Raw genomic sequence first — 143,494 nt, 5'->3', positions numbered from 1 at the left:
ATTGGTGCTTAACCCACTATTGGTTCTTCTCTTTTTGGTTGTGACAAGTAGGATTCATTGCTTGGCCTAGAAATAAAATATATCACAGCTTATGTCTATTATGATTTCTTTCTGTTCTAATTAGCTGTGCTGCAGGTAGGCACAAAAACAGAGGAGAACAAAACAACAAGTACTATGTAAGGTCTAGTTGTGGTGTAGTACGTAACTAACTTAGTGACTGAAATTTATTTCAGCTCCTTCTTAAATGTTGTGTGTTAAACATCAATGATATTATTTATTTGTCTGCTATACTTGCTTTTCCAGCAGCTGAAAATGTTGGCACTATGAGGTGCTTTAAAGATGAAAAATGCAGTTATTGCCAGTCCTATTTTTTTTTCTTTTGCTTTTTAAGGTTTAAAAATCTGTAATTGTTGATGCAAAGATTTTCTTTTCCCTGTAAGTTCTTACACACAAATCTTTTTTCTTATCTTAGACCAAAGGTGCAGCATAAACAAAAAGTTAAGTCCTACCAGTATTGGTAACACCAGGGCAGGTATGTAAGTGCTTGGCTTAGAAGGGTGTCAGCTCAATTTTTGCAATTCAGCCATAGCAGTGCTTATGGGGTAGAAAGTCCCTTAGCAAGGGTCTGGGAAACATCACACTGAATTCCTCAGCCAGGCAATTAAGCCAGCCTAGAAAGCTCCAGACAAGAACAGAACAGTGTGCTTAACAGAATGCAAATTGCATTTCAGATCTGGTTATTTTAATTCAGAGCAAGGCCATCAGTGTGAGTGTTTCCTTCAGCACACTGATAACTAGATGTTATTGCCTGTTGAACCGTGACAGGCTTTTTTTTTTTTTTTTTTTTTTTTTTTTAATATCTGTCCTCCTTTTTTGTCAAACATTACAGCAGAAATACTTCAGTGATAATATCTGCTCACTTAGAAAAAGCAAGGCCCTGGAAACTTTGAAAGGAAAAATATGGCCTCATTTTCATATCTACTTTCCAACTTTCAGCAAGCTTAGTAAAACATATGGATTATTAGGTATGTAATTGTACTAAAGCATCCTCTGGTATCCATGTGGCACCTCATTTCATGGCAATAATTTAAAATAACTAGTAATAGAAATCAGATGAAATTAAGGTAGTTTTTAAAGACATCCAATCTTAAGGCAAGGAACTCTCTGAATCTTGATTGTTATGCTGGTCTTTAAGTGAAAATATGAGTGAAGCTGAATGACAATAATTCTGTTACTTGGAAGTATTATAATGCACTTGGAAATGTATGATTCCTGGAATGGTTTCTTACAGCCTTCTTTGAGTATGTTCTTTAGTAATTTCTGAGTGAGGACTTGGCACTCCTTGTGAGTACAGTCAAAGGAACCAGTAAAGTACATTCAAGGCTCTTTGAGATGATTTCCAGAGCCTACTATGCTGAAGCAATTTCTTTTCAAAAGGTAAAAGAGACTTCAACTTTTTCAAACAGGAAGAACTGGGACCTGAAAGTCATGTCTGGAACATTCTGCAAGAAAAAATGGATACCACTGATTGAGTGTCATGCATAAATAATTGTTTTGGAGAAAGGTTTTGGAGATTAATGTTCTTGAGATGGTAACCTGAAATGACTGTTTCCTGTTAGAAACAGTGGAAGTTGTTCCGTCTAAGCAGAGAAATTACTATACCCTACTCTGTCAGAGTGTAAATTATCATGACAAGTGTAAGAAATGTAATATCCTGTTACATTTTCAATTTTTTTGCTTGTGAGACAGAGACAGATTTTTCCCATTAAGTTCATTTGAAAATATTGTATATACACCTCATATATGTGGTCTTTGTTTTGGTTTTTCCCCCTAATGATCTAATCTACAATCTTCTGTTCTGTGTAAATGACCTATGATTCACTATGTGTGATTCAAAGATTTTAAGTCTGGAGCAATATCTGTATCATGTACAGATTCTCAATAATTCTGTGTATTCAGGGAATAATGCTACAAGTCTTCATTATAACTGAAGCTATTGTGTTGCTTATTTGAAAAGTATTTTGGATATGTTTATTCCACCAATGTTATAGAATTTGAACACAGCAGCTGAGACAGGAATATCACCTGTGTCAATTGTGGAGAGAGTTCTTCCATGTAGCACCAAAAGAATAAACCTGAGGGATGTAAAACATTCTTGGTATTACACATTTAAAAACGTGTAATTTCAAACTATTGGATAGTTCATGCATACAACATGAATCATGGAATGTCATGAACAGCTGGAACTGTTGACATCTGTACCTTGGCTGCTCCTTCCCTAAGGAGGCTTGGTGGCAGCTGACCTGTGCCCTTCTCTGAAACCCATGATGACCAAAAGGCTGAGTTATCAGCCAGCATCCTCTTTTGATACTGGCAGTGAAGATGTCCTGCTCTCACCCAGCAACAATTGCATGTTCTTATTACTGTGTGCCAGTTCCCAGCTGAAACACAGACCCTGTGTTTCTCCAAAGAGGGAGCATGGGGATCTGGCACTGTTGTGTCACTGAGCCTGAGCTCTCCTTTGCTGCTCATCTATCAGTTCATTTCCTTGGGTGTTACCTGGACAGCACTTAAACTGCAGAGGTGCATACTGATGGAGTGCAGGGCTGCTGGTGGCTTGCACTTACATTCCTGATTTTCAGTACATTCATACTAATTGTGGTCAATGAAAGTGTGCAGTTTAGCTGCTCCCTGGCAGTCCCAGGCATATATGCCAAGCTCAGTTGTGAAAGATTTTTCCCAGCAACAGCATGTGGCTCTCTTTGGCAAGCTCCCACCAACCCTTTTGTTGGCAGCTGCTAAGTGGTCTCTGGATCTCTCATGCAGGAAGGCTGCTGATGGGTTTCTGATCTACATATTTCTCTGTAAGCAATTTCTTTTGACATACCTTTCAGTTCTGCAAATGCTCACTTGCTTTACATTTATCTATTTGGTTCCAAACCCCACACAAGCCTCTCAAAGAATATAGACTCACTTACAGTTGAAAGAAAAATTTTACATGCCAGAAATCCATGTGGTCCTTTGCTCTTCCATTTTTCACTTGTACACTTTATTTTCATTGTATGTCTGTAAAAGATCTGTGCTCTCCAGAACCCACGTCCTTGCCCCTTACTTGTTTGGTTAGGATATAGGAAGTTTATGGGATGGATGCTGGCTGCCTTTGGGTACCACCTTGAGACCTCAGTATGGTCCTTCAACTTTTCTTGCACTTCTACAGTGGCAAGCCAGATGTTCCCCATGACTCCTAGCACAGCTAACCATGACTCCAGGAGGTGCCAAGAGAGATTCTTTCTGTATGGCCAGTGCTGACAGGACTGAGCCCAATGACACAACACCTGCCTAACAAGAGGAAAGAAGCTGCATTTCATACCCTTTCTCAGGAAACACTTTGCTTCCCCCTTCTTGGCACAGGGAATGAAAATGCAAAGCTAACTGCCCATCTCTTTTAAGTGCTGCCATTTGTACAAGCCTGTCAACTTGCATTTCCTGCTGGCAACCACTGCTCTGCTCTGTGCTGTTACTTGTCATTACAGAAAACAGTCACTCCATGACGGTCTGCACCTTAGAAACACATGTGAAGTAGACCTCAAAACATGTGACTTAATGGAAATAACTTATATGTAAGGGAAGGTAGAAATATTGTGGAGGCACAAAATCTATATTAGACAGGAGTTCCAGAATAAATTTTTCTCTGGACAGAGCAGAGCTCCTTGTGTTTTCTGGCACTGGACTTTAAAGAAAATGAGGATGAGAAGTTCCAAACCTTGCATAGATTCTGTTAACCATAGCATAATGACAAAAAAACCTTCATAAAAATCCTGCTGTGCCTTCCCCCATTGCAGATAATTTCTGCGTCATTTGTATAAGTACTGTACCATGAGACCATAAGAAGGTCCTGAAAGCTGAGAAAAGGATTCCTCTTGATAGAATTTCACTCTTAACTTGTGCCCAAAGTTCGAGTTACACTGCCATAACTTCTCCAAAGATAAAAATAACTTGGGGGAGACTGTGAGTGGAATTTTGCCCCAAACTCCTATCAAGTATTGTATGTTTATCATATCAATAACAATAGATGCAAGTATTTCTACCTTCTTTTCATTTTTTACATGTGCTGGAGAAAGGAACTATGCCTGGTCTCAAAATGCATGTACATATGGAAGAAAATGGGAAATAAATAGAGAAAAACCCTCAACTTTCTTTAAAATCAGGGGTTGGGATGGAAAATACGTTCTTTCAAACACAGATTTCAAGGTGAGTGAAGTCAAATAATGCCATGCCAGCATTTTTACGGTTTATATATTCCTGTTGCTGAGTTTTCTCATGCAGAAACAAAGACAGTTGCCCACTGACTTTTCATGAGCTTTAATAAGTTGAGGGCAGAAAGATCTGTCATATTTTCCACTCATCAGTGTATAAGTTCAATAAAGTAATTGTGTAATGTAATGTTGTTTAAAGTGATGCTGTCAATAAAATTCCTCTGTTTGGAGCAGTTAGCCTCCATGGTAAACCTTGAATTCTCATTAACAGAATTCTCTTCCTCATCACTGGCCCGAGTGAATGTGCCAGTACTATCACTGAAGTATTTTGGTTCAAATTGAGTATGCTTTTGTGAGGTGCAAGTTTTCATTCCTTGAGATGGAACAAAAATGTGAAGCATCAAGATTTGTCCTGTGGCAAACAGACTGAAGAGAACCCAGCCATCAAGCTGTATCTGGTTTGCAGGCTGTCTAGATGGGAGTGCTTTGAACTGGTGGTGGCAAACACTGTGGTTCCAGTGGCTGCAGGGGAGCTGCAGCTCAGCACACGCCTCTGAATAGCGCACTGCAGTGCCGCTGCTTTCTGCTTTGCTGCTGGCTGAACATCATGTAAATCTGCAATCACAGCATAAAAGAACTTTCTCCAGATAATTAGAGATCCTAACACACTCCCCTTCTCTGCCCCCACTGCCAAAGAATTGCTGCTATTCATGTACTTGGCTGGAAATCAGCAGTGCCTGCCAAGGCAAATTACTGGAAATTAATTATCTGGAGCCTGATCTGGAAGTTTTGACTCAGCTTTTCAGTAGGTCCATTCAATCCAATGCATTTTTTTTAATAAACTCAGATTTGGAAGCTGGGCTTTTGCTTTGTCAAGCTCTGCCGTTCTGTGCAGTGAACAGCTGCATCACACCCTCGCGCACCAACTTGGATTTCTGTCCATGGCTTAAATCATGGGTTGAGAACATGTAAGGCTAATGAATTTCATTAACTTTCATGTCCATATTAAAGGGAGAGAAGGTGCCACCAAGCAAACGTCTCACTGACAGGAATCCACTGACTGCCACTCAGTCACATTACTGTTGCTTTGTGTAGACATAAACCAGCTGCTTCCTATAGTTCAAAGTACAGACAGTCCCTGTTAGATGGAATATGTTCAAGGAAATTTTTAAGTGGTATCTGTGGAGATATTATTTAGAGTATTTTCCTCTCTACATGCAGAAATGTTCTGATGGGTTCTAAATTAAATTAGTGCTAGAAGAGAGACTTACCCATGGAGCTGTATCCAGAACACCCTGGTCCCATCAGGAGTATTGACATTATGTTGTGAATATTCCATAATGTTTGTATGTACATTAGCATCTACATTGTGCTCAGAGCTGGGACACCAAAATGTGGGTGTTTTTTTCTGAAACTAGACTGTGAATGCACTGAAAAACTATGATGGCAAAAAGGCAGAATGTGTATCATGTGGAAAGGTACTTGTTTTGCATTAGGAACTTTGTGTCTCCTGGAAAGAGGTGAGTGTTCTCTGTAGGCATATCCACTGTATTTATACAGCATAAGAGTTTGACTTGTTTTTGTCATTGCAGCATTCTCTTTATAGTCTATCTTCTCATTTTGAGTTTTGCCAGAATCTATATTTTTTTCTTTTAAGATATAGAGCTGCAAAAGCAAGCATCCAGAATTGCTGTTGATAAGATTTAAGCCATATTCTTCCCTCTCATAGGAAAAGGTTAGAAGCAAAAGATCAGATAAGACAGTGAGTGGTGAAGTGTTCAACTGGAATAATCCAATTGCTTTTGATCTTATACCTGGGCTCCAAGATTACAGGGTCTTAATATCTGAAGTGCAAAGCAACATTATTGAATTAGTGGTAAAACCTAATTTAGTAGTGGAATAAACAAATACAAAGTTAACATTTGAGACCTCAGAAAAATAAAATGCAATGAGTTTCCTTCAGAGCCAATAAAGAAAAAGAAAATCCAAACATATTTGCCAGTTTTTGCAATTGCACAGAAGTAAAAAAAGCAAGTAAGCCATGAAGTGGGAAGCTACTGTTACTGTGGTCATAGCAGGGAAGTGAAGCTAATGGTTTAAATCTGTATTAAGTAGCAATTACCCTGGCTTAAGTTAAAATTATTACATTCAAAATAAAGGGCAATCACAGCTGCATGTTTCTTTTATTGATTTTTCAAATCATAAGATCTCCACATGTGGCATCTTTGCCACAACCCATTTTATGAGTGGCAGGAGCAGTCTTCTAGGTTACTGTTATGCTAAAGAACAAGAAAAGCACACTATCAGCAACATCTAAACTGTGGAGGAAACATCAAATGAAGCTGAGAATGGCATCATCAAGTTTTGGGTGCTAATGTCACAAAATCCAATATGAAAAATGCAATTAAATGGAAACAGTATTTTCCAGAATCTCATTTCTGAAGGTATTTTCAATTAATCATGCTACAGCATGTTTAGTAGAGAAATAAAAAAAAAAATCCTGAAAAAAAGAGGAGAATAGGTGATCATTCAAGTGAGAAAAGGTTCAGGGTATGCTGATGGGAATCAGACACCTTATTCTTGAAATGATGAAATCTTATGCTTAAAATAAAGGAAGTGCTATAACTCCTGCTGCCATCAGGAAGACAAGAATATTAATGATGCGGCTTACTAGTCTCAGTCTTGAAATAGTTTTATATATGTTCACATTTATATTTGAACATGCAGCAGTGTGGTCTCATTTCCCCACTTGTTTGTTTTTTGTTTATTTTTAAGGATGAAAAGTAGAAGCATGGTAGAGTGAAGATTTTATTAATTCCTACATAAAGGTGTTTAGGGTTTTTTTAAAGATTCTAGTGACCCTTAACAGAAGCTGATCTATGATATCGTCTAAACACCAACCAAGCAGCAGTTTAGAGTCATGTAAATCTAAAATATCAGTGAGCAATCCAAACTTACAGTAATATACTCTGATTTTTCTGGATTGGCCATCTGAAGCAACAGAACACCAGTAGAAATATTTACCCGTCATTTAGAAAATGAAAAGCCCAATGTAAAAGGTTTAGAACTTGCTTCAGGACATACTGTATATAATTGATGGCTCTATGGCAATAGTAAACTGTACATCTTCAGTGATGGAGGGAAACAGAGTTATAGAACCTTTTTGAAAACCCACTTGGGAGCACTTCTATAGCCTGCTTGTTGCCTGCATTATATTTCCCAGCAGTTTTTCTTTTGTTGAGTCTGAAGGGATGGAAGTAGAAACCAAGCAGGGAAAAATGTTGCGAGTTTGAAGATTTTTGCAGAGAAAGACATCTGCATTGCTCCCCAGAGGTTAAGACCAGGCTGGCATTAATGTCTTCATTCCTTTTATTGCCCTGGGACAGCTGTGGTAAGGTGTTGACTTTTGGGCAAAAAGATAATGCTACAGTTTCAAGTTCTGCTTGTACTAATTTTCCCATTAAGCTCAGTGTGACTTTCTTGATGCCACTCACTTTACTCAGGTAAGCAGTAGATTCACATACCCAGAGGACCTCATCTACAGCCAGTTTTCTTCTATCCCAAATTATTCCACTCTGCATGGAAGGTACAGCTGGACATATCAGAGGGATATTTTTGTGAGTTGCCTGATAGATTGCTCTTTCTGTATGCTCTGGCTGTTGAACACAGTCCAGCCAGGCTAAGTGTTTCCCAACAGCAAATCCTTCTAAAAAGGGTAAGATCAGCTAAATATAATTTGAAGGTGTATTAGGCTGGCTTTCTTGTGTTTCCACTTTTTCTGATTTAAATATGATTCACTTGGACACGTGAATGAAGCAGTTCAAGTACGCCGACATCTTCCTACTTCAGGAAATGAAAATGAAATAATTCTCAGAGGATCCTCATAAAATTTTTTTGCTGTGTGCTTAGTCACAGAGAGCAGGAGGTGTAGAATTCCATCAGGTACCAGGGGAGCTGCACATGTTGTGTTTCCTCTGCTTTTTGTGCATGGGCTCGCAGGCACTCACACTTCCACATCTCTTCCTGAGCACAGAACTGCTGTGTTGTTATTCTCAAATTGTCTCTGTAGCAGCTGGGGAGGGTGAAATGGAAACCACAGGAGAAAGGCAGAGTGCTGTTCTTAACAGTATCAGCTGATAGATTTAATTATATGTTTATTTTAGAACTGAATTTTCAAAAGAGACATAATTTTGTGAGTTCAGTTTGAGAGATTTCAGGTATTTTTCTTTCATTCAGACATCATCCAGTATTCGCTGTTTCTGTGCATCACAAGGGGAAGTTTGGGTGCTCAGCCAATTCCCTTCCTTTTTAAACAGAACATAATTTATGTTTGAAGCAGCTATTCAATGTGTGCAGATACTGGGCAATCTCTCTGACCCATTAGAGTCCTCAGTGTCTCATCTCTATGGAAGCATACTCAAAAGTAACATGAGGTCACTTAGAAATAATCATCTTTTACCAAGTTAGTTACATTGCAAATCATACTTACAGTGACTTTCCTAACTCATTTTTTTCTGTCATGGTGATTTCTGCTAAACATGACAGATAATTACATCTTAGTTGATCCCTTATCTATTGTACAATAAAAAGGCTGGTTTTACTTAATTCACTTTTGATTCACCAGTTGCCTGCAGCCTACTATAAAAATGAATACAAACTATGTTTAAAAGCTTCAGAAGGCAGATCTGACAAATGCACCATAAGATTTAGAGACAAAAGGCCATTGGCCACTCCTACCAAATCATATCCCAACTAATGAGAGGGTTTGGGATAACAGAACTATTCCATAATTTGGAGCCTTCTGACAGGCAAGTAAATCTTCTTCAGTCAGAAGCTGGACACCATGTTGAAGTCAAAGCAGAGAACATTCTGGGAAATGTGGGAACAGACGGCTAACAGGGTTTGTCTGGGTCATCAAGTCCAGTTTTCTACTGTTGTAGACATCCATGTTTCATAATCCCTTTCATTAAGTTACCAAGATCTATCTTAAAACTAGTTAGATTGTGTGCCCCCACGGCTCCCCTTGGCTGGCTGTCACAGAACCTCTTTCTTCTGATGGTTAGGAGCCTTCTAATTTCCAACCTAAATATATTCATGGCCAGCTGACGCCCATCTCTCCTTTTGCCACCACTGTCCTGAAGCTGAAAAAACCTCTTGTCTCTCTTTCACTTCCATCCCTTGATGCAAAGACAGCATGTCTCATGTACTCATTCTGCTGCACTATTCAAGTTAGGTCATTTTAATTTTTCTCCTAGAAGGGCATCTTCTTTCTCCAGGGATGCACTTCTCTGAGGAAGGTGGTCACAGCTTGAGTTCTGCCTTTTTTACAATGAATAGTGAGTTTTAACCACACTGTGCCAGTGTGAGCTCTTGCCAGTGCCTTGTACAAGAGGCATAGGCCAGCCTTGACTCTGCTGTGAACACCTCACCTGAGAACAGCAGCTCTCACTCAGCTGTGACTCAGATGTGTAAGAGCATATTGCCAGAACATGAATGCTGCAATTCATAAGCAGAAAGATAGATCAAGCTAAGAAATAGGCCTTACCCAGTATTCAGGCTTATTGGGAGAAAATTTTTGTTTTCAGTGGTATCATAATCATGTCGCTCTAATTAATGCTGCGCACGAATTAATTTGTCCAGCATGGTTTTATGAATCACCTTCCCATAATGTGAGCAATCTTCTTAATCAAGTAGGGCATATGTGAGATTGTTTGCTAAGAAGTAACACATTTGTATGTAGTTAATAACAACTGACACATTTAAAATAAATTTGGAAGTGAATCTGATATATTTAGTAGTTGGAAATCCTTTCTTTACCAGTAGATGGCACAAATCAGCTTGGTTTGGTTTCAGATCATGTATAAAAGGTGCATTAAATAAAGGATGAATTAAAATAATAATAAAATTCTTCTATTTACAGTATCAAGAGGATTGCAGAAATTATGAACAGAGAGTAGCATTTATATGTTGTGTTAGATTTTCCTGGTGGAATTTTCAGTTAAAAAAATTTATCTGCCTATATGACTTAAAGGACTTTGACCAGATTTTGGCCTATTCAGACCTAAGCAGAAATGCCAAGGCAATCAGTGGGTTTGGATCTGGTTCTGGTTTCATGAGTGCAAATCTTCTTGTTGTCTCTAGATACTTTGCCTTGCACAGAGAGCAGATTTGTGTTTGTTTATTTCGTTGGTAGGGTGGTTTGTTTTGTCTTGTGAGACAGAACACACTCTCACACTAAATCTTTCATTTCAGCTGTTTAAATACCAGTTGGTAAAGAGTTTCATCCGTTAAATTGATGGTTCCTTTTAATTGGGCCGATTTTAGCTCAGGGCATTTGGTACTTTGGAGAATGGCTCTGTATCTTGGAAGGCTCATCCCACACGGAGATGTGGAGGAGTGATTCTGACAGAACTCTTGCCTCATCCTCCACCCCTCCCTTGCCAACCATGTGGCCAAGTTTTTCCTTCGGAATCCCAGCCCTGGTGACTGCACAGATTGGCTCCTTACTTTGCAAAACAGGGCCACATTACAGAGCAAGGGGACGGTCCCAGGCCAGCCAGACATCTCCCTGTCCTCCCAGGTGTTGCCTCCCCTCTACTGACAGCCCACCGTGGCCCAAATTCTCTCTGTCCCTCTCTTTGCTTCTTCCAGGTCTTGTCACTTTGAGTTTCTTCCAGACAACATCACAGCACATTTGCTTTAGAATAAAGGACCAAAGCCTTTGTATGACCTAATTGAAGATATGCTCTGAAACAGGAGCAGATTCTAAGAAGGTAAAAATTGGATATGATAATTGGCCTTGTTTGATATTTGATTTTTTCAGCGTGACAAAATTAATTTGATTCTGTTATTCAACACAAGGGAATTACAGTTCAACCCTTTTGCAGTTCTGTAAAAGGGAATCAGTAAAAAATTGTTTTGGTAAGAGGGCTTGGAACAATAACAAAAGATCTTGAAACAATTTTACTTTATTCACTGAAGGGCTGATCAATAGCTGCTTGTTTTGGGGGTAAAAAAAACCAACCCTCTCAGCCAATTTCTTCTCTCATAAACAAAATTTTAGAAAGTCTCCTTTGAACTATAGTGAGTCAATATTACTTGGACAGACATTTATCCAGTTATGAGCTGCTCATGAAAATGAGGACATTTGCTTACCAGGGAAAAGAGAACATCATGTCATATAATAAAAAAGAAAAGGCAAAATAATGACCATTCTTCCATTCCTTTAATTTCTTTGCATGTAATGAATATATTCCACTTTGGCCAAGGAACTCAGTGGAGAAAGCAGGATTTAGCCAACAGAATGTGAAAGGTGGGTTTGAGTCATATTCTAGCTTGAATGCTCTTTTATTCTCCAGGGCTGGAGGGGGCTGTGTTGGGACCTCTGCCAGGGTGTGTCACTGGGAACACTGTCCTGGAGGAGCTTAGGTGTTAATGGGGAGGCGCTCAGGAATGATGTTCACTCCAGAGAAACTCAAAAATCCCCCAAAAAACCAACACAGTGGTGAGGATGCGACTAATGCCGACATCCTTCCAATGCTGCTGTTTCCCAATTAATGGAAGGTGACTCTGACTTGGTTCAGGTGTGGAAGGTCAGAACTTGAATTAAAAAATAGATTTGTTTCAGGGGCTGCAAAAGCAAGAAGGCAAAAGTCACTCCTCTTTGGTGGTGTGGGTGTCTTGGGTGGCTGGTAGATGGCAGTAGCACACATTTATGTTGCAGAGGTGATGTGTGTCTGGGCAGGCAGGTTTCCTCTGGGATTCCTGCCCGAGTTCTGGCAGCACAATGTGATGGACAGTGTCTGCACATCTCCCGAGACTGACCTCTGACCTCATCCCTACTAGGGTGATGGAGGCTTAGAGATGGGAAAACAGTTTCCATTCCTGTAAACAGGAATTTCAGTGTTTTTAAAGTCTAAGGGTGTTTTGTGATTCTTTGAGGATGAAGAATTTTGTGCAAATTTAATTACTACTGTGACACTGCGGAGAGTCTGCACAGCACAAAATACTGCATACGATACTGATCTTAAACATGAGAAAATCCTCTCAGTGCAAGGCTTCGGATATTTCTGTGGATGAGACTATTTTTTAAATGTTCACAGCAAGCAGGGAAAATTAAATTCAGTCTCATCAGACTCACTGTGCAAAGGGAGAGAGAAAACACATAAACCTGTCCTGGATGATCATCAAAGCTTGATAATTATTTTTGTTAGTTGTGCAGCACCATTTCTGATTGGATTGGCAAGCTCAGTAAAAGGCAGTGTGTTTTATGAGGGATTAAGATGAAAAAGAGGGTGTCTGCCTTTCCCTATCCTTGAGGTGGAAGGAGCTTTGTATACAAGGAGCTGGAGGTAGAGGGAGTTCCCGAGGAAGCAGTGGTGCCAGAGGCACCGGCATTATAAAAGAAATGAAGAATAAGAATAATTAAAAATGGGGGTGTAGGGCAAGGATGGATTTGTGCAGGGTCTGAAAGATTCCCTCCCTCTTGCTTCTTCTGATTTCCAGGCAAAGGCATACTCATTCAATCTTTGCTAAAGTGTGTAAATATTGCTCTTAAAATTTCTGACTGTATCTAAAAGTACCACCTACCTTCTTTTTCCACATGAAAATGTAAATTGGCAATGAAAATGTAGACTGGGCTATCCAGACTAGACCCTAACTTCATTTTAAATCTGCTGCAGAGAACTTGCATTGTTTTTGTACATTAGTCATGTATATGCACAGCTTACACATGAAAGCAGAACTGCTGGTACTCGAGTGTCATGCTCACAGTACATTTGTGCAGTATATCCATGGGGTTTATCCAGACACAGGCAGCTGAATTGTTACTAGGGTACATATTTAAAGGAGTGTATGGAGTTACAGTGACATGAACTGAGCTCTGGTCTTTCCCAGAAACTGATAGGGCAACAAGTTTCGGAGGTTGGTGTGACACTGATATAAAGATACCCTTTGGGAAGGTTTCACCTTTGACACTTTGCTCAAAAGAAAGGATTAAAAAAGGAACCTCATGTGAGTCCAAATATCATTTAGAAAACTCTTAGGAGTAACCAAGGAGTTTGCCTCTTCACGTAATGCTGTCTCAGCTGTTCTTTAATGCCTCTGTGTACTTGCTGTCCAGGCTTCTGCCAAAGGGCAAATCTGAGGAAAGAGGATATCTCATAGCACTGCTAGACTTGTGGCTTGAGGCTGTCAGCATGGTTTTGGGTCAGGTTTATGGCAGTTGTAAATGACAATCTTAGTAAAGACATTTCAGGCATCAAGGAGCCAGTTATCTGATCATGATAGGGTGGATTTCTGCGCTGAATTTCTGTGTGCTTTTAACAAATAACAGGTCTGGGATCTTTCAGTGAAACTATATTGTTGCTGCTATTTTCTGAATATATATTGAAGAGTAAATATCCAAGATGGAATATCAGATCTGAAATCCTCTATATCTGGGTAGCCAGCCCACCAATACCAACCAAACTCTCTTCCTAGGATCAGGGGGATGAAGCCTGCCAAATGACTTTCCAGAATCTCCTGGAAGCAGTCACTCTACACCTGTTTGTTTATGGTCATCATGTCTCAAGTGAAAGCACAAGAGAAAATGGCTTTAAGTTGTACCAATGGAGATTCAGGTTGGGTATTTGAAAAATACATTCCCCTGAAAGGGTGGTTAGGCAGTGGGATAAGTTACACAGGGAGGTGGTTAGGCACTGTCTCTGGAAGTGTTTGGCAGGTCTGGATGTGGCTTTGGTGATTTGGTTTGGGGTGGTCATGGTGGTGCTAGGCTGCAGATGCACTGGATCACCTTGGGGTCTCTTCCAACCTTGGTGATTCTGTGATTTGTTTCAAACTCAAGCTCTACCAAGGCTGTTAAATGCAAGCCCTGTTTTCAAAGCTTTCTCTCCTTCATCTGCCAACAAAATGAGAAGTTTTTATGGAACTGGCAGTTAGCAAGCATCATCTCCATTTATCTGGTAAGGAAAGAGAGGGAATACCGGAAATAAAGTTTTGAGATGCTGACAGAAGTTATTTTTTTATATATATGATCAAAATGCTGAAGGGGAACAGCAAATATATATTTGGAAGAGGTTTCTCATTTAAAATGGTAGATAATAGAGAGTTTTCTGATTTGTTTCAAAAGATGTATTTTCAAATATTTTGAATTTTCTGTATTTTGGTATGTTGCTTTCTTCTTATTCTCCTTTTTGTCACTTAGTGTAATAGGGTCAGTATTTTCAAAATATGTGAGCTTATTCTCCATTTTCCCATCCCATCCAATGCCTTCCCTTCTTTTCTTTTTTCTTTCTTCCTCTCTTTATTTTAGTTTTCTTCTTCTGGAACTTTCTTGGAACTTTCTAAAATATTTAGTAATTGTTTTATAGCTTTTCTGTTTTAGGAAAGGGTATAGGGTAGTAAGGGAGAGTAGTAATTTTATAACACTCAGTTCTTATACCTTTTAAAATTAGTTTCTAATTTCTTTCTTTTCCCTACTATCTTATATTTAATGGGTACTTTAATGCTTCCAAACTGAGAAAATATTCAAAATCTTTAATTGGCCTAAGAAGAGAAAAAGGAAGGATAAATCCCCCAAAATCATTTGTTGCATTCAGTTAGCAAAAATAAGTAAGGGGGACAGAGAAAAAATTAAAAGTCAGCACCTTAGAGTAAGAAATTTGATGACTTCAGTGAAAGTGAAATGGGTTCATATATGCAGCATTTTCTTAAATTTTATGTTTTAAACATTTAGGTTTTTTATTTATATATCTACTGCTCCAAGATTAGATCTATATATAGTAAATTTCTGGCTGTGCTAGTTACAGGTATAGTTTAAAATTAATATGAAATGTTAAAATTTGTAATGGAAGATTCCAAGTCAGAAGTTGCTTACAGCAGCACAAAAATGCACTTCATTTGACAGCCTCTTACACAACTGTGCCTGATCTAAGGCTCTACTGGTATGTTTAAAACTACACAAGTTTATGTTGTGAAACAAATCTTGTGTTAGACATGCTCTGAATGTTCCCATGGTGTGAGCACACAAAATGCCTCTGCATAGCTTAGCTCTTAGGTACACACCTGGTGTGTTACAGGTAATCTCCATAAACAATGTTGTCTAATTATAAACTAATCTTAACCTATCTAATCTTAAATTGCACGTGATTTCCTTTAAACTTCTTTTTCTATATATTATTTTAAATTTAAATTTAAAATATATATTTATAATTTCTATATATTATATTTATAATTTATTTTTATTTTTTAATTATTATCTGTTTCTCATGTCACAGGCTTTCTTATGAATTAATTAGGGTAGAAAACTCCATGAATATTGTAGTGACTGTGGCTATAAATACTATGTGCTTATGCTTAAATGTCACTACACTTAACCAACTGAGATTAATAATATAACTTTCAATGCGCAATATATTTGAATTAATATAGGCACTTACTGATATTTTACACAGAAAAAAGTAGTGCATGATGCTTTCTAAGGTAGTCTGCTAGTCCAGAAATATGTGCTAAGACTAATTGATATACCCTGCCTGCACTAACAGCTGCATAGCTAACATGCTATCTTACTACTTGTTTATTTGTCTTCCTGCCCTCTTAGCTCCCATAGTCTTGTTTCTAAGCTTTTTCACATAATCACAGAGTAGTTAGGATTGGAAAGGACCTCTGGAAGTCACCTAGCCCAACACCTATGCCAAGGTACTCCCATAGCAATTTTTGGTACATGTTATGCCTTTTCGTTGCCTGTATTTGGCACAAGGACCCTCCTAGGTACAACTGCAGTGCTAGTACAGTAATAACTGGATTATAAAAGTATTCTGAACTAATATCTGTACTATCTCCCAACACTGATTAGAAATCCGCCAGATGCTGTTAATTCTAGTTTTCTTTTGTGGAAGTAGATGCCTGTAATGAATCCATGTAAGTCAATGCTCTGGAGAGGGCATTAGTAGAGACATACCTGTTCTGATGCTGAACTCTGTATCTTTGAGAAAAAAATTCAGTTGTGTTTGCTAAAGGGGGTAGACTGCATCATTATTGTTAGCTATATTTTTGGTTGGTAAAGCCAAAGAATTTCTAACACAGAAAAGGAGAAAAAGTTGTTAATGAGAAAAAAAAAATGTTGGGAGTACGATTTTTTCTGGTTAGTTTTATTAAGGACTGTGATGGAGGTTCATAGTAAACATTTTGTTGTCTTTTTACTGCCTAGCATCAAGAAAGGTTGGTTATTTGAGATCTGATCACTGTTTGCCTGTGGAATTCATTCTCACAGTTTGGGAAGAATTCAGTTTTTTAAAAAGCAAGGTGATAACTTGACAGCATACTAGCTCTAAAAAGGTCTTTTAAAAGGATTTAGATAGACACAAAGATAATGAGAAAAAGCTGGATCATATGAGAGGGAACAAGGCCAGACAGAGAGAGAGAAGGAGCAGGTCAAGGGAGGTCATCCTTCCCTTCTACTCATCACTGGTGAGATCACACCAGGAGAACAGTTGTGGGTTCCCTCATACATGGGAGACCCAGAGCTACTGAACAGTGTCCAGCCAGGAAGATGCCTGAGGGAGTAAACCACCTCTCCTATAAGGGAAGGCTAAGAGAGATGGGATTGTCCAGCCTGCAGAACAAATGGCTCAGAGACAGATCTCATCAAGTGTATAAATAGCTGAAGGGCGCTTGCAAGGAAGATATTGGAGGCAATTTGGGGATACACAAAAGCCATTTGGCCATAGTCCCAGCTAAGCTTCTCTAGGTGACCCTGCTTGAGCAGGAGGTTGGACATGGTGACTTCCAGAAGTGCCTTCCAACCTCAACCATTCTGTGATTCAGAGTAGAGGAAAAGTGCATGAGGGTGGAAGAGGGGCTTGTTGAGCAGGTCTGGGACATGGAGAGCATTATACATGGAGCAACAGGCAGTCCTGGAGGGGAAGAATATGCTGAGCTGGAAGTGCAGAAAGTTGTCATGAGATTGTTTGATCATCTCAGCCCCTCAGTACCATCAACCTCCATGCCTGTGGTAGTGCCTATCGGGTGGACAGTTTCTCTATCTCAGGAGCTGGCCCCTCCCCTGCAACGCCCTTCCCCCAGTGAATATATCCAGGGAGCAAGGGAGCAGTGCATTGGTTCCAAGTGCTCCTGAAGTGGTGAAGTAAGGTCAAACAGTGCCTGACTTTCTGGTTAGAACAGCTGTGCAGCGGGACACCAAGGAGCCAGCAGTTGCAGGTATGTAAGTCACCTGCAGATGAGCAATGCCAGAGTTTAAGAATCACAGTGATAAAGTCTTGTAGATAATCAGAGATGGGACTACGCCTAAAGGAGGAGAGAAAACAGGACGTACTGCTGGCGACAGTGGTGCTCCACCCGAAGGTTCCTGTTCAACAGGAAATCCCCGAGTCCCATCTGTGCTGTATGCAACCAAAGAGCTTGCAAAAGGGAGTAAGAAGGGGAATGTCACAAAAAATTATTAGCAGAACTCATAGGAAGTGCAGTAGGAAGTATATACATATGTGTGTGTGTGTGTATACAGGTATGTACTCATACCTGCATCCTGCACAGCAAATACCAAGAGATCTTAAGTGAAACTGAGCAACAGTGGGCAATATTGGTGTGCCTGTGTGTAAGCATTTGTTGCAAGATGCTGGAAAATAGAGTATCAAAGACATAATTTTAACTGTGAGCACCATAAGGCAAGATATTACACTGATAAGAGCTGCATGGGTGGTCTGTGTATACCCTCTCTCCTGGACTTCAAAAACAGCAGAAGTGCAGCAATCTGAAAATGGTACCACATATTACTGATTACCAGTGGGTTGTTAGGAGCAAACTGAGGGATGTGTTTGTGACCATAGGATTCCTCTTGTGCAGTCCAGCTTCTCTTAGTTCATTCATACTGAGACTGTGTGGTTATCCAAATGGCAGTCAGACAACAGGTGTGTGATCAGCATCTTCACTATTGTCTCTGCATTTGTATTGTGGTCCAATCTGTCTTGCCAGATCAGATACTGGTTTCACATGAGGCTGTCTATCACACATAGAATGAGTGGTGAGAGACAAGTGAACTTCTTATCCTCTAGCATAACTTTAAAAGCCTACTTTCTCCTGGGAATGCCTGCTGATTTTCTGTTTGTTCAGGACAGCTCATTCACTAAGCCACTGCTGTACTTCTTTACCACCTGTAGTTTCATGTTCTTGCATCAAATGGTTGTAGAAAATCTCTTTTTCACTAATGAAGACTGTGGTAGCTCTGTGCTGGAGCCAAGTGTCATCCTTTCACCTGATAGTGGCAGAATGTAGTTGCATCTCCTTTCATCCTCTGGGAAGTAAAACGACCTTCAGAACATGTTAAGATGTTGGAAAAGCAGCCAAGCACCTTCTCCTACTGAAGGAAAGAACTGAGTACAGGGAAAAAGGGAAATGCTTCCACTGAAATTGCCTTACAGATCATCTTTCTTCCCAATGTTTCCCAGTGCAGCTCCCAGTGCAGCTCTCCACACAAGCAGAAATATAAGTTTCTTCTATCCTTACAGCTAGAGAATATGTGAAACTTCATGATAAATAGGATAAAGTAGCATACAAAGATTACCTTGCAAACTGCAAATTAATCTTTAATTGTTCTCATGGAAAAATGAACCTCTGGTGAATAGAGTTTATATTCAGACAGTTCATCTTCTTTGGTAGACAGGGGGTATTCAGTAGATTATTTATTTTTTAGTAGGTATATGCAAAATATATAGCTTAATTTTGTGCATGGTGGTTAGCTCAGAAAGTCTGTTTGCTTAAATAATTTTGGTGTGTCCAAGATAAACATCAATTGGTGATTACAGTGATTTGTGCTTTGGTAACTGCATGGTGCTTCACTAGTGACAGGCATACCTGTTATCATCAGACTTGATTTTTTTCAAGTTTGTGGCTTTTAATGAAAATATCAGCAATGGAGATGCTGAAAATTGCAAATTTTTCAAGTGGTGTGGCTGGATGCATTTCATCTAAGATTTCAACCTATGTGAAAATAAGACTATTTAACAACATTTATTGTCTCTTTTTACCCCATATCACAACATGTTCTGCAGTCAATTGTTACAGCATTAAAGCAGAAAAGGTTAAAGTTTTGGAAGCTAGTGACAGAAAGAATTTGGGTTTTTTCTTAAATCTCAGAAAGCTTTCATTATTTGAAAGATCAGAAAGAAAGATCAAATTACAGATCTGCAGGTAATATGTAAGGATTGTGAAAAAGGGTACCCCTGGGGATAATTCTTATTATGAGGAGCAGGCTGGACAAGGCACACATTGCTTGCTTGCAGCTTCCAGTTTGTTGCTCTCTGGTAGAGCAGAGGCAGGTGAGATGTGGTTGACTGCCTTTCTGAGGTTGTGACAGATGAGAAAACTTCCTAATCATCCTAGATGATCACTCTGGCTGCAAGAGGCAATCAGAAGTTGTTTTGATGGCTTTAGGTGATTTTTTTCCTTAAACTTCAACAAGCTCCTGTGCGTGTCACACCAAGGCTTTTGAGCAAAGACATTCAAAATGGGAGATTTGCACATAGCTGACAGTGAATGGGCAGTCCCAAGTCAGTATTTTTGTGACACTGAGAAAAGGTCCCTGCAGATGAAACCTTTTTTTTTTTTTGCAGTAGCACAGTAGCATGACCTTCCTTGTCACCTGTGTAATCACACATAACCCAAACATGAGTGTAGTGTGTATGAAGTGATGACAGCACAACTGGCAGTTTTACTCCCTAATGCAGACCATATCATTTGTATTAGTGAGAAATTCAGACCTGAATCACTCCTGTCCTTTACCAACTTTTGCAGTAGTCCTTATTTTTAGTTGTTACATCCTACAGAAGATTGGCATAGACCCACTTCAGGAAGCAGCACAGAGACAATATAACTGTTGCTGTGGAGTATAGTGCTTACAGAGCCTGTGATGCTCCAAGTAGATGATTAATTTGATTTGTATTTGCTATACAGCAATTAGCTATATATAGCTGATTTGATGCAATCAGCTTCATAAGTAAAGAGCCTGCTTTCTTAAAAGTGATAAGACTCATTAGCTTGTTGGTTGTTTGGTGTCTTAACTGTCTAAGAGAAAATGGAGATAAAAAAAATAAAGGACTTCCCTGGCATAGATGGTCAGTGGTAGGTGGTGGTTAACAAAACAGGAATGATGAATCTGTTCTCTACAAGTTTCCAAGCACATGTCAGGATTAGTGTGTATCCTGAATGATGTATGGTTACTTAACAACTGTAACTCAGCACCTATATAATGTGCACAACACACAACAGTCAGTCTGTAGACCCCTGTGTATTGTCCCTCCATTTGTGAAAGGCTAAAAAACTGAACCTTACCCTGTTGTTCAGACACTGTTTCTATACCTCACATGTGGTGGTTGCCAGCTGCTGAGTGAAATGCAAGCTCTTTCTGTTAATTTCCAGTGTTCCTTCCAACTCTGGATGGAGTTGGTGCTGCCATAAGACCAATAATTTTGTGCATAAAGAGTATTTTCATCCTGTCCAGTGAAACAGAAAGGGGTGCTTTCTTGGAATCATAAATGCCTTCATTTTCTTGGTAGCCCCATCACCATTAAGAGCAGCCTGGGCTTGGCTAATTATGGCATTATCATTCACCCTCAAGTAATTAACAAATGTATTTGCAGTCAAGGGGTGTGGGGGAAGCACTACACAAATTTTAACTGTTGTTATTCTGAGGGAAGAGTTCCTGAAGCACCATTTAATTTGCATTTTTAGTATTATAGTGGTAATTGTGCTTATCATTTGCCTAGAATTTACACAAAGCACTTGTCAAAAGAAGTGTAAAATATCTGACCCAGTGAATTTGTAACCTAATTTTATTCAGGTTCTCAAATGAATTAGAAAACAAGAAGTGAAAGGAATGAAAACATGAAGCTCATTATAATAAGACCATGTATTAAACAAGCTTTGTCTTAGGTAGATGGAAAGTGTAGGAATGCTCTGAGAAAATAGTGTGGGACAAAGATGTTATGACATGCCATCTACATGCACATGGAAAACAGTAGAAGTGCAATATATGAAAGAAAGAAGTACTTAGCAAACCACAGAGGAGGAGAAAGTGCACAGAAGTCAGGGTCCTTTCCGAGGTCCATTGCAGCAATGTAAGAACTTCTCACATGCATGTTTTCTTTGACTGTCCTTCACTCTCTGTCAAGCCTTAGTGAGGATGGAATTCTTACGGATGTTTGGCAGAGAGGGTGATAATCACAACAGTGGCCTGTAATGTTCTTTATCAACAAGCAGGTAGGAATGAATCACAAAGACACTTGCTCATCTGGATGTTGTTACTGCTTTCGAGTGCTTAAGGATGCCATCTTGCAATATTGGTATCAGCAATTTCCCTTTCTATCTTCAGTGAAGTCAGGCATGGTTCTTGAGCCATAAGTATTTAACATAATAGCTCAAAACAGTTGTTCCTTGGGCCTTGCATCTTCTACTGTGTATCTCACCACTGTTTGGTTTTGATGTCACTAATCACTAATTCACAAAAACTCCTGTGCCTACAGACTCTTAGTTTATTAGAGGAAGGAAGGAAGAAAGGTGAATGTAGGCAGGTTGATGAGCAGCAGTGGCAGCAATGAGATTCTGCTGGCTGGTGTGAGTGGCCCTGTTCTCATGGAGTGAACATTGCAACCATCTGAACAGCATGATCTCTCTTCTCCACCATGGGAGCACCATAACAAAGAAAAATATAATGAAGATTTTTAAAATAATAATTAAATAATATAATTATTTTGGTTGAAAAAGATCCTTAGGATCAGGTCCAGCCACTAAACTAACATTGTCAAGTCTACCACTAAACCAGGTCCCCAAGTGCCACATCCACGTCACTGAAATACCTGCAGGAATGGTGACTCATTCACTTTCATGGGCAGCTTTTTACATTGCTTGACAACCCTTCCAGTGAAGAATTTTTTCTAATATCCAGTATAAACCTCCTCTGGTGCAGCTTGAGGCCAACTGCTTTTGGCTATCTCTTGTTATTTGGGAGAGCAGGATGATCCCACCTGGCTGCAACCTCCTTTTAGGTGATTGTAGATTTATAAAATCCTCTCTGAGCCTCTTTTTCCCCAGGATAGACATCCCCAGCTCCCTCAGTACTTATAGGACTTGTGCTCCAGACCCTTCCTGTGCTTCACTGCCCTTCTCTGGAGTTGCTCCAGCATCTCAATGTCTGTCCAGTCATGAGGGGCCCAAAACTGAGCACAGGATTTGACATGTGGCCACACCAGTGCCAAGTATTCCTACCACTGCTCTTGGATTTGTTTAGCAAAAGACCAAGCATTTGTGACCTCAGCTATCAGTTTGGTGAGTAGTCCAAAAGGAGTTGTTCAACTAGATTTAGTTACAGGATGCTGTCTTTGAGGAATGTATTGAAAAAAAAAAAATAAAGAGGTCAGAAAAGAAACAAATCAAGTCCTAGAAATCAAAGGAGAACAAAATTGTCTTTTCCTCTCAAGCCTTGAGGTGCCCTGACCCTTATGTTTTGTTTGGTTTGAAATTATTTAAGGCTAAGTTCCTGCAGCTAGGCAGAACACATCACTCCTATGCTTCCTGTTCATCAGTAATGTCACTCTATCCAGCCTCTGAATATGATTTCCTTCCTTGAAGGCCTGGTGGTCTTTGTTCTGCTCTGCATTTCTTGCAGAGAAGTTATTCAGCTGGTTTCTTTACACTTCATCCAAGTAGTTGTGCCAGAGGTCTTTGAAAAGGTTAAAGATCATTAAAACTATAACAGCTCATTACTGTGCTTTGTCTGAGAGAGATTTGATGCAGCCTTTGTAAACAAATGGTGAATTCCTCATATAATAAGGTCTTCCATGATTCAAGAGTTTTTAACAACTGTATAACATCCACCTGAATGTATATCTTGTACACAGACTTCTTCCCTCCTTTCCCATATCTGCTAGGATGTACCTCTTGGTTGCAGAAGAATTATTAGATATTCTGTTAAAAATGTCTTCATCTGCAAAGAGAAGGAACTATACAAGCAGAGAAGGCCCAGGCAGGAACTATAAAGGCTGTGTTCAAAGAGCTGCAGGATGGAGAGAAGATAGAGTGATACTGATGGAACAAGTTGGCTTGAGTGGGATGTTTCTTTAATGGGAGTGGTCAAAGCAAGCTCAAGTGAGGGGATAATCCAAGGGAGAGTGAGAAGTTATGCATGGTAAAAAGCAAGTGATGAGGAAGTGTATGATGGAGATCAGGACAGGCTGGGCCATAAAAGCAGGGGGAGATTGGGCACACAAGAAGAGGAAGCATTGCTTTCCAGGCTGTCCAGGTATACATTGGTCTCCACCCGAGTCCAACAGGTCTGCAGTTACCCCTGGAGTTGTCAGGGACAATCCAGCAGCCCTGTGTTCCCCTGTGTCAGTAGGCACATGACATACTTCTGCTGTTACCTTAATGCCAACAGGCAAGTTAGGGGCATTTGCTACATCAGATGGTATCTTCGGGCCTCGTGCTGTTTGTGCCTTACATTGCTTTAACTCCTTTGAAGTCGGCATTGGCACATATTTTAGCCATTTGTTTCTGTTGTGGACTTTATCTTGCGGCTTGACCTCTTTTCATTCTCTTTGGGCTGTGCCTTCCCCCATGACAAGGGTGTGGGCAGGCGTGTTAACTTGTGCCATAAACACATTCCTTCGGGGTGGTACTGAGGATGAAGCAAGAGGTTAATAGGAACTTCTTCAAATAGTTACAGAGTTTTGTATGGCGGGATGAACACTGTGCTCCTGCACCCTACCCTGCCGTACTGGCCCTGCATGCCTCACTTAAGTAAATCTCTCTCCAGTCATTGATGTGGGTGTGTCTGGCACTCTGGCATTGGGAGGGAGTTAGGGCCAAGCCTTGTACGCAGGGATTGTCTAACTGTAGACCTTGAACTGGCTCTGTGCTTCTTGCTTTGTGCCCTTGTATTGACACAGAGCAAATGATTGTAGCTTTGTTGCGGTCACGGAAGGTGTTGTTCTCTTTGGCCTTCCATACTACAGATCTCTGTGTAGTTCAAAGTGGTTATTTTGCACTGCATTGTTGCATCATGATGTTTCCTGAATTACCAGGCATTTGTTTGCTTTTTAACCCACAAAATTCCAACACAAAATGAGAGAGCTCTTGGAGCAGAACAAACTAATCTGCATGGAAAAAAATTCAAGTTAACAAGTGAAGGTAGTGAAGTTAGTCAGCCAGTTTAAGAGTGTGTGGGCTGGAAGATTCAGGCATTCAAATAAATACTCTTTTACTTTTCTGATAATCCCTCTCTCCTCCCTCTTACTTTTTTTCCTCTGACTTCCTCCTCCTGTGAGCTACTAATCGGTGTAATACTCTACAGGGTATGTTTTTGATCTGAGATATATATCTTAAGTAAGAAGAGTAGCTAAAACATGGTAACACATCACTCCAAAACCATTTGGAGTACTTTCTTTCTGTGATTCTACTCTATTTTCTATGTAAAAATATCCTTTAAAATTTGAGATGATTCCTGCAACACTTACTGAGATGAGGTAATTGCTGTTAAAAGGGTAAAAGCTATTTAAAGAATCGTACTCCCAAAAGGTTGGCCACTGGCTTTTGATCTTTAAATCTGATCTGTTTTTATAACTAAATATCAACTAAATGTAATTTGAGCTGTGTGTGTAAAAAAACCATGGCTGTTGGTAAGTACAACTGCAAAGTGACTTAATCCACAGATGTATGAACATCTATGCTGATAAACATACTAATTTTGTGCATGACAATGTTAATTTGGTAATCTTTCACCTACAAATACAACTGTGTTTGGAAAACAGACCCTTTTTCAGAGCCATGAGATTTAGTATGAAAACATAACTCCTCAAATCCCAAGCAGATAAAAAGTACTCTCTCATTTATATGTACTGACTCATTTATATGATAAATATATGTATAAATGATAAGAAAAATAATATATAGTTTGCCTAGTTAACAGAGTTCCAGTATCATACATTTGGTTTACTACAGAGGGTAGTGCTTGGTCATTCGGGGTATAACTTTGTGTGATTTTAAGGGAGGGAGCATCATTGGCCCCATATATGTCAGTTCTCTTTCACGCTGGACTTCTGAGTCCACAACTGTTTCAAAATCTAATGTTTACTTTTAAAAATCAGAATGTAGAAGATATTAAAATTGGTTTTCAAATTTCACAAGAATGGAAGAGAATATATTGTTATAAGTTAGTTACAAGTAGCTGTCTTCCTAGAGCTAAATTTTCACTTATGGCTTCTAACTTTTCACTTTTTAGCAAGTGAAGTGTCTTGCACTTTCTATAAACATTTCATTTTGTCATCCATCAGGTGCAGTTTCCTTGTTTTCTTTGAAGAGTGAAAGAACATCCATCTCCAGGCAACCCAAAGGACACTTTCATGGACAAATTGCCATGAAGCAAGTGAGGGTGTGGTTTACAGTGTGTTACCTGCCCCACCCAATGGCTTCTCCTTATGGTAGATGTAAGGTCTTTGCCTCCCATCCCTTCCGTGCAGACTGCATTATCCTCAGTGGGGCTGGGATTGCATGGGCATCCAAGAGAAGTTGCTGCTGTGTACTGTAATTTCACAATCTGTGTTATCTCTTAGCAACTTGTTTGTGTGGTACACACCGCAGCAAAAGGTTGCACACAAAGAGAAAGGGAGCTTAGAAGGATATTACTTGCAACCCAGCACTCAGTATCACCTTAGTAAGAGGCAGAGCATGTTTGCATCTGCGTGTAGTGTGGCATATTTGTTCTTGTGAAACTCCCTTGTGGGGTGGAATGTCCATGAGGAGAATTTTAGGAAGAGATTTTAGCCAAATAGTATTTTATATTAACTTTTTACTGAAATATTTTTTACATGTATTAAAGACATTGAGTTATTCAGTTATTGCAAGAATATAAGGAATGTATTTAATATTATACTTAATGAATTAATGAGAGATTTGGAGAAACTTGTGCATCTTAAACTGGGGTTGATCTTTTTATCTTCTATAAAGTTCTTCATTAGATTTTAAGGAAGCAAATAACAGTACTGTGAACAGTTTTAAGTTATTTTGTATAGATAGAAAGCTGATAATAGGAAGTAGCTAAGATATTTAACTTAATTTTCAAAAGACCCTTTTTTTCTCTGTTTCTCCCTTCTTTTATCTGATTCTTCTGTTATTCATGCTAACTTGTTGTCACTCAGCTTTTCAATGGTTTCACTTTGTTTCCCCTTTACATATGTTTATAACATTTTCCTAATACTGTTTGGTTTGTCAAAGAAGACAGCAGAAATTACATAATATAATAAAAGAAATCAAATCAAATCTATATCAATAGTAGTTAGCACTGAAATATATGTGCCTATGGCTTAATTATTAAACCCTATGATCAGCAGGTATCTAATTACATAACTGTATTTGAAACTTCAGATTTCCTTTCTTTTTTTTCTCCTTCTGAAAAATAAAAAGAAAAATCTCAAAATATTTTCATATTTGTGAATCTGTTTCTTTAAAGCATTGGAACTACAGTTTTCTGGGAATGGAGCTTTGAAAACGTTTATGCATTATAGAAATAACTGTCCTTTGCTTCTAATGGGCTCAAATTGGTTACAAGCCTGCATATATGCTGATGAAAACTTAAATTACTTTTTATACTAAATACCTTTGAAAATCTGGCATTTAAAACTTCATTCACATTTGAAAATGGGACATAGGCTCTGAAAATGTTATTATATTTTTGCAGGATGCCTTCCCATCGACATTTGTCATGTTGAGCCAAACAGCAGAGACTGCTGACAATGGTTGTTCTATCTGGAGAATGTCTACTTTGGCAAGTCCAGGTTTTCTTTTAGAAAAGTTCAACAATTGGAAGAGTATTTTTAGAAGGGTATTTTTCGAGGAAGTATGAAAGGAATCCATTTAAGCTTCCAAATGCTTTGGATTAAAACTGGCAGAGGACAAGAACAAAATGTGTCTTTGAATATTTTAGAAATATATGTTAATCATGACATCATGAGTAGAAGAGCACTGCCACACCTTTTTATATGTAATATGCAGCCCATTTTCTCAAGGAGCCTGTAAAAACTGCTCCAGTAATCTTGGAACTCCCCACAAAACCAGGAGCTGCTGTCTGCTTTTTTTCTGTGTTGCAGTGTTTGCACTGGAGTATGAGAGCCAGTGCATTGGACTCTGCCATATTTATATTTCCATGAGTCACCATTGTTACCCTGCAATGAATGAAAGGTAACCTGCACCAAAATGAAAGAAAAGGAGATTTCATGCATTGTTACTGCTGGATTGAGCACGCATGCAGGAGCTTAGCAGAGAGTGGCAGGTGTCTGGAAACGTCCTGCCTTACTTGTCTTGCAGTAACCTGTTCTAATTTCCATAGGCTCAGGAAACCATTGCAATGGGCAAAACTGTAGGTAAAGCTTGTGTTATGTGATCCAAACTCCTAGAGATTTCAACTTGATTCCCTTGAAAATCATCAAAAGTCTGTAACAATTGGTGTTTTCATTGCTGACTTCAACTTGAGTTTGATTTTGTCTTTCAGCAGCAAAAATAGGATGATGCAGCTTTGCAGGTTTTCAGGCTGTGAACAGCTGAGGCAAATTGTAAAATCTCAGTATCATTTTGGCATCTCACAAGCCACTTGTCATCCTGCAGTTTGCCCTGCAGACAGCTGGGCAGCCAGGGGGAGTGCAGGACCTCAGCAGGACCCAGTCCAGACCCTCCTGAAATCAGGGACGAGGGAGGACACTTATTCTCATTAGGTTGCTTGGATGAGAACTTCTCCGGGAAGAAGCAGCCACCATCAGATGAGTCCAAAAATGCAAATTTTTAAAATTTATTTTCCTGTTCTGCAGTTGCCAAAGCTCCTCCTGCTTTAGTAGTTGTTGAAGTGTGTCTTCACTTAACAGCTCTTGAGCAAGTGTTGCATTTTTCCTTTCCTTTCCATGGGCCACAGCCCATTATTAAGCAACTTTTAAAATACATAGATCTATAATATATACATTCTTCAATGAGTGGCTTATACACTGATTGAAGGGGAAGAAGGGGCACGTGTCAGTGGGAGGTTTCAGTCTTATTATGACTTGAGGAAAACAAATTTACTGGGTTTTCTTGTTGTTTTCTTTCTCTAGATGTTATGTCCCTTCACTTCTGATAATTCAGATTTTTTCCTGGGCAATTCACCTTTCTGGTATTCCCACATGCTCTCCTGTGCTCAGGAACAAACTTGGCACATGGGGGAGGTGACAAGGAAGGTGCCCAGCAAGACAAGGTGGTGCCTAAGATCTGAAATACTGTTTGTGGAGCAAAGGAAATGCCCAGAGTTAGGATACTGAATCCTCCTCCCAGCAGGGCAGCGGGAAGCATGGCATCATATCTCTTCCAAGAATCCCAAGTCACTCAGTTTTCCCATGGCCAGTGTCTTTGCTTCCAAACAGGTTTAAAGGCATATTTAGCTTCTGAAGATTTTCATAGATTACTGTTGAAAAAAAAAAAGCATTTGTGAAATAATTGAGCTGAATCATTTGAGACATACATCACCTTGTGTGTGTTGCCTGGCAATTATTTGAATGCAGTTCCCTTTTCATTTAGTACCACAGATATAACTCACATTTCTTATTTGATGTTACACCCTACACTTTCTGTGTCCACCAAGTTGAACTATTATAAGCACAATTTTCATCACTAGACCTATTCTTCCCCCCTCAGACGTATTAGCCATGCTGTAAAACAGATCTAGTCAGCCAGAAGGAATTTACTAGCTGTCTGACTAATCGAGTGCAGTGCACCTCTGAGGTCCTTTGTCTTCAGGACATGTAGCTCCCTCTTCCAATATCATTACTATTTATTCCCATTGTTTATTTTCCTAGACTTCATTTTCTTTGCTACTGTCCAAATTGCCTAACAGAAACCTTTTCAGACAGAGCAAGAAATCCTATCCCTTTTTTTTTTTCTTTCAGAACTTGGAGATAAATTTTAAACCTCAGCATATCTGTCTGTCCTTGGATGATGATCTCCATGTACCACTGAATATGTGCTCATGATCATTAATTTCTAAGTGTGATTTTCATCATGATCATGAAGAGAGGGATGCACTCAACATCCCAAATAAAAAATTTAATTTCTTAGAGATGTGCAGGACTAATGTTTCCTTAGCTATGTCTTAAAGATATTAAAGCTATTCAAATTGTTTGTTTTCTGCTAAATTAAATATTTGCACCTGACAAATCCCATTTTGCTCATTTGCTTGCTGATTGCTAAGTGCAAAGACCAGATGAGAATTAAACTTTTCAGTCTGTCAGAGCTAATAAAATGGAGTTCAGTCTTCTGACTACAATGGCAAATAGTTGCAACAGCATAGCTGTAAACAGCATAACTCCTCATACATTTGGTGTAATGGACCCATATGTGTAGCTGTAATATTTCACCCTAAGGCTATTTCACAGGAGTGAAAATAATACTTTGGGGGAAAAAAACCCACATTATTTTTTCAACCAGTGTGAATAAATCTTCAACTGCAACTTTCCAAAAGGGAAGAAGTTGCTTAATGTGAAGTAAAAAGTGAGCCTTGCTAAGAAGTACGTTCTTTTAAGTCCAAAGCATGTCCTATTGAGAGGTCAACTCTCAGATATAATCTGCATTCCATGGAGTGTTTTGCTCAAGGACACAGGCTCAAGTTTTTACTCAGTTGTTTTGTTTTATTTCCCTTTCCAATGAGTTAATTGCCCTGAGACTGGAGATCAAGGATATTACATATTTTTACAGACCCTGCTTTCAGGAAGGAGTACACTTTTTCCCCCTCAAATAATTTATCCATGTAATTCACATATTTCATCCCTGTGCATCAGTTTGTTGGATTTCACTTGTATAACTTCCACTCCCCAAAGCTTTTTAGTTGTAATTTCAGAGTTTTTTAATCATCCAGTGGGTCTATGCACCAGGATCCAATTTACAAAGAACAATGTTGCACTCTCTGTTTTCTAATTATCAGTAATTCATCTCCTGCTGCAACAGTGCTTCTATGAAAAAATCCTTTGCATTAGAAGTCAGCATGGACAAGGACTTTACTATGCTAATACAGTATGTTTACTCTGTGCAAAACAGCTTTGCAGGGATCTCTAAGGGAACAAGCAGCATGCTGTGTAGAGCTCAGTTGTCCCATTTGAGCAGTAGCGCAGCCACATCAGCAAAATTAGCCTGGAATCTAGAGGTCTGCACCTCTCACTGCCTCAGTTGCCTCGCTTTCAGTTCTGGCATTACAAAGTGATCTGTTTCACAACATAGCAATCTTGTGGGTAAAGTCCCCAGGCAGGAAAATTTACATTTCAGCCCTAATTTCTCACAGCTGTTTTCTCAGTTCTTTTCCCTTTGATCCCACAGTAAAAAGTCTCCTTTTCATGTTTCAGTCCTACATGGAGAGCACTGTTTGCTTTGTGAGACACAGCTTCTTAATTGCTCTCATCATCTGGTAATCTTTGAGGTGTCACTGCATGCCTGGTAGAAGTAGTTCCAGAAAGCACGATGCTGAAATCCAGGTTAATTTCTGATGTTTCCCTCCTGCCCTCATGTCAAGTGCTAACGGATCAAACAACTTCAAGTACACTGCATGAGAAATAGTTAATAACTAAATTATTACACATGTTTCCAAAGTAATTAGATAATTGACACTCAATGGTATTCAGATAACATTTAACCAAACTCTTCAGAACTTGATCTTGTCCCTCACAAAAGAAAGGAGCTCTTATGATGACTGTTATCTTCTTCCTTGGTTTCTGTTGTTTGTGCTAACAGAATAATGCTGTAGAGAAAATGTCATCTGCATGTTCTTCAAAAAGCACCTATTGATGTTTCTTTGACATGAAGTGCCTTGAGATATATTGTTAGTATCTGGTGCCTGTGTAAACACTTTTTTTTCCAGGTGCTTGTTTCTAATGTAATTGAAGATTTTGGAATGGCCTTCAGTCTGATTGTCTGTGCAGGACTCTTTAGCTTTGTTTATTTTGTGAAAGCCATTCAGAAGGGAGGCCAAAGCTGGAGAGAGGAAGTAAGAAAAAGGAATCAAGACATTCTTGGAATGATAGTCTATATATGGTTTATTAATTTAATACTGGGACTTTTCTCTTGGTGGTCAACTCACTTTGAATATAGGGGATTTTCTCTGTAGTGTTTTTGCCTCCACATTTACTTAAAATGTCAAGAGCTGGTGATAAGGACTGGCACTAGAAAGCCAACAGCCTTAGTGTCTGCTAACAAGGCATTATGGGACAATGAGATTGTTGAAACTAACAGGAAAAAAATATGTGAATTTTCTCAGCAGTTGAAACCTTAAAAGCTGTAAAATTTCACCAAAGGCAAATCAAAGAGAATTTGCAAGATCAAGCCATTTAAATAGTGAAGGATATGAATTGTGGGTCAGTGTTTCACAGACCTCTTGGGAGAAGAAACATTTGGGGATTTTGGTGGCGGTTTTTTGTTTTTGTTTGTTTGTTTAGGGTTTTTTGTTTTTGTTTTGGGTTTGGTGTTTTTTGGGGTTTTTTTTTGGGGGGGGGGTTGTTTGTTTGTTTGTTTTTAGCAGGACAGTCATATTTAACTGAAGGACTTGCTGAGGAGAAAGGCAGCTAATTTCATGGGAGGAATAAATCCCAGGGCTTTGAGAGAAGCAATAACTAAATCAATACCTGTTCTTCCAAGTATTGGTTCTTTAGTTTTCTTGAGGCAAACTGCTACCTAAATCTTGTACTGACCTTTTGCTCTCCCCTTTGTATGACGTTGATTCTAGAGGAGATGCTGAAGCTGAGGGTAAAAAGGGTCAGTGGAGCTGAAGGGAGCTTGGTAGTAAGTCTTTTCAGGAGGAAGTGGCTGGAGTGGAGTTGGTGCTTGGAGAGCTTCTGGTAGTGGCTGGGGGATTTACTGAAAATAATTGAGGCCAGGTTGGATGGGGTCTGAGCAATCTGGTGTAGTGAAAGGTGTCCCTGTCCATGGCAGTAGGGTTGGAGCTAGATGATCTTTGAGGTTTCTTCCAACCCAAACCATTCTATGACTCCATGATTCTATACTTTTTCTCTCTGTTGAATCCTCTGCAGAAGAAGAGATGACAGGAGAAGCTGGGTGGGATTCTTCCTTATCCTCTCCAAGAAAAGAAAGGTGGGGAGCTGGGAAGGAGGGAGGACAGCTGCTGTGCCACTTCTGCTCTGTTCCTGAAATATAGTGTTTTGTTTTCTGACAAATGACTGCTGGGTTTGCAAATAGTGACCTAATTCAAGAAAAGCTTGTAGTGGTGCTACAAGAGCGTTGCATGTATTTACATACAGCCATGCACTTCCAGTAACAGGTAAGGCATCACTAAGTGTATTCAGGAAATACTGAAGAGTAAAATGTGCTTATTTGTTTGTGTAGAGCACATGTCCTTGAAGAGAGAATGTAGGCAAAATGTGACTTTTATTCTGCTGCCTAAGGAGAAGGAAAAGCCTGGGAATTAAGGGAAGCATTGACCAGGATTCGGGGATAACATATTCTCTCTTTTTTTGAGTGATAAAAGAGAGGATTGAGAGATTGAGAAAGGTCTTGGGAAAAAAAAATACACTTTGAAGGAAGAGAACACTTCAGCCTTTGAGGGGTTAGGGGTAGCATTTGTCAATTATTTGGGTTTATGTTTCCCTATAATTTCTTTTTAAGAGAACTTTAAATAAGAAAATTCATTCTATTGAACTCAAAGATTGTGGGCCTGTGAGAATCTTGCCCAAACAAATGCTCAGGGAGAGGCTTTGAGGTGGAGGAACACTTCTGATAGTTGTGGAAGCAGAAATTGTGGACACGCCAGCCAATTCCAAGCTATCCCAAACCTTTTAGTGAATTCTTCAACCTGTTTGTTTTAGTGAATTCTTCAACCTTTTGTTGTGTAGTGTAATAGATTTACTGGTAGGAAATCCTGGCTCTAAAAGAATTGTAAAAATTCCCATAACTAAATGGAGATGCCTTTCAGTGCTTACTATCTCTGTAGGTCATCTCCAACAGTGCTCTACTTAATAAGCAATAATTTTTGAGAGATTCCTCAAGACCTGAGCTGTTGATAGAAGATCATATTTACATTATTGTAAGTAAACAGATGCCCTAAATCACACCTCATAGTTTACAAAGGCTGCACACTCTTCCCCTTTTCAGGAGAAAGTATTATAAGGTTCAGAAAAGAACAACTTAATACAAATTTATTTTCTAGTCCATGTTGCCTCCCTTTTTTAATTATGGTTATGAGGAAGTGCTTTAGTTTCAATGAGACAACAAATTAAGAAATTCCTCCATCTCTTTGAAGATATATACACACCTGGTATCTGTAGTTAAGCACAGGCTAAGGAGAGCCTCTGAGGCCTTGTTTATGCAGTAGAACACCCTGCTTATGCCATCAGTGGTTACTATATATAGCAGTGAGAGAAACCTTGCAGGAACAAACCTCTTTCAACTTCTTGGCTTAAAGCACATGTATTTACATTAGATTTTGCCAGCTGGAGATTAACTACCTATAACAATTCAGTGCTAGCAGTGTAAGAGCTGTGGAGTCTTTAGAAAAGCCCCCAGTGTGAGGAAATTCCTTGTTCACTATCTGTATCATATCTTCAACATATGCAACATTACCCTGAAATAACCCAATCTTCAAAACTCAGAAAAATGGCTAAACTATTTGTAAATCAATATTCTGCTTATAATTACAATAAAAATCCTTGTTTATGGCTGTTGAAGATTTTTCATCAAATACAGATATTATACAGCTGGGTCAAGACCTGTTAGCTTCTCCTTTACCTTCTTTCCTGTCATGGCTTGACACTGGAGACATGTGAAAGAAAAATTTGGACTTTCTTTAATATTGATGTCCAGATACTCACATTATTCATAGAAATTGAAACTGTATTGATTTTTTTCTTCTTCCTTTCCAATCATAGGGCAGCTTTCCCATGTTCAGCAGCACGCTTTCTCCTGCAGGTGTCCTGAGGTGTGGCCTAGGTGTGTTCAAATCTGTCTTAGTCATTTGTCCGTCACCTTGTCATTAGCATGGCGTCTATATTTAATTGGGCTTCCTTCCTTCATCAGAAATCAGTTTTTATATACCATGAAAACTGCAGCCCATTATTAAAAGCCAGCTCTAAGCAAGATTCTTGGCTCTTATTTATACAAGAAGCAGTGAAAATAGTATATCAAGTACTCCTTCAGGTGAGTGGTGTATGTGAAGAACACACTATGTGTGAGTCCAGTATCATGCCTCAAAGCCACCTATTTCTCAAGTTTTACTTCATAGGCAACTTGGTTAAGGGGTTTTTTGCAATCTGTTGAGCCTCTTGATAGGTTGTAATCATCAACAACTTTCACTGATTGTATCTTTGCCTCACAGAAAATATTGCTGAATTATTGTTGTGGTTATTATTTCAACGTCCTTGGAAACAGCATTTAGATCAGCACTCTATTTGTGTGTAATAAGGGTTGGTCCCTCCCTGGAAATGGTTGTATTTTGAAGGGAAAATGATAGAAAACATTACCCTGATTTTAGAAAATCAGGTGCTGTGCATGGGGATTGCAGGCTCCTGTCAGGCCAGGAGCCAGTAACTCTTGTAGGAAATGCAGACAACACCACCAAGCTGAGTGGTGCGGCTGGCATGCCTGAAGGATGGGTGTCATCCAAAGGGACCAGGACAAGCTCCAGCAGTGGGACCATGGGAATCTCAGGAGGTTTAACAAGACCAAGGGGCTGCACCTGGGTCAGGCAACCCCCAGTAGGAACACGGGGTGGGGATGAACAGATCAGAGCAGCCTGAGAAGGCTTTGGGGTAGATGAGAGGTTGGACATGACCCTGCCATGGGCACTCACAGCCCAGAGAGCCAATTGTGCCCTGGGCTGCATCCAGAGCAATGTGGGCAGCAGAGTGAGGGAGGGGATTCTGCCCCTCTACTCTGCTCTGGTGAGATCCCATCTGGAATGCTGCATCCAGCTCTGGGGTCCCCAAAATTTCTTATGTTGTGGATCTGTCCAGAAGAGAACCTGTCCACAAAGAACCTGCCCACATCTGTCCCTATCTCTGGATGTGGATCTGTCCAGAAGAGAACCTGTCCACAAAGATAATCAACGACTTGGACATCTCTCCTGCCAAGACAGGTTGGAAGAGTTGGAGTTGTTCAGCCTGAAGAAGGCTCCATGGTGACCTTATTGTGGCCTTCTAATACCTAAAAGGGTCCTACAGGAGGCTGCAGAAGGGCTTTTTACAAAGACTTGTAATGATAGGACAAGGCTTTAAACAGAAAGGCAGTAGATTCAGATTAGACATAAGCAAGAAATTCTTCATATGAGACTGGTCAGACATTGGAACAGGTTACCCACAAAAGCTAAGGGTACCCCATCCCTGGAAGTGTTCAAGGTGAGGTTGGATGGGGCTTTGACCTGCCTGTGGCCTGGTGGAAGGTGTCCTTGCCCATGGCAGGGGGCTTGGAACTAGATGATCTTTGAGGACCCTTCCAACTCAAACCATTCCAATAGTCTATGAGTCTGTAATTCTGTGTACTTGAGCTGCATTAAGAAGAACATTGCCAGCAGGTCACTGCAAGAAATCCTTTCTCTCTACTCATTCCTGCTATGCACATCCGAAGAGCTTCAAGCATTGCTGGGCTCCACAATGCAAGGAAGACATGGATAAACCAGAATGACTCCATTAAAGTACCAGAATCGTCATTGAAGAATTGCAGTGTGAGGAGAGGCCAAAAGAGTAAAGGTTAGTAATGTTTAGTCCAGAGAAAAAAGACATGTGTAGGTCTCAACAATGTATGATCACCCAATTTTTGATGAGACAAATAAAGATAGAGATAGTGCCTGCTCAGTGGCATTAAGTGACAAGACAAGAGGCAATGAATATAGATTAAAATTCAAGAAGTTCCACTTAAATGTGGAGAAAACCTGTTAACCTGTTCTAGTGTCCATTTTGTCAAACATTGCAATAGAGAGATTGCCCAGAGAGCTTGTGGATCTCCATTGTTGAGGGAGTCAAACCCAGCAGGACACCATCCTGAGCAACTCAATGTATATGACCTTGGTTTGAGCAAGGGTTTGAACTGTGTGGTCCCCAGAGCTCCCTTCCATGATGCTTTGGTCATCCTGCACCCAGGAGTAGAGCTGAGCACAGGATACCAGGCTGTCTGATGTGACCCAGCTGAACTTGGCACACGATCAGAGGGGATTGCTCCCCACATCCCAGATTATAAGATAGTAAGCTGATCTAAAGTCTTGCTCTATTTAACACCCATGTTCCTTGGCTTCCACCCCTTGTCCCCAGGCCATGCTTGTAACTGCAATCACCTACATTCAATGGCATCCCAGCTGCATTCTTCTTCTCTGGGCACAGGGCCATACAAGTGACCCGGGAGTCAATATCACAGCTCTTGCTGCCAGTGGATTCCCTGTCTAGGAGGGGATAGCCAGGTACCCATCTGACAGCATTTGCTGGTGTGCCACAACAGTGTTCTAAGCCCTGCACCTATTAGAATCATCACTGGCTTCACCTGGAGACAATCAGCCCCTGCCATGGATATGCAGAGACAAAGCAAGGTAGATCACAAAAATTCAGATTGTCCTGATGCATCAAGTCTTGCCCTCCTGTCTTAGTGGCAGCAATGCTAGTGGAAATTCTGGAAATTACGCAAATGGTGTTAAAAATATTTCTCTGTAGTTGCTGCTTCTTGTAACTTGTTCATAAAATAGTAGATTCAGGCAACTGAGATGTGTATGAGTGTTTGATATTAAGAAAAAGTAGGTTCAGTTTGAGGAAAATGGGTTTGAATCTAACCAGAGTGATCAGATAGTCATGAATAATAATAAGTCACGTGTAAAACATATTCAGTAAAGTGTCCAGTAAAACTAGTTTCGACATCATACTAATCTCTAAAATTATAATGTGTGAGTCATGGCCCTTAGATGATCTTAACCTTTACTAGAGGATACCCTGCTTTGTATTCAGCAGCATAAACAACTGAGCAAGGACCTGTGCAGACCTGGTGTATACAACAGGACCCTTTTGAATTCACTGTAAGTAATGTTTTGAGGGTTTTTTTTAATGTGGAAAAATGTTCAAAAATTATATTCAGGAGAAAAATTTTTGAATGTTCAACTGAGAAATTATTATGTTCATATTCAAGTTTTGGCCTAAAATTTCTTGGATTGTTTAATTATGATTTTGGGGTTTTTAAAATAGAAAAGTCCTCTGTGAGATTGGCACATTCATACAGCATGACTCTCCTTAGGAAAACTGCATTTCTAAGTGTTTTAAATTAAGTACATTGATGATAATAACAAATGTAGGGCGTGAAATGAAATGAAAGTGGGGTCTTAAGGATTGCTCTCTAAAGCATCTAGAGAGCATTAAAAAAAAAGAAACTGGGTAAAAGAATTAGTGTATGAGTGATGGTGGGAGAAGTCACAAACAAATCAGAGCTTGAATTTAAACATGTTCTAGATATGAAAGTGCACTGTCTGAAAGTGGTTTGTCAGGGGTTCAGGCCCTTCCAAGCCATAGTAGTATTTCCATGACCATGATATTCATGTGAATTAAGGAGTATTTAGAGCATCTATTTCTAAAGCCGAGATCAGCATTCTGATTTCCCTGGGTTTTGGAGAAACCAAATGATGGAAAGTGGAGAACAAAAATGTGGGATCATGGTGAGAGCTGATAAGGATTCAGAGCTTTTACAACACAGAGGCTGTATTCTCAGTGCAAGTCAAAAACCTTAGATATTTTTCCCCTAGAGAGAGCTTTGTTTTATAAAAAGGTTTGGTAGATCAAATGATCACATATCACAGGAGGATGTTTTGGATTTCTGGATATTCCACATCTTTACTTCTCTCTATTGACAGAAGTTATTGAACCAATTGTGATACAGTATTAATTTCTAGAGGTGAAAGTATTGCCATAGATGTGGAATGAATGGTTTCCATGCTTTGGAAAAGGTTTTCCTGTTCTATCTGTATTTTTTTAGTGTCTTTGTTCCTCCAGAATTTACTCACTCATCTTCACTTTTAACCATTGTAAACCTCTATGCCAAATCAGCCTTTTCTTTCTTTCTGATGATAAATACAATATTCCTCTAGAGTTTCTCTAATTATTATTTTTTTTTACTTTTTTTCAAATTTTGTTTTTAGGTGATTTGATTCAGTCACTGGGCTGAGCATGCCTTTGTATGCAGCAGGCACACTTATTTCCTTTTGGTGCTCTATGTACTTACTCATTTTCCCTGTCTTTGTAAGCAGCACTGTATTCTCAGGGTTTTGATAACATCCTGATTGCTATTTCTTTCTTTCCTGATTGTTATTTTTGTGGAAGTTGTTTTTTTCTTTTAGTTGTTCTCAACTGCTCGAGCTTTATGAAATCACCACAAATGTTCATCACTTCCTCATAGACAAGTGCATTTACATTCTCTTAGGTGCCTGCATATGGGTTTTTATGCAGCACATTCAAAGATGTATGTTTTCATTTTCACAGAAGAGGTATATTGTGCCTTTCTTCTGCTTTGATTTTTCATCAGTTAAATTTCCAAATTTAACCTTGATTAGCCTTGACTGTCTCCCTTACTTTCTTCTCTATAAACCTGTGCTTTTGACTCTTTCATCACTTAAAGCCACATTGAATACAGAATATTGGGAAAAAAAACCAGTTTAAAATGAATTGTAGCTTAACTTTAATGAGGGCGTATTTGGAATTACCTCATCCCTCTTTGACTTTAATTTTTATTATTTCATAACCTCTTCAGTAGGTTGAGCAATTTTCCAGAGTCTGCTTCCTTGAAATAGAAAGCTCATTTCCCCCAGTTCAAACATCTTGGAGTCACTGGTGCTAAGTTAACTCTGTATAGTGAAGGGATTGATGTATTGCTAAGCACAAGGTGAATAGATTTGTAAGCAAATGTAACTTTTCTTCTATTACAGAATCAGAGAAATATGAAGATGTTGGGTTCCCTGTGTTTTTTACTTGTTGGAATCCTTTCCAACAGTTACTGCTATGAGCCTTATCCACAAGGGGTAAGAAACCAGAACCCAAGAGCACAAGAAAACCAAAATATGCCATGGCAGAATGTAAGGAACAGTGTTTGTCGATTTGCATGTTGTTTCTACAAAGACATTTCTTCTCGTGAAAACAACGGAAACGTTTTCTTCTCTCCTTTGAGCATCTCAACCGCCTTTGCAATGCTGACTCTGGGTGCCAGATCAGACACCCTGACACAGATTCTTAGGGTCCTTTGCTTTAACCCTCGTCAGATTTCTGAAAATGAGATACATGAAGGTTATCGTCAACTCATGCAAGTGGTAAACAGAAGGAATGCTGGGCTACAGTTGAATATGGGAAATGTTCTGTTTGTGCTCGATCGACTGAAGCCACAAGAAAGATTTTTAAGTAATCTCAGAAACTTCTATGAAGGAGAAGCTTATCCTATGAACTTCAAGCAGGCTAATCAAGCCCAGATAAAGATCAATGAATATGTAGCAAGAAGAACGAATGGAAAAATCAGGGACCTCATAAATAACCTAGATCCACTTACTGAAATTCTCCTTATTAGCTATATTTATTTTAACGGTAAGTTATATATATCATGTTCTTCTACTCCATAAATTATTTCCTCAGGTCAGTTTTAAACTCAATCATTTTTTGCAATATGGTTTTGCAGGTGGACTCATATCTTTCCCTTTTGGTCCTCACTTGTATTTAATTAGAAACAAAGCTATTGGAAATTATGTTCTACTTGACACTGATAACTCTTAGCAAAATGTATGGCAAACTTTCCCATATATTTTAATATATATAAACTTCTTTCCTTCAGAAAATTAAGTGAAATACATGTTGAGGAAGGAACCTCTAGGTAGTAAGCGTCTAATCCTATACAGTCTACTATGATTCAAGCACTTGGCTGAGATCCATTTCTGCGAATTTCAATCCAGCTGGTTTTTTTGTTCAGCAAGTTCAGAGTTAAATGCAAATAATGCTATTAAAGGAAAAATTAGCATCTCATCAAACAGAATATGTTTAGACAACAGCTTTGCTGTTACTGTGTATGCTTATGTATTGATAACTAAACAAGCTACAATAGCTTTAGTTTCACACTCATGGTCTCCTTATTTTTTTACTAACTATGCCTTTGCGGATAGCTTGTCTGTAGTCCTGGTGTGTCTAGAGGCACAGGTTTCAACCTTTTTTTTTTGATTTGCAGATTCTAATATTTTCCAGTGGAGAGATGGACCCACCAGTATCAAATACAAGCCTATTGACAATAAGCTTGTTTTTCTTAATTAACTTGTGCAGTCTGCTTAGATACAGTCTTCAGATGTTCCCAGAGCTTTTCAGACTTCTGATCTAATGAGAAGAAGAGGATCAAGGCTGTAAGGCTCAATCAGTGGTCTAATAACAGATATTGCATCTTATTTCAAACTTTCTCTTTCTTACAGATTATATGCTGAAAGCAAAGTATTTGTAGTCAGAAAAATAATATTATGTAATTTATCTGATAAAAATATCATCAAGCTTTTTAATTGAAATGGAGGTGGCATATTAGATAAATTTTTAAAAGAAAAGCTATATTTTTAGAACCTGGATGCTTGCACTTTGCAATGTGAGGCTTCCCCTGAAAATAATTAAGAACTATATTTCTGTTTTGTTTTGCTTTCCATCTACGTCTCTGCTCCTTGTATTAATGTCTGAAGATTTGGCACAACTAAATGGAGCTAATTGAAATACAGATGACTGATATTTCTTAGTTCTCTTGAAAACCTACTTGTTTATCTCAAATAATGTTTTCATTTAGACTTCTATTAAGCATCAGGTACATCTTTCAAAACAGGCAAAAAAACCTGTCAATTTTTCTTTTACTGAAAGGTGTTTGAAAAATGAGCAATGGATTTAGTAGCAAAATGGGGGCAAAAAGCCCAAGAAACCTTATATTAAAGATGACTTTGTATTACAGTTATTTTTTACATGTTCTAACAGTAAGGATTGTTAGTTTTTTTTAAAGAGATATTCAGTTTACTACTGAAAAGATTTCCTAGCTCCTCTAAAGGTGATGGAGTTTCAGTTTTATCTCACCAATTTTAAAGCAAATGGATTAAAGAATAGCATTAATCACAAAATTATAATAACATTTTTTTAGTCTTGAGATCAAGAGTAGGTTAATTATGTAGAGCTGGGATTAGTCTTGAGAGGATTTCTAAACCTCACTTAGCTGTGTAACCAGTGCATACTTTCAGGTGCTTTTCCTCTTTTTGTGCATTACAAACTTCCCTGCACATTACTGGTGACACTTTTTTTGTGGTGTAGCATAGTACAGAATTCCTTCTTCAAGAACAAAAGTCTGGGAATATTTTCCTGGCTCTGACCTACAGGATATGTCATTCCACTATGTTACACCAATCCTTTTTCATGCCTTAGTAAAGATCATAATGACAAAGGATACTTTGAATTTCATTTTACTGCTTGAGCGCTGTGAAGCACATAAAAAAGGTGCCTAGAAGGTATCCCCTAAGATAGAAGTGAGAACTAGGAATAAAAGTGCCTTTGAAATAAGAGGAAAGTATTAGTGAATATCATCTCTGTCTAATCTCTGTGTTTACTGATAGTCATGGCTTGAGACCTTAATGATCATTTATATTCTGATCCCCCTGCGATGGGCAGGGACACCTTCCACTATACCAGAGTGCTCAAAGAACTGTCCAACCTAGCCTTGATCACTGTAGATGGGGCATCTACAATTTCTCTATTCCAGCCTGACAACCCACACAGTGAAGGATTTCTTCCTTATATCTAATCTAAATTTAAATTTGTCCTCTTTCCATTTAAAGTCATTCTCCTTTGTCCTATCACTATCTGCCTGTATAAAAAGTCTTCCCTCCTCTATAGGTACTTTTCCTCTATAGGTACTTCCCCCCTTTAGGTACTGGAAGGGACTTTAAGATTTTCCTGGATCCTTCTCTTCCCATGCTGAACAACCCCAGCTCTCTCAGCCTGTCTTGATAGGAGAGCTGCTCCAGACTTCTTGATCATTTTCATGACCCTCATCTGGAGTAACTCCAACAGATCAATTTCCTTCTTTTATTGGAGACCCCAGAGCTGAATGCAGTACTCCAGGCGGGAGCTGGCCACACCTTTTTTATGCAATTCAATAGGTTTTTAGCTTTCTGGGCTGCAAGCACACATTGCTGGGGCATGCTGAGATTCTCATCAACCGACAGGACCAAGTCCTTCTTTTCAGGTCTGCTTTCAACTCAATCCATTATTTTCCCAGCTTGTATTTATACTTGGGGTCGCCCCAACCCACATGCAGGACCTTGCACTTGGCATTGTTGAACTTCATGATGTTCTAATGGGGCCACCTCTCAAGCCTGTCTCACTTTCCCTGCATGGCACCCTCTCTGTCTGGGTAGCATCCCTTAGCTCTGGAGGTTATCCTTTCCTTACAGCATGTCAACAGAACCACACCATCTTGGTGTCACTGGAAACTTGCACTCAAAGAGGGTGCACTCAATTCCACCATTCACTCTACCAACAAAGATATTGAGCAGCACTGGTCCTAATACCAACCTCTGAAGAGCACTGGTCATCCCTGATCTCCTCTTGGTCAACCAGCCATTGACTGCAAGCCTTCAAATGGAAACATCCAGACAATTCCTGATCCATTCAGCGGGCCACTTCTCACACTCATCTCTCCAGTTTAGAGTCAAGGATGTCATGTGGGACAGTGTGAAATGCTTTGTGCAGCTCCAGGTAGATGATATCTGTTGATCTTCCTTTACCACAGTTTACCCTTAGTGAAGTCATGTTGTCAGTCACCAATCACTTCCTAATTTTCCATGTGTCATAGCACAGTTTCCAGGAGGATCTGCTCCATATCTTGCCACTCAAAGAGGTGAGAAAGACTGGTAGTTTCCTGGGTCTTTCTTTTATTTTCTTCATTTTTAAAAATGAGAGCTCTCATTTATATTTTTCAGTCAGTGGAAATTTCCCTGGACTGCCATAATTTCTCAAATATGATGGATAGTGGTATTGCTGTTCCATCTATATCCCTCATGATCTGCAGGTCCCATGGAGATGTTCATCTTCAGGTTCTTCACATGTTCTTGAACCTGACCTTCTTCTACAGTGGACTACTTTCATTCACCCAGTCCCTGCACTTGCCAGTAAAGATTGAGGGGGAAAAATGTCATTGAGTACCTCAGCCATGTTCTGGGTAACCAGGCTTCCCATTTTCTTCTGGAGGGAGTTCATATTTTCCCTAGTCTTCCTTTTATCATTGTCATACCTATAGAAGTGTTTCTTGTTGCCCTTAATGTCCCTGGCCAGATTTAATTCTATCACACCTTTAACTTTCCTAATCTATTCCTTGGAAGCTCAGAAAATCTCTTTTTATACTGCCCAGGTTACCTGTACTTGCTTCCACCTTCTGTAGGCTACCTGTTTGTGTTTGTGTTCACCAAAGAGCTCCTTGTTCATCCGCACAGGCCTCCTGGAATTTTTACCTGACTCCTTTGTTAGGATGGATCACTCCTGTGCTTGGTGGAGGTCATCCTTGAATATCAAGAGAATCACAGAGCCATTAAGGTGGGAAAAGACCCCCAATATCTTTGAGTTCAGCCTTAGACTGAACACCACCATATCAAATAAATTATTTGCACTAAGTGCCAAGGCCAGTCATTTCTTGCACATTTCCAGTGATCATGAATCTAGCATATCCCTGAGCAGCTTTTTAAAATGTTTGACAACCTCTTCAGTGAAAAAAAAAATTTCCTGATGTCCAACCTGATCCTCCCCTGAATGATCTTGAGGCCATTTCCTCTTGTCCTATCATTTGTTGCCTGGGAGAAGAGACTGACCCTGACCTGGCTACATCCTCCTTTCTGGCAGGTGTAGAGAGCAATGAGGCTCCCCCCCACAGCCTCCTTTTCTCCGGCCTAAAAATCCCCAGTTCCCTCAGGTGCTCCTCACATGACTGACTCTCTAGAGCCTTCCTCAGCTCTGTTGCCCTCAATGCTCCAGTACTTCAATCATTGTGAGGCTCCCAAAACTGGGCCTCAAACAGAGCTGGAGGTGTGGCCTCACCAGTGCTGACAATCATGGGGACAATCCCTGCCCTGGTCCTGCTGGCCACACCATGGCTGACACAGGCCAGGATGCCATTGGCCTTCCTGGCCCCCTGGGCACAGCTGCCTCATGTTCAGCTGCTGTTAATCAGCACCTTCAGGTCCTTTTCCACTGGGCCACTTTCCAGCCACTCTGCCCCCAGCCTCTAGAGCTGCATGAGATTGTTGTGACAAACCAGCTTTCCTGGGGCCCTCTTGCCTCCATGGCCTTATCCCAAGCAGATCTCTGAAGAGGCCAAAGTTTGCACTCCTGAAGCCCAGAGTAGTGGTCCTAACATCCTAGACAGGTTTCAAGCAAAATTCTTCTTGAAATCAGTTGGTCTTCCCTGAGTTGAGCGCTAGATAAATGTTTAAGTTTTTCAGGACTGGTGTCAGTCATGTTTTTGTGATTCATTATGCTTTTTTTGTCCCCTTAAGCATAATAATGTAAAAGTTCTGGGTGTTATATATCTGATGATAGAAGTCACTATTAATGAAGTACATAAAGTATATGAAATGTATAAAAGTAGCAACTTTTCCCTATTCAGAGCATTGCAGTTGTCAATTTATGCTTTCAGAGACCAAGACATGCACTGAAGAAATCTCATCTCACTTTTTCAAAAGCTACTTAGTAGTGCAGGCTGTGTCAGATGGTGGAAACAGCAGAAAATAATTATTTAATTTGTAACAAGTTGCCTAGTAATCAGTGTTCAAGTAGAAATCAGAAGTCAACAGGGGTTGCATCTTGTTTCATGGTTTTCCTGATGCCACTCATTTTACTTAGTGTCACAGCTCTACTTTTGCCCATACATAAAATGTTAGTTTTGCTCTAGAAGGCAAAATTTACTACATGGCAACAAGATTTCTTAAAAATTAAAATAAAAACAACAAAAAGACTTTCCAAAACTCCACAATTTCCCACTTTTTAAAAAAGTTTGCTCAGCCTCTGAAAGGTATGATGTGGATACCTGGAATTTGGTTTTGAAACTCCTCTCCACTGAGGATAAGAACCTTTCAGAGTTTCAATGTGGATAGTTTGTTTCACCATGACTAAGTGAGGAACCTTTGAAAATTTAATATGGTGAAGATGACAGTGGAAAAGTTTTCTGCTGTTGCTGTTTTGTTTCCTAGATCGGCAGTCTGGTAAAATTAAGCTCCTTATGACATCATCAGCTAATGTGAGGTACCAACACCTCTCTGCAAGTAACCCAAATCCCTTAATTTCTCTGGAGAATTCATCCCTTGTGTCACCTTTTACAAGCCTGTTTTGGTTTGGGAATAAGAAAATGAGAGAATCTTCTTTTGAGCTTAGAAAAAGGCTGCATTATATGAGGACTTTACAGGCTCCTCAAGACTGTCATCATGCAGGAAAAGTGCAAGTTAGAACCCTTGATAACTCATCTAAAAGAAGGATTTTGCAGCCTGCTGTAAGATCTGAGGGAGACTTTTACATCATGTTTTACCAACCATGTGTTGCTATTGAATTATTCTGAGTATTTAGTAAGATCGTGATCATTGCAAATTGGTTTGTCTTTGAAGCTGATCCATCTGTACCAGTTTCTGTCATCTAAGAATGTGTCCTATGATAATATGTCCTATGGTTTCATGTCCTTAAAAATATCCTGTAACTCTGTCTCTTATATTTCAAGCTGAATGGGAAAAACCTTTCGATCCAAAATACACCAAAATGAGCAAATTTTTTGTGGATGGGACCAAGGTTGTTGAAGTCCCAATGATGTTTGGAATGGGCCTGTTCAAGCATGGCTATGATGAGCAGCTCTCTTCCACTGTGGTGCAAATGGATTACAAAGGAGGTGCTTCAGCGTTTTTTATTCTGCCTGATAGAGGAAGAATGAGGAAGCTGGAGAAAAGATTGTCTTGTGAACATTTGTCAAGATGGTCGTCATTAGTCACAAAAAGGTAAAATTCTGCAGTTCTTGGTTCAGATGGTAGCCAAGGAAACAAATGTGCTGGGGTATGATACAAAATCAATATTTAATTTTTAGTTCTGCTTTATGCAGTAGAAGAAATTTCCTGACCTAAGTTGGATCTGGCTGATTTAGTGTCCATGTGTTCTCACATTCAGGACTGCACACACTGAAAACCTTCACAGATTAGGATTTTTGTTATTTCTGCATTTTGTTTCCCATCTTCAGCTCTTAATAGGCCCTTTTTGACTTAGACCCCTTCTCACTTTTTTGGGGGGAAGTTTTCTGCCTTCTATTTACAAGTGTATTCCTACAACTTCAGCCTCTTTTCTTGTCTCTTTCTTAATTTCTGCCTATTAAAATTAACAGCAATTGTGCAGTTAATGCTGAAATAACAACTTCCATTTAGCAACTGTGAAGGCAAAGCTCAATATGTGAAAAAAACCAAAGCCAAACAAAAGAAACAAACAAAACCCCACCAAAACAACAACAATAAAAAGAAACCAAACCAAACAAAACAAAAAAAAAAAAAAGAAAAAAAGAAAAAAAAGAAAAAAAAAAGAAACCCAGCAAAAACAATGTAATTCTCTGTGCACCTCTACAGTTTTGAAACTTCTGGGAGTAGCTATGTGGTTTGTGATTATAGGACAAAAAGATGGTGACTCAAGATACTTAGGTATAATTTTTGCCAAAGAAACAATTGCCTTTACAATTATCAAGATGAATGCTAAATACAATTGGGGGAATTTATATTTCCTCTCTCCATCTTACAATATGAAAAAGAATGACAGTCAAAGACAAGTCTGTTTCATGCTGCTCCCCATTTTTCATCATAACCATTCTCTCCTACAAAATAATGACACAAATTCTTCCTTTCCCCTTTAATCTTTAATACAATTGATTGTACCAGTTATTATTTGGAGTCTCTGGGAGGTCTTAATAAATGAAAGTATTATATGGAATCATGTAAAGGCTGTGACCTACTTCTCTGTCTGCAAACTGATGTTGATATTAGTGGCAGAAGTGTTGTGAAGGACATCTTTCATTTCTGGTGGCTGACAGAACAGTGCTGAAGTGTCACCAGTACAGACAGCTGAGACCTTTTAAATGGCTGAACTAAAGAGAAAACCTCACTTTCACTCCTGGAAAATGTATCCCACTGCTCCACTTCTGGTTGCATTGCTCCTGTGTGTCTGTGGCTTTCCCTTTGCTCTGTACTGGAAGCAAGTGGGGGCTTGTGAAGGAGTGCCTTTAGGTAACAGTAAGGCAGAGGATTCAGTGATAGCTGCACCCTCATTCATGGCAGCAATCAGCACTGACTGAAATCAGGGAGAAGTAAGAGGTCAAGCAACCTGTTATCAATCCACAGCACTCTTGTTTTTGGATACAGCCAGAGCTGGCATTAGATGCTGTGCAATGCTGGAGGTATGGGCTTTTCCTTCCCCCCTGCCCATTGGATGACTTTCTCTTTGATTAGCTTCATTAAGTGCTCCACATCTCCCTGACCTAAAGCCCTGGAGAGCTGCCCTGGTTTCTCAGCAGGTAATAGTACATAATGTCAGTGCTATCACTAACCTCTGTCTCATTATGCTGCTTCCAGCCATAAATGTTGGGCTTAACCTTTGAAAAGTAATTGTTAGATACTTAGGAGAAAAACGGGGAAAAACAAGGATAAATGAGTCAGAAACATAGAGCTTTGGTTAATTTATGTAAAGCAGCAATCTAGGCACTTAAAACTGAGTAAGTCAGACACTGAGGTTGACACAGGAAAGAAATTATCTATTGGCTAACTGTATTCTGTTAATTTGCTTTTGTCTTTTATTTTGCCATGCCTTCTATCACTACTTACTGTTGTCCTGCTTCTTTAGTGGATATAATTCCATTTTGTCTGTCCTGTTTTATATGACAAATACACAAGGCCAGTTTTTTCTCCAAAAGTAACATTCTGTGAACTTGAATGTGTTGGATTTTTTTTGTGCTCAGCTTGAGACACCTAAAGGAGTCTCTTTTTCACAAGGTGCCTCCTCAGTAATGGCTCATGATTAAGGTGCTTCCAGCTGATTGCAGAAGAGATCACTGACTTCAGAAAATTTTCATCTCCTATGTAGACTAGAGGGAGGCTACAGGCAAAATGTCTTTAGGGAGAAAGCAAAATCAGTTTTCCTCTTATCAGTCTGTGTTGTTCTGTGATAACTGATCAAATGTTTCACTGTATTCTTGTACTTCTTTCCTGGCAGCTCAGTAAATTTGTATCTTCCAAAATTCACGCTTTATGGGACGTATAACCTAAAAGATATCTTATATAAAATGGGCATCATGGATCTATTCACTGATAAGGCTGACCTCTCTGGGATCACTGGGCAGCCTCAGCACAGGATTTCCCAGGTAAGTCATACTGCTTTTTGTTTTATGGGCCCATGGTTACTGATACTTGCATCACTTTCTGCACAGCTATTCATGGTGCAAAACTCATGTAAAGAGGCTTTGCTTCCATAAAAAGGCAGCTGATGGCACGCAGAGTATTTTATCCATGTTGCTTGCACTGTATGAGCAATTGGGTTGGAGCAAGTTACTAGTCTGTAATTTTTTAATTTAGAAGGCTATTTTGACCTGCATGGAGCAACTTTATAAAACACACATGACCAAATCATTATCTATCCACACCCTGGTACCCTCTTGCAGCATGTTGTTACAGTCACCACTGGGTGCTTCTGTTTGTGTCTGCCTTCTTTAGCCTGCTTGTGGGCAAGTAGGGAGCTGTAGGATGTATCACTGCTCATATTTTATGGAGGCGAGGGAAGAGGAAAAACACACTGCTTGCTTTTAAACTGTTTGGGAGAAATGAAAATGCAATTATTACAAACATTTGGCTTCAAGCATATTAACAATTATTGCTAGGCTCTGGTAAAAGCTACAGATAGATCATGCTTCAATTAACCTAGAGTTTAAAGCTCACAATCAGGGCAAACTTAATTGTATAATGAAGAAAACAACTGCCCTCATGGCCTCAAGTGGACATTAGCAAATCAGGATCTGTCAGTGTGTTGATTTCACAAGGTCAAACTTTTGTGTTTCTGTGCTTTAACCCTCCGTTTGTGGCCATTCATCTTTGCTCCCATTTTTCCCAAAACATGAAGGAAGATAGGAAACATAATTTAAGGTTTTTATTCATGTTATTTTTTCAACTGTGTGAACTTCTAATACACAGTTAAATATGGTCTTACTCTCTTAACATTTGGTGTAGCTGTACAGATCTCCATGAGCGTATGCAAATAATAAGAAAGGAAACAAAGCAAATGTTTTCACTAGCAGGGACATGCCCCTCCAGAGTAACTTTTCCTGGAGAGTAACTTTTCCTCTTGGGGGCTAGAAAGCTGTGCTGCATGTAGTTTGCTGATTTTTTCCCCCCCTAACTTTGCTATCTTTAAGCAGTGGACTCACATGTGTCCATCTGACACTTGTTTCTTATCAGTAATTTCTTCAGGCACCTTTAACTCTCATTCTTATTTAGATGACCAGTTTTGTACTCCCTTGACTTGTCAAATGTGTGTTTCTTCACAGGCTATTCATAAGGCTGTGGTAAAGGTGGATGAGACTGGCACCGAAGCAGCAGCTGCCACAGGCATGGAAATAGTGCCCATGTCCGTTCCAATTACCGTTAGATTCGACAGGCCCTTCCTAATGGTCATAAATATGGAAAACACTATACTCTTCATGGGAAAAATTGTGAACCCTCTGAAGAGAAATTAAGTTAATGTACAAATTAGGTATGTGGTGATGACCACTCCTAGATAAAGTATTAGACCTGATGAGTATGGCATGGCTACAGAGGGGCTCTACACCTCTTAACTGATGTTATTCGCTGTTTATTGTAGCTGAGACTCTTCATCCATTTAAGTTACCATACTTGCATGTTTGTTTGGGCCTTGCTTCTTTTTTTTTTTTTTTTTTAAAGAAGGTTGCATTCATGCAGAACTGTCATTAGCTCTGGGACAAAATAGGCCTGTGTGATACTGACAGCATAGATACATCTTCTAGCAGGGAAGATGAGGAGCATGTGGGTGGAGAGGGTTGTGTACATCTGCTTCTTCCCTCATGGCTGCCTTCTCTCCTATTTTTTATGTTGACTGACAAATAGGTACAAGTTATGTCACTTTACTATTTGTGTCAATTTTCCTACCAACATGAAGTTCATAGCTAGCATAAACCTTAACATGCATAATGCTTATTACCTTCCCTAGTACCATTGTTGTCCAGTGAGTCTATTACACCCTTGCCTGTCAGCTGTTGTCCCAGCTTGGCTGCTGCAAAAGGGTCTCAAAGAAGGGTTTTTTCCTCCCTGCAGATCCATACTGCTCTGCCTACTCTTTCTGTGTAATCAATAGTCCAGACTCATTCCAGGGCAAACCTTAGAGGTTCTAAGAATTTGATCTAAGAATAAAAGAGATAGATCTGATCTCTGCACTTGGGCGCCCTGAAGCCAACCATTGCGAATCAAATAAGCATGCTCAGAGCAGCCAGAAGACTACTTCTAGCACATGCCTGCACCTAAAGTAGCTCCTAGAAGTCCCCAGGCAGCAGGGAGCACAAGCCATGTCCCCCTGTGTGCCAGAGTCTGTACCATTACTGTCTGTGCCTGGGAGATTACCCATGGCAGCAAGCGCCACTCCAGTATTGTTTGTAGGATCAGGCACCCCACCAATAACACCCATACCCTACCAGTGGTACTTGCCACGTCTCTTGATATAACCCCTTCTGTTCCCAGACTGTCTGGTAATACAGCATTGGTACTCTTCTTCTCATCTGCTTCATGGTTAGTATAGCCGCAATATTATAAAGAGCTGTTTTCACTATTAAGAGGCACAATAACCAGTCACATTCATAATGAACATGCTTATTTTATTTCCTTGTTTTCTTTCCTATCTATTTTTTTCTTCTGGTTTTTACAACATCAATCATTATTTTATTTCTTTGCTCATGTTCCTGGTATATATCTGATCTCTGGTGGCAGGAGGGGTCAATTCTTGACTAAAGTGGGTTAGTCTGTTAATAGGTATTAAGCACTTACACAAGTCTTTGTACAGCCTTGAAATATGCAGACAAATGTACTATGGGAGAACAACAAGAATTAATAAACATGACATTAAAAAATTTCAAATATTGCTATTTTACTTCTATAATTCAGAGTTAAGAATTAAGTGGTTCAGGCAGGTTTTTTTGAGTAGTGTCAACAAATAATTATTAATTTACTGCTCGTATACATTAGATCGGCACAGTAATGCCAGTAATGAGTTTCAGAAAGCCCTCTGCCTTCAGCCTGAGCAATTAATAGTAGGTTATGTCTGCTAGGCAGAGAACCTTTTGGGAAGGCTAGACATTCATCTCATGCAAAGATGTTTATTTCAAAACTTTTAGAAAGTGTGTTGCTTCTACTCTATCAAGTGTGTAGCTCCTGTGTGTCTCATCACTCTTCTAAAAAGCTCTCTCTTGACTCCCTCTAATAGCTCTGTTATCAGTCTTGGCACACTTTAGCTGAAGTTCCTGTTATTCCATAAATAAAATACAGGCCATCTATATCATACCTTTTTGAGTTTTAATAAATTAGGACAGAGAAACAAAAAAATTGTTTAGAAGCTTCTTGTAGAGGAACCCACTTCCAAATTAAAATCACAGTGAAGAAAAGCTCAAATCTATGGCATTCAAATAAGGCAATAAGAAAACATAAATTTAGAGTTTCCCAAACACAAAATTAGGTGTAGTAAACTTGCCTACATCAGGGGATTCATAGCAAATCCCCTGATGTAGGCACAGGATGCTTTCTTCAGATGCTTACACATATTTGTAATCTACATCAGACTAAAGGCACTGCAGATTTTCCTAGGTGACAGATAGTTCTCTGACAAAACCAGATCTTGTGGCTTTCATTCCTGTAAAAATGTACAGCAATGCATTTGGAAGTAAATCCAAGAAACTCCAACTTTAAAAGGGGGGGGGGGGGGGAAGTATATATTCACACAGAAAGCTAAACTATAATTAAGAAGAAAAATTTCAGAAATTGAAGTAATTATCAGCTCAGGGAATGTCCCCTTGCCAAAAAGAACAATTCCACAACATTAAAATTGTAATAAGAAAGGACAAGGAGAACTTTGAGGGAAATGTCACAAAATAATATATTCTTTTTAAAATAAATCATTTCAAAGAGCCTGAGGGACCAGTAGATGTTCAAAGTGTAAAAGAAGTGTTCAAGGGGGGCAATGGCAAAACAGAAAAGCTCAGTCTATTGCACATGGGTTTCCTTTGCAGTGGCTGAGCTTAAACCACTATTCCAAGTTGAACAATAGAATAGTATTCAGGGGGGGAAAAAGTAGTCAAAGAGTAAGTAACAACAAATTACCCTGATAGTTTAGTATACATGCAAGAGCTTTTAGCTGTCTCAAGAAGAAAAATGTTAAGCTTTCCACACTGGTGCAACTGTCAGTTAAACTGTCTCCATACCACACTAATAGGAAGTGAGAAATGTGACATTCAATTTTTTCAAAAAGATGCAAGCATCTGGAGTGCAGACTAGTTAGATCAACTTCAAGTTTTTTGAAACTGCAGAATTTGTAGTTCTAGGAATAAGTATGACAAAATATTGAATAATAAACATGACTGTCATAGAAACATAGAATCTAGGTTGGAAGATCAACCCTTAAGATCAACTCTAGCCTTTAATCCAGAGTAGTCAAGTCCAACCCTGTCTACATCCCCATATCTTCAAAATTCCACCAGGGGTGGTGACTCAACCACTTCCCTGGGTGGCCTGTTCCCATGTTTAACAACCCTTTCCATGAAGAATTATTTCCTAATACTCAATTTAACCACCTCCTTCCCCATCTGCCCACTTTAAGCCCCTCCCCAGCACAACTTGAAGCCATATTTCTTCTTCTATCACTTGTAACTTGGGATAAGAAACTGACCCCCACCTGACTACGCCTTCCTTCCTCCTTTTAGAGAGTTGTAGAGAGTGACAAGGTCCCCCTTTCAGCCTTCTTTTCTCCAGGCTAAAAAAACTTCAGCTCCCTGAGCCACTCTTCATATGACTGACTATCTGGACCCTTCTCTAGCTGTCTTCCCTTCTCTGGACTTTCTCCAGCAAAGACTCAAGCAAGTCTTTCTTGTCATGAACACAGGATTTGAGGTGTGGTCTCACCAGTGCCGACAATCATGGGGATAATCCCTGCCCTGGGCCTGCTGGCCACACCATTGCTGGCACAGGCCAGGATGCCATTGGCCTTCCTGGCCCCCTGGGCACAGCTGGCTCCTGTTCAGCTGCTGTCAGAGGGCACCCCCAGCTCCTTTTCCACCAGGCCTGTAGTATTGCAGGTGGTTGTTTTGGCTGGATGCTTTGAGAGACAGTATCAAAGGCTTTACTGAAGTCCAGGTACACAACATCCACAGCCATTCCTCATTCCCTCACTCAGCTGGTCACCTTGTCAGAGAAGGAGGTCAGGTCAGTACAAGTAGCACCTGCCTTTCATAAACCTGTGCTGGCTGGGCCTGATCACCCAGTTGTCCTCTGCGTGCTGTGTCATAGCACTCACAAGGATCCGCTCCATAACCTTCCCTGGCACTGAGGTCAGGCTGTGTCCTGTAATGCCCCAGATCCTCCTTCTGGCCTTTCCTGTAGATGGGCAGCCCAATTGCCAACCTCCATTTATCTGGGACCTCCCTGGTGAGCCAGACTGCTGATAAAGGATCGAAAGTGGTTTGGTGAGCTCTTCCACCAGCTCCCTCAGTACCCTTGTGTGTGTCTAAGTGGTGCAAGAGGTTACTGACCATTACCCCTTGGTTTATGAGGTTTTCATCCTTCCCCCTGTGCCTGTCTTGCAGCTCAGGTGTCTGGGTACCCTGTGAACAATTGGCCTTTTTATTGACAACTGAGGCAAAGAAGGCACTGAGAATCTCAGGGTCTTCCTCATCCATTGTCACAATCTTCCTTCTTGCCTCCAATAAAGGATGGAGATTATCTTTAGCTTCTTACTGCTAATGTATTTATAGAAACATTTTATTGTCTCTTACAGCAGTAGCCAGAACTCTTTGCCAAAGAATTCTTTGAAGAGCTGGTATGTCCACATTTTGTAATGGTTTGGTTGGTATATGCCACGTACTTCTGAAAACTTACAAAATTCCTGAGGGCAGGACCTAAACCAACCATAAACTAGTAGGTAGGGAATACCTTTTACAAGCAGAGTTCAGGCATGCATTATTCAGAGAAGTTAGAGATGACATGGGACTTTAATATATTGTGACATTACACATTTTTCTGGGGGTTTCACCTTGTCCAGTGGGAAGGATCTCGCAGTACTCAGTGGCCTGCTGATCAGAGGAGAATCACTAAATACAAGGCAAAGAACACAAAGGGAAAAGCCCTTGTTTTATACTTTGCATGGTGGACTCAGGTTACTCATTGCCCCTCAGGACAGAGATTTTGCAGTGATGCTGGATAGGCCACTGAATGTGTCATTTCTATGCTCAGTGACAGGGAAAAAGGAAATTAAGCAGCATGAGATGTGAAGAAAGGGAAAGAGAGAAAGCATGTGTATTTGTGTACCCTATGTATGTATTCTACTGTGTATGTGTAGCCACTATTTACTGCCAAAGCCTAAGTGCTCATTTCCTCTTGCTGCGCCCAAGGCTGTCCAAGACCTCTCAGGGCACTTTTATTTCCTCAATTAACAGCAACACTTCTATCAGCTGAATGGTTCAGTAGGAAATGTCTAAAAATCTAAGCCAAATTATATGACTCAGTACTTTAGAAGCATTCACTACAAAAAAAAAAAAAAAAAAAAAAGGAAAAAAAAGAAAAAAAAAGTGAAAAAGTGTGGGTTTTTCTGAGACTTTAAAAGGGTCTTTTTATCACTTTGAAAGGTTGAAGGAGGTCAATTTATATTTGCCTTCATATTTGCAGTTTTGTTCTTTTTGCTACCATTAATTATACTTACAATCAAATTAATGCTTTGCTATTTACCAGTGAACCTTCACAAAGATTCTAACCAGATCTGATATCTCTTTTTTATGCTTTTGGGTTTTGTTCTTTTATTTCTCTATCAATTGTATTTATATACATTCTTTAAAATGGGAATATCTCATTAGCAATAATTTTTTTCCCATCAGATTCAAAGCAAACTTGAATAAAATTTATTTATTAATGTGAATTAGCTCTCAGTATACCAGTTCTAAACCATTTTTCCTCAGCATCTATTTCCTTAGAGTATGATAAATCTGGTTTTAGTTCATGAAAAAAGGCAAATGAGAATGAAATTATGAGTGGCAAAATAAGGACATCCTCATTCCTCAGGTCCTCTACAACTGATGCAGAGGATTTTCCATCCTGAATTGAAGAATTGGGTGCATGATACAAACTTTCCTGTAAACAATTGTTTTCTGTCCAGTCAGACTTTTCTATGACTGCCTTTAAATAATGTTCATAGTCCCTTACTTTTATTATCTTCATATGAAATAAATTACCTTTCTCTCCCAAGACAAATTTCAATACAACGATTTTTTCACAAATTGTGACAAAAATTATAATTCTCAGCAAATTTCCTAAAATTATTTTGAATTTTGTTTTCCATTTTATTGTTAAATAATAGAAAAATCACTCACTTCATATTATCTTATAAAATAAAAATTAGGATGGAATATTTTCATAATTTCTCTTTCAAAATGTTGACAAAGTCAAATATTCATGAAAATGTCAAGGTTTCTTTGACTCTGCTTTCTTACAGGGAACTTCTCTTTCAGACAGCTTCCAATAAGTTTTTCTGAGAAAGGATTTTTGAGTGGAACATTAAAGGCTACAGGAAGAATCTGGACACTTGTGCAATCTAGGAAATTTTCTCAAGTGTGGGAAAAATGTTGAGCATTTGTGAAGTAGGTTATTAGTAATAGAACACTGAAGTTATAGTTTGGGTATAACACTACTACCATCAGATATAAGCTGGGGCCTCCAGATCAAAGGATTTAGGGACTTCTCAGCTTTGGCTGGCCACTGAATGCTATAGAGCAGAAATAAAAATAATTACTTTTACACTAAACTCTGAAAAGAAATATATTTAGAACATGCTGGTAAAAAATATCTTCTTTTGTAGACAATGAATCCTCTTAGACATAGTCTTGGCTTCCAGGATTCTGTTTCTGGTGAGGAAACCCTATTCACTGTGCTTCAGAAATTACTTCAGGAAAGATCCTGATTGCTGAGAGATTTCCGGAGATCAGGGAAGACTAAGTGCCTTCTGTGCTGTAATATTTGGGTGTTGGGTTTGGAGCTATAGTAATTAAGTGTGTGGAGGCGAATTAGAAAAACAAACGTGTTTGTTAAGAGATTAATTCAATCATCATTAGTATGAGAGTCGGAGCATTCACAAAGGCCAAAGACCGGTTCAAACTGGTTTTCATAATCCCCACCCACCTAAGTTCTACCAAAGGCATTAATTTAAAAACATTGCATCATCAAGAAAAATAAAATACTCTCACTGGCTGATCAATGAACCTAAGAGCAGGACATCGTCACCTAGAAGTTTTTGTGACCTGATTAACCTTTTTGCTCTCTACGGCTGAGCCCCATTCTTGCTGACCCCAGCTCTAGAAGTGCCATAAGGCTGTGCTGCTCTATCCAAAAAGACACCTGGGTATTCTGTGAAAATCAGTCTGGCCTCTCCCTCATCCCCAGAGGTTAAGTTTCAAGGAAGGGTCTTACTGGGAATGCCTCCTTCTATAATCTTCAACAGGCTCTCTTTGCCATTGCTCTCCAAGAAAATGGAGGAAGCAGGGGTAGAGGAATGGTGTGCCAAGATGAGAGTCGTCTGCAAGTGACTGTGTGTGATGTGAGGAAAGGCAAGAAAAGAATGTCAGAGGAGATATCAGCATGTAGGAGACAACACTAGACAGGGTATTGTCGAGTTTGGATTAGGGAAATTTTGTCACAGTTCCAACAGATTTGCTGTAAAAAGTAAGATTTGAGATGCTTGTGTAATAGTTGTTACATAGAAAAAATGGCTTTGTTTAATTTGTCTGCATATTGATCAAGAGCAAGATTTTTAACAGCTATATGGTGTTAGTCTAAATCTTCTCCCAGCATGGTTAAAAGCAGTGGCCACAGCAAAATTTAATCTACTCTATATCCATTCAAAATAGAATTGAATCCTGCCTCCCCTCTGCACTTTTTCCCTGGTGCACTCCTGTGTTTGTACCCTCATTTTCAACAGAGCTGTTCTCACAAGGTGTAATAAAAAAGGTAAATTTACTCTGGCTTGCAAGACCACTTTCTGTGTCCTTTCTTTGAGAATTAGCCAAAATCCATATGATGTGCTTGGACAACTGAGCTTCTGAGTAACAGAATAATGTCATTACTGTTTACTTCAATCCACTTTGACCAACTTTACTTGATCAGCTGTGTGATTAAAGGTAGATATTTGATTCAGTATCACTCAGGAGTCCACAGGAGGTAAAGAAAGCAGTTCAGATGGTCCCAGATAGCAGGGTCAATAGACCAAATGGGAAGGTAAAGAAGAACTTTTTAATGAAGGCTCTCAGAATTATGTTAGTTGCTTAAGTCTTGAATTACTCATTGGGATGGTTCTTGTTAAGTATATTTTCATGTTGTATAGACACACATTTATTAAAATTTTAAGTACTCTATTGCTGTTGGAAACCCATAATTAATTGATTAATTCCTTTCTTTCTTTAACGCAAGAACATTATTAGGAAAGAAGGAGAGACCAGTAGTTACAAAGCATTGGGTTGGGACTTGGGAGTTTCTGCTTCCCTTCCCAGCTCAGTCACAGGTTCACATTACAGAAACAGCTTCTTGGCTGCTCATAGCTACCCACTAAGCTATAGTGACCATCCTTCCTCTGAGTGTATGTACTGACCATCCTTCCTCTCCTAGCTTACATAGTCAGAGCAGGAGTTAGCTGCCTTACCACAGGTAAACAATATGCTTTTAAAAGCACAATACTGGATGGGCAATAGATGAAGAGGTTCAGGTGAAATAATCAATGCTGGCATGATGCTTGGTTCAAACTGAAAGACAAAAAAAAAAAAAATCAGCAAGTGTAAAGGTCTTATCCTTCTCTATTTTCCTGTATATGGCTCTTATGCTGTAGGTGCTGGCAACAGATATTTGCATTTTCTAGACATGAAAGAAAAATACCTGGTAAAAGGATTGATTTGTGCTGTGTCATGGGGTGCATACAGGGGCACTACTTGCAATACTTGGGTGTCCTTAATCACCCATCCCCATGCTGTAATATACCTCAGAACTACCACCCCTTGAATACAAGTGCTAAGCTTACCAGGAAAGAAGACACTTTCTGTGAAGCCCAGAGGACTTTTCATGGAAGCTTGCAATCGAGAAAATTTTCAAGTTTCACTTTGAAGCTGTACAAAGCTGTATCCTGCAGACCACAGATTTTTCAAATTGTGTATCACTGTTACCAAGGAATGTGTCATGGAATAAAACTTATAAAAATGATCCTGTCTTCATTAAACTCAATAAAGAACTGAAGTAATGCTCAAGACCTTTGAAAGTAATTTTTTATTTTCACATTATCTAATCTCAGTGAGTAGGTTAGATGTGTCATTTTTATCTTAAAAGTGAGAAAACTGAAGCCTACTAGTGTTAGTGATGTTCCCAAGGCCAAAACTGAGCTGCTCAACAGAGATAGCCATCTATCCTGAATTTTCAGTCCAGTGGTTCTCTCATCAGGTGGTCCATCCCCATCTGAAATCATTCCAGTATCCTGCACAGTACTTGGCCAATGAAAGACATTATTGGTCATCTTTATGGTCAATAAGATTATTTTGTCATCTATTTTGGTGGTTAGAAAGAACAGAAAACAGAATGCATACTATTCTTTCACAATATCCTAGATGGAAATCACCCAGATATTAAAATCTTGGTAGCTCTGTCACTACTAATATTAGTGTTACAGAAATAAGGTACCTTCTTTGAGGTCTAAAAAGAAAATCCATGGTAAAGCTGTTACATGTAGAAATAATGAAAAATCAGTCTTCTTTTGAAAGATTCTGGGGCCTAAATAAAGGTTTCTAATGTTAGAGCAATTTGCCTACTCTCCCGCCCCTTTTATAGGAGATTATGGTTGCTGTGTCATACCCACTAACCTGCACTCACTCAAGTAGCAATAGGGGACTCAGGTGTTCATTTGTTACTGGTGCACCATACATGTAGCAAACCTGCTACATTTTAGTGTATAATTTGCAACTGAAATTGGTTTTCCAACTGAAAAATTATGGTGAGTGTTCACTATTGGTCATTGCCATTGGTAATTTTTTTTAAAATTCTCATCCCTTTACTTAGTTGATATGAATGATGCTAATTCAAATGAAAAAAAAAAAAGTTCTGTGAGCAGAACTTACCCCTCCTTGTGCAAATTTTCCTCAATATATATAGACTATATGTCATCCTAATTTCACAGTCCCTTTCTAAACTACTGAATTTTGTCTTTCTGGCAGGACAGTAGAGGAGATTCTCTAAGAAGTACTGAAAACATGGCATGACCACTATGAGCAGATTGGGCCTTTACTCTTCATTATATACCTCATCCAGACTAGAAAAAACATAGTTCACCAGACATGCATACACCTCCAATCTTAGCAATTTTCCTGCGCTCTGGGTGCCCGTTCCTTCCCATAGACTATAACATAATTCAAGGCAATCAGCAAGGAAATGGAGGGGAAGGTAGTGTCAAGTTCCTTCCTAATTCCATACTCCATTTCCTTCATATTGCTGCTTTGTCAGTCTTCTTTCAAAAGAAGACTGGTTTTTCATTATTTCTACATGCTTGTGCTTGTGGTCTGTATTTTTTACACTAAAAGTCTTTGTTTAAGTTACAACATAACAGATTTAGAGATATAAAATTTTTTGACATTTGAAGTGACTTGTGTATTTGTGAGCCATAATCCCTGAAGAGTTTTATTGTTGCTAAATTGACACAAAACTCTAATTTCCTTACCTAAGGTATAGAAGCAAAACAAGAACACTGGACAAGTTGGATGGTTCTCTTGTCATTGAATATGCAAGTTACGACATCACACCGCAACAATGGTTAATAAAGAACTCTTTAAACCTGATTTGGAATGTTCTATTCAAAACAAAACAAACTGTCTTGAAGATGTTTCAAGGTATTAGCAAATGCATGAAATGAATATATGGCTCTATTTCTCCTAAAGATGTCAAAATGTGAGCTGGGGTGTGGTGTAGAAACTGACCTACATGAACTATAGAGCAGTAACATGGACTCAAGCAATGCAGACACTGACGTGGTTTCAATTATCAGAAGGAATAAAACACATCTATTTTGTTATTTCCATGTTCTGTACTTTTATTCCTATAAAAAATAAATAGTAGAGCAAAAGATCCAGTTCATTAGATAAATGATCAGTATGAAGCTGGTTAACATGGTTTCATGACTTGGAGTTGAAACTGTGGTCAGCAGGGAGGTGGGACTGTGATGGCTCAGGGCAGTGTGTGCTACACCTGGCATGCCTGCGTCTGTCTGCTCATCGTTTTAGTTTCAAGCTGCTGTAGTACCTTATTTCTGCTGCTATAATGAAATGGTAAGGAAATGCCTTATTAAAGTTTAGCTTAACATTATTAAAAACAAAACAGTAATTACAAGGCATCACAAATGAAAGAGAAAACAAGAGGCTTATAACCATTTTGTAACACAGTTCGTCCTTGACCACCATGACCTGTTATTCACTTGGGCTTTGATGACTAAAATAATCTCTGTGTTTGTGATCTTTACAGCCAGAGTTAGAAGGAGCAAGTAAAAAGGGAAGGGGGAGGGGGAGAGTGGAAGAAATATAGAGGAAAACAAAGAAGGGGAGTGTCCAGACAGTGTTTATCTATGTTCTGTCTCCATGTTTATCTATGTTTGTAACAACAAAATTACACATGTGAGTAAACAAGTACAAAGAAAAGAGTCATCACAAATGGGGAAATGTATTTTATGTCACCACTCAATCATGGTCTTTATTGTTAGCTGGAAAAATTCAGTCATCCTAGTCCATCAGCATTTCAGTCCTGTTGGGAAAAGGTAATAGAAACAAACAACACTTGTTTTCATTTGAACAATTTAAAACTGTGTGAGAGGGTAAGGAGAATGAGAAGTGGGTGAGCACACGCAGTACTCCAACATGTGGGAGTAAACAGCCTGATCCTTGTATTCCCACCACTTGTACTCCTGCCCAAGGCAGGAACTGAGATGCACCCAGAACTGAGAAAGATGAAGGGACCACATCAGCCAGGGTGGGACATCTATCATGGAAACCTGTCTATCACATACCCCCTCAGTGGTATTAAGCTACAGAGTGAGAAGGTACAGGCAATTACTTTGTCATCCATATACAGGCTGAGGATCATGCAGGAGATTTGTCTCAAGGTAGATTTTGGAAGAGCACCAACCTGATTGATACGTGGCTGTCAGCTCCATGTGTGCTTCATCGCAACACAGAAGGTCTGACTTCTGGCACCAAGAGTTAGCCTGTTTCTAGTGATTCCAGGCACAACCTCCTGCTTTCCAGTAGGGTCCTGATCACACATTTGCACTTAAGCTCCTCCACATGGTCAGAGGCAGCAGAGAGGATGTCACAGCTGCTATTGAAATGGCTGAAGATTGTCAACTTCTTTGGCTGAACAACAGAGATGGTCCTTGCGAACCCTGTTCCATCAATATTTGCTTTGTTTCCTCCTTTATTTTGGTTGGCTCTAATTTTTATCGGGTCTGTGTAATGTTTAACATCTCTAATTAAGCAGAAGATGATGAAGCAGTATAAGTAACAGTGTGGGAACAGCACAGTCAGCTGAATGCAACGGGGCTTCTGATTTTGTAAGTACTACACACGCATTTTTGTTTTTAGAGAGTTGGAGATGATGCTTTCTGTAGTCAGTGGAATTTTAATATTAGGTTAATTTTATTTCTCTGTTTGTGATTTGGTTCTGTGTGGATGTTGCAATGAAACATTAACCAAGCAGATGTGCAAGGGACCAGTGGGACCTGCTGTTCTGGGGAAATATGCTTAGACTGAAATCAAACTAAAAAAACCCTTTGAAGTCATGGTGACTTATTAAGTACTTGTTAAAAGAGAATACTGATGTAATCACCTTTCAGGCTGGAAACAGCCTTCACAGTGACTCAAAATTAGTATAATCCCACTAGTGACTGAACAACCAAGTCCAATTTAAAAACTCTTCTGGTGACTTAATTTATAAAGCAACAATTGAATTGCTAAGGCCAGGCTCTCTAATTAAGACTGGGGTGATTGTAGGGGGTAGGTGGAAGGCCACAATTTAAATTTAATTGCCCCTTTTCCTCCCATAGACAAACTAATATGTGGTCTGGGAGAGAATTCTTTTCTAATTTGTATTAAAAGTATTTCCGGATTTAACAAAGCCTTGACAATTTCTTCAGCTTTGAAATGTCAACAAAAATATTGGTGTCAGAAATTTTCTAATCTCAAAATGTTGAAATTAACATGTTTTTCATTTCTGAAAGGAAAAGTATGTGAGGAAAACTTGATGAAAATATTCAGTGCTTTCAAGCTTTTGATAGAAATACTTCTAGATTTCTGTAGAAAGTTATGATACCAGGAGAAGTTTTTAACTGATCTGTTACAGCAGAAGTTAAAAGCATGCCTAATATAAGTTTGCTGCAGAAAAAAAACCCGAACAATACTCTTTGCTTCAGAAATTCTTTAAAATTTAGGCTAATCTCAATATGGACACAGGAAGTAAAATTATTTTTTTCTTTCTCACTTAAGTGTCCAGTATCTCAAATAACTAGAGAAAAACAGACTATGACATGTTTAACATTAAATACATTTGAAACACATTTCCTACTATATTATTTCTTCTTTTTTCCACAGTACATAAGAGTTGTTTGGGTTTTGCCTTTTTTTTTTTTTTTACTATGAAAAAGTGGCAGAGTTCTGTTTAAAAGTTATCTGCAAATAGTTTTATCACATTCTCATCTAGGCCATACTCCATCTTTTGTTTTAAGGAAATTCAAATTTAGTGTTACCACTTGTTAGTGTGGGTCACTGCAGTGGGCCCTGGCTGATCTTGGGCAGACTCAGTACACTCAGATCCTAGCAAATATGAGAACACACAGCTATCTTTATGTTTGCTATGAAAAAAAAAAAAAAGACTATCAATACAAAAATAAAACAACTGGTTAATCACCAAGAATCCTTGAACTTGGGCTGCCATCAGAAACTCTAAATCTTTAGATAGTATATACAGTCATCTTTCACATCTAGGAATGAATGTAGAACCAAGAGAACTTTACCACAGATATGGGAAAATACATTCCTGAAAGAAAAAATATATAAATAGGCTATATTTGCTGGAAACCAGAATACAACCCATGACAGTAGAAAAGTTCTAAAAATGTTTTCATGCTGAATATGTGAGGACAAAAAGCTTATTTCATTGATAGCTTGTTACAGTTCTGAAGAGGGTTTATATGAGATGCCTCCCCAGAATTGCAGGGAACTGAATTCAGTAAACCAGAGATTTGTTCCAGCTCGTGTGGAGAGCAGGTGGCTCATGTGAAGTATATCATGTCAGCTTTAGGAGAACAAGAATAATGAAAAAACTTGTAATCTCCAAGGGAATTAATCTGTGTCCTTTGGTGTCCAAATGGGATGAGTGCTTCTCTCCCTCTTTGACCCAGGTCCTTCCCACATCCCATGCAGGTTGACCTATGGTGAGGGGCACACCACCATGTAAGAAGTCACAAACACTCGTCGCAGCTCCCCCAAAAGGAAGATTCCTTCATTCCAAACATGCACCTCATTATCTGACACAAACCTGCTGCTTGCTCATGTCATTGTGCCCAACTCTCTGTGCACTGCTGTCATGGCACAGGATGCTCCAGGCTTTTGCTTTGGAGTTCATGTAGTTCACCTTCTTCCATCACTTATCAGTTTTGGCCAGTAACTGGCCATGTGAGCAAGTAGCCATGAAGTAAACAGGGGTGTGATTTAACAAGCACAGGATAGTCCATGATAGCTCTCTGTCCATGAGGAAAGTGAGGGAATTTCCTCAGTCCCAGTGAGTAGTGAGCTGCCTCACATTTCCTTACATATATCAAATTGCTTTTGGGCAGGTGCTGTGGAATATTTGACGTCTTTGAAACCCACACCCTGCCTTACCTTGTAATAACTTGCATGTCTAGATGTACCCTATAGAAGACAGTGTTTTGGGAAGATAACGTCATTGTGAACAAAGATTATTACAGACTGTTGCTTTATATTTTCATTGCCAATGGAAAAAAGTACTGCTTTTTCAGAGCAGTTACAATGGAGTATTATGAATTTCTTATGCCTGACATTTTAGTCTATAATTTATTAGAATTTGTTACATAAATTTGACATTGTGCCCATGAGAACTTTAAGCTTGCTATGTACATATTTACAGTTGAACTATGCAACATTTGTGCTAACAAACTATTGATTATTTCTTACTACCAAGCACATCATTAGCATCTGACTGTTTAATGACTGTTTATTTTGTGACAGAACAATTTGAAAAGAAGATGAAGTTTCTCCAGTGCCTGTATTTACTCCTTGCTGCTCTTTGTGCTGTAACCCATTGCTGCCCTGAAGAGATTTGCCATGAAGTCAACAATACTAATCTGCAAGATGGAAGAGAAAATTTATTAACATATAGCTGTGACAAGAAAGGTTCTAACCATGCAGATTTTGTATTTAGATTTTACAAGCAGGTTTCATCAAAAGAAGCTGATAAAAATGTCTTCTTTTCTCCTATGAGCATCTCCACTGCCTTTGCCATGCTGGCTGTTGGTGCTAAATCAACAACTCTCTCTCAGATTTTTGAAGGACTGGGCTTTGATGACCTGACTGAAACTCGCATAAATGATGTACATGAAAGTTTTCACAAAGTTTTGTCAGTACTGAACTGTGCTGATGTTAACATCACATTAAATATAGGGAATGCCCTTTTCACAGCGACTGGGTATGAACCACAGGAGTTGTTTCTACAAAATACCAAAAAATTTTATGATGCAGATGTTTTCTCCAGTGATTTTCATAAACCAGAAGAAGCTACAAAGCAAATCAATAAATATGTAGAAGACAAAACTAAGGGGAAAATTCCTGAATTAGTTGGTCATCTTGATCCAAGTACTGTACTGGTTCTTGTTAATTATATTTACTTTAAAGGTAAGATGATTAACATATATTTCAATAGACAGTTTTGATACAAAAAAACCAATTTTAGGAAACTTATGATGATTTATTACCAGAGTGACAATTTAGAAAAGAGCTAAACTGTGCAGGACCTTTCAAGTAAAGATTAGATCTGGCCAAAAGCAGAGTATCTGATTGTTGAGACATACTGATTTCTTTGTTTTGATTTAATTTGCTTGAAAGCTATGGACAGAAAAGTTCCACCCTAGTGGATGCCTCATAGACAAGGATGCACATAGTCTCACTGTTTGAGGCCATAATGACTAAAGATGCGCATGCCAGTCAGACTTGGTGGACTGACATCCTTGCACAGGGACCCCAGTTTTATGGTAGATCTACTAGGTGCTCTGCATGAAAAACTGGGACATAATATCTTGAGGGCCTGTGCTGCTGGAGCCTTGCTCAAATGTTAGGACTCTAACTACTGATGAATTCTACACCATGCAGAGTGCAGTCAGCTTGCATAGGGTACAGCCTAACAGAAAAGCCATGAGAAGGGCCTATGACTGAATGCTTGATTGTTTTTAAATGGCATGAAAGGCATTACACAGGCTTACAGTCAAAGAAGGACTCTCAACTGGTCATCGGCCTTTGGTTGTTCTTCAGCAAGACATTGCATGTGCACACAAAATATGATGAGCTTACTGCACAGCTAGAATGCTTTATTGGGTGTTATGGAGGAGGTTGAAGTGATTTAGTGAGCCTCTTCTCCCATCAATATACCTCCAGTGTCCTACATTAAAGCTGGTCTAATTTAAATGAGCCATTCTTCATTATCTTTGAGTGCAACAACATCTCTTTTTCCCCATTAGCTGCCTGGGAAATGTCTTTCGATCCTTTGCGCACACATGAGGATGATTTTTTTGTGAACCCAAATGCATCTGTTAGAGTCAACATGATGCAGCATGATGGTATCTCAAACGTTTACTATGACCAGGAGCTCTCCTGTGTGGTGGTAGAGCTTCCTTACCAGGGCACTGCACGAGCATTGCTTATTCTGCCTGATGATGGAAAGATGAAGCAAGTGGAAGATGCTCTCTCCAAGGAAACGGTTTGTAAATGGGACAGCAAACTTGCGACCAGGTAACTCTTAGTATATGGATTGCTACATTTGAGCACACATCACTCTTTTCAAGGGAAAATGCCAATTTCAGATCACCTCCCGCTGGATATAAGGTCCTGATTTCATAAAGGGACGTTTCAAGCAATTCCCCAAAAGAGTCAGAGCAGAGCACAATCACTAAGAAACTGCAGGCTCTGTGACCTGACAGAAGGGGACACAGCATTGTAACAGATGCCTCAAAACTTGCTTGGCTACTTTTTGACACCTTACCTCTTCTTTCATGGTGTTAACACGATTCATATTCCTATTCCATAGCGAATATGTCCTAGATTTTATCCTCCTTTTCCCTTATTTTAGGCTTTCCACTGTCCAGCAGACTACTGTCTGCTTACTCTCTAACCCTTTAGCCAAAAAACTCTACTAGCTGCTCATGTGGCACTGGGATGAAAGAGAGACAATGAACAGATTTGGTTATTTTCCCAAAATCACATAGACAGTGTAAATTCAAGAAGATGGTGCATCTCTCAGGAAGCCAAAATTGCTCAAGGAATACAAAGACTACCATCAAACAAATTCGCAATCAAAAGAATGCTTTCAAGTGTTGCCGAGTTGCATACACCCAGCTGGCTGTAAAGAGGCTGCAAGGGCTCACTGCTCTTTTCTGTTCTTTGATCAACAGGAGATTAAATCTGCAGTTGCCAAAGTTTTCTATTAGTGGGTCTTACGATGTTAAAACCCTGTTTGAGCAAATGGGCATTACTGAAGTGTTCTCAGGTAATGCTGATCTGTCTGGAATTAGTGGCAACCACAATCTCCAGGTTTCACAAGTAAGTAGACAGAGCTGGTGATGGGATGGTGGTTGGCTGATTTGATCTGTTGTGTCTGGGATTTTTAAAGACTTTATTTTCCTCTTTATATTACTGAAGTTGTAAGTAAAACTCACAATGACATGTAGGGGCTAGCTCAGTAATTGTGCTTTTTTACAGAAAGAATCTGCCAGCTCACTTTTGTATTACGCTAATGCTGTTATTAAAAAGCTGGATATTAAATACATAGAGATATTGGGCAACACTTTAAATAACTTCTTTGCACTGGAATATAAGAGTTTACATGAAGTTGTGTCATTTGTAAACTACAAATGAAGAATTCATAATGATATTTGTGTTGATTAATATCTCAATTTTTAATATTCCCAAGGTTTTCAGGAAATCTCCAGTTTGCAGTAGCAGAATTTGACTGTGACAGTTTGAGCTATGATTTAATGCTAAAAATGCCAAATACTGCCCCATATTAGCATTTAAATAGCAGGTTTTAGTTAATCTTGAAATAAGAGAAAGTGTTGCTAGTAGAAGTCCAAACCATCTAAGAAATTAAACTAGCTTGTACATGGGGTATTTTTATCCCACTCTACTCAGCACTGTTGAGAATGCATTTCAGTGTGTCCATGCTAATTTTTGGCCCTCCTTGCCCAGTCCTGGCATATAAAATACTCCTGTTTCAAACTGTTGGAGATTTATCATACAATAAAATTTAATCTACTGGATTATTACTCCTTTCTTCTCCTAAATGTTCCATAAGAAGAGAATTTATTTTACTCCTGCTTCCTGTCCCATATATAAACCACAGTGTTTTCTCCTATTCTGTGCAGGCAATTCACAAGGCCTTGCTGGAAGTTGATGAGGCTGGAACTGAAGCTGCAGGAGCCACTGCCATCATCTTTACCAGAGTTTCGTTTACTTCTCATACCATCAAATTCAACAGGCCCTTCCTTATTTTGATCTCTGACAAACAAACTGGCATCACACTTTTCATGGGGAAAATTGTTGATCCTACTAAGGAGTAATAGCTGAGTTATTTGGCACAGTGATACTGGATATGGGTTATAATGGCTACAGCACTTGCAGTTTTGGGCTAGGTAGTGCTGCTAACTAGTCTCTGATTGAGGGATATTCAGAAGTAAATAAGAAATTTTCTAACAAAATTAATAAGGAAAAAACATTGTAAAAAATCACCATCAAATGACACTTTTTAAATGTGACATTTTCCCCAGCTGAATAATTGTATTGGGTTTGGATGGTAAGGTTTTGGTAGTGGGGGCCTGTGGGAGGCTTGTGAGGGGGCCTATAGGGGTGACTTCACTCAGCAGCTGCCACAAGTTCCCCATATCAGACAGAGCCACTGCCAGTCAGCTCCAAGGTGGATCTGCTGCTGCTGAAGGCTCAGCCAATCAAGAACGATAGTAACACCTCTGTGGTGACATATTTGAGAAGGGAATAAAGTTATTTTGCAGAAGTAATTGAGGCCAGAGGAGTTCAGAGTGAGAATAAATGACGGAAATCATCCTCCAGACACCCAGGTCAGTGCAGAACCAGGGGAGGAGGTGCTGCAGGTGCCAAAGCAAAGATCCACCTGCAGGCTGTGGTACAGCCCAGGGTGAGCAGGCTGTCACCATGCCGCCCATGGAGGTCCAAGGGAGAGCTGAGATCCACCTACAGCCCATGGAGAGGCCCCCTCAGAGCAGGTGGATGTCTAAGGAGGCTGTGACCCCATGGGAAGCCCACACTGGAGCAGGCTCCGGGCAGGACCTGCACACCCACGGAGAGAGGAGCCCACTCTAGAGCCTGAAGGAGCACTCAGGGCCTGAAGGGCTGCATCCTGTGGAAGGACCCACACTGGAGCAGGCTGTGCCTGAAGGGCTGCATCCTGTGGGAGGGACCACACTGGAGCAGTTCATAAAAAGCTGTAGTCCATGGGAAGGGCTCATGCTGGAGAAGTTTGTGGAGGACTGTCTGCTGTGTGAGGGACCACACACTGGAGCAGGGAAAAGACTCCTCTCCCTGAGGAGGAAGCAGCAGCAGAACCACAAGATGAACTGGCCATGAGCCTTATTGCCTGTCTCCCTGAGCTGGCACAAAGGTGTTTCTAAGATTTGTTTTACTACTCATTATCCTGCTCTGATTTTAATTGGTAATAAATTTAGTTAATTTCTCCAAGTCCATTTTGCCTGTGACAGTAATCAGTTTGTGATTTCTCCCTATCCTTATCTCGACTCACGAACCTTTCATTTTATTTTCTCTGCATTTCCCAATTGAGGAAAGGAGTAATGGTATTACTTTAGTGGGCATTTGTCATTCAACCAGGATCAAACCACCATAACAATTCAACTTATTAATGCATATCCCAAATTTTCCACGGAAGATAACTTTTTCTTAAGTACATTGTTATATTTAAAAATTAATTATCTCTGCTAAGGAGTTTTGTCCTGCTTTCAGTTCTGGATTACTCACCAAAAGTTTTATCCCAATAGGTCACAACTCTTATCATTCTACTATGTTTTCTCCAGTATTTACCTGAACTGGTCCCTGCAGAGTCCTTTCCTCCTTACATCACTCTTTGTTGCCTAGGCTGATGTTTATCCTCAATCAACCTGTTCTTTCTCACATGTTCCAACTCTTTGCCTAGGACATCTTAAGAAATCATTGACAAAAAAGAAAGAGAATAATCCCTGAAACAATAGACTTATTCTGATGTAGCTCTTATTGCAAGTGTCTCTTTGCACTCCACAAGGTCAGCAAAAAACTCTGAGACAGTGACATTGGGCATAGCATAAATTGTCAAAGAATTGTCTGTGAAAAAATGTCATTCATGAATAATTGATCAATTGTGGATAATCAATAAAATATACAATGTAATTTAAATATTTCACTTAAGGAATTACTCCAGTCTCTTTTACCATTCTATAAATCTCAAAAACAACAAACACCTTTAGTCATTCTTACTGAGATATCAGCAAAATCTGTCTGAAAGCTGTTAAATGAGTGCAGCTTTTCTCATATGGAAATTGTGATTCTTCACATTCTCTCTTTACACGCCTATTTGGATAAAATCTGTTTTCAAGAAATACCTTAACACTTTCTTGCTGTTGTGGGTCTGTAGATCACCCACTCTTTCAGTGGAGCACTGGGGCTAAACTCTATAGCAAACCTTGAGGCACATTGCACAGCTGCTGCCTCAAGGAGAGGCTGACTTTGACAGCTGCTATCCCACTGCGCTGCTCTCATGCCATTGCACATTCACCCTGGATACATTTTTTGCAAGTGGAGTTGAGTCCCCATCCCTAGGAAGATGAGGCTTCTGAATGTACACTGCTCATTTCTACAGTGATCCTGGCAGTCCGTTTTGAGCACTGCAAAGGTGGTGCAAGCCCCAAAACAACAAACAAGTTCCCCATCCCTGACATCTCTCTGGCCTTCTGACCTGTTCTCCCAAACTTGGCCCACCTTACACAGGGGTGCTTTGCAGGGGCTCACTGGTGTTTGTAGGATTGGGTTGGTGTATGGGGAGCTGTGATTCTGACTCAGGGGGACTTGGAGATTGCTGCCTTGTGTGAGTCCCTTTGCTGCAAATGGCAAGAACTCGGTGGAAGCCCTGAGCTATTGCTCCTCATGAGGTAAGATGGCATCACTCAGGGGACTGGCAGAGACCACACCTCTGTGCAAAGAACAGCTTTTACAGAGCAAGATTAATGAGAACTTGCCGTGGTGTGAGGCAGCCTGCTCTGCAGTGCCCACACAAACCCAGCAGGAGCCAGGAGCAGTTCCTGTGAGATCCCATCCAGATAAATCTGTGCATCAAGACTGATTAGAAGGTAGGATGGTGAGATTTTTATCAAAGCCACAAGATTTTTATCAGAGTGTGGTGGCAGAAAAATAGGTTGTTGGCCTGTTGCTAAAGGGAAAGAAGTTAGGAAAAATCCAATCGTTGCTAGGACAGAGCAAAAGCTTTGGGAAATCACACACAGAGCAACTTTCTTCCCCATCTACCTCCCAGGCCTTTGGGTTTGAGATGGCAGGACAACAGCTGCATTGGAAGTTTCGCTAATGGTCTGTGAAAATGACTGCTACTAGCAAAAGTACAAAATGGGATAGATACCTCTGAATGCTGGTTTGGGCCTTACCTACCAAGCTGTGGGGCATCTCTACAGTTGTCTTCCAGATGCGCAACTTCATGTCCCAGACCATCAAGCTGACCTGAATTGTGGCACCAACTGAGGGTAGGATCCTAAATCCCTCTGGAAGAAGGGGATGTGTAGGGGACAGTAAACTAATAAATCTTGTGCCAAACATACACCAAAAGCAGAAAAATGCCTACAGTTCACAGTATGAAGATCTATAGTGTCTGGGCACTGAACATACCTCACTGATGTTACTCTCAGCACAGTTCTGATAATATTCTTTAGGAACTGAACAATTCTGTAAAGCTTGTTTAGGGAGATGGAGTATTTTTTCCTAATTCCAAGAAAATCTGTCTTGGTCTACTTTGCATCATTTGTCTTTGCAGTTTTCTTTTCTCTTAATATGTGATAGGGAACCCTCTTCATTCTATTAGTGTTATTAAAGGTAGACAAAAAAAGGAAGGGTTCTGATAGACATAAATAACTAAAATTTTCATTTAGGGACTGTGTATTTAATCTGTGGTAAACACGTGTTTTATGGTGCCTCTCATTTATCTGGAGATGTTTTTATTCCTCTACAATTCCCACTCATGCTTTCTCTCAGTCTATGGGGCAGTTGGATCCAAACTAAGCCCTGAAAGAAAACTAGACTTTCTTTATAAGCTAAAGGTTGTAGCCTTTAACTTAATCCACCTGACCCTGTAGTGAGAGTTAGCAGAAGGGGATAATACAGATTACAGTGAAGCGTGTGACCACCTATCATAAACATTCAACTCCTGTGGGTCTGTGATCTGACACACTTATGGGAAGTCACGAGGAAAAGGACCTAGAGAGAGTTTAGCTCAGCTGAGAGCCCCTGTGAGGGAAGACAGACCCACAGGGCTGGTCCCTAGAAGGCAGCCCAGCTGTGCCCCAGGACCCCCGAGTACCAAACTTCTCCTGGCAGCCTATGGGCCATGTGGGAGTCGTAAGTTTGTTCTGTCTGACCTTGTTTATGGTCCAGTGGGACTCTGCTTGATGACAGGATATCTTCTGTCAGCAACACTGTTTGTTTGCCACATGGCAGAGTCCATGTAGAATGTTGTTACAAAACATGAGGCAGTGGAATTGCAGGGCCACTGCAATGTGTGTTCCTTTCAGCAGTAAGGAGAGGTGCTGACAATGCCAAAGGGCACAGAGCATTTGGGCAGGTACAGAAGCACCAGTTGCTCACATAAACTCTGCTGTTCAGGCGCTACCAATACTTTGGACTTGTTCCCAGCTATACCATTTGAGTCTCAGCCCTGGTATCTGGAATGCTTTGAACAAGCACATCCACCCTCTCCCCACGGTCATCTGCACAGCCTGTGATCACTGCTATTATTGCAAGGAAATGAGAATTTGGACAGGTTGCAAGCCAACTCCATTCTAAATGTTTCAGTAGATTCAGTGCAACAAAAGCTGCAGGCATTTTCTTTGTACTAATTCCAAGCAGAGAATCACAAAGTTCTTAAAACCAGATTGTGATAGTTCCCAGGCAAGGTGGGTTTTGAGTGGAGATTCTGAGAACGCAGCTACTCATGAGTCTTGACATGAGTCTTCGTAGTTTGGAACGTAGGAAAAAACCTCAGACAGAGTTAATCCCTAATCCAGCATTCAAATAATTTCTCCAAAGAACAGAGGCACTAGGATTTCCAACCACAGAAAAAGTGCAAGAGAAACACAAACATTCTTAAATGTGTGTTTCACTCGAAAGCTCTAAACATTCACTGCAGTGGGAGTTAGAACAAGTGCAAATCATCAAGAGCAAAAAAGCATGAAGACCTTCATGGGCTATGTATCTCTGAGTCCTGTAACACACCCTTCAAATCTTACCCATTCCTGGCTGGGTACTGCACATCTGCCCTAACCCACGTGGGACTGCTTCCATTAGATGTAAACACAGCATATATATGATATCATTCATTCATGATATCATTAAACTGTTAGCCACCAAAAACTGATCTGGAAATATCCTTCATTAAGTTCCAAGTCCCAGGTATAATAGTAAATCCATTTAAAATAATTTGGTAATTGCACTTTCCCCACACGAACAATTTTAAAGAAAACTATAATTCATCCATTTCATGTAAATGTCCTTGATATGACTAACATCTTGGTTACACAAACTCCTCTGATGTTGATAATAACTGCAAATTATTTTGGTGGTTTTTTGCAAGAAAGAATTTCAGTGATGAAAGCATAGTTCAGTTCTAGTGCTGGAGATGAATTTAGTACAAGTGAATAAACTTTATTTATACAGTTTTTATTTCTCTATTTTTTGTTGCATTCAGTTTCTTTTCTATAAACCATCTGGAAAAAATTCTTATGATTTATTACTTTACTAAGCAAGAATGTATTCTTCATCATTTGAAAACTGTTAACAGCAATGTGATTCTCATATGGAAGGTCTGAAGAAGACTGTGTGACTGGAGCAAATATCTTATTAAGGAAAAGTTACTATATTGTTTACTATGTTTCATGTAGGAAAAACAGACCACAGGGAGGATGCTCTGATGAAGCAAGAGGTTTGAAATGAAAAATCAGTACAAAACAAGATCGCAGAATTGTTAAGGCTGGAAAAGATTATCGAGTCCAACCTACATGTTACAGTCACCATGAAATGGTTGCAGCCAGGAAAGAACCTCATAGCAGGAGAAAATATCTGTGCACAGAGATGATGAAAGATGTAATAGATTCTAAAATGCGTATGAATGCTGTTAGGTTTGCTGTTCTTGCAGATTCAGATTGTCTAGCCATCAAAAAAGTCATATCATAACTTACATATTCACAGGATGGTTACTAGAATTTATTTTTTATTCCTCTATCTTTCAAGTGAGAGCTGTGTCTCTTGGTAAATCTTATAGGTAAAACTTGAAGACATTTTGTGTGTCAGTGGCCCAGCCAAAGATTACCCCCTCATGCCCATGCCTGTGATTGTGCTGTGTGCCATAGCCCTGACATGTTCACAGTGGCACCAAAGGTGACCAAGAAGAGTCATCCAACAGGAGCAGATCTGCTCCAGCACCTCTGTACGCCCTTGGATTGGCAGGCTAGGAAAGGTGATGCAGAACCATGGCAGAAAGCCCATGCAGGTACATCCTGGATCCCAAAGTGTCCTGTGGAGCCATGATAATGTAAGTCATTGATGGAAATGGAATTGTGCTGACCTGCCAGGCTGTGATCTGCAGAGGCTAAGGGCAACCACATAGTCTCGTATTTTGCCTCCATTGAAGATGGGAAGAGAGTTGCTTCACCATATCCAATCTGTCAGAATCCTCAAAATCCTAAAATCTTAGAGTGTCAGGCTTGTTTAAGAAAAGGGAAATGAGCAATAGAATCATACAATAAATTTAATTTCTTTGAATATATTTATTCAGCTAGTTGATCTTCCTTCTGCTTCTTCACTGAGGCCAACAATATTAATCTGTTGTACAACAACAAAAGGTAGCACTTTGCAAAGTTTAGCCTTAATACTTTCTATCTGGCTTTGGAACCAATAAATTTTGAGGGTAATTCCAAAATATCTATATAAGGGATTTTCCTAGTGCTTGATTATGGCCATGTTTGCATCACAAAAATATAGAACGTAAGATATCAATTTAAATTTAATTTAACACCAAGAGGTTTCTATGGGTAGACAATTTCATTTCAAAATAAGAACTTTTATATTCTGGTGAACTTATTATTCTAAAAGTTATTTGCATAAGAAGGGCTCTTTAAGACCAAGAGAAAAAGGTCCATAGGGCAAATTCAACTGGTAAAATGCAAATATTTCAGTACACCAGCTATGAGTGAGATTCTTGCAAGAAGCCAACCTTTCAGTGTGATTCTTCTACATTATCTGCAAGTAGAACTGTTATGCGTGGAGCCTCGAGTTCTGGGGATTATAGGAAAAGGAGCCCTGTGCCACCATCTCCTGGTAAAGTAAAGGAATGGACATGACAAATTCTGACTCATTTTCAAACCAGAAACAACAGTATCTTTCTGGCTTGTTATTGTGTTGATAGGGACTTTGATTTTCTTGCACAGTTTTAGCTGCAGGTTTGGCAAAATACTGCACTTGAACTGACTGCTGTCACACAGGATTGATGGTTTGGTGTTCTGGTGGTGGTACATACACAGATCAGCTCAGTAGTGGAAAAGAAGGCAAATTAAATATTAGAAATTACTGGGAAAGAAAAAAAGAGCAAATCACATAGCAAGTTATCTAAATCTCTGGACCATTCACACATGATCCTATAATAACAGAGAACTATTAAATCTTCAGAAAAAATTGTAAGGTTAATCTAAGGTCTGGAATGGCTCCTGTTGGAGGTGAAAGATTTTCAGCCTTGAAAAGAGACAACTTAGCAGGTATAAAAAAAGGCAAAACTTATTTATGGCAGAGACTGGGCAAAGAGAGACTGTGTTCCATTATCACATCTGATGCCAGAGCCACAGACCATCCCACGAAGCACATAGGAGCCAAGTTCTATGCCAGTAAAAAGAGATGGATCTGCACCCACAGGCAGTGTATGTGGAGTGGCACATTGCAGGGTGATGCTGCAATTCCAAAGGTGCACCAGCACACTGCTTGCTCCTCATGTGTTCCTGACACAAATTTCCAATGATCAGTAAGGCTTTTTTTTTCCCTAACTCTATCTTTATACACAATGCAGCCTACAAACCATAAATTTCCTGGGTAGATATTGCATACAGTGCTTTTCCATTTCATGTTGTGTCTGTTATATATTTCACAGGAGTAACACCTGCTATCAACCCCTTTTCCAGGGAGCCCAGACTGCTGATGGAAAAGCAGGACCAAGGTGCACATGTAGGGCCCTTGTTGGATGCAGATGGGGAATGGGGAAGAGTTGGGAATCAGAACTTACAGGAGAGAATATGGAGGTTCCTCCACAATAAGTTCATCTTCCATTGTAAAGGCTTTTTTTGACACAAAGCAGAAGGGATTAATTTTTGCATTTAAAATGCTGTGAGGAAGATGAAGGGTGAAGCAACTTTTATTTGTTCCTCGAGCATGTCCTCCTGGTACGCTCCTGAATGACAGACCTGGGCTGAGAGAACTTTTTGTGGAGAATGTTTAGGACCAACCCAAAGAGACAGAATAACCTCTCAACAATCTCTTGCACTTAGGTTTTTCCTATTGAGTGAAAATTGAGCTAATATAATAGGAAAGGTTGGAAAATAGCTGTGTTTACCTGATTAGATGGACAGACTCCCTGTTAAGGGCTCCACAAAGCAACATGTTTTGTCCTTCCACTACATTGGCACTCTCCCCAGAAAGTGTTCTCCATGCATGACAAAAATGTGTGATTTGAATTTTTTCCCATTCTAATATTAAGTGATGTAAAAATATTTTAAACCTGAGAATCACTTTCAGATGTAAATGAAATTATTAAATTAATAAAAGTAAGACAATTAAATAAGTTGATTAGGCTGTAAATAATCAGGCTGAGAGACGTTAACTCTCTCAGACAGTCTGTCATCAGAAGAGAAAATGGCCCCTTTACATTACTTCATACCAGGATGGAAAAGAGCACACTAATTTTTACTAGCTTTTAGAAAAAAATTTTAAAACAATTGCATATAAAATCTACCAAATGTGTAATTTTTCAAAGTTCTTTAAAATGTTTTGAGGTTATTATTTATATATTATCATATCATTTATATATTATCATATATCAAATCATGTTATTTATATGTTATCAAAATATCACAAGCAATTTGAGATAGCATTTTTTTTTTCAGTTCAAATCATAATGTATTAATTATGCCACATATTATTAGCCACAGGTTCTGTTCAGATTTAACAAAGGTAATGATTCTCTTTGGCAGAACTACTCACACACTGCTATGATTAGAATTAGTAACAATTCCACATCTTCATCAATCAGTTATCACATTCAGAAACAATTCCTAGGGCCTTTGTTTCTTCTTCTATTTGAATTGTTCTCAGAGGGCAGCCCAAGTTTTCTGTCAACCAGACTTGTGTGTGCATTATTACATTAACAAATCACATTTACTGGATGATCTTTTTCCACTCCTATGAATACTTAGAAGTGTGTGCATTCACATACATGTCTTTCACAGAAATTCATGCAAAATTATCTACACACATCCCATAAGTAGTTTTATATTTCGTTTGATCTTTAAGCAGAAGACCCTCAGAAGGAAAGCTGTGAATTACCTTTCCCCTCACTTCATCATCAGCCTCTTGCAGCTCACATAGGAGCCAAGTGGGTGACTTGGGTCTGATGGTCTCAAGTAGAATGGTTTGAGGGTCTTGTAACCAGATCGAGTGATCAAGTGTTCCAGCCCCTAGGTAAGAGTGCAAAAAGATTAACTCTGCTGAATTAAAAAATAAAAGGGTATGCCCTGTCCTGTTTCGCTGCTTAACTATGCAGCCATATAAAACAACCACAGGACAAGAGCCTTGATTTGAGATTGAGGGGAAGAAAATCCAGTTCCCTTTCCAGCATTGCCTTCAGCTTCCTAAGCGCAGCTCCCCACCAGTGTAATCTCATCCAGAGATGTTGAACACATCATGTGGGGCATTTCAATATTTGATATTGTCTGGGACTCCTGCTCAGAAATCAAATGCCTAGGAACTTGCAGATAGGGATATGTTGGCAACTAGATCTGTTTAAAAAAGTTCATTTTCTGCCTTAGGTTCTCCTGCAGTGATTTGCTCATATATTATATTCAACCCTGAATATCATCCAGTGATGCTAGCATGTCTTCTTTAGTACTGGATGAAAGGTGAATTGGCAGCCTGTTCTGTGTCCTCCTAGTGTCCATTTCAGGTGCATATGATGCAGAAGATTATCCCAAGGAAACAAAATATCTGACTATGTCTCTCTTTGCAGTCGGTGCTGCTTCTTAGCAGTAGTGGTTTTGTTGTGTTTTCTACAAAGCCAGGTGAAAACTCTTCCCCAGTTCCCCAAACACTCAGTCACAGGTGATGGTCAACAGCAATGAGTAAACAACTTTATTGATTGCAAATGTCCCACTGGAATGATAATGTCATGTGTTATTTTCCTAAGAAACCTGGAGACTGTGAACCAATCACACATGGTCTGCTCTGCATAAGAAAATCCCCCAAACCATCAAACATGGTGTTGAAAGTTGTGACTAAGGTATATAGTAAGGCAGAAGGACTTTCTAAATCCAAACCCAGTTTTGAAATCCTGCCAGAGAGGTTGTGGCATGGGCAGTGCCCCCAGAACGAATCAAAGAAGGCATTTTGGCAGGGACACTGTGATCCTTTGTGAGTGGTGCTGGCTCAGGCAGACCCAAGCAAGGGGTGGCTCTCACACCAAGTCACAGCTGTCAGCTCCAGCCACGAAAGGTATGGCTGTGGCTCCCTTGCCAAACACCCACAGCAGCAGGTCCCTCCTGTCAATCCACAAGCATGGAAGCAACAGAGATACAGTCTCTGCTCCATTCCTTCTAGTCTGCAGCCCCATCACCCAGCATTTGTCTGGGTTGGAAAAATTGTCCAAAATAGCCAATGTCATGCACTCTCCCTGGCATCCTCACTGGCAAGTTTTATTTGAACTAATTAATGATTAACAGAATGCTCTCATTAACTCTGTTTAATGGTATTGAAGAGAAGAATGGGCAGACAAGACCAAGCTGTAGCAATGTAAGTACCCTTTTAGTTTTCCTTTAGATCTCTTGTACTTCATTTTGAGGGGGTCGTTGCCTGGGAGTGGTGCCTTTGTACATGTAAATAGGGAATATACCTCTTATGAAAAAAATCAATACATTTCAAAAGCCAGAAAGAACTGATACTAAGGAAGATACTTCTCATAATAAAGTAAAAATTGCATTTGGAAACAATAGAAATTACTATAGACTTTTATACCACAAAGACTAGTGATCTAGTCTTTCACCTTTGAAGGAACTGTAAGAGTATTTTGTAATTTTGGTTCTGGATAGTATGATCTATGCATATATCACATTTTTATTTAACACAGATTAAATTCTCCAATTATTTGATGAATTGAGGAAGACTAACAGAGCTGCAGTAACCTTCATGCAGTAGTGAGTGCAAAACCCACTCATGCCAGTTACTCTTGGGAAAAGGTCATAAGCTTCCAGTTATTTAAAAATTTTAAAAGAATATGCTAATATTAAAGTTAATAAACTTTTAAAAGTTTTAAATTACCTCTTTTGAAAGAGAACTAGACAAAAAATATCAATAGTGGAGTTGTATTCTTTCCAGGGAACACTGACATGCATCAGAAATGCAAATTATAAGTGTGGGGGGCTTTGGAGAATTGGTGTGTTCTGAGAGCATCATTTTACTTTACTGGAGGACATGGTATGAACAAATTAATTTCCATGACATGTTTTGCATGTCTATTTCTTTTGCAGAAACAGCTGAAAGAAAAATGAAGACCACTTTCTCCTTGTGTTTATTGCTAGTTGGTTTGCATACTGTTGCCCTGCATCAACAGCATCCTCACTACCGTAATCAGCAGGATGATGCTAAAGGGACATATTACCCAGGACGTAATTCTCAGTGGGAAGAAGCTTCTCCACTTAAGAACAAAACCTTTGTCAAACTAGTTTTCAGCAATGCTGACTTTGCATTTTCCTTTTACAAGCTGGTTGCATCTGAAGCAATGGACAAAAATATTTTCTTTTCACCCATAAGCATCTCTGCTTCCTTTGCAATGCTGGCACTTGGTGCCAAGGCTGTGACACTGACACAGATTTTGGAAGGGCTTGCCTTTAACCTGAAAAAGACTCAGGAACAGGAAATACATGAAGGTTTTTGCCAACTCCTCCACATGCTGAACCGTTCAGATAGTGAGTTCCAGCTGAGCCTGGGCAATGCCCTTTTTATAGAAGAAACACTAAAACCAGTACAGAAGTTCTTTGATGATGTCAAAAGCTTTTATGAATCTGAAGTCTTTTCTACTGACTTTAACAACTCTGTTGGTGCTGAGAGTCAGATCAACAGTTATATTGAGGAAAAGACAAAAGGGAAAATAGTTAAACTAATGGAAAATCTTGATCCTTTGACTGTAATGGTTCTCATTAACTATGTCTTCTTTAAAGGTAAGATATATCAAAGGGTGCAAAGGTAATTCTTATTACAGAGAATGAAAAGAGAAAAAAATTAAATATTTTAAATAGAGGAAATCATGTTCAATATCTGGAAGGTATAGCTATAAACCCATGTATATTTGTTGCCAGTAAAAATATTTCCTCACCTCCTTTAATGAAATTTTAAATCAAATATCTTTATTGAATTCAGTAATTTTGCATGTGATCATAGACTCATGCTGTAGTGAAGGTGGTGTTTTCAGTATTATCTGTCTGTAATTGTCTTTAAGCACCTAAAAAAATACATACTCAATGCTGTAACACCTGAGGATGCAGTAACATGAAAAGGATATTTACTCTAATGAAAGGAAGGCTGTGGAAACACATCCTGTTTTATTCACTGTGACCATTCCTCCTTGTATTCCACTGAACACATTTTCTTTTTGTCATAAGCCCATTGGAAGAAACCCTTCAGTACAGCACTGACAAAACAGGAGGATTTTTTTGTGGATCAGAAAACATCTGTAAAAGTTGACATGATGTATCGAAAGGGTTACTACAGAAATTACTTTGATGAAGAGCTGTCCTGTTGGCTGGTTCAGGTTCCTTACAATGGAGATGTTGCAGCATTATTTATTTTGCCTGATGAAGGGAAGATGAAGCAGGTAGAAGATGCCCTCTTGAAAAGAACTGTAACAAAATGGGAAAAGTCCCTCCAAGACAGGTAAGACTTTTTGCTAAGGTGAGAGGTGACCATATTACAGATTAGTTGTGATTATCTCACCAAGACAAAACATCAAATGACTGAACTCTATACACTTAATGTATAGACTTACTTGACTCTATGATGGACTTCCCTTTTCTTAGCTGGAAAATGAAAATTAAAAAGAGCTATGGGTAGTGAACAAATAGGTCATTGAGCTTGGGATTAATCTTGGGTTAAGTTCCTGATTCAACCAAAAATTACTTAGCACCCTGATGAGGTCAACAGACCTTTGTTTCAAGCAGGCACTGGGAAACTGCAATGGAGTAGCTGTTGAGGGCATTCTGTGTAAAAGTGGATTAATTAACCATTACTGCAGCTATTTCTGTGGTGGCCAAGGCCCTGCTGTATATTTGAGCAGCCTTAGGTCAGCTAGCTACAATCATTTGAAAAAGCCCTCCTACCTGGCAGTAGTAGCTCTGTTTGCCTCTGAGTTGGTATAGCTGTGTCTCCACCCCACTCCTCAAACCCCACTGCAGAGGAAGGAACTAGCACAGGCTTATTCTATCCAATCCTCCACATTAAGTAGCTAACCTGATAAGAAGTGCTATCTGAACCCTCAGAGAAGGCTGTAAATACTTAGAAAAACAAATATGACTTTGGTATACTGAAGTCATTGAGGAATGTTGCCTAGATGATGATTTGTCCCTATTTGTGTTGTTTGTTACAGAAAAATACATCTGCACATTCCAAAATTTTCTATTTCTGGTACTTATGATGTGAAAAATATAGTCAAACAAATGGGTATGGTCAATCTGTTTACTGAACAAGCTGATCTCTCAGGGATTACTGAGGAGCCTGGACTGACGGTTTCAAAAGTAAGTCTGCGTGTGAAAGCAGCCACAGGATTTGCCTGTTCCCAGGAACCTGACAATAATATTCCATGAAAAGCTTATCCCAGTCTCTCTGAAGCATCACTCATTCTCCAATAGCTGCCAGTCTGGAAGCAAAGAAAGCCCTGTCTGTCATAAACCTGAAGCCAAACATGCTTACAAGGGGTTAGAAAGGCATGGTTGGAGGATGAGGATGAAAACATACATATAATTAAATGTTCTTTTGGCTACTAAACAAAATTATCTAAATGTAGAGCATTAGGTTTGGTAAAATTTCCTCTAATTCTTCCTACACAGGGCAAAGGGCTGTTATTCCTGCCCTTCTAGTGTTCTCAAAAAGTTATTTTTTTCAGCTAGATGACAGGGTAAATTCACAATAATACATAAAGCTGCCAAAGACAAAATTGAGTCTCAGCTAAATTACCAGGTTTCTTTGCTTCCAGATTTTCTTGTCATCAGTCATCTTGAGTGCTCTTTGGCTGCCTGCAGTTTGAGGGTTACTCTGCAGAACCAGTGAAGGAGGATGGCTTGGGTGGTGTGATGGTTGTTGGTGCTGCAGTGGGAACAGGAGCAACTGGGGATGACCTTCCCAGATGCTGCTGCTGCTTGGTCTTGCTCCAGGCAGGGCTCCCTTTGCCTGGCCAAAGTGAAGAGGGTGGCAGGCTGCTCTCCTCTTGCTGGATGGTCAGCTGGAGGCTGTTTGCTTTGTTCCTTGCAGGTGATCCACAGGGCTGTGCTGAATGTTCATGAGAATGGCACTGAGGCGGCCGGGGCCACGGTAAAGGAGATTACCTGGAGATCTGGGGATTTTCCTCGTCCACCTCGGGTCAGATTCAACAGACCATTCCTCCTGCTGATTCTGGATAAGTTCACCCACACTGTCCTCTTCATTGGGAAAATTGTAAACCCTCAGAAAAATGACTGATTGACGAAACTTATGCACATCACTGGCCAAATTCCTGTGATCCAGCGAAACACTTATGTATGCCTACCACTCTGTGCTAGTGCTCAGCTTTCAACCATTATCCTTAGAAACCTTATTAATCCCTTACAACACAAAAATTATTTTTCCTTGTCCAAAAGTCACTAGGATTTCCCACAGCCTACACCTGAATACAGCATGCAGTGTTAATGAAATACAAGTCACTTTTCACCAGTTTAGTAAGAAGCCCTTTCTGACATGCTCCTGTGGGGTATTCAGCTGGTTCAAAGTCTCCAATTGATGTAGGTATTGCTGTACAGTCAAAGGGTGTGCATGTGAAAGGAGAAACAGGAAAAATGAGGCACAAATTATTAAGTCCTGTCTGTTTAAGCCACTAACCCTTGATGAATACACTTAGATGCAGATTTCTTTAATATTGGAGTGAATTTTCATTAATTTCTTTATGTTTTATAAACAAGCATAGCATGAAAATGCAGGATCAGTGAGTGAGAAGGAGGACACCACCAATGGAAAGGGCTGATGAGTGCAGCTGGTTTAGCTTGCCTTCCTCTGTCTCCTCCTCAGCAGAAGCCCTGGCATGGAGACAAGAAGGCTGCTTTGCTGTACAGGTAATTTAAACTCTACTAAGGAAGGAATGCATAGCAGAAAAAAGACTTTTGTTTTATCCTAATAATAGAACAATTGTTGCTAACACCTCAAGATAAAAGCCTTATGGAGTAGTCCATGACACAGCACCTGTTTCCTTTTCATAGATTTGTTGTCACTGTCATTTCTTGTTTCTACTGATGCCGCCTTCGATATTCACTTTCCAGACTTGACAGATTGTGGTAGAAAAAAGGAGGAATGCAAATTATAACTCCAGAAAGTTTGCACTTTCTCAGTAGGAACTGCAGAGCTTTCCTGGGGACTGTTAACTTGGTTTAAGCTATCATAAACACACATAAAAATACAGAAAATATTTCAGAAGTCACTTTTCTAAATGTTAGCAGTGGATTACTGTTATAGACTAAAAGCAGACTAGGAATTCATATTTGTACCTTTTCTAACCTCCTCAAAATCACATAAATCAATGACAAAAGTTTCTTATTCATAACTGTATTTAGTATGTTCCATATTTAGTAGCAAGTAGTTGTCTTCATGCCTCTAAACATATAAGGACTTGGTCTAGGTGAAATACAGATAAATTTATTCTACAGAAGATCATTTCAAACTTCTTGCCAAATCTCAGGACTAACTCAGGATGAGCTGTCAAAGTCCAGCTTTGCAATGACAAATAACTCTGTAGGCAAATATCAAGAGACCCTGTTTGCTGTTCATCATGAACCTCAGATCAATAATCTCTGTTTGTTAGTAGGAAAAAATATCTGAGTGCTATTTTGCCAATCACAACTCACTTTGAGAAGTAGCCTTGCCTCTTAACTCATTTGAAAGTGGATAGACAAAAATAAAGCTGATTTAAGAACTGGATGACCAGAAAATATCTTGTTAAGGAACCATCTTCAGACAAGCGCAGGAACTGTACATGTCTTGCCTTGGTTTTCTTTCCATTTTGGCAAAAAAACAGGGCATGCCTTTCACTGCAAATGTGCAGCAAATTTGTGTAGTCAATAATGAGCCCAGAAGGATTGCACAACCCCCCCCCAAAAATGTCAGCATTTATGTTGTCACAAACCCACTGCAGTCATGGTTTGCTCAGGACAGTGTTTCTTCTTCCAGTCTGCCTCTTTTTTGCTTCTTCTTCCATGGTTTTTTGTTTCTTGGTTGGCTCTCTGGCTGTGAGTGTTGTGAGCAAGAAACTTCAGAGTAACCAGGGAAGGACTTTGGTCCTAGCTAGTCAAGAGCTGCTGCTGCTGTTGCATGCAAGTACTGTGATGGGCCACTTCAGTGCAGGGGCACTGCTGGAGGCTGGAGCTGGGGTGATGAGCCACATGAGGGACAAAGTGCAAGGGACACCTTCCAATGCAGCCTGCACTGGTGTCTACACACAGATGAGATGTGGGAGTGCTTGCAACCTCAGCCTCAGCCCTGCCTGTGCAGACCCTGAGGGAAATCAGGGATGGGGTGGATCAAAGCAGTGTCTGTAAAGGCTGAAAGCAGTCTTCTCATGGTAGGTTAGCAGCCACAGAAAAAGAATTGCCAACATTGCAGAAACTTTGGAACAGCACACATTGAAATAAGGAGAGAAGGAAAACAAGCAGCGTGGAAATAGTAGTAAACTGTATTTATTGTCATATTTAGGAACCAGAAGGGAAACAAAGACTAAAAATGTAAATAAGGAGGTCAGAAACCCAGACTAACCCATGGTGGAGATAGATTTAACTGTTATCTACAAATTATGTGAAGTTCAACAGACATTGGAAGAAAACCAGAGGCAATTTTGAGTAGTGTTAAAGATAATAAAAGAAGGAACAAGCAAAATCAGGAAACTGTATATTGTTGTGGTGTCAGAGAGAGAAATAGTATGCTTGAGGTATAAAAGAAAATTACATATTTCCAACAGCCAGTGGTTAGTGCCAGTGCACAGGTCTGTCATTGCTCCCAGTGTTGTACAGCACCCACTAGGGAGAATCTAAAAGCACATTACAGAAGCAACAGCCTGAAATGTCATGGGCTGAAAACAAATTACATATTCTGCTGGAAAGACCAAGTAATACTCTTGTGTTAAATGCATAAAATAAGGATGAAACACCTCTCCTCTGAAGAAATGCTGAGAGAACTGGAATTCTTCAGCCTGGAGAAAAGAAGGCTTTGGGGTTACCTAATTGCAGCCTTGCAGTACCTGAAGAGACCCTGCAGGAAAGATGGAGAGGGACTTTTTACAAGGGCCTGGAGTGACACAACAAGGGGGAATGACTTCAAATGGAAAGAAAGTAGGTTAGATTAGATATTAAGATGGAATTTTTACTGTGATGGTGGTAAGGCACTGAATTGGTTTGCCCTGAGAAGTTGTGGATGCCCTGGTAGTGTCAATGGCCTGGCTGGATGGGGCCCTGAGAAAACCTGGTATAGTGGAAAGTGTCCTTGCCCACAGCATGGGTTGGGAACTAGATGATCTTCAATAACCCAAACCCAAACAATTCTATGGTGTCATGTATTTAATTTTGTTTTCTGATATTCTACTAATTGTCATACAATTAGTAATTAACATATATTTCTGGGAAATACTATGTGAATTTCTCAGTTTTTGAAGAACTTGGTGATTAATTGGGGAAGAAAATATGGCTTCTATAGCCATCGGGAACTTGGCAGCTAGGGAGGTGCCATGGCCAAGATCCTCATAGCCAGCATCCATCACCTGCTAATCACAATAACCTCTAGGCTCAGGAAATCCATGTGATAGATAAATGCCTCAAAGCAGTGCTCTCCCACAACCTTCAAAGAGCACTGGTAACCTCAAATGCCCCCTGCATACTCCTGGCATATCAGAATGAGTTACCAGCAGCAGAATCACCCATGCTCAGGGACACCTGAGCAGCAGGCCAGGGCCCCTCGGGACCCATGAGCTCCTGTGTATTACCGCGCCTGAGTGGGTGCAGCTGGTGAGAGAGAGCTGGTGAATCTTGTTTCTTGAATCAGAAGGCTTGATTTATTAATATATGATATAATACATTATAGTTATACTAATAGAATATAGGAGAGAGGTTTTGCAGAGCAGCTAGGCTAGCTAGGAAGAGATAGAAAAAATATCTACAACAAAGCTGTGGCCAAGGACTCAGTCCCCTGGCTTGCACTGGTGATTGGCCCTTAATTATAAACATAGAAAATGAGCCAATCAAGGTGTTCCTGTTGCATTCCCCAGCAGCTGATAATAATTGTTTACCTTCTCTTCGGGGGCCTCTGGCCTCCCGAAGATGCAGAAATCTGAAAGAAAGGATTTCTGTGGAGAAATGTCTGTGACACCTCACCTTTCTAAATTGTATAAAATAAAAGAAAAATGCTGATGTGGAATGAACAGGAAATTCCTTCACCTATAAAATATAGAATACTCACAAATCACTAAAACAATCCTACAATATAAGAAAATTGCAAAATACAATGTAAAGAGAATTTGAGTCCATGCAGCTGAGTTTCAGGAACAGTCCATCAGCTGAAGTTTTTCTTTTGGACATCTGAGAGTCCTTTTGGTCCTGAAACAGACTTCTGCAAAAGAGTTCCATCAATAGTTATCAAAAACCATTGACAGTCTTAATACAATTTTAAACAATTTAAAACAATTTGTACAATTTTGGAATGTCCTTTCTGGCCCTTCAATGCTTCAGCGCTTCAGAGCTGCTGCCTGCTATTTTCAATCTTTTTTATTTAATTTTTTTTTTCTTTTTTTTTTTTTTTTTTTTTTTATTGAAAGCAAAAGAGCAGCAGCTGGGCAGAGCAGTGCCAGAGAGGGAAAGGCCCTGGGGGCCCTGGCCCATGCTGGACCAGGAACCCCAAAACTGGCTCACAAAAGGGGGACCCGGACCAGTAGGACAAACCAGAATCCCCAAAAACATAAGGAGGCCTCGCAGTGGGCCCGGCCCAGAAGTTTTCTGAGCCAAACGGCCCAGGCCAAACCCATAAGGAAGGCTCTGCATTCCCGCAGGCCTGAACCCTGCTGCCAGCACAATGGCAGCACGGGTAGTGAGATGCTTCCTTTCCCCTAAACCACTGAGGCATGCCAGCAGCAGGGAAATAGAAGCCTTCCCCAGCAATCCCATCTGGGGTCTGGAGATGTTTGTTTCCCACAGCAAACCAGCTATGGTCTCCTCCAACTGTGCCCTCTCCCTCTGCAATGCATCGGGTTTGTCTCTCATCCACCCCGTGGCATCATCCCCATCCCCTCCGGGCTGGGGATCAGAGGCAGAACTCTCTGGATGCACCTGCCCCCCCATGCCACTAGGGCACAAGAGAGGCGGCGGCCTCCATGGGACAATCCCCGAAAAACCACCCCCAAACCGCCAAGAATGCTGATCTTAAAAACAGGCAGCTGGACTGCCACAACAGTGAGCTGGCGGGCAGCCCCCGCTCCACAGAAGGAGAGACCCCCTGCCGGAGCGACTGCTGGGACGTCCGGTGGAAGCAGCGGGGAGGGAGCCGGAACTGGGGAGGGAACCGCGTTGATCGTAGGATCCACCGCGGGCTGCTCCGAGGGTCCCGCGGGCTCAACGCCGTTTTCTGCCGCTGACTCCGGGGTCCGCTGCGGAGGCGCAGTCGCAGTCTCCGTCGCAGCGCAAACAGGCAGCAGCGGAGCTGGGAGAGACGGCGGAGCGTCGCTGTTGCTTAACAACAGGTCAATCGCCGGAAGTGCTGTCTCTTCGGCCTTCTCCGACGCAGGCTCTGGCCGGGGCGGGGAGGCCGGTGAAACCGCGGGCGGGACCTCCTGGAGAGGCGGAGACGGGATCTCCTGGAGTGACAGCTCTAGCAGGGCCGTGGAGGAAGCCTCAGAGACCGGTGCCGCCCCCATGTGTGAAGGAGGCGGAGTCTGAGAGGCCGGCACTGGCTTGAGCGGCCGCTCCAATCCCCCCGGAGAGAGAGAAGGGGGGGGAGGAGAAGGCTCCATCTGAGCATGCTCCAGAGCAAGAGTAAAAAAAACTTCTTCACGCCGCGAAGTTTCAGCCCCCCCCGCCGCAAAGCAGGGGGGGGGGGGAAGCCCAAAGTCATCACCCACCAGGTCTTCTGCCAAGGGTGGTGGAAACGGAGCTTGGCCATAACAATCAGAAATCCATTGAAAACAAGCTGCTCTGCGTTTCAGGACTGGGAAAAGCTTTATAAATGCTGGGTAGATAGAAGGCAACACGCGTCCCTCAATGTAGACGCGCTGGATAATGGAGTCCATGCACTCCCAGACAAAAACATCTAAAGCATATAAGACATCAGCAAAGAACCCAAAAAGCTTTGCCCATCGAAAGAATTCATAGATATCTGTTTCTGACAAAAGGAAACCATCTTCCCTGCACCAATGTTTCCAGAGGGCTATTTTTTTTCCTCTGAAGGGGAGAATTGAATCTCTTCTGGCAAGGCATGTGTCTGCCATACGAAAAGCCACAAGCTACGAAGGGCTGGTTCATCAGGGATAGAAAAGTGAACAGTACCTTTTGAAAGAGTCCAGCTTGCTCTGGCCAGCTCCACAGGTCTGCTGCTCTTTTCCATCATCTTTCCTGATCATTTTCCAGAAGAAGGTTCTCTTTGTGGTCAGCCTTGGCTGTGAACTCTGTCCAAATCTTCAGTTCTTCAGCTCCTGGCTTGAATCCACTTTCTGATCGCTTCAGAGCAACCATCAAATGCTACACATACAGGATTTTTACCCAGTGCAGCAATTTGCTCCTCTGGTCTTATCAGATTAATTTCTGCTCTCACACATCGGGTCACCAGATATTACCACGCCTGAGTGGGCGCAGCTGGTGAGAGAGAGACGGTGAATCTTGTTTCTTGAATCAGAAGGCTTGATTTATTAATATATGATATAATACATTATAGTTATACTGATAGAATATAGGAGAGAGGTTTTGCAGAGCAGCTAGGCTAGCTAGGAAGAGATAGAAAAAAAATCTACAACAAAGCTGTGGCCAAGGACTCAGTCCCCTGGCTTGCACTGGTGATTGGCCCTTAATTATAAACATAGAAAATGAGCCAATCAAGGTGTTCCTGTTGCATTCCCCAGCAGCTGATAATAATTGTTTACCTTCTCTTCGGGGGTCTCTGGCCTCCCGAAGACGCAGAAATCTGAAAGAAAGGATTTCTGTGGAGAAATGTCTGTGACACCTGTGAGCCGATCTGGTGAGGAGGGGACATTGCCAGGGCCATGTAAATGACTCTGGGATTGTCACACTGGATGTGGTGTAGCACTTGGCGTGGGCAGGGCATGTTGGGAGGCACACAGCTCAGGTAAGTGCTGCGTGCTCTTGGTCTCTGCTGTAAAGGTGGGCTCTTCCTTCAGAGCCAAAACCAGAGTGCCTACTGAGACAGCCCTGGGAATCCTGGAGCTTCCACCCAGATGGGACTGGTAAGGAAGGAGATGTCAGTGCAGGTGGCAGCTTGCAATGGATGCCCAGATGCTTCTCCTGGAGAAAAGGTACCTGCACAAAGTGTGCACAGGCTGATAACCTTTCTTGGCATGTAGATGAATTCCAAGAGACAGTTAATAGGCTTGAAGTATTAGAGAGACTGAAACACTGCTAGACAACCTGGCTTCTGGAATGGGGTGGATTTAATTGTAGCACTGCCTACTAGGAGACTACAAAACGTGAAAGCCAAAGCAAAATAAAAAAATGCATTTCACTCAAACATTTCCAAGCCTTCTTAATGGAAAGCCATAATATTAACTCAATAGTTCTATATATTAGATTCCTGACTTGTGCTCTGTCATTTGGCCAGGAGACAAAAAATATCTGTGGTTATTTGACTCCTGCAAAGGCCTGAAAAGGGTTGTATTTCTCTTCTTCAAATACAACATGGTTTGGTCATTTTTCTTATTTCATCTGGGAAAAGGGGCTGGGAAAGAAATAGGTTTACAAATCGATTAGAAATGGATGGCTCTATAAGCAAAGCATGCTCTAGCTGAGGCTGTTGGCTTTCCAACCCATTCTTCAAATCTCTCATTCCCTCAGAGCAGCTTACTTTGACATTGCTTGTGAGATTTCTCCAGTTTAAATGGACCCAAAAGTGTCTTGTGTTAACTGAAAAACACATCTTGGACTTTTATCACAATACCTTTCAAGGACCTAAACCACTAGCTGCCTGCCTTGAAAAAAAGATGAAAAGGAAGTAATCTTCCTCAGAAGATTCTTTACAGCCTCCAGGATTGTTTTCACATTCTCATTCAGTTGTTTTATATTGCGTGAAGGCAAGCAATAAAAGAAAGGGCAGCGAGGACATCTTGGCTAAGGGGCATCTTCCAAGAGGTGTGAACATGAGATAGGACTCAAATGAGAGTTTATGTTACATGTTACTCACAGTTCAGCTTCCTAAGGGTGGGTTTGATAGTAGTGCTAAAGTACATCACCCCTCTGCAAAGGAAGGACTGTAATATCTTGGGAAATGGTGAGAAAACAGAAATATTCTTGGAGGTTCTGTGGAGAAACATGTTATGTCTTGAAGAGACCTGTTCTTTCCCAAATAAACAGCAGAGGTCCATGGGGAGTACATGTGAGGAAGAGGGGAATTACCAAGACAGCCACATTTTGCTGTGAGAAGCAGGAGCTTAAGCTGAGGGGGCTCTTGCAGCTGCCATGACACAGGAAAGGAGAAAGGCAAGAGCAGCCTGACAGTACTCTTGGCCTAATTAACTCCTCTGCCCGGGCAGAGCACCATGCAATGCAGACTTCGAGTTCTTCTAAGGCCTGACTGTAAATTAATTAGCAGATATTAAAGTTTTTGGCATAAATAAGCCAGAAAGTGGTGCCAATGGAAAGAGAAAAAAGGAAATTATTGTAGGAGAGAAGATTTAACACTAAAGTTTTCACCTCTATCAGTTAGATGTTTAGTCACAGGGCACAGGCTCAGACCCATGCAAGTGGAGCTGCACTGCTGCTTTTCCCTTGCTGGGAAATCAGAGTTTGACTGGATGTTACATGCTGGCCACATTTAAAGCCTTTAAGGCTTTGAAACTTGAAACACTGGGAATAAACATTCTGCCCTTGTGTTAAGTTTCCACTCCAGTGTCACTTGGTGCTCTCCCTGCACCAAGACATGTAGCATTTGCAGAGCACTGCAGCAGTTTCTTTCCTGAGACATTTATATCTGTTCTAACTGCCAGTAATTTCCACACCTTTATCTGCTCAAAGACTGCTCCCTGCCAGGCTTAGTGAGGTGATGGCTCCCTTTCTCTTTTTTATTTGTTAAACCCAGTCTTTAGTTCAGGCTCCAACTCATTCAATACACTGCTATGAATCATAAGTGAAACTCAGACCTATTCCCATCTGAAATTACTCACTTTTTGGCCAGTTTTTGGGCAGTATAACGTGGGGGTTCCTTAAAGAAATACTTCCATTTCTTTACTAGAAAGAAATTAAGAAAAAGAGTAGTCAAAAACCACTGGTGGGGTAAACACACAGTTTAATTCTTATTTCTCTAAAAGGCTTTTTTTTTTCTATACTTGTACTGCTGTGCAGATAAAGGCACCAAAGATACATATCTTAATTTAATTCAATACAGCAAAATTAAAAGAGCAAGTAGTTCAGAGGCAGTAAGAACAGCCAGATATATCTTCTATTTCTATATTTAAAAGCAAAATCTATGTTTATCTAATTTTTTTTACTGACATTGATTCTCAAAATGTTCTTCCCTTGATCCCCCAAGAAGCCCAGCTCCATTTTCTTTCCAAGGCACTCCAGTTGGATGTGCCATGTCTGCCTTGGATGGAGATGGAATTTGGGTTGGGGAAGATGATGAAATGTCAAGAGAAGTTTAAGGGGAAAATAGCCTCTCTAAATACTTCAGTATTCATGGAGCCTGGCAGCACTGAAAGGGCCACTGAACTCTAAGTCTTGTAACTCATTTCTGTGGGAAAAATGAGGAATTATTTTTGGCACTCTGTGGATTTTTTGGGTGTTCCAATCTTTCTTTAGAAACTACTTCAAAGACATTAATTAAAATGTCTTTGAGTTCATAGTCCAAACTAGGATAAAATTAACCTCTGTAAAAAATATTGATGGCTTGCTGTGCAGAGGTAGGAAATTTTCATTATGCTTTCTCACTCAGACATTAATTCCCTTCCTAATTATCTTGTAAATGACAGCCAGCAAATAAAAATTTCACTGTGTGTGATAGGGTTTCAATCCCATAAACTAACTGATCACTGAATAGTGCCTCTCAAGAGCTGTAAATTACCTACATCTCCTGGAAAACAGTGTAGTCACAACCTGACTCTACTGAAGGCAAGCACCAGAAATTTTGGCTTTTCAAGCAAATCTAGGCAATAGCAGGTGACAAGAACATTTAATTTTCTCCTTTGAGTCTTTTTTTGTGAGGCCCACCTGGGGGGGGGGGGGAGGAGGATAAAGCATCCGTGTGGATTATGCTTCACCAAGAACCCCCCCTGAGATAAATGGAAGAGCAGAAGATCCATGGAAGCTTTCTCTCAATTAATGCTAAGCAAAGTTCAGCTGAGAAAATGTCATGGCTTCTCTGTAAATGACAGCTCAGAAGTCCCTGGATCATGACAATATAGGATGCTGGATATAGGATGCTGGAGCTGGAAAACACTGAAGATCAGAGAAGAGAACTGTTTGAATGTAAACAATTCTAATAACGAACACGTTTTTACCATGCAGTGGTTGAGCCTGGAAGACATGGTCCAGAGAAGTTGCAAAATGTGCTCCTGTGCTTGGAGAGATGTACCTGAGAAATCTGATGTTTTGTGAAAAGGGCTGGACTAGATGGCCCCCGGAGGTCTCTTCCATCCTAGATTTTGATTCTAAGATTCTGCTACACAGGCACAAAACCTGTGGGGAAAACACACTGGGATGGTTGCTGATGATATTTTCCTGAAAAGTAAAATACTTGATATAGAGATCTAGTTTTAGAAATATGTTTTAATGCCTGATTATCATCCCTGAGTTTTAATGTTTCTCTGCTATATTGATTATAAGTTTGCTGCAAGAAACCATTGGACAACACAGCAGGACAGAAGTTGAATGAGATTTTATTACTAAGTGCATACATGTGTTTTGTCAGAGAAACACAGAACTTCTCCCTTACTTTTTCACTTCAGCCTCTTTCTGTCACTTCCAGTTCCCTGCTCTCCACAAGGTAGGTCTGTTTCCAGTCCCTCAGCTGGGATTCCTCGGATGAAATCATTCCAGGGAGCCACTCCATGAGCAAGCTCCATTTACACTTTTACTGTCCAACCTCTGTTCCTATGAAATTTGCCCACTTTCTTTGCAGGATGTTCACAAAGACCTCCTGAATTTTACTGGGAAGCACACTGAGGCTGCACTAGCCAGGGCTGCTGAATCTTGTCTTCCCACTACTCAGCAGTTGTTATTGATCACAGCTGTAGGTTAAACTGTCTGTAGCAAAAATTCACTGATGAAACCTTGGCTCAGAGCTTTGAGTTTGTAAATCCATGTAAGGCATGATGAATATCAACATCATTGGGGAAAAATAAAGTATAGATCATGTTTTTAAAGTATAAAGGAAGATGCTGTAAACTCTAATCCGTTATTATCTCTGTGCAGACCTAGTGCTGCCTTAAGCGGCCTGTGTGCTGTACTTAGAGCTTTTGCACACTAAAAAAATTTTACATGTTGGTGATATTAAGGATTAGGGGCTTGGCTACACAGATATTGCTTTCTTGTGTGATCCAAATTTTGCTGTGGTTAAACAACAAGAATATGAAAAGTGTAGCTTGAAAATAGCCTCTATCAAATTCAAACTGAAGAAAACGTCAATTTGCTTAACTGAGATCTGTTTTTGTATTGTACAGAGGGAAGCAGAGAACGTAGGAGAAGACAACTTCAAATTCTATTACACAACACTAGAAGCAAAGAAGAATTTTAAGGAGTGATCTTTATTTCATATGCATACATGCATCACTAGCAGCTGTAGAAACAGATAGCGTGCCAGCAGCACACTGTCAGATTAAGTTGGGCTAATTAAACCTTATTACTTTGTTAGGCATGGCTCATTGAACAGCCACTGTGTAACTGCTTACAGAAATTCAGCAGTGCTAGCAGCCCAAGCCAAGTGAAAACATGAGGGGAGAGTTTTCTTTAGTATCAATAACAAAAATCAACACGGCTGTCTCTCTTGAAAGGATAAACATAATACATCAGATCAGAATGACTTTGCACACGACCTGTGTTTGTATTAGAACTAAGAGCAAAATTATGTTTCTTTCTCAAGTGTGCTAACAAGAAAAATGAAGCAGATCACTGAGAGACATTTCAGTCCATCCAGAGCCTGTGTTTGCATGTCTTACACTGTTTCTAAAGTCTCTTGTAAGCTAATCATTACTCCTAAAAAAATACATAACTACTTAGGACCAGTAACACTTTCATGGGCAAACTTTCCACTAGCACAACTAGAGCTTTAAAAGTTGGAGCTTTAAAATTGCACTCTTTTAGTAACAACATGGCTCTTGGATAAAAACATGACTTGACCAGCATATAACAAACACCTTAACATTTATTTCAAGCATCTGCCAAATGTATCCATGAAGTACAGACTTATTATTAGAACATTTTCTGTTTAGTCCATAAACATGGATCTAAGAAATCTGTTTCCATATTTAAGAAGTATATTTTCCACACAACACAGAAAACTGTGTATTTGATACATAAATTCTGGCTCTTCTCAGATTCAAGAAATGCAATACATAGAAGGGAAACTTTCAAGAGTTTAATGAACTAAGAGAAAATCTTGAATACATTTAAAATTATTAAATACAAAGTTCATTATCCTGAAATAATGATGTTAATGTCAGACAGAAACTGAACTCCTGCTATATTATTTTTGACTGACATGTGAATCATAGATCTATGCTCCTCCTGGACAATTTTACAAAACCATTCATCATCTGTAGCTTGTATTATCATAATTTGAAATCGATATGTTTACCTCTCAAATTATGCAAATTAATAAAGACTCATTAAAGCAAAAAGTTCCTGACATTAATCTCCATCTACAGTATAAATGAGCACATGGGTTCTGTCAAATGGGATAACAGAGCTAAGAAAAATATTTTTGGGCACAAACAAATGCAGGAAAGGTTGTTCTGTGAACCATGACAAAACAGTGCATCTTACCTTCTATGCATCCCTCTTCCTTCCCTGCTGACTGGAAGGCCAGGGCTGGGCAGACCTTTCAGTCCTGTTGCAAGAATAGCAATTAATGGGAAACTCTGACTGCAGCCATGTATGCCTTCAAGCCATACTTTAGGTAAGCTCTTCAAGCTAACACTGACTACTGCCCCAGAGCCACCACCCCTCAGGCACCACATCCTCTCAGCTGGAATCTGGTGCCAGGGTAAGCAATGGTGAATTTTGGTATTGCAAGTACTGTCTTAGTGGACAGGACATGAAGACAGCCTTGGGACAGCCAACAGAGAGGGTTTCACATCTACACCAGATGTGTATTCTGTCAGGTGGATGTTATGGATCTGGAGTGGGGTGGCTGTGACTGCTCTGCAAATACTTTGTCCAGGTCCTTCCTCAGCCAAGGCTGACATTTTGCTGCTTTGAGACAGTGCCATTACTTTTCCTTCAGAGTGCCCAGAATTACAGGAGAGTTTTCTAAGAGCCTGAGAAAATATTTCTATAGAGTGATGGTCTGCCTTACATTCAGCAGGGCATGGCTGGGGCTGCAGGCAAGGCATGCTGAGTATTTGCTGATGAAAGGAGCTAGGTATTTTTTAAAAGAAGTATTTTGAATAAAATAATAGGAATAGAGTCAAATTTTTAAGGAACTAAGGTGTAAAACAAAGCAACAGGGTAGGCATGCTTTATGCATTACTGTCTCCAGAAGCAGGCCCTGGGGGTGCAACAGCTGCTGGCTTGGAGAACCTCTTCTGACCTTCCCAGTAGAATGATGAACCTCTTTTTCAAGCCACCACATCATGACAACAAGGATACCTGAAACAAAGAGAAGCAGATTTTTAAAGAGTTTCAAAAATCAATCTGTGCTGACTTTCAACAAGAGGGATGAATGTCAACATATACAACAATACAGATAAATGTCTGAACAGCAAAACGTTTGTGTTTGTGTCTCTGACACAGTTTTCTCATTGTACTGAAGCATGTTTTTGTTCACCTCAGGGTCATAGAGTGAATCCAGAATTAGCCCCAATGCTTGCAATATCATTCTCTACAGCACTGTCTCTTCTCTCTCCTGCTACCTTCTGCTTCGGTTGGCCCTGCAGCTGCACAGTGGAGTCCACTGCCCAGGGTTCTTCTTCTGTTGTGACCAAACCAAGGCTCAAAGAAAGCCTCTGAATGTAGGACAGTTTCTGAACTGCTGCCGAGTTCATTTGTGGGGAAAAAAACAAGCTATGTGTTAATTAGCTCTTCTGATCTGCTTTTCTTAGTGCCATGTTGAAGCAGGTGACCAAGCTGCATGATCAAAAATCTAAAGCCCCAGTGCAGGCCATAACCCACTTCAGGAGATGCCTTAGCCCTTGTGTCACTAGCTGACAACAAGCTGGGGATGTGTATCTGGTAGTTCAGCTGCTCCTGGCCATGGACCTCTCCTCTTCAGAGTTAGCAGATGGCTATTATGCATGTTTGGGGACAACAAACATTGAAGCCAGCTGGCCCAGCGAGCACTGACTTCTACCTTCTCTGCGTGGCTACATCAGCATTTATCTGTGGCCTCAGACAGTTGGAGGTTTTTTAGTCCATGCAATGTTTAACAGAACTGTAAATATTTAACACACATATTTAACACTATGACTAAGGAAGTGTCCATAACCACCAACAGCCTTTCTTGGAGCACCATGAGCTCTTCTCTTGTTTTCCCTGAAAGGTTGCACTTGAACCATCAGGAATTCTGGCTAATACATTCATTCAATTTAATTGCAGAGTGTTTGTGTTTGGCTGACAAAAAAAAGAAAACAGGCTATTCCATCAAGCCCCACCTGACACAAGTGCTCCAAGGGACAGCAGTAAGAGGTACTCTAATAAGAAAAAATACAAATTCAAAAATTGAAATACTTAACAGCAAACTTTGGCTGTATCTAAGGCAAACCTGCAGAATTAAGCTATATTCTGAAATAAAAAAAAAAAAATTAAAAAAAAAGGAAAATGAAAAAAAAAGGGTTGAAGTGTTGAGTCTGTAAATACCATGCAGGGACCTTATCTGCATGACCAAGGCCATGGATCCCAGCAGGTACAGAACAACCTCTGCAAGCAGCACAGCTGGGAACTGCCGTGCTTACACAGCTTTACATACACAGCTCCTTGGTTCTACAGTATCAAGGGGATTGTGCTGCTCCTTGCTGAACAAGTCCTGCAAAGTGTAGCAGAGGCATAGAGGGACTAAGCAGGCATTCTCCTGGCTGGCTGATCAAACCATGCATCTGAACAGCACCTCCACTGGTGAATGGTGGTGAACCTGCTTCACAGCACTTATCTTCACCCTCCTTTGGAAGATTCCTGGGAAATACATCTTTATAAGAAGGGTGAGACTCACAGTTTGATACTGCCTTGATTTATTACTGGTTAATATTTCTGGATTACTCTCTTCCATCATTTGCTATTGTGTGATGTATTTGAGACTAGGTTGCTGCTCATATACATTACAGCAGTTGCATTTGTTCAGTATTGTCTTTGGGCACTTGGAGTGATGGTACATATTTTATACAGCTTTTTCAAGTGCTGAAACCTACATTAAGTACTTTTCAGATCTTGATGGGCTAGGAGGTCCTTAACAGAGCTCCAGAAAGAATCATATGATTGTGAGGAGACCATTACAAGACTGAATGAGGTGCCCTCTTTATTTACAAGGCCAAGAGGACTCATTGCTTCATGCTGGGCAAAGATAAATGGTTATATTCATCTCAGCACACAGGGCAGAGTGCTGTGCTCTTGACACCAAAATATCATTTCCAATAAATATTTGCTTAGGAGTTGCATACCCTTTGGGATGTAACACTGTACTCTACTGACCGGCCTGGGCCCAGTGGTCTTTGCTCTGTTTGGAGTGAAGGGATGTGGACACATGCACACAAGGTCAGGGAACACCGGCCTCATCAGCATTCAGCTTTGTGCTTCCAGGAAATATGTATCTGAAGCCATGTAATGTTTAACAGAGGAAAACAGCAGTACTAGTAAAGCAGCAAGAAACAGCACAGACCATTGAGAGCACGAGTCCTCTGAATGTAAAGTAAGTACCCAGCTAACTTTATCTTAATGACTCTGACCCAGCTGTATGGTATTTAGCTCAGTGAGTCATAAAGCACATCTGCTTTCAAGGGTGAAATCTAGTTTCTAAGTACTCAAATGACAGCTGAACTTAAGAAATACTGAATAGCAAATTCTGGGGATTCATTATAGCAGCTCCACAAAGTATAACTGCTCTGAATATTTATCCCAAATAGCTCAAAAACATCTAGAAAAAAGTATGCTTCAATAACAGAAGTATTTTGACTTCTCAACTGTCAATTTTATTTATCATTACTAATTTCCCCTAAAGCTTACAATCAGATAACCAAAACTGAAGTGAATAAGTGTCTTGCTCACAGTAAGATGACTCAGAATTCACAAACTGATTTTGCTATGCCAATGTCCTCTGTAAATTCCAACTTACCCAGATCACACAGAGCAAAGCTGGCTCCTTTTCACCCAAACCTTGGTGGTCAGAGTGCTGTCCCAGGGTGGAGAGAATCCCAGTAAACCTCTCCCCTGTTCTGCTGAACCCATGTCTTTTGAGTGCCTTTACCATTGACTAGGGGGTAAGCAGGTAGCTTGTGATCTTCTACCTGAAGCTGATCTGTTACAAGCAGGACATTAGGTGAAGGCTATTTGGAGCTTTTCTAGTCACTGGTAGCATATTTTTAGTGGGAATAGCTTTTACTTGTTATCTGACAGGTTAACCATCTTAGGCACCACAAATCAACCCAGCATGTTCTTGGTTGAACTGGTAAAAGAGAAAGCAGTAAACAAACAAAGACAAAAAGTGATCACAGTCACTACAAATGTCCAAGATGCCCTGATCCAGTCTTGCTGCTGAGCACTACTCTGGCCTTAGGCATATTTAACTTACAAAAGGATACTTTCCTGCTGATGTGAAGCTTGGAAAGACAGGAGAGGCCAAGTCCACACTTACGGTCTCACATTCCCTATGACCAGATGTGGGATACACACAAGAAGGAACCCGTCTGAAAGACAGGTGACACATGAGTGGTCATTTAAAATAGACAAACATATTCTAATTTAATCAGGTATTGAAGCAGAAAAATTTTACCAGCTCTTATGATTAGCCACTTTGTATGGTAAAAATGACTCAGGAATGAGAGAAAATAGCAGTTCTGAATTTTGCAATCTCATATTGTTTTCCTTTGATATAGCACTGTAGCACTGCTTTTTTTTAACATAAAACTCATTCAAACCCTAATAGCATAATAGTCCTTGGAGGTCTTAGGAAATAAGCACAAAATAATTAATCAGAAGGCTTCTAATGTGTTGCATTGTCATAAAAAAAAAAGGGCACCTTTTCACTTCTTCTCTCCCTTGGACTCTTATTTTTCTTCAATACTCACATGTTTTTTTCCCACTAACAAGGAACTTTTGTAGCTAGAGTAAAGTAGAGCTGAGATAGGCAGCAATGAATAGGAATTACAGGTAAACTCAAAAGCACAAGGATTTAAAAAACGCTTCCATAGCAAAAGAGGAGGTCAGGACATAACAGTGATTTCCACTTGAAGGCAGCAGCAGCAGACAGAAATAAAAGATGAGGTGTTGATACAGCCAACCTCCAGCATCCAAGACCTTTTGTTCTTTGTCCACGCAGTATCTGTGAAGAATGACGAAGGCCATGCTCCCCCTGTGCTTGCTGGTGGCCATGCTTCACCTCAGTGCCCACAGTCTGACCCAGACTGATCACCACACTGACCAGCCTGAGGCAACTGACCCCCAGGAGCTGTATTCTCTTGATGCAGATCCTCTTGAGTCCTGCCAAAGAATAATCCCAAGCAACACAGACTTTGCCTTCCGGTTTTACAGGCAAGCAACCTCTCAAGAGCCTGACAAGAACATTTTCTTTTCCCCAGTCAGCATCTCTGCTGCCCTTGCCCTTGTGGCCCTGGGCTCCCGAGGCAGCAGCCAGGCTCAGCTGCTGGAGGCACTGGCCTTTAACCTCACCAGCATGCAGAAGGAGGAGATCCACCACGGCTTTGGTCAGCTCCTCCGCCTGCTGAGCCGCCCCGGCAGCCAGGTGCAGCTGAGCATGGGCAGCGCCCTGTTCATGGACAAACGCCTCAAGCCAATGAAAACCTTTCTGAGGGACATCAAAACACTGTACAGAGGAAAAGCTGTCTCCAGCAGCTTCCAGAATTCCACTCAAGCTAAAAAAGAGATCAATGATTATGTAAAGAATAAAACCTGTGGGAATATAAACCAAATACTTGAGGACCTTGATCCAAACACTCTGATGGTAATTGTTAACTACATTTATTTCAAAGGTAAGTTACACAGATGCTATTTAATGCATCTGTTTTGTGCTGTTTCACCTGAAGTAAAACAAGTACACCAAGTTATTTCTGAATAATTTTTAAGTGAATGTGTTCAAATGAGACTATTATGAAAAAAATTGAAAGTTTTCCACTCTGATACCTCTTCCGCATCTAAATTTTTCTAGCACATATTTAGACTTCTAAGCATAAAAGTTCATTTACTTGCAATATTCAGGTTCAGGGAATTGCCAGAGCACAACAGATTCATGTATTGCTAAATTATTCTGGCAGACTTCATCTACTTAGTATTTTAAAAATCAAAATGTTTTCACATTGTATGTGTGAAGGAGAAAACTAAAATCTGAAGATGATGCTTAACAAAAATTGCCTAAAACTTTAATTTACTTACAGTCCATGACTATTACATGGGTAGGTACCTCTGGAGTTGGAATCCAAATGTTCTACACCTTGTCATCATATTACACACATCCCAAGAAGTATTTGAATGTATTGCTTTGGAAATTATTAACTTCTTCTTGGGTGTTCATTTGTAGCAGCATGCAGGACATACATGGAATTTCCCACCCAGAACAGATTATTTGGAAATTATGAAGTTTTAGCAAAATACAAAAATATTTTATTTTATATACTTTATAAATTTGGGTGACCTAATCTCAGGTTTCCTAGTCTGAGCACCATACCAGAGTAAATTTCTTTCCTGGAGGGCAAGGGAGAAGGCTTAAACTTATAAAGTAACCAGAATATTGTGGAGTTTACATTCTATTATTTATTTTTTAAATTAGGCTATTTCAATTCAACATCTAAAAAAAAAAAAAAAAGCCAAAAAACCATACTTACAGAATGCAAGGTATAATCCCAGTCTATTTGTTTAGTGAATGACCTGTTTTATTACACAGTAAAATATCATAGAAAATTCAGTTGAATAAACATACAGAGCAAAGCATTTTGAAGACTAAAGACCTTGAGGCACTATTCCATTTACCATACTACAGTCATGTTCAGGTCCAAAAGTTTGTTTCTCTAGCATGTGAGCTTTTCCTTAGTGCTACAAGATGAAAAACACATAAAAAACCATGTGAAGAGCATAACATGCTAACTTTTAAAAGTTAGACATCTGCTGTGAAACTTGCTTTACAAGCATAATTCTGAAAACAGTAAATCCCTGGATTCTGGTCAGTTTTCATTTGCTTCAAATAAAACATAAGGTTACATGATGAAGTTTCTTAATTTATCTGACTTAGAAAGATTGTGTACAAGCCCATACAAAATTTAACCTGTGGTATTTAGTTGTTATAAATAATAAGATATTTAATAAACTTTGAGTATTTTTTTATCTCCAAGTGTAAATATTCAGATATGGTTTTATTTATTGTACATTAGTCAGGACAATATTAATATATCCTCATTGAAATAAGTATTCAACTCCATTCTTTCTCTTTTGTTTTTAAGCTTACTGGGAAAATCCCTTCAATATTAAGGGGACTCACAAGGACTTTTTCTATGTGAATGCAAAGACCTCAGTTAAAGTGGAGATGATGGCTCGAGATGGATTTTATAAAGCATACTCTGACAGAAAGCTGTCCTGCAAGGTGGTGCAGATTCCTTACAAGGGAGATGTTACAGCATTCTTTATCCTGCCCAATAAAGGAAAATTGAAACAGTTGGAACATGCCCTGACAAAAAACACTGTTTCTAACTGGGAAAGATCTCTTCAACGACGGTAAATATAGAATTTTGATTTGATGATTTGAGGTAGTCAGAACCTGAAGTCTAAATGCTATGGTCAGGTTTTACAGTTTCTATCTTGTATTTTTGAAGGGAGGTTTAAACAACAGAAGAGGTACGAAGGATCAGACCAAATTATTTGATATTTTCAGCAAAAAATTAGAATCAGGATTACTTTGTGATGAGAGATCTCTGAGGTGGAAAATTTAATTCTTTTTTCCCCATACATTTTTTTTAGCTGATGCTAAGTATCACCATTTCCCTTGTCTCAGACAAAATACTGAGTGGTAATACTGCAACATAGCAGTCAGATCCTTCAGAGAGAATGGGGTGTGAATTCCAAAAGCAGAACTTTCAAGGTTAGAAAAAGAAACTTTGTCCCAAAAATGCTGGGTGCACTACTTTTTAGTGTCTCACAAAGAGACTGTGTTGCAGAATCATAAAAGAAGTATGATCTGATATCTTTCTCCTTCCATACTTTTCTATCCTCCAGACCAACATCTTCTTATCTTCTTTTTCCTGCCATGTTTCTTAGCTGAAAAGACTATCATTGTAGCACAGAAGAACCACCTTCAAGTTATGAATCTGATTGCAATAACTACCATACTTTGCTTTTGGATTGACAGGAGGATGGAACTGCATATTCCAAAACTTTCCATTTCAGGCACTTATGACTTAAAGAGGATCTTAATGAATCTGGGTGTAACTGATGTGTTTTCAAATCGGGCTGATCTATCTGGAATCACAGGAAACCCAGATGTGAAGGTTTCAAAAGTAAGTTTATCAGCAGAAACAACCATCCATGGTTTCCTTAATACCCAATTGCCTTACCCTAAGTTCACCTGTGAAATTGTACTTATTGCTAGGGCTGGCTGATACTCTGAAATAGAACATTTAGCTGATAAAGTCCCTTTAAACTCCCTCAGACTTCTCCAAGATCTGGAGATAGGGATATTTTCTTGTGGCAAGCAAAACTGGAGGGTAGATGGAGGGATGGGTTTGGCAATTAACCAGGAAACTAAACACAACATATCTTCTGCATGTAGAAGTGGTGCCTGTGGGTAACTAGGAGTTGTGCATGTCTTGCATCAGCACACTGACAGAAAAAGTGGACTTTCTCTAACATGCATTCTACAATTTTAAAGGATTTAGAAATTGCTGTTACTATTGAAGACTCTGTTGAGTGCTAAAAACATAAAATGGACCAGACTCGAGGAAAACATCCCATTCCCTGAAAACATTGGGAAGATAAAAACTAGCATTTTTACAGTCATTCAGAAAACATAATTTAAAATTTTCTAGCATTTTGGGGCTAGTAAAAAAAAATTTTAAATGCCCAACAATAACAAAAAAATTGGTAGCAGTGTTGAATTCCTGGCTAAACTGTGCGCAAGTGCTGTTAGGAATACTTACAGAGCAGTTCTGGATTCCTTTTTCCTTTCCCTTTGAAACTGACATTCCCTGGGAGTTTGCTTGGTTATTTTACTTTCAATTAATTCCACAAAGTGTGCAGTTGCTAAGGTCTGTGTTGATGCACTTGTGGTGAGGAACACTGAATGTGTAAATATTTGCTTATTGAGACAAAATGGTTAAAACCACACAACAGGCTGTAGTGCCCTTCTTCCTGGTTCCTGCCTTATCAGCAATTTTTGTGAAAGGCAGCAGTTAAATTACCTTTGGGTCAATTTGAATAATTTCACACCACATCTTCCACATACATTAATTCTTGCTGTATTTTATTGTAGGCTACTCACAAGGCCATGCTGAAGATCCGTGAGAATGGCACAGAGGCTGCAGCAGCCAGCAGCATAGATTTTCTTCCTCATTCTCTTCCTCCCATTGTCAGATTCAATCATCCATTCTTGCTGTTGATTGTTGATCACTACACTCAGAGCATCCTCTTCATGGGAAAAATTGTAAACCCAACTGAAAAATGACAGGTCACTGGCTGATATTATTGTTTTGAATTGCATTTTATTAAATTATTGCCCATTGTGTGATTAAAATTATATCCCAACAGTTATTAACAAATTTCTTTTTCCACAGAAATCAGGAAAGAGTGCAGTCATTCTTAGAAACATTCTTTTTGCTTCGTCCTTCCATAGAAAATAACCAGTGAGATATACCTATTAGTGAATTGTGAAATATTTGATAAATCAGCCTTTTAGTGATGAGTGCCATCTTTGAAAGGCAAGGCAATATCCAGCTGAGAGTATTAGTTGGAAGAGTGAAAGTAAATAAAATTTGAGTGGATAAATCCAAATGAAATCTCTGCAAACTACAGGCTGCCTTTGATAGTGGAACCCTGGAAAAAGTTAAAGATAGAATCTAAAATGTTAGGCTTTGTGCTTTCCCAGATCAACTGCACCTGCGTAAGCAGTATGATAAATTATATAATTGTTAGATGAGATGATTGTTTAGTAATTAAAATGTAATTATTATATAACCATAAGAAGAATAGTGAGAAACTATGTTGGAAATTCAGAGAGGGGCTAAATTTATGTATACAATAGAACAATATAAGTTTAATAATTAACATGAAAGCTATGTAACGATAGAGTATAAAACACGATCATTTCGGATGTATGGTCGGAGTCAGATTTGGGTTGAATATACCCCGATTCCCAGAGCTCTTAATAAAAAGCACCGCATATAATCGCTCTGTGATTGTGTTTTTGAACGCTAACACCTTCTGACATTGTAGGGTTTCCAGTGGAAGGAAGGTATAGCTGCAAATTACACACTGGGACGGTCAGTCACTTTAGACCAGGCCTAGGCACTTCCTTTGCAGGTCAAGTCTTACTCCGTACTCTCCTTTAGGACATTCACAGCTGATGGCATTCACCCACATTGTGTTGGCTTCCTTGGGCTGCCCATTAATGTAACAAACTCTACACAAACATTCTATATGAAAGCAGTGCTGGGAAATGTTATAGTTGGCTAGATATCCAAAAGCTTCTACCGGCATTGCATTATAGATTTAGTCTTGTATTTCTTGTAAATAGAATGTGTATGTTCAGAAGGGACAGGATATGAATACCTGGAAGGGGAAAAAACAAACAGTGAGATTAATCCTATCTCCAGAGTTTACATCTATGCTGGTAAATAAAGAGCTCCAAGATCTGTTCTCTAACCATGAGGTCAGCTGGCTCATCACAGGTCATATCCACATTGCTTAATCCTGACCCTGAAAGTCATCCCATCTACTTATTGCAAATGGCCCTTGGCCTGGGCTAACTCCAAACACATGCTTAGCACTTGTTTGGAAGAATCATATGGTGGCATGTGTCTGAAACTGTTCTGAAAGTATAAGAATGTGTCTGCAGGCTGAAGGCCAGGTCTGTTCCCCAGAGCTGCTCCGTGTACTGGGACAAATGGAGACACAGTGAACAAGGGAAAGTGTTCCTTCACCACTCAGCCCCACAAGCTCACCCTCTGCTGGCAATTTGCATTTTATTTGAATAACACCAAGTCCCAGGTGATGCTGATAGGCCTTCACAACTGCTTCTCAAAAATGAAGGAACTGGAGACCCTGATGGGAAATAAGATTTGGCAGTTCAATAAATGCCCTTCAAAACTACATCAAGTCACAGGCTGTGAGGCACCCACGTACTTTTATGACATGGAAAGTAATTTGGGATGCCCTCTACAGAAAAAGATAAAATTTTTACTGAAAGGGGTTATTTTTATTCTACTTATACCAGTTTTGCAATGACACCAATCTCCAGATTTTAATGGTGTTACATATGTCAAGAAGTCAATTTAGATGAACTTTTGTAGACATACCTTGAATGATACTTCTTTATAGGGAAACAAGAAATGGCTGCATAATGACTTCTGATGCAATGTACATATTTATCTCACTGAAATTTGTTTTTACAGTCAGAAATCCTTTGCCCTGGAAAGCCCTCAAATATAACATGCAAAGCCAGGATATAATAATCAGATGACAATGCAGAAACTTAAATATGATAGTCTGATGACCAAGCAGCAACAGAAATAAGTAAATGATAAGGAATGAAACTGCTCCTAGAAGGAGAAAAGTTGGAAAAGGAGGAACCAAGACACATTGCATAACTGAGCAGAGTCAGAGAGAGCAGAGAGAGAGATAATGAAATTATTCCTTAATTCCTTCCCTATAGACCATCATCAGGCCAATAGGAGAAGCATGTTTGTCAGTCCTTTTTATAACTCCCCTGGTTCCAAGAGAAAGAGTCTCCCTGTCCCAGCCACCACCTAGCTGAAAGCATCCAGGAACTCCAAGCTCTCTTCTGTGCAATTCCCCTGGATAGCTCTCCTTTTGCAAAACTACTCAAAATTTCTAGTTTGGCCTTGCATATCACCGTATTCTGGGGACACAGCCATTTTCAACAACAGCAATGTGCAGCCAAGTAACAAACTGCTTTCTCCTCCTGTGTTTTTCCTGGCTGACATGCAGGTGATACCTATGTGTGGCAATTCACCCTCATTTTCCATTGCCTTCAACAGAAGCAACATATATTATCTGAGTCTCTATTTCTGGCACCTAGCATCCAAGGCAGATTTCCAAAGGACTGGGTGTGACTGATGGATGCATTACCCACGCTGATCTGCCTGGAACTGCTGGAAGCTGATTCTTTGAAAATGGCCATCTGTGGGTCTGCTGTAACTGCTGGTCTTAACCTTGTCTAGGAAGACACTTGGGCCAGGCTCAGAGGATCTGGTGTTAGGAGTTGTGAGCAGGGACAGAAGCAACTTTCCACTCTCGCCCTGACATGCTGAGTGCTGCTGCATCTCCTGGGAGAAAGGAGAGGAATCACTGCAGCACCTTTGCTGTTCCCAGAAATCCTTCTCAAGAAACAGTGGCATCCTTCAGAAGGCTAGCCAAGCATTAGGACTGGGCTGAAAGATTAATGCTATCTATGCAGGCAGGCCTAGGCTTGAGAGAAATATCTTGGCTTTGCTAGAGTTAAGCAACAGCATACTTGCTGCTCCTGAGACTCAGTCATTTTACATAATACGGCAATAAACTTTCTGGGTACTTGCACATATCATGGAAAAAAAAAACTTCTCTGTAGGAATATATGCTCACCAACCCTGCCTCTGTCTTGTAAGAGAGCAGTTACATAGCAATAACAATGATGGTTGATTCCTGTGTGTAGATAAATTGTAGGTTTACCTGGGGCAAAACCATGTACATTCAATGGAAATAATTAGTCATTGCTAATTAGGATAAGTGCCATGCACCTCATCCTTATATAACCTTCTAAATAGTTTAATTGTGCCTGTTTCAGCTTCCTCTCAGAGGGATCCTAGTGTAAGATAGTATGATATGTATGTAATTCATGATTCTCCTGTGCACAAGGAGCTAAGGTCTTCTCTCTTGTCTTCAGTTAACATTTTGCTGTGGAAAACTTTGCCCATTTCATTCTTTCATTTGTTTTCTTATTTCAGTTATTTTTCTAGCTATGCTATGTTTTGCTTTTCACTTTACTAGTTTCTAAAATACTCATTAATGGTCCCTCAAGAAGCTAACCAGTGTTCTGAGGCCATTAAATGATGCCATTTAGGGCAGGGCAGAGCTGTACCTCAACAAACTTGCTGCTGCCTTGGGTACTCAATTAGCTGGCATTGTTGTATCAGGGTATCCAGTGCACAAAGTTCAGTGAGACAGGGAATCCATGTTCTTGGCCTTTTATTAGCTTTCCAGATCTTCTCATGTTCTGTTTTCAGGAACTGATTAACCACAGTTACTGGTAAAGTTTTTCATGTACAGTTGAGCTTGAGCCAAGAGTAGCAAAGTCTCTGGTCTTTCTCTCCCTTCAGAAAGGTGAGAGGTGCTGGCATCATTCTGGCTGTGTGATGGGAAAAAGACTTTAAATATTTGATATCCACAAAAAAATCATTTACTTACTCTTTGCTTTGCAAATAACTCTTATTTGCCCTGTTTAATCTTTACCAGTGGACGTTAACTTAAATACTAGAAAGCAAATGAATGAGGGAAGAAGCACTGTGAAAGAAAAGTCCAGCACAGTAAGTACCATACTATGCTTTCTTAGAAGTCTTTGAATTTATGCTCTGTGTAATCCCTGCTATTTACTGCTGAGATTGATTTGTTTTGTACAGTAAATGGAAATTACTTTAGCTTCTGGAAGCATTTTCTGAATGTTTGAAGCATAATTCATTCCGTGATCCAGCTCCTAGCTATAGTGACAGAATGACAGGGATTTGAAGTCCAAAATGAATATCCAACAATCAGTACCTACATGAAGAAAAAAACCTTGTCTCTGCTCCCAGAGGAATAAATTTAGTTGAAATCTCAATGTCCCAGCTATTCCAGGCTGATGCAGGGCTAATGTGAGCAGCTTCATTTCTGTCTAATGTGCTTAAAGACCGGGCTACTTGCAGTCAAGTGGCCTGCAACAGAAATCAGTCTCTCTCAAAGGCAGATCTGGGAAATTATGAAATTAATTGTTACCAGAACAAAATGAATTATCAAGAGCTAGAATGCCTTTTTTTTTCCTGAGTCAGTGTTTATACCCAGCATTTTAGACATGCTGAGCATAGCTCCCACACTCAGCACTTCAACAGCTTATATCTCCACTTTTCCATAACGGACATCCAGAAAAGGGGCAACCTGGAAATGACAAATCCCCATAATAACTCTGGTGCAAGACCTTAACCTGGCATAGACACACAGCCTGAGGCAGATTCTGGGCAGAATCTCATTCTCCAGGATAAGTATACAGCTCCTATGAGCAGTATTCAGACCATCTCTCTCTCCCTCAGGGCCACTGCTTGCTTTATGGGTTTGAGTTTCTGCCATTTGGGATAATTTAGATGAGCCACTATATGGAGAGTATTCTTCTCCAATATGTCACAGGATTCTTCCCCCAAAAAGACAGAAGAGAGACTGTGGGGTTATGTAGAATTTGCTTATGTCAGTTGAAGGAAAAGGAAAGGTTGTCAAATTACATATACAATGTAATACAAGGCAGATTCCACTGTAGCTTTTCCTGAGCTCTTTAGTCTTGAGCTTTGCAACTTTATGGATGGCTTATGTACAAAATAGAGTGTCCAAAACCTTTCTCGATTTAGCCTCAGTTTGCTGAAACACTAAAGGTAAAATCTTGAAATAATATAGGTCTTGGGTCAGAGAGGTTATATGAGAGGCAGAATTATATAAACAGTTTAATGGATGTGCATTTAGGTGGATTTTACACACTGCTATAGCTATCTCTGCAATGCTTGAAATCCAAAGTCATTACAAGACCATATGTACCACAGAAACGTATCAGCAAAAGTTGGTCCCTCTGCCAAAGTACTCACCAGATAGATGGGTGCAAATGCATTAACTCAGCCTTGTGCCCCAAGGCACTTAGGAATCCACTGAGGCCATGCTGGTCAGAAACAAGAACTATTTCACACACAACACCTCAGGGAAGCTGATTCTTCCCTGCTAATACCACATTATTGTCTTATTTCCTTTTTCCTTGGTCACAAATAAGAAGAACTGACTAGAAATAAACTGTAGGCCAAATATAGCAGCATTTACAAAAAGAATAGTAGTTGTATTGACTGACATCTGAAAATCAGTATGTAGAATTTAAAATCTTTTTCATCCAGTAAAGAAAAACTTCTTTAGATCTAAAAGTTGCTCTCTTCTTTCTTAACAGAACTGTTCAGGACAATGAAGTCTGCACTGTATTTGTGTTTGCTGCTTCTTGGACTTCAAGTACAGGGTCAACAGCAGGTACAACAAGTACCAGGCCCAGAAGAGCAGTCCCAGGCTGATCATGAAAACTTGCCTCATGTCAAGCTAGCCCCCAGCAATGCTGACTTTGCATTTAAGCTTTACAAGCAGATCAGAGATGAGTCGGGCAACAGGAACATTTTCTTCTCTCCTCTGAGTATCTCCACTGCCTTTGCAATGCTCACCCTGGGGGCCAGATCAAACACGCTCAGAGAGCTGCAGAAAGGCCTTGGCTTCAATCTGACACAGATGGAGGAGCAGGAGATTCACGAGGGATTTCAGCGCATCCTCCAGCTGCTGAACGACCCTCACCGAGAAGACCAGCTGAACATGGGCAATGCCCTGTTCATAGATAACAAAGTCAAATTGCTTCAAAACTTTTTAGACCGTGTCACCAATTTTTACTATGCTGAACCTGTATCTAGTAACTTCCAGAATCTTCCACAGGCTATAAAGGAAATCAATACGTATGTGGAAACAAAAACACATGGCAAATTTGTTGATTTAGTAAAGGGCCTTGATTCAGAAACCGTGATGATTCTCATTAACTACATTTTCTTTAGAGGTGAGTCACAGGCATGGGTCGCAGCTATACAAATAAGCTCTGGAAGTTCTATGAAACAAAACTTTTTCACATTGTGAACATATCTTATAATCTAATTTAAAACATGTCTGTCTGGTTTTAAATTACACAGGAAAATATTTGGAAGGTATGAAGAATCATTTTCTATATGAGAAAATTTTAAAAAATGAAAAAATAACAGAACCAGCAGATGTACTGATCAATGGCATGCAAATTTAAAAGCAGGTTCTTAGCTGAAGAAATTCAGAATTTATGATCATTTGTTGAAAGGCACAGGTATTTGCTGTGCAGGACATGGTCAAACACAGATGACACTTGCATGAAAGGAATAAGCCTCAATCTTGTATAGTTGGGGTCTGTGAAAGATTTACCATTATCTCATCAGGCAAAGATGCATCTCTTTTCCACTCCAAGCTTGAACTTAATACTTTTCTTGTGGGATTTTTATTAAACCTGTTAAAAAGAGGTGGAGTTTCTTTCCATGGCCAGGCAACAAGCATATTTAAATTGAGATAGGCTTGTTGTTGTCTCTACAGTTCATGTATATTGTTTTAAGCATCAATTAATGTGACATGCCTTTATTAGTCCCTCTGTTTTTTTCAATTCTATACTCATTCTTGTTTTCAAAGGCTCCTGGGAAAGACCTTTTGACAGTTTAATCACAAAAGATGATGACTTCTTCTTGGATGCCAAGAATTCGGTTAAGGTCAAAATGATGCATCAAAATGATGACTTTAAAGTCCACAGGGATGAGAAGTTGTCATGCTGGGTAGTAGAAATGCCATACAAAGGAAATGTTACTGCATTGTTTGTTCTGCCCGATAAAGACACAATGAAACAGGTGGAAGATGCTCTGCTAAAAGAAACTGTGTCTAATTGGTTGAGAGCACTTGAAGAAAGGTAATATTTTAATTGTGGCTTTGTTGAATTACTGAATAGGCTAAAGCTACTCATCCAGGAAAGGTAAAGCTTAGGATACCATGATGAGTTGCTAAGTACAGCTCTGAGGAACAAGCACTACTCAACTTTTTTAACTCAGACAAGCTATCATGGGATTTCACACCAAAGGGGACTCTTCTCAGCTCCCCCCGTCACAGCTCCCAGCTGTGAGGATCCTGTACACAGGTAGATTGCCCTCAGGAACCTGCCTTCAGTTGCAGGAATCCAGTTAAAAAGGAAATACTATTTCTTTTTCTCCAGTCTGGATGATACTTTCCAGTCAGTCACTTTCATAAACCATCACTACCCCTGCAACATGGATCAGCCCATGGCTGGGGGCACAGGTACCTCAGTTTCTGCTTCTCTAACATGAGATTTATCACTATCTTTGAAAGACAAGCCTTAGCTCCATGGGTATTTGGGATGCATATATACCTACAATAGATACTGCTTCAAGGAATCTTTCATTAACAAACCCATATTTTTATTTATTTTTTGAAAAGAGAAATCTACTTGGATCTTCCAAAATTCTCTATCTCTGGCTCCTATGATGTTAAGAGCCTGTTTGAGAAAATGGGTGTGACAGAGGTGTTCAGTGATCAGGCTGATCTCTCTGGAGTGGCAAAAGATCTTCTGAAGGTTTCCAAAGTAAGTATGCAAGCAGGGACGGTAATCAAGAGATTTTTCTGCTTTGTTTGAAAGCAGGTTTAATCCTGCAAATAGGCTGATCCTGCCCCTGGAGTGTAGACTTTGTTTAATGATGGTAATAAAGGAAGGAAAAGGTTAGGCCTCAAATGGCTGCTGTTCCTACAGTTTAATATTAAATTGTTTAGTGCACAGTGATTCTACAGGCTTAGCTGAAGGTCTCTGAAGAGGAAAACAACTGGAAAGCATAGCAGGAATAATTTCACAAAAAGCTGGTGCTAAAGAAGTAATGCATGGCAAGAATCATAGTTATGACATGAGTCTGGGAATAATCATTCTTATACTATGTATAAACCTTTCATTATTACATTGTCTGAGCACTTCAGAATTTATATGGACAAGAGACTTGTGGGACAGGGATAGCCCTATTTCACAAGCAAGAAATGAGAAAACAGACAAACAGAATGATTTCTCTAATGTCCCAAGGAGTATATGCCTTGTGTCATGAGGGAGGGGAGCCTTCCCTCGATCCTTCTCTTGTGAGACTACCTCTGGAGTTCAACACATCCAGTTTGGGGCTCCCAAATCCAAGGGACACATGGACACCCTGGGGCAGAGTGAGTCCAGAGGAGGGTGAGCAGGATGGCCGTGTGGCTGGAGCACTGATGGATGAGGAGAGGCTGGGAGAGCCAGAGCTGCCAGCCAGGAGAAGGGAGGGTGAGCAGGGGGTTCTTAGCACTGCCTACAGATATTTATTAGAAAGGGAGAGACAAGATGGACACAGACTCTTTCTGCAGATGAACTGTGATACAACAAGGGACAACACCAAAAAGATTGAAAATGGAATATTTGGATTGGGGTTTATGTAAAAAAATTCACCATGAGGGTGATCAAAACCTAGTATGGGTTACTTATGAAATTTCTGTCCTTTGAAATATGCAAATCCTGACTGGATTAAATCCTGAGTAACCTCATCTGGTGTCAGAATGACACAGTGCAGGAGGGTTGGTGGCATTCAACAGCCTCTAGAGGTCCTTCCATCATATATTATTCGTGATTCCTCACATTCCTCCCTATGTCATATGGAAATACCTGGATTGTAGATATGGGATTGATGCCTGGAAAGCCAGGTAAATTGGTGAAGGGTAAGCAGAGACTCATGAGAGAAAATTATAGATGCATTGGAGATAATGAAGGAAGAAAATAGAGGGCTATCCAAAATCAGTGAAATAGCTCATGTGAATTTCTAAACATGAATTTGCTACACCTAACACAGAAAGTCCTGAAAAACCTTATCCGTGGGCTGTATTGCAGAAAGACACTCTATAAAGCTTGTCACTATTATTATTGCAGAGAGAACTATTTTGCTTACACAGAAACTGAGCAAAATGAAAATTTCTTCTTTTGTGTTCAGTATTAAGGACAAAATCTTACTCTGAGAAACAAAAGAATAATGAATATCCTCTATGTTGCTCAGTCTCTGATAGCAGGCAAGTTTGACTCTGACTGTTGAAGAAAACTTTTCCTGAACTCAGAGCAAACTTTGCTTGTTGTGGAAAGCCTGGACACTAGTATTTCTTTCACACAAATTCTACATTCATTCTGTTTTTTCTTTTAAGAACTACCTTCTCCCAATGTTTAAGCAAGCAAATTTTCCCCTAGCTGCTCCTCTCTCTTCTGTGCCTAGATTATAATATCTCTTTCCTTGCAGGCAATTCACATGGCCACGGTGGATGTCAGAGAGAATGGCACAGAGGCTGCTGCAGTGACTCTGTTAGGATTCAAGTTTACAAGTGCACCATTTACTCCTCCTCCTCACATCACCTTCAACAGCCCCTTCCTGATGATGATTATTGACAAAACCACTGATGGCCTGCTCTTCCTGGGGAAAATTGTCAACCCAACAGCTAAGGAAGACTAGGCCAGAGCACTTAAACTCACCACTGCAGAGAGGAGAGCTTGTGCACATCCCAGGAATTTCTTAGCAAAGTAGGACTAGATAGATCTGATCTGACCCATAATTAACAAAAACAAAAAAAAAAAAATCTTCTGTCAAGTTCTTGTTTACTTTAAAACAGACATTCGGGCGTGAAAATTATTTTTACAAAATTACTGAGCCCAGGTACGCAGCCATGGGACCTTGAACAGATTCACATTTTCTGTGTAATTATCATGGTATCAGGGTTTTTGGCATGCAGATACAACTTCCTGCTGTGGGCTGAGAAACTTCCTGTGTCTTCCTTTTCCTGTCCTCACCTCACAAACCTCTATCCTTTTCAGCTGGGGAACCCTGCTCTCTCTCCCTCTCATTCCACCATGAATCCCAGAAGTCTCCTTCCTCTTTGAAGTCCTTCCATGGCAATGGTAACAGAGACATAGAGCTTTTATGCCTTTCCTCTCCTAGATCGTGGATGCTCCTTGGTGAAGAATAATCCTTTTCCTTCTAGCTTGACAGCTGCCTTCTACCAGGTTCACACCTTGCTCCCTTCTGCACTCCTCACTGCTTGCTCCAGAATAAGGGGCCCAACATTTCTGGCAAGGCAAGGATTTACCTTTGTGTCAGTGAAAGCTGCACATCATTGCACAAATTATCATCTTTAATGGTCTTGTGCATGCACAGTAAAGCATGGGATCCCTAGGAGAACCAGATGTGGCAAAAGCCATCCTCTGGTTCCAGAAACTGGGGACTGCATCTGGAGGTCATGTCTCTGCTGTCCACATGCCAGTTGATCATATTGAGCTTTACTTGCTTCAGCAAGCTCAGGCTGCCGAGTGCCTCCAAGAGGATTCTCTTCATTAAGCTGATGTTCAAGCTGCAGAAAGGTGACTTGGGCACCTTCCTGAGTACTGAGTGGGCAGAAGCCAACACTACCAACAGCACCATGTGAAGGGCAAGTCGTGCTGTAGCAGATTAATTTAATTAACTGGCAAATAAAAATAGAGTAGGATAGTAGTAAAGACAGAGTTGGAAACACCTTCCCCCCCAACCCCTTCCTTCTCCCAAGCTCAATTTCACTCCTAACTCCTCTACTCGTCTCTCTGAGTGGTGCAGGAGAGCAGACAAAGGGCCAGAGGAGTTGAGGTCAATTTATAATGCTTCATCTCTGCCACTCCTTCCTATTCCTGATCTTCCTCTGCTCCAGCATGATGACAGTTGACAGTGCTTCAGCAACTGCTCTGGCATGGGTCTTTCCTGCAGGATCCAATCCATCAGGAACAGACTGCTCCACTGAGTTCTTCTCTCCATGAGGTTGCAGGTCCTGCCAGGACCCTGCTCCAGGGCAAGCTCTCCACAAGCTGCAACTTCTTCTCGGCCACATCCACTTGCTCTGGCATGGAGTCCTCAGGCAGCGTGGGCTTCTGCTCCACCACAGTCCTCCATGGGCTGCCCTAGGGGCACAGCTGCCTCACCAGAGCCTTCTCCAGGGGCTGCAGGGCAATCTCTGCTCCAGAGTCTGGAGCACCTCCTGCCCCTTCTCCTGCATTGATCTGGATGTCTGTGGGGCTGCTTCTCTCACTTGTTATTTTAATGTGTTTTCCTTTTTCTCAAATGCATTCCCCAGAGGTGCCACCGTCTTGGCTGCAGGGCTCAGCTGCGCTGTGTGGTGGGTCTGTTGGAGCCCTCTGGAATGGGCTGGACTGGTCATGTCCAGCACAGGATGATTTATCAAGAAAATATGGATATTGATCTAGTACTGATATCCAGCTGTGATGGACAAAAACTCTACAACAGTTTAAAGTTAGCATATGTTTATTGTGACACCAGGCAGTATGCAGGATAGCTCCCAAATACACACCACAATTTACAGGTGATAACAGAGCCCTTTTATCTATACAAGAATTGAATACCCAAAATACAAACACATATTCATAACTTTGGTACATCCCTTTCCCTGCTTCATATGGTAATTAGTTCAAAAGCTCATAAGCATGCATAGTGTGTTCCCTGAAATGGGTCAGTGGTCCCTTTCATGGGGAGGGGTCCCAAAATGAGGAAGTAAATGAAGTCTTCCTCATTCTGACCTTTGTACCTTTTCAATGTAAATATGACAAATGAACCCTTGGTAGAACTCCCATTCCTGGTATTCAATTGGTTTCAGAACAGAGGAGGCCTGCAATTGTCTTATGTTCCTAAAAGCTATTTACCAGTCTCTATATTCTTCATTATAAACCCAGCTAACCAAACATTGCGCTGACAAGCAATCAATTATTAGTTAACTACAAACTTGTAAATACATCAAGGCCTACCCATTTATTTTAATTAAGTCAAATAAAGCTTATCGCTAACTAAAATCTTAGCTGCTCTAAAATCTCTACATTCCTTAAACTTTATGTCTCACAGTGTGGTCTTCTCTCCATGAGGTTGCAGGTCCTGCCAGGACCCTGCTCCAGGCAAGATCTCCACAAGCTGCAACTTCTTCTCGGCCACATCCACTTGCTCTGGCATGGAGTCCTCAGGCAGCGTGGGCTTCTGCTCCACCACAGTCCTCCATGGGCTGCCCTAGGGGCACAGCTGCCTCACCAGGGCCTTCTCCAGGGGCTGCAGGGCAATCTCTGCTCCAGAGTCTGGAGCACCTCCTGCCCCTTCTCCTGCATTGATCTGGATGTCCGTGGGGCTGCTTCTCTCACTTGTTATTTTAATGTGTTTTCCTTTTTCTCAAATGCATTCCCCAGAGGTGCCACCGTCTTGGCTGCAGGGCTCAGCTGCGTTGTGTGGTGGGTCTGTTGGAGCCCTCTGGAATGGGCTGGACTGGTCATGTCCAGCACAGGACAGCCCTGACCTCTCCTCACAGAGGCTGCCCTGCAGCCCTCTCTGCCAGCACCTCTGCACAACCACCAGATACACAGAACCCAGTCCTCAGCTGGGGTTCACAACAGGCAATGACATTTAATGGATGGGTAGAACACTTTGATGGTGCTATTGAACTGCCAGGAGCTCCTTCACAGTGTCCCCTCAGCATCAACAGCTGGAGGGCACTTCTCCAGCCTCAGCTCTGCCCTCCTCCTTAGGAGGAGCTGGAATCAAATCAAAGACTCCACTGAAGGGGCCTGGGGCTCTCCCTGACACTGCTGAAGGCCCTGAGCTTCTGGCTAGGCTGGGTCAGAGCTGCTAAATGCTTCTGCAATGTGGTTGGGTTTAGGAGAGCCCTGGCAGGTCATGTGGTGGAGACAAAACCATAGTGAGCATTGTTGCAGTGAGAGATAATAAAGCCTTTCATGTGAGCAAGCACAGATCTTTCCACAGTCCTGTGGGGAAAAAAAAAAACCCAACCTCTAGCCAACCTATTCACACAGACCTAGGCTTGCTTAATGCAAAATATTTTCTCTACAATCATCCCCTGGTATCCCCCCATCTCCAGATTTTAAAGAAAGAAAACTAGCAATGCTCCTTGGAAAATCTGAGTCAGCCATACCTGTCTAATGCATTTTCTCTCTCGGGAAAATGAAATCATTTCAGCATTGCTTGAAGGGGCAAACGTCTGCTGCTGGAGACAAGCCAAGGATTTGAGCTTTGCACAGGGCTGCCAAGCTACAAGAGTCTTCATCCAGAGCTACTAATACAACTTGCTCAGTCATTGCTCCCCTCCTTTGGGAGGTTTTAGGGAGCAGTTAACTGTGCACTACTTAAGACATGTTAAAGGGAAGGCAAGAAAGAAAGTAAACAGGAAACTGTTCATATTGCCTCATTTCTTTCCTTCCCCTCTGCCCAATTCTGCAAAATGAAACCCAAGAACAACTCTAGTTTTATTATTTACTAGTAAATACTAGATAAAAGAAATAAAAGCATTTCTAAAAAGCCTTAATTATCCTCTTATTAGAACTGTGAGATTTTCTTACGGAAAATAGTGCAAGATCACTTGGTATCTAATGGGTTAAATGCTTTATTTTGAGGGTGGAAAAATTATTTCAGCTGAGAGGATAGTTCCAAGCTATGCTTTTGTAACTTCCCTGCAACTGCAAATAAAAACATTTAAAAAAAAGTTTTAAAAGGCAGACTAGTGATTTCTCAAATAAGCACTTAAGTTCAAAGACTTTGTTGGAAACTTAGATGGATTTTGGAAAGGACCTTAAAGAGTTGGAAGAGAACAGGAATGTTGAGCTGATTTGCTCAGTTATTTTAGCTCCATAGTGGAGCTAGGGGGAATATAGCAAGAACATGATGAATTATCAGAAAAAGTGAAAGCTTTACAGATGTTCAAGAAATTCTGTCTTAAAACCAAAGGCAGCACATTGGCCCAGCTGTAGATATCCTGAATCAGCTCTGGCTGAAACTCAAATGCTACCAAGAGGAAAACCTATCACCCTGAGTCAAGGTAACTCCAGCAGACTGAGAAACTTCACATTTTCAAGAGCAACATGGAAAGAAGAGAAGTGGGAGAGTAAAATCTCTCTGAAGAGTACAAGGAACCCTTGGCCACATTTCAACATACCAATGCCATACTTCAGATACACTGACCCACAGGAGAGAAATTGTGGTGCCAGCACATTGAGTGGGCTGTCCACATGTTGCGGCCTGGTGTTAACAGGGATAAATAGCCTCACCTCAACCTCCAACAGCATAACACCTAAAGGTAACTGGTTAAAATCTCAGTGATATGCATTTTGATGCTTGACGACTTCCCTTGTTAACTAAAAAAGTAGCATCTACCCCAACCATACTGGAATACTGGGCATCCAGGAATATTGGGCATACAGGATGCACAATGAGGGGTAAAACTAGACTGTATTGACTTTGCAATGTTTGACCTCCATTTTGCACAGACAGGTCTCTCTGTGCCTTCATTAGTCACCTGTCTCTGATGTTTTTTGGTGTCAATGCCCTCCTTGAGAAAAAATGCATTTCTGAAGTGTTTAGAGACAGCAGTACTGTAGCTGAAATCACAGGACTTCTGACCTAAAACCCCTCACAATCATCCCTAAGTGGAGATGGAGATTATCTGTGCAGTGCTTTTATTTTGTATTTCTGAACAGTTTGACCTGACATTCAGCAAAATTAAGGCTTTTGAGAAGCAATAGGGAATGTTGTAGGCAGCAAGCTGTCATATTTGAAAGGTAACATATTGCACTTCAAAGTTATAAAGTTATTGTGAACTGTCGTGATTTGTCTGAAATGCACGTATTGATATAAGAACCATAAATAGCCACCAAATCAGAAAAAGTCTGAAGGAAAACCACCACAATTTGCCCTTGGCTAACATAAAATCATACATTAAAAAATTAAAAATGCCTTTCAGTTTACTGAAGTATCACTTTTGCAACTGCCTTGCAAGGAAGGAAATGCATCTGGGGATCTCAGGATCTGGAGCTCCTTGATGACTGAGGATTCAAGCAAAGAATTTCTCATGAGCCTTTGGGAGAACTGCTAGCTTAGCCAATATCAATTACATGCACAATCACGTGGATGTTCTTGCCAGCTATATTTCTTTGAAGATGTGCCAGTACAGGCAGTACTAAAGGGGCACATCAGGTTTTTAGTCTTCTAAGACTGTTAAGTCTTGCTAGCTCTGGTAATATTTTCCATGAAAATTGTTAGTCCTCATTTGTAAATCTGTGAGTCATTAGGCAAGTACATCACATTTATATCAAAATTTTGCCCACATGCTGTGTGGATGTCAATGGGAGCTGTAGCCAGCTGAATTGATTGTGTGTACTGCAGGTAGAATTGACTTTAGCATTTAAGTATGGCACTGAAAAAGGAAACAGAAAATCACAACTTCTGTCTAATTTAGGAATACAGCTGTTCTTCCAAATCTCTGCAGGGTCTGTGGCATTCACTCATATACAGTGCATTTACACTACCCTTTGTTCAACTCTTATTGAAATGCACAAAACTGAGCACTATCTCTTCTGTTCTGTGAGGGACCCTCTGCAACCCTGCACATTCACCTTCAGACCTGAAAAATCAATATCTGAAGTGCTGTGGAAGTGTTCTGGAAATCCAGAAAGGGGTCAAGCTGACCCTAATAGAGCAGTTCATATGGAAGAACCAAGTCCCTGAAAGAGCAGATGGCTTTGGTTCAAGATTGAGATGCAGATTTCCTTGCTGAGGCCCACATGTGCATATAGATGTGAAAGTGAGAAAGCAGTATCAGGATTCCTTCTCTCTGACAGCATCAATTTTGAACAATTTAATTTCCCATCTTGCAGACTGTTTGGTGTGAGAATTTCTAGTAGCCTGTAAGGGTTGTAGGTGGGAAGTGGGTTGTGTAAATGTCCTCTCATAACTTTTAAATTAGTTGGATGATATCAACAATTCCAAACTAAAAAAACCCAACCACTTATCTTAAATAAAATTCTGAGAGCTGTCACTTTCCCATCTACATCCCTATCTCTTGCACTCCCTGTGGTATTACAGAAGGAAAGTAAATTAGATAAAAGCTAAACATGAGCCAACTGTCTGACTCAGCCACTGAACCACATGTTGTAAGGATTCAGGGGAAGAATTCTCTGTTGTGCCAAAAAAAAGAGAGGCTTTATTAGTTTCTACAGGTTTCCAAAAATGAGACAGCTTGATCTGGAACTGATCTGAAACTCATGCAAGGGCCTCAGCAAAATTACAGAAACAACCAGAAAAGCAATTTAGAAAACTTGCTTTCCTAAAACTGCAGACTTATAGAAAATCACTTTCCATGCCTGTCACCAGAAGTATTATTAGCTAGTAAAACTTTCAGAGCACCAGTAATTATGAGTACTGCTTGGTGAACCCAACCATCTGGTTACAGGATAAATAAGCCATTGCAGAAATAAGATTTCTGTGGTCAAGAAAACCCTAAAACAAACCTGGTTAAACAGAGGTTCATTGAATATTTCCTAATGATTCCTCTCTTTCTTCGTTTAACTTCATTTTCCGCTGTTTCTCAAAGGTCTCATGAACAAAGAATTTCATTATAAAATTACCCAGGATCATGGCAAAATATCAGTTAGAGCCCAAATGAAGACCAAACTATGTAAATATTATAGTTAGCCTCATAAGCACTGAGTGGCTGCCTGCCTGGGTGGTGAAATCCCATAGACATAGTAAATCTTTTGTTTATCTTACAGAAATGAAATGTAGGAGGAATAGAAGGCCCTTTGGAATTACATGCTATAAAACCCAGAAAAAATTCATTGGAATACAGATTTTTATTGGTTGCTATGTTTACATACACTAGAGGCCAGAAGAGGACAAATGCCTTAGCAATACAAATGTAGTCTGGTCTCTTGTTTTTCATACAATACTACAAAGGCAACACATCACTCACCCTTCTTGAAAAAAGTCCTTTTCCCTCTAAAGGTCTACCCTGAAAGGGAGAAGTTCTTCTTCCCTAGTTTTATTTCAAGTAAATGGCATACAACTGCTGAATGGCCTATACAGAATGGAAGCTTTTTCTTCTGGGGTATTTCTCCCCTTGTGCTGTGAAATCAAGGTTTATTATTCCCTCAAAGGTGGTAACTTCAGCATGTTGCAGAATTGGTGGGAAGGTGCAGGGTGAATCATCCTTTCAGGATTTTCCCCAGAATGGTCATGTTTAAGGAACCATTATACCCCAACTGAAGTCAGACAATTTCCCTTTCTTCTTATGAGAACAGAGCCTGATAATTCCTACTCCACTATGGAAAACTATAAATCTCCCTACTTAACTCCTTCAACACTCTAAGGAGTAGTTTAATTGTGAAATAGTAGTGTGTGGGGGATTTGAGTTCAAGAGAGATTTTGAAAGAATAATTAGAGATATTATCTTAAAATAAGTTTGTGAATTAGTGAATAAGGGGTGAAAAATAAAGTAATTGTCTGGCAGTATAAACTGAAATTATCATAATAGGTGAATAAAAAGTGGGAGTTGATTTCTTCATATAAAATAGGAGAAAATAGAGAAGTTAGTTTGGAAACAAAAAGAAGCAATCACCAGTGCAGTAATCACAAAGAAAAGCCAGTGAAATCTTCAAAGGGTGAAAAAACTCCTTGGGTCTGAAGGGGTAAAAATGTATTTCTGAAGCCCTGGCAAAAAAAAACCATATGCCCCTCACATTCTGTTGATTTAGTCATTTTCACAAGAGCCTGGCTGCTCCTCCAGAGGCAGTGGCAGCCTGGGTTCCAGGGGGGCTGGCACAGGCACACAGAGGTCCCCAAAGCAGTGAGCATCCTCCCGTGGGGGTCAGGACTGGGAACACACAGCTGTGTGTGCCAGATCACACTGTTCAGACAGCTGAACTCACAATTCTTCCTGCACATGGACACCCAGGTTTCTAGTCACATACTGGGTCACTCTAATTAACCACTCTGTGTTCTCCTAAAAGAGTATCTGATACAAAGCTCTTTATATTGCAATGTGTTCTTACCATCATGGCCAGCTGTTATCCTTCCTTTTCTTCTGGGCTGGTCTTCCCCAGCTGGTCTCCAAGAGTTTTTACCAGACCTTGCACATAGTTTTGCTCTCTGGGAACTCTGGGCTGTTTCCTTATAGTCTTCATCATGCTGAGCCCTATGGGATACAGGAAGCAAAATTCTTAGGGATGTTTTTGAGTGGACATAGTCAGACTAAGTAACTCTAGCAAAAGTCACCCTACTGAACATCTTCATTTATCAACATACCACTTAGAGGCTTCCTATTTAGCCTTAACTGCAGAGCCTCTCATCATGACACCTTTGGCCTAAAGGCTTAATTAATCTTAAAACCACAAACTAGGAAGTTGTTCAACGCTCAAATAGGAAATAAAATAGGCATGATTTTTTATTTGTGATCAGGTTAGTGTCTGTCATTAAGTTAATTCAAAATACCACATAAAGTATGGTTTCAATTTTGTAATTATTATTTTAATTAATCCTAATATTTCTCTATATTTGGAAATGTTACTGACTGAAATATTCTCTTTCTAGTAATCAGACATGGGGAAGAGAATAAAAGTGACACAGCTTCAAAGGAGAGGTTGATTTTTCAAGCATGAAATGCAATTTAGAAAAGATGTCTCAAGAAGAAATATTGCATCTGTAGCATGCAACTAGCACTATAGCTTGTCAGGATTTATGAAGAAAACAACTTTATTTGATATGTCTGAATTTGGAGCCATGCTGCTGTTGGCTTTCCTCTGAAGGACTTTGAATCAGAAAAGCAGAAGAAGGAGAGAATTTGCTACATCCTACCAGCCTTTTGCTGGAGAAGCTCTGTGAAAATCCTTCACCCTTCATTTCTGGCATGAACCTTCGGAGACAGCAAGAAAAAGCAGAGCCATTGGGAACACTCAGTGTTATTTTTGCTCTCTTGTGCTGGCAGGCAGCTGTGCCCAGAAGAGCAATGTCACTGCTTGCTCTACAGCTACTGTATAAACTTTATTTGCTGTTTAATGTATAACAGTGTGTTCACTGTGTAAGCCTGTTCAAACAATATAAAGACAGCACAAAAAGCAATAAAGGTCAGATGAATGTGATGGGGTACTTCTGCAAGTGCCATGGATACCATTAGGTTTTAGTAGCTAAGGACATTAAACTCACATTAGTGATCTGTGTCATAGATTAAATCACTCATTTAATTAATTCATGCCCAGCTGAAGCTCATTAGGGCAATGACAATCTACTCTGTAAAAAGAAGCTCTTCTTTATCCAGCTAAGAAGGCAGATGACATTTTCACTACCATGAAAATGATTTTTAAGCTAAACTTTTAAAAAAGCAATAAAGCAAATGAGCACAAATTGTAGAAAGGTGTAGTATTTTTGGGAAGGTCTAATTCCCATCATTAGTAGATAACTAGGGTATCTACTTCTTTGGTACCCAAATGGCTTCCACAGACTTCAGCTGGTCAGAACAGAGGCATTCATGTAGTATGAAAAAGATCCAGGAAGTCTCATATCAGAAACCTGAAGGGAGAATCAGGAAACTCAAAAGCAAATCTGCAGCTTCCAATGAATGGGCATCCTACCTCTGGCTGGTTTGGGGCCAGAGTGTAGAGGTCTGAGGGGCATGAAAGAATTTCTGCCAATGTGGAAAATTATGATCAGGGCCTTTTCTGTGAAGGTGACTGAGAAGTGGGGAGGAAAAGGAGGGGTGGAAGGAAGATGGAAATGTTTAAGGGATAAAGATGCTTTGCCACCTCTGGGCCCATTTAACCCTTCCCAGGAAGACCATCTGACATCAGGTAAGGGAGAAGAGAGTTTCTTCCCCTGGGAAATCTTCCTAAGGTTTCTGCTGCAGCTAAAGACTCCTGCCACAGTGCAGCTGTCACCCACTGCCTATCTGCCTGAAGTCACACACACAGATGCTCCCACTGCTCTTCTTAATACTTCCTCATTGGGTTCAGAGCCACCAGCTAAATCAATCTTCCTTCTGACCACATCTCCCAGCTCCTTTCTTATACCCAGCTCAGAAGTGTCCATCCTAAAGCCCCATCCTCTTCAGGATGAAAAAGAAAAGCTGCTTAGCAATAATTGCATTTTTTCTGTAAGAATGATGTACACAAATATTCACTTTCCACTCTCAATTTATTCATCATATATCATCTGAATTTCAGATCACAAGCTGAGAAGAACTGAGAGCATATGGCATTCCTGGCTGTATATAAACTCATGATGCATAGAGGGCACTACCAAGACAAAAGTCTTGACAGATCCCATGATTGTTGCATGGGGACACTACTGGTAGCTGCTTCCTCCACTGTTGCTATCTGAACACCTCTAGGTAGCTTCCCATTTTGTGCAACTCCACAAAACCCTTCTCCTGCAGGAATAGCTATCTGCATTTGACCCAGAGTCCTTTACAGTCGCTTTTGCCTAAAGAAGCTCCTATTCCCAACACCTGTGGAGTAGTATGCTGACTGGTCAAAACATGGAATATCTAGATAGCTGATCTGCAAATATTAAAGAATAGAGAGAAAATAGAAAAGAACAGAGGGAACCCTCACTGGCGTCACAACAAGTCAGAACAAACACATGGAAATTCCTGAGGGAGTTCAAGGTGAAAAGGTTGACTTTGTGATATTCTCAATACTTGTAAATAATGCTAGAATGTTGCACTTGCAATTATTCCTTACATCCCGTGATTCTGGTGGGGAATAGAGTCCAGGTGAGCAAACACCTACAGGAGAAAGAGGGGTTTGTAGATGACAGGTGTGAAGGTTGCCAGGTAAGAAGGCTCAAGAGATCCAACATGCTTTTACTACACTGGCAAGGCAGCACTGCATGAATTACAGTTCCACTGGTCCTTCCCTTTCTCTTTGCTCACAACCAACTGTAGGAGCACTACCAGCTGATTATTGCCAGGGATGAGAGGGAACTATAAAAAAGTGTTATGTTTCATGTCTAAGGGCAAAAAAGGATATAAATTATGTGCTTTAGATACCTACAGGTTCAACAATGCAGTCCATCATCTACAGGCCATCTCTGGTTTCTTGTTGGCTTTCTCCCATTTCAGTTTTACTGGAAATTTCCCTTCTTGATCCTAATCAGAAACACAGCCTTCTTCCTGCACTGTTTTTTTCCAAATGTGAATTTAATTTATTTAGCGAACAGCTGCACATTTCACATTAGTAGATCACCTGCCTCTGCTTATATTGCCTGTCCAAAATACATGGGGCCTCCTCTGTCTGGTTGAGGTGATTGATTTCCATCTTGTAGCTGGGACCAGCTGCTCTCTCACACCCATCAATATTGTTCTCCTTAAACACACCTGAAGATAATGGAAAGACCCCAAAATGCAAATGGGTTTTGTAAGAACACTACTAAAAATATTTCATAGCAATTGATTACTACAATATTACATGCATCAATTGTGTCAGCTATTCCTTGTACTTCCATGGCATTCAGGAGTTTCAGTCCCCAGAAGCAGGACTCAGGTCTGCTGAAGTGAGTGTGTGTGGGATGGGAGCCTTTCCCCTTGGAGGCAGGCTGGTGCCTGTACACAGTCCTCCACAACCTTCCCTAATTCCCACTGGTCTCATCCCCAGATCTGCTCCTGAGAGAATGAAACGCCATGCCAGAGCAGTTCTAACAAGGGCAATCTAGTTTCAGATTTGTCCTTTGGATGAAAAACATTGTCAAAAAACCACTTTTCATTTTCTGAGTAAATGAGCTGAAAGTTTCTCCAAGAGATCAGCAGGTTTTGTCTGACCCCAGCTGAAAAGCAGCAAATTACTGAGCTGAGGGAAGTATTATAAGAGTCAGACAACATTTTAAAGAAGCTTCTAAAATACTGTTCCAGTTCAGAAACTATCCAAATTAAATGCTTTAGTTTTTCATCTAAAAAGTATTTGGGAAGAAACTATTCAGCAGATTCAGCAAAAGCTTCAGAAGTTGCTCTGGGCAACCTGACACAACATGTCTGGATGAAGATGAGTTTTGACAGGAATATTTCACCCTGTCAAGAGTCTCTTCCCTCTTCACCATGCAGCTGACCTTCCCCCAGATAGAAATTCTCTTGGCTTTTGTGAAAAAAGAAACACAGGCAATATCTACTTTATTTGCTGTTCCTCAGGAATGATTATCTGTCCCTGATCTGGTTAATGTTTATGATAGAGTCTAGGTTTATAACACTGTTCAACAGCTGAAAGAATATGAAGACAGGACAGACTCTGTACTTTGGAGATATTTGACTAGAGCAGGAATAAATATCTTCAAAAAACAGCCATATTTAGAAACAGCTACTGAGCATCAGATCTTTCACAAACTGAAAACTTCAGAGCCCCAAAACCCTGGCTTTTCCTTTTAGCTTGCCATCTCCAGTCACCTCCATGGCCACCATCTCCCAAAAGCCATGTGAGTTTCTGAGGAGTAATAAAGAAGGTAGAAGTAAAAATAAAACCATACAAGTCTTCTCATTATAAGCAAAGCAAGACCAGCAATGAAACTTGGCATGAAAATACATTTTTACTGTGTAAGAGATATTTCAAGTCATTTTTCTTCATCAAAAGACACAGGGTAACTCCTGTCTGCTAATATCAGATTTCCCCAGATTGAGTTGGATGTATCTGTGTATGCCCAGGTTACTTGTGGTGATGGGCAAGACTTGCTGGGTGAGTTTGCCACATGTCCATGATCACCATCATATAAATAGTTGCAAAGTATACTCAATGTCAGCTAAAAACTGAGCTAAATCAGTGCTGAATTTGCACAACTGTCTGTTTAAGTATTAGAAAATGCAGAAATTATTGTGGCACTGCAAACACATCTCAAGACTCTCTGCACAGATATTTTTATATTTTCCTTTGGGAAAAGCACCTTGTTGAAAAAAATGCTGGATATTGCTTCTTTCAAGTATAAGAATATCTGTGCTTGGAAGTAACACTGAGGCCTCACAATTTTACCTCTGGAGAAATATCACATCAAATCACTGTCAGTGGAGCAGGACTCCACCAGTCCCATCCTTCACCAAAAAGCAGAGCACTGCCACCTTCATCCTGGCATTTCCTAACTGCAGGAGTTTGCAGTTAATGTGTCCCCCTGAGGGGCCTGGCATGTGACAGCCCTGACAAGAATTCCAGGTTTTATCACCCGCAGTGTCCCATTTCTGCCTAATAATCACTACATATGGTAGATGAGACCAAAAAATGAGATTCTGGGGGTAAGAGAAGACAGTGCAAATGCTGGAGCAATCAGCGTAACATACAAGAGATGGCAGACTTATGGAGTTTAAAATCAGGCTAAATAATGAGCTAGTTTTCCATCTGTTGGGTATTTGTGTGTCTCCAATTTCTGTAAATCTCCAATTTCCTAGACATTTCAGAGAAATCTAAAGGTATCTGAGCAGAGGTGATGGGCATTTGAAGGAGAGATTTGAAAGCAGAAATCATTTCCACAGGACATGTACAGAAGCTGATGACCCCTGAGCAGCTTCTAGAGTTTAAATCTCTTATGAACCATATTTCACAGCTCAGGGCAAGAGATGTGCAGACATTTTAAACCTGCAGAAACCCAGGACCTTCCTTGGTGAAAGAAGGAACCATTACTAAAATAAAGATCTAACACTGAGTATGTTCAGATCACATAGTTTTAGAGCATAGAAACAACGGGATCACTGAATCTTCCTCTTTGCTATGGTTCTCCACTGAGAGCAATTGCAAACAGACACAGAGAGGAAGGAGATTTGTCCACATGAAAGGTAAAGAACTTTCAACATTCGTTCTGGCTCAAGAAAGAAGAACATAAATCTACTCAATAATAAATGCATATGTGCAAGAGAAATGAGTGTGTACTTGAACATTTTCCAAACTGTGTTCTCCTGTGCTAAAGGATTTTATCAGAGATAGCTCTCCCCACTGTAATCACACAAATTCATCTTGGGAGATGCTTTAGCTTGTCCTAAGAGAAGACACCAAACAATCAGACTTGTTGAGACACTTGCAGTTATGCTTTTTGCACCCTTAGAAAGTAAATGGAATTAAGTCCTAACTTCTTGAGCACCTCCACTAAGGACACATCTGAAAACTTACCATCTTAACAGACATATGTGAAAGAAAATGGCTATAATAAATATTTCTTTCATATCAATATTTTAAAGTAGCCCATTCAAGCTCACCTGCTCCAAGGTTCACCAGTTTCCATCTCTCCACCTCGTAGGCTACAGAAAGTGTATCATTAGCAGGCCTGAATTACAGGCAGGACTAGGGAAATCAAGGCAGCTACATGGATTCCTGCTGAGATTCAGTCAGTACTGGCAAGTGTCAAAGTCTCTAAGGAGAAGAGCACAGTCCTGTGCAGTGCTGCACATCTGAGCACAGGCAGCACCATGGAGGGGTGTGAGCCACCTGCTATGGCCATGGCGTGCTGGAGCACGGCAGATGGGCCAGCAGATCTGTTTGTTCTCAATGTGCACTTTGTGTGCCTTGCTCTGGCAGAGCCTATGCCTGGGCAGCCAGGAGGGAGCCTGCCTGCTTCCCTTGTGCTGGCTCTGCTGGGGCATGCCTGAGGACCAGGGAGATGACACCTTGCAAAGAGCTGAGCGTTTCACGGAAAAGCCTCCGGACTCATGTGGTGAGAAGCAGAGAGGAGTTTCCCTGCAGGATGAAATGCAAACCTGCAGGACAAGTGGAGACAGGGACTCTTGAGATCATGGTTTCCTAGTCATTTCTTGTTACAAAAGTAGAATGATTTATGTTGGAAGGCACCTCCAATATTGGAAGGTCATCCAATCCCACCACTGGCTCACAGCAGCACCAGCCTGGAATCTAGCTCAGGTTGCTCAAGGCCATGTCCAGCAGGTTTTGGATGTCTTCAAGGACAGCAGTTTCACAGCCTCACACTGAGAAATGTCCTTGTATTTCACCTCCCTGTGAACACTCCTTTCCATAGATCTCATTGGTGTCCCATGCCTTGCTCACTACCACTGAGCACCTCTGGCTCCATCTGCTCTCTAGCATAGCCCATTATGTGGGAGAGGACAGCAAGTGCAGTCTCTCCCTTAGCCTTCCCTTCTCCAGGCTGGAAAAGACCTGTTCCTCCAGCCTCTCCCCACTTTTCCTGGGCTCCAGCCCCCAGAGCCCATCAGCCATCCTGGAGAGATGGCACAGATGCAGGGGGATGAGACATCTCTGGCAGCAGCATCCTGTACTTTGGTCAGGTCAAAGCAACTGCGCACCCCAGCCTAAGAGAAGGAATCAGACTCCAAGCTGCATTTTGGAAGTGATAGAACATAACTCTCCTCAGGACCCAGAAGGTCTTGACTGCATTGCAGAAAGGAACTGATGCTGGGCTGGCAGTAAGGGAAGGGACTCACTGCAGGAGCTCAGGGGACAGTACCACATGTGCCTTCCCTCACTGGAGCTGGAATTCTTGTCTGAGCAAGACATTCCCCCTTGGAGTGAGCCCAGACCTACTCTGTGGGGGCAAGACCAATGCACAGCATGAAAGCAAAGAAGAAGGAATTTGAAGGTGAAGGTCTGCTGTATTCTCACTTGGAAGCACTGGAGAAGGCACTTGACACAATAGCACCTGATCTGTATTGACAACAGTTCCAGTAGGTCACTACTGACCTGTTTCATGTAACCACTGAGAGTGCCTCCCCTCCTGAAACACAGAGCTCCACAAATTAAATCCAGCCTGGCAGGGCAGAGTGGGATGCAGCTTTCACCAGCTCCACGCTGACATTTATTCTCAGAACTCTCATAGGAGGGACTCTGTGCTCTCTGTACTCCAGAGGGCATCAGCAGAACAGCAACAACCCATTGTGTTTTTAAATGGCTTTTAGAGAAATTAGTCAAATATTTCAAAAATATGAAAGTGTTTCTCTACTAGAGAAGCAAGATACAGTTATTCTAATTTACATAATTCTTTTTGGACTACAGTCAACCTGATTTCAAGGGAATTCACACTGGATGACTCCAGTTAATGTTGTCAATTCACTAAAAAATTATACAGTATTATTAAGATATAATAATAATAATAATAATAATAATAATAATAATAATAATAATAGTACTTTAAAAACTCCAGAGTAACTTACAGTTCAAAGTAATAAGACATGTAATATTGCAGACCAAGAGGACCAAATTGAAGGATTGCTGTCTTTCAGAATGCCACAGCAGCGCCTGTATAATCTTACTGCCTGCATAAAAAGAGAGCTACAAGTTCCTATGCAACATATTGTGATATCAAATATTGAAAGGGGGTGTCAGCAAATTTCAGGATGGCTTACATGGCTGGATGGAACTGTTATATAGATGAGGAAAAAGAAAACAGATATCACATTGGATATAACATTGGAGATTGATATAGATTAGATTTTATTTACTTCATTTTCCATCTTGCACTCCCACGCAAATTTCAGCAGATGAATGGCACTTCCAATTGCAAGAATAAATTGCTCTTGAATAAAGTCATATTAAGTTGATTTGGTTTTCTTTCTTTTTTTTTTTTTTGGTAACTTTACTCATAGCTGAACTTTTGTGCTCTCATTTTTCTCTCAGTGTGTTACTCATCTTCAGTCTGAATATGTTTTAGGTAGCTTCTGTAAGCTGAGAAGCTATTGTTCATTTGTTTACAGAAAAACAGGCTACATGTGCCTAGCTTCTTTTTTCAGTCTGTAAACAATTCAAACACATTTGCTAGCAGTCTGGATCAAAACTTCTATTGAACTATTGTGCTTATCTTTGCAGAGGTAAGAGATAGGAAAGGAAGCCAGGAAGGAAAGGATTGGCAGAAGCTCCAAGAGCTCTAAATGCACAGAACCTTTCATGCTGTACCTACTGGTAGTTTCCCATGTGTAGGCATACAGGCTGAGAAAGAGAGGAGAAGAAATGCTTCCATACATTGCTAACCCCTGAGGAATGGCCCAGAGGAAAATCCTTCCAAAATATTTATCCTGTAATTGTAAAGCTTTTCTTTCTGAAAGATTCCTTCTTTAACATGCACTACAAGAAAAGACATTTTCTTTACAAGAAGGACATTGAGGTGCTTCAGTGTGTTCAGAGAAAGGCAACAGAGCTGGTGAAGGGTCTGGAGCACAAGTTTTAGGAGGAGCAGCTGGAGGAGCTAGGGTTATTTATGCTGGGGAAAAGGAGGCTCAGGAAAGATCTAATCACACTCCAGAACCACCTGAAAGGAAGTTGCATTAAGGTGGGTGCTGTTCTCTTCTCTCAAGTAACAAGTGACAGAAAAACAGGAAATGGCCTCAAGTTGTGCTAGGACACATTCAGATTGAATATTCAAAAAAATTTCTTCACCAAAAGGATTATGAACACTGGAACAGGATGCCCAGGGAAGTGGTGGCATTACCATCCTTGAGGTATTTAACAGACATGTAGATCTGGTCCTTAACTACAAGGTTTAGTATGGAGTTCTCCGTGCTGGGTTAATGGTTGGACTGGATGGTCTTGGATTTATTTACCAACCTAAATGATTCTATGTTGTATAGCACCTTTCCTCCTTGAATCCCCTACCTCCCAAGGGGATGATCCTCCTGGCTGGAAGGTGTTCACTGGGGCACTGACCTGTGAGTTTTCCAAGCCCTCAGTCATACCCACATCAGCACAGCCCCTGTGGCTGCTGCAGGAGCACACCCTCACATGGAGTCATGTATAACATGGGTGGCCTGACCATAGGGTCCAGCTCTGTGTGAGAGCAGGCTCTGGTGTCCTGCCTGCCCTTCCCTGTCTGCCTTTTGGCAGTGCCTGCACTTTGTGCCAGCCCCCACTGTGAGTACAAGGCAACAGCTTGTCCTTCCATCCATTGCTGCATGAGGCATCAGGTGACACCACTGTGGCTGAGGTGTGCTGAGTGCCATGGGGTCCTGGATGCACATCTCTGCCACCATCCTGCCATCCCTACAGCAACCCCCAGACACTACAAACATCAGTGCTGCAGCTTTAACTTTAAAAGGGATGTCCCCAGAAATTGGCCCCTATTAATGGCAATGTAGGTAATTAAGAAATAGCGTACCATTTAAAACAAATATGCCAAATAAAAACTATTAAAAGTCTGGTATAGAGGAAGCAAAATACCTCATTGAAAGATACTAAATTGAGATCTGGCAGCATGCATCCACAGCTGTCTTTTCCTTAGGCTCATGTCTAGTATTAGGTATATGTTTCATTTCACTGACTTCAGTTACTTCTACTGTATGAACTCATGCAGTTTACAGAAGTTAATGATGCATGTGAAGCATTTCCCAGAGTGAGTAGCTAGATTCCCATTAGGAGGATGTGTAGAAATGCAGGCAATTCTTAGGACTCTTCTAAGAAAAGGCCAGGTCTGGCCATGCATATACAGCAAAAATCAGGTGCCTGCCCAGAAAAATTGTCTTCACTGTTTACTCGGCACCATTCCTAAAGTAATAACACTTGTCTGTCCTGGTTAATGTTTTCTAGAGGACGTTTTGCTTTCATAATGCTATTCAACTGTATAAATAAGAGAGGGAGCTACAGAGTAGTCCTGGTGAAGACAGCAGGATCCTACGGAGCTGCTGTAAGTAGTGATTTATTTTTTTTTTTGCTTCCTATAGAGATTTTAAAAGTGTCTCCTCTTGTTGAAGGCAATCCATTTTAAATCTTTTCTAGGGTTGTATCTTATACTGAAATCTGTTCTATATAATGAGGTTTTTATTGTGGCACCTGGATATAAAGGACATAGGCATCACAACTGAGGGAATGAGTTGCCCACACATTGTCAGGTCATTGGAGGAAGGATTGGGAATCTAAAGGCAGAGCAGAGTGTCTTGTCAGAAAGCAAGGGGGTCTCTGGAGCCAAGAAATCCTACAAAGGGGACTTTCCCTGATGTACCTCCTGCTAGAAATAGGCCCTGATTCATTAAAAGTCTGAAGATGGGTGCTTAGAACTTTTTTTAATGTATTGGTGCTTATTTTTAAGTAATCCTGGTGATTTTTATACTGAAGGTCTACAAGAAATACCATTGCTTAGGGAATGGTGTATCTAATGTCTACTTCTATTTTAGATTGAGGTAATCATCAGGCCCATTGAGAGGGAAGTGGAGAAATTGGTGATTTTCACATGTTCAGAAGATCACAGGGAGGTCAACATTTTAATGAGCCAGAAACCAGCCTGTGGTTAGGTGTACATGGGAATGTAGAAACTGAGAACCTGGTCTGATCTGTTCTTGCAGAGAGAAGAGAATCCCCTCTATCCTTACCACGGCACTCATTCTTTTTTGTCTACTTTTTTTATTCTCTTGGAGTCAGTGATGCTTCATCCTTGAGTGTGTGCAGTGACTCTGGTTCAACAGCAAACACTCATGGTGGCCTGGTAGAAGAGTGAGAGCTCATGTTCACCTGTTTCCAGGTAAAAGGAGTCTTGGAGGTGAGTGATGCCACTTTCTGGGTGAGTTCTCCAATGCTAAGCTGGCTCACTGAAGATAGAAAAAACACAAAACAGCCCTGGGAATGAACAGTCACATGCATTTCTAAAGGATTATGTAAACTAGGCAACTAGGTTTCCACATTTCTGCTGCAAAAGGAATTACTTTTAATGAAATATTCATAGTGGTTGGATTCTCTGCACAGTCCAATGGCCTTGGCTTGTGTTTGCAATCTCCTCAGGGCCTCAGGCATAGAGGTATCAAAATGCTGAAAACAAGAGAAGTGAATGTCTAGATGATCATCTGGAACAGGCCCTGAACCTGTTCAGGTGCATATGATTAAATAAGCAGAGCTTTCTGGCCAGCCAGGAAGGCACAGGTGAGTTTGTGGTGCTCCTTTGAATAGGTGGCCCTGGATCTATAAAGCCTGGACCTATGAAGCTTCATCACCTCAGAAGCTTGGCCAGGTTTCTGAGGTCATGGTCTCACACACAGATCTGGCTAGTCAAGTCTTTCTTTTGTGATTTTTTTTTTTTTTTTTGTGTGCTTGGGTGATTCTTTTTACAAGTCCCTAAATAGCTGATATTTAGTTCAGCAGACACCACTGGTGGTTGTGGTGCTGTGACTTGCTGTGTCTGGTGCCCCCACAGTGCTTTCGGGAAACAAATTTCTCAGATTTCCTTCTTCAGAAACAATCAGGAGGGAAGCAGCACCATCTGGTGAGCAAACAGCTTTTCTATTTATGCCTTCATACGTTTTTGAGTAGGGCAAATATTCATGTTGCCTGAAATTAGATTATCAGTGAGGACCCCTTATGGGAGTAGTATGGGATGAATATTCATTTCCTGGAATATTACATGGCACTCTAAAGGCAGAAAGTTGTCTCCACAACCTCTTCAATCACAGAGAAAGAAATCAGCCCTAAAATGGACAAAATACCTATATCCATAAAGAAGCAAGTTCTGTCAGTCAGAAAACTCAGTCCAGCCCACTCCCAGGTTTTTTGGTGGAATTATTCTAAGGTAACTCTAGCTATTCCCAGTGTTCTCCATTCTCTTTCTGAGTTGCATGGTAGGGCATATTGTGCTAGGGAAGAAGTAATATATTCAGCAAATGTTATCACCAAGTCTATTACAGATAAATTGCTGCAAACACTGTCTTCCAAGTGCTGGTATACTCTTGTATCATTGTCTGGTTTGACTGAAAGCTCTTCTTTAAAGACACCTATTCTTGAACACCACAAATAAACTGTCACTGTGTGACACACACAGAGAAAAGAGGTAGAGGTTAACGTGTTTCCTTCCAGGCTATTCAACAAGTCAGTCTAGATTTGGAACTAGAATTGAAGTGCTTTTCACTCCTACTGCCATGTTGATGGATAAACTGGGGGTTTTTTCCTGGAAATTATAAAAGTAAAGGTCTTAAAGAGCTTGCTGCAAACTTAACTCCTCCTGTCTGGAAATTTCCTAAAGGCTTTACAGCACAGGTTCTCAGCCCTTTGCTTTTTAATAAATCATTAGCAACTATGCTCCATAGGAAAATCCATCAGTCTTTAAGACCATATGAGAATCTGCATCTTCAGTTTCCTGCTGAAATGGTGTATTGTCAATTTGTCAGTGGTTGATCACTTGCTAACCCAGAAGCCACAATAACATGAAATGAAATAGTAAGTATCAAATATGAAATAACAATCCACAATTCATATTCTGAAGGTTGAGAGGGTGCAAATCTTATTATAAAAGTACCTTTAGGTTTCAAAACAGGGACTAATGAAGAGGACCACTTGTATCTTGAAAGCTTTAACAACAAAAAAAGACCTCTACAAAACACAGCTGCTAAGTCTTTCATAATCTTATGCCTTTAAAACAAACCATTATCAAGATTTTTTGTGAGGTCTGACTCATGAGTCTTGACTGTTTGTGATTGGCCAGTACTGAGTAACAGATGGATGATTCAGATTGTATTTAATTATCTGCGAATTCAGAACTGTAATAAAATGAAATTAATTCCATGAAAGTACATAAATTAACCACAAAATGTGAACATGTTGTAACTACATAGAGAAAAAAATATCAGGATAAGGAAAATTACCTTCAGAAAACTGTAATTAATATTTTACAGAATCCTTACAGCAAAACCATTCTATATTCTTTCACCATAATTTTGAGGTCAAGCCAGTTAAAATCCCTTTCTGCTTTGCATTCCAAATAAATAGAACTGGCATTTTGAGGCATATAGAAAAGCCAAACTATCAGGTGTCATATTTTGTAATAAATATTAAATGTGATGAAATAGAGAACAGGTGGCAACTTATGTTTAAAATGAAATGTTTCTCTTTTTTGGTATTCATGTTCTTCTTAATAAATTATGACTGCAGCTGAGTAAATAGTTCATAGTAAATAATTTATCCACAGGCAGCTTCTGACTCAGCCTGCTGAGTATGTGGAAATAGATTAGGCTTAGCTCTGATGCTTTTGTTTGGGAGTTGATTTGTCTTCAAAGTCTGACTAATATACTGGCTCACTGATAATAGTTCTTAAAACTCAGAACTGGAGCTCTTGTGTTGAGATACAACTATCTAGATACATCAAGAATTATTTCAATGTCAAAATCAGAAGAGATCAAACTATAACTTAAAACTACTGTGTACAGTAATTGAAAATGTAGCTACCAAGAACCCAACCATTACAGTTCTTACACTTGTCAGTAATGCTGTTATTGCAAATAAGCCTGCTTTTTAAAATTACTTAGAACAAACGTAAATGTTTGAATATTTGATTATAGCTTGAAAATGTCCTGTTGTTCTCATGAGTCTATCTATAAGTGGATATTCAACTACAAATACAAATTGCTCCCTCTGATGATGAAGAGAAAGCAGGACCATAAGCATGGCACTTTTGATGAGGGTCTTAAGTTGAGTCATGCCAGAGATGAAAGGTGCAATTGGTGTAATATGTCTCTCTGTGCACAGTCTTAGCAAATCTGGCTCGTTATCTCCTCAAACCCTGTGCAACTCTTGCACCATTTCTTTGCCCTAGATTCCTCCTCAGAAATGAGGCCTATTGGGACATTCACACCCCATTTCCAAGGTCTCTTTTTAAGCGCTTATAGAGTGCAGAGTGTCAGCTCTGCAATGTAACGTGGCGACCATAGCCAAGTGTAACACACTGATAAACGTTTCACCCTTTGACCAGTGGAGCAGCTGATAAAAATAAGGCCTTGTTCTTTGTTAATGGCATTGACTGCTTCTGCTGTGCTGAATATGAACCCACTCCAACAGTTTTGTGTAAGAGACAGCACGTTGTTTCAGGTTCTTTTTTAAAACATTATATTTTTTCTATTCAGCAAAAAACTCACCTATTCCTTAGAGAGGTAGGTGTTTATATGTGGTTTGCTACTGAAGAACAGCCCCCATTATTTGTCCTTTCTATAAATGGGACACCTTATCAACCTGACCAAAAGTTTATTTAAAGATCTCCTGCCTGCCTGTTTGCTCAGATTCTGTTTCCATGTAGCTACTGATTGCTGCTCACTTTGCATGAATTTCCTCTTTCTCCCCTAACTCACAAGATACCAGATTTCTTCTATGATGAAATTTTAAGGAGTTATTCAGACCATTAATGTCAAAAGCAGAGTTGCACCACAGCCTTTCAGCAATTAGCCAAGAGGTGTTTTGTGATGGGATATGCTCCATTCTCCAGCCTGCTGAGGGTGCTGTGTATTCAACTAATCCATGCTGAATTTTGTCTTTGCAGGTATTTAGGGTGGGGGTGGCAGAAAGAGACTTGGTGGAGACTTGCCAGGAGGCCTGGAAAATTAAAAAAAAAAAAATTCTGGCAAGAATTGGAGATTGTGGAAACTGAGGACAAAAGAAAGAGATAAGACTTTTTGATTCAGTGGTAATGAGAGAATAACTCTTTCTACTTAATTAATTGTTTACCTCAGTAACATCATGTCCTTTTTTTTTTCTGTAGGATTTTATTACAAGAACATGAAGACCACAGTCTACCTAAGTTTCCTGCTGGCTGGGTTTCACACTGCTGCCCACAGTCAGCTCCCACCCAGTGACCACAATGGACATGACCCAAATGACCCTAAACACCACATACATCATGGAAGTGAAGCGATGGCTTGCCTCAGACTTGTGCCAAACAACGCTGACTTTGCATTCCAGTTTTTTAGGGAGGTTGCACAGGAGGCACCAAACAAGAACATTTTCTTCTCTCCTGTGAGCATCTCCACTGCCTTTGCAATGCTAGCCCTCGGGGCCAGATCAGCCACAAAGTCTCAGATCCTGGAAGGACTCGCCTTCAACCTTACAGAGATTCAGGAGAAGGAAATACATGAAGGCTTCCACAACCTAATCCACATGCTGAACCATCCTGAGGGTGGAGTCCAGCTCAACATGGGGAGTGCCATCTTTGTAACAGAGAAGCTGAAACTCCTAAAAATGTTTTCAGATGATGCCAAGGCTCTGTATCAGCTGGATGCTTTTACAACTGACTTTAACAAACCCACAGAAGCTGAAAAGCAGATCAATGACTATATAGAGAAGAAAACACATGGGAAAATTACTAATTTGGTCAAGGACATGGACCCACAAACTGTAATGCTTCTGGCTAGCTTTGTTTTCTTTAAAGGTAAGTCTCCTCTAGGGTTCACATTCCCACTATTCATTCTTATCAACAAATCTAATGTCACCTACCTCAACTGAAAACTGATCTGGGGAAAATTTCCAATGCTCCTTGCTGAAGGCCAGAAGATCCCCTAATGGCACAGTGGAGGTGATGGAGGGGTAACAGGAGGCAGGTAATGGGCAGGCAGCTGGAGGTCACACAGTCCTGTTTCTCTTTGTGACACTCCAGGAGCTCTGTTCCAAGCCACAGCCTTCCATGCAGCCTGAGCTGGTGTTCCTGGGTTTAACTGTAACTCCAATTGTCTCATATTCTTCTCATTTTCAGTAAAGGCACTTAGACTCATATATGACCTCATGCCTCTTTTTAAATTATGCATTATTCAATAGCCTAATTTACTACATACTCCTTTTTTCCCCCTATCAGAGTCCTTTATACAGGCACACTAACATCTATATATGGGAGAAGCTAGTGACAAATGGGGGGGGAACATTTTAAGGAACAAAGCAGAAACAATGTGCATTTCTGATGTGGGTTAGATGTGCCCTTAAGCCCGACATAACACCAGTCAGATATGAGATCGTACAATATTTTATCTACAAATATGATTAAAGTCAATAGAAATTAATTGCATGCAGTATATGAGTACATAGATGATGTTTACAGAAAGCCCACATAGATCTCCTGAACAGAAAAGCCATGGTAGGTACAGAAAACCCCACCTAATTATTTAATTACTGGCATCTGAAACATAAATTGAAAGTGGAATACAATGCACTTTTTTGAACAGGTAAAAGATCCTTTCATTAATGTGATACACATTCTAAAGTGTCACATTTGAAAATTCAGTATTTAATGCATGGAGAAACAGGTGAATATTATTACCAGCTATAAAAAAACTTAGACTATGATGAGATAAAACATTGGATATTCAGTTAAATTCTCCTTCTCTGCATCAGGCAGCTGGGAAAAGCCTTTCAAAGCAGAGCATACTGAAGAAAGGGAGTTCTTTGTGGATGCTGAAACAACTGTGAAAGTCCCTATGATGTACCAGATGGGCAGATTTGACTTCTACTTTGATGAGGAGCTGTCATGCACTGTGGTACGGCTGCATTATAATGGCAGTGCTACTGCATTTCTGGTTCTGCCTGCAAAAGGGGAAATGAAGAGTTTAGAGCAAACTCTGGACAAGGAAACCATCCAGAAATGGTCAGACCATCTCTTCCAGAGGTAATCTTCTGCCAGTCAGCTGTACTGGCACCTAATTTGTAGTATTTTTTCTTTTTGGGGAATGCAAACACTGTGATTGTGGTGATTCTGGGAACTGAGTGGGTTATTTTTGGCTCATGTGCCCTAGTTGTAAAAATCTTGCAGCTGGTTGGTATTTAACTATTCTTTTGTTGGTGGATGAGTGACTTGCTGCTCTCCCAACCAGAGCAGAGACCATCCTATTCCTCTCTAAGGAATAGCAAGCATATATTGGTGTTTCTAAAATACTCCACTGACTGAAAGGAATGGTTGCAATTTTAAGTCAAATCTTCCATACTGAGATTTCAGCTAGTGTGTTTTTCCTCTCTTATGTCACTGGGACTCAGACATAAGTCTGAACCCTAAATAAAACATTACTTATACAGTTTGTAGTAGTGCTTACAGGCATGATACGTCCTACACAATTATCTTGCAGCATTCAGTTGTTGTTAGAAATTAAGTGATTAAAATTGTGGATGTCCTGATTTTCTGGCATTTTGTTTTGAAACTATAAATATCTAACGAGATTCTGTTAGCTTCAACCATTGACACCAACATCAGCTGATGCATTTTACAACCTTGTTTGTCTGGGAGAGATCTTAGCAACAGTAGATGAGTAATAACAAGTTAATACATGCTTAATTTACCAAGCTCTGCCCTAATTCACAATTAATGAGGCTGTGCAGTTCACACCCATGTATCTCAGTGCATCATCACAGAAATACCAGCACAGTTAGTAAAAACATAATGGGTAGCAAACTGAATATGAGCTAATAATGTGATACCTCAAATATCAAAATTAGAATGTATCATTCTCAGCTGCAATATCAGAAAAACCCTTATCTAAATGAATTTGTGGTGCAAGGTCATTGAGGATGAATATAGGAAAAAGTTCTCCACGGGAGAAACTGTGAGAACCAAATGGCAATTTCTGTTTTACTGTTTTGTTGCAAAGCAGCAAAAGACTTGAGCTACCTAAAGGGTAATCACTGCTGTGGGTGACTGAGGACCCCTGAACAGGGCATGAAAAGAAACCCAAGATAAATCACACTGAGCAGGAGCTGCCTGCAGACAGCTCACAGTCAAAGGCAAACTTGATCATGGTCAGCCCACAGGAGGAAGACAATTAGAGGACATGGAATCCAAATGTGCAGGCAGCAGGGAGCAGACCTTTCCTGGGGGCATGCCAAATGCCCCAGTTATGCCAAAAATACTTATTTGATTTGAAATGCTGGGATTTGCCATGCTTCTCCCCAGGCAGACTTTGTCAGGACTTCTCTTCAGCTCTCCACCTTCCTGAGCATCATGGGCTATCCTTTGTCTCTGCCTGTAAAGAGGGGCTCTTGCTACTGTTCTACTTAGCAGAGTGCTCTCAGATTTCCTGAAAAAAACACCAGATAAATACTATTATGATTGCTATTTTTATTATTAAGTATGATAGTGCTTCTATCACCATGAGAAGCACCAGCAATGGAATTGCTGCTCACTGTACATTCAGGGTCCAAACCCCTGGGATTTGATGCTCATGGGAATTACACAGATTTGTCCCCATCCTTTATATTGCTGAAAAATCCTTCTCACCATGCTTTGTGTTTCTCTTCTACCTAACAGATCTATGAACCTCTATTTCCCCAAATTTTCTATTTCTGGGAGCTATGAAATAAGTAACACCCTTAGGAAGATGGGAATTGTGGATGTGTTCACCAACCAAGCAGATCTCTCTGGCATCACTGGCACCCCAGATCTGAAGGTTTCCAAAGTAAGTATTTTCCATTCATGCAGGAAAATCCATCAGTGGTAACATCCAGGAACACCAGGATGCTCCCAGATTCCCACCTTGCCTGCAGCTGGGTCATCCAGGCCTCAGCCTGCAAGCTACAAAAGGAGATTGGCCCTTGGTGACACTGGAGATCAGATTAGATTGCTGCATGTCTGTTTTTTACCAAGAATAGTATTGGCCAAAATTTTTTTGGGCAGTATCTGAAACATGAGAGGAGCATCAACTCCTGACTCCTCAAGGATAACCACCAATGCTCCCAGGCACAGCACAACCTGTCCTTCTCACCCTGGAGACTCAGTTTTGGAGGCACAGACACACAATTGCAGGTGGAGCTCTATCCTTCATCCAGTATTTTGGACTTTTAGGAGATTTCCATAGCCTCATCCTAACCCTCATTTAAGCAGCCATGACCACAACAATAGAGTCTTCTGCCTCTACTCAATTCTCAGTGGATCCCCCAAAGCAGAGCTGCTTTAAAAGGACTCTGATTAATTTCTCAAGAGGCTGTTGACTGCCCAGAGTGACTCTATTTTCTTTTTTCCTAGGTTGTCCACAAGGCTTCTCTGGATGTTGATGAGAAAGGTACTGAGGCAGCAGCAGCAACTGCTGTTGAAATAATGCCAATGTCTCTTCCTCCAACCATTGAATTCAGCCACCCCTTCCTCATGCTGATTTTTGACAGAGATACAAACAGTACACTCTTCATAGGAAAAATAGTTAACCCAACTAGTTGAAGTGACATATGAATTTTGTTTGCTACTACTAATTAAAGATGTGAAAATGCATGACATGATTTATTTCCATTTGTACCAGCTAATATATCGTTCTTTGTTAGTAACAGTTTTTATTTTATGTCATCAAAATCTATTGGTATTGACCATGACATTTCATGAAGAGGAAGGAAGAAATTGTTTTAAATTCAGCTAGAAAATAATGCCTTTTTACCTGACTGAAAGACAAGGAAAGACCTAAGCTTTGCCAGCATTTGGAAAGAAATGTTTATATTACAATGGAAGACTCCTGTTTAATGCAAGGTAGTCAGAGGTAAAATTCTGAACATTCTTGCAAACTAAGCAGAAGTGGTTGCAATTTACCATAAGTAAATCTGAGATGGGAATACTTGGATCAACAGTGCAGGGTCACAGAAACCTGAAGCTCCTAATGGAGACAGCA

General features: G+C 40.3%; 6 protein-coding genes across 10 annotated transcripts; all 6 read left to right on the top strand.

Annotated features, from left to right (window-relative positions):
- The first annotated feature begins 37,244 nt into the window (after window positions 1–37,244).
- LOC131559155 (alpha-1-antiproteinase F-like) lies at window positions 37,245–51,424 on the top strand. The gene is made up of 5 exons (XM_058807411.1): window positions 37,245–37,320; window positions 39,214–39,859; window positions 46,035–46,305; window positions 48,551–48,698; window positions 49,875–51,424. Exons 2-5 carry the CDS (start codon window positions 39,226–39,228, stop codon window positions 50,061–50,063), a joined length of 1,242 nt encoding a protein of 413 aa, XP_058663394.1. The 5' UTR covers window positions 37,245–37,320; window positions 39,214–39,225; the 3' UTR covers window positions 50,064–51,424.
- Window positions 51,425–62,137: 10,713 nt separating this feature from the next.
- LOC131558915 (serine protease inhibitor 2.1-like) lies at window positions 62,138–69,892 on the top strand. The gene is made up of 5 exons (XM_058807025.1): window positions 62,138–62,209; window positions 64,902–65,564; window positions 66,404–66,674; window positions 67,334–67,481; window positions 68,303–69,892. Exons 2-5 carry the CDS (start codon window positions 64,919–64,921, stop codon window positions 68,495–68,497), a joined length of 1,260 nt encoding a protein of 419 aa, XP_058663008.1. The 5' UTR covers window positions 62,138–62,209; window positions 64,902–64,918; the 3' UTR covers window positions 68,498–69,892.
- Window positions 69,893–79,228: 9,336 nt separating this feature from the next.
- LOC131558555 (alpha-1-antitrypsin-like) lies at window positions 79,229–84,703 on the top strand. Of its 2 annotated transcripts, XM_058806376.1 has the most exons (5): window positions 79,229–79,274; window positions 80,009–80,698; window positions 81,140–81,410; window positions 82,120–82,267; window positions 83,001–84,703. In XM_058806376.1, the coding sequence occupies exons 2-5, from the start codon at window positions 80,026–80,028 to the stop codon at window positions 83,205–83,207; spliced, it is 1,299 nt and encodes a 432-aa protein (XP_058662359.1). In that variant the 5' UTR covers window positions 79,229–79,274; window positions 80,009–80,025; the 3' UTR covers window positions 83,208–84,703. The 2 variants fall into 2 exon arrangements, with proteins under 2 accessions (XP_058662359.1, XP_058662358.1); XM_058806375.1 differs by lacking the exon at window positions 79,229–79,274 and having other exon boundaries at window positions 79,981–80,698.
- Window positions 84,704–98,900: 14,197 nt separating this feature from the next.
- On the top strand, window positions 98,901–105,706 carry LOC131559008 (alpha-1-antitrypsin-like). The gene is made up of 5 exons (XM_058807195.1): window positions 98,901–99,017; window positions 100,644–101,313; window positions 102,775–103,045; window positions 103,677–103,824; window positions 104,796–105,706. The coding sequence occupies exons 2-5, from the start codon at window positions 100,656–100,658 to the stop codon at window positions 104,985–104,987; spliced, it is 1,269 nt and encodes a 422-aa protein (XP_058663178.1). The 5' UTR covers window positions 98,901–99,017; window positions 100,644–100,655; the 3' UTR covers window positions 104,988–105,706.
- Window positions 105,707–107,616: 1,910 nt separating this feature from the next.
- Window positions 107,617–116,329, top strand: LOC131559353 (alpha-1-antitrypsin-like). The gene is made up of 6 exons (XM_058807682.1): window positions 107,617–107,683; window positions 109,030–109,062; window positions 110,706–111,347; window positions 111,995–112,265; window positions 112,808–112,952; window positions 114,661–116,329. Exons 1-6 carry the CDS (start codon window positions 107,617–107,619, stop codon window positions 114,868–114,870), a joined length of 1,368 nt encoding a protein of 455 aa, XP_058663665.1. The 3' UTR covers window positions 114,871–116,329.
- A 17,461-nt stretch (window positions 116,330–133,790) lies between these two features.
- Window positions 133,791–143,102, top strand: LOC131558842 (alpha-1-antitrypsin-like). 4 transcript variants are annotated; one of them, XM_058806886.1, is made up of 6 exons: window positions 133,791–133,812; window positions 134,544–134,661; window positions 138,634–139,299; window positions 140,253–140,523; window positions 142,153–142,300; window positions 142,867–143,102. In XM_058806886.1, the coding sequence occupies exons 3-6, from the start codon at window positions 138,651–138,653 to the stop codon at window positions 143,053–143,055; spliced, it is 1,257 nt and encodes a 418-aa protein (XP_058662869.1). In that variant the 5' UTR covers window positions 133,791–133,812; window positions 134,544–134,661; window positions 138,634–138,650; the 3' UTR covers window positions 143,056–143,102. The 4 variants fall into 4 exon arrangements, with proteins under 4 accessions (XP_058662869.1, XP_058662870.1, XP_058662872.1 ...); XM_058806887.1 differs by having other exon boundaries at window positions 133,796–133,812; window positions 134,540–134,661; XM_058806889.1 differs by lacking the exon at window positions 133,791–133,812 and having other exon boundaries at window positions 134,591–134,643.
- Window positions 143,103–143,494: the final 392 nt, after the last annotated feature.

Source organism: Ammospiza caudacuta, chromosome 6 (genome assembly GCF_027887145.1).
Source record: "Ammospiza caudacuta isolate bAmmCau1 chromosome 6, bAmmCau1.pri, whole genome shotgun sequence".
Taxonomy (NCBI): domain Eukaryota; kingdom Metazoa; phylum Chordata; class Aves; order Passeriformes; family Passerellidae; genus Ammospiza; species Ammospiza caudacuta.
The sequence above is the reverse complement of the archived record's forward strand: the minus strand, read 5'-3'. Positions and strand labels throughout refer to the sequence as shown.

Coding starts and splice junctions, on each gene's coding strand:
- LOC131559155 (XM_058807411.1), top strand. CDS start 39,226: ATGAAGATGTTGGGTTCCCTGTGTTTTTTACTTGTTGGAATCCTTTCC. Junction 46,306..48,550: donor TCGTCATTAGTCACAAAAAG/GTAAAATTCTGC, acceptor CTTTCCTGGCAG/CTCAGTAAATTTGTATCTTC. Junction 48,699..49,874: donor CTCAGCACAGGATTTCCCAG/GTAAGTCATACT, acceptor GTTTCTTCACAG/GCTATTCATAAGGCTGTGGT.
- LOC131558915 (XM_058807025.1), top strand. CDS start 64,919: ATGAAGTTTCTCCAGTGCCTGTATTTACTCCTTGCTGCTCTTTGTGCT. Junction 66,675..67,333: donor GACAGCAAACTTGCGACCAG/GTAACTCTTAGT, acceptor TTTGATCAACAG/GAGATTAAATCTGCAGTTGC. Junction 67,482..68,302: donor ACAATCTCCAGGTTTCACAA/GTAAGTAGACAG, acceptor TATTCTGTGCAG/GCAATTCACAAGGCCTTGCT.
- LOC131558555 (XM_058806375.1), top strand. CDS start 79,981: ATGTTTTGCATGTCTATTTCTTTTGCAGAAACAGCTGAAAGAAAAATG. Junction 80,699..81,139: donor TAACTATGTCTTCTTTAAAG/GTAAGATATATC, acceptor TTTTGTCATAAG/CCCATTGGAAGAAACCCTTC. Junction 81,411..82,119: donor GAAAAGTCCCTCCAAGACAG/GTAAGACTTTTT, acceptor TGTTTGTTACAG/AAAAATACATCTGCACATTC.
- LOC131559008 (XM_058807195.1), top strand. CDS start 100,656: ATGACGAAGGCCATGCTCCCCCTGTGCTTGCTGGTGGCCATGCTTCAC. Junction 101,314..102,774: donor TAACTACATTTATTTCAAAG/GTAAGTTACACA, acceptor TTTGTTTTTAAG/CTTACTGGGAAAATCCCTTC. Junction 103,046..103,676: donor GAAAGATCTCTTCAACGACG/GTAAATATAGAA, acceptor TTGGATTGACAG/GAGGATGGAACTGCATATTC.
- LOC131559353 (XM_058807682.1), top strand. CDS start 107,617: ATGGATGCATTACCCACGCTGATCTGCCTGGAACTGCTGGAAGCTGAT. Junction 109,063..110,705: donor TGAAAGAAAAGTCCAGCACA/GTAAGTACCATA, acceptor CTTTCTTAACAG/AACTGTTCAGGACAATGAAG. Junction 111,348..111,994: donor TAACTACATTTTCTTTAGAG/GTGAGTCACAGG, acceptor TTGTTTTCAAAG/GCTCCTGGGAAAGACCTTTT.
- LOC131558842 (XM_058806886.1), top strand. CDS start 138,651: ATGAAGACCACAGTCTACCTAAGTTTCCTGCTGGCTGGGTTTCACACT. Junction 140,524..142,152: donor TCAGACCATCTCTTCCAGAG/GTAATCTTCTGC, acceptor TCTACCTAACAG/ATCTATGAACCTCTATTTCC. Junction 142,301..142,866: donor CAGATCTGAAGGTTTCCAAA/GTAAGTATTTTC, acceptor CTTTTTTCCTAG/GTTGTCCACAAGGCTTCTCT.